General features: G+C 32.3%; 2 protein-coding genes across 4 annotated transcripts; both read right to left on the bottom strand.

Annotated features, from left to right (window-relative positions):
• Window positions 1-43656: 43656 nt before the first annotated feature.
• On the bottom strand, window positions 43657-68433 carry LOC127727998 (uncharacterized). The gene is made up of 2 exons (XM_052235150.1): window positions 68205-68433; window positions 43657-44657 (listed from the first exon to the last, which is right to left on the bottom strand). The coding sequence occupies exon 2, from the start codon at window positions 44655-44657 to the stop codon at window positions 44058-44060; it is 600 nt and encodes a 199-aa protein (XP_052091110.1). The 5' UTR covers window positions 68205-68433; the 3' UTR covers window positions 43657-44057.
• Window positions 68434-83580: 15147 nt separating this feature from the next.
• Window positions 83581-116931, bottom strand: LOC127727984 (dentin sialophosphoprotein-like). 3 transcript variants are annotated; one of them, XM_052235132.1, is made up of 10 exons: window positions 116664-116931; window positions 101021-101111; window positions 98369-98468; window positions 97122-97234; window positions 94439-94612; window positions 92145-92235; window positions 90539-90660; window positions 88860-89753; window positions 85173-85210; window positions 83995-84114 (listed from the first exon to the last, which is right to left on the bottom strand). In XM_052235132.1, exons 2-9 carry the CDS (start codon window positions 101067-101069, stop codon window positions 85176-85178), a joined length of 1578 nt encoding a protein of 525 aa, XP_052091092.1. In that variant the 5' UTR covers window positions 101070-101111; window positions 116664-116931; the 3' UTR covers window positions 83995-84114; window positions 85173-85175. The 3 variants fall into 3 exon arrangements, with proteins under 3 accessions (XP_052091090.1, XP_052091091.1, XP_052091092.1); XM_052235130.1 differs by lacking the exon at window positions 85173-85210 and having other exon boundaries at window positions 83581-84114; XM_052235131.1 differs by having other exon boundaries at window positions 83975-85210.
• Between the last annotated feature and the right edge of the window lie 27248 nt (window positions 116932-144179).

Raw genomic sequence — 144179 nt, 5'->3', positions numbered from 1 at the left:
ATAAGGCTTTGCAATCTAATTAAAATTAAAACCTTGTTTTCTAACCAATCTATTCATGTACCGGACCGGCAACTTTCTTTATATAATAAGAAAATTTACAGTGCCGTTATATAAATGCATGTTGTCTGCTTGAAGTCCCCGCCCGAAAAGAAAGAAATAGCCTAACTCCAAGATACTACATTCCTGCATCACGTGATTTTTGCCACGTGGAGCTTACATTAGAATGAATACCGAATATGGAAAGTGAAACTACAATTCAAAACATAAAATCCGAAGGCACATAGAAGAAAAAGTAGGGTTTTTTTTTTTGGCAAAGGGTGCCGGGGTAATCTTCTCTGTGTTCATAATATACATGAAATATTTGCCACTGCCCCTTGTCTGATCTATAAATTCTAACCCTGAATTTTCCATCTGTTACTGACGAGACACCATCTCAGCGATAAAAGAATATGTTTGAAAGAACTATGCACTTGGCTACCTTTTTTTCTTCAATTCGTTTTTAAAACGTCTTGGTTTCTTCAATTTGAATAATAGAAAATAAAACTATATATCAAACGAAAACTGGATAAAGGGAGAAACAAGTTTCTTTCATTAGTGAAAATTACTGCTTCATTGCTTATCTCAGAGTTCGAACCCTACACGTGGTAGCTTGGTTCGACTCCAATCTTAATTGACTAGGATTGACAGTTTCCGTGCCGAAGTTCAGTGGTTCTCTCCGGACGTCATAGCTTTCTACACACAAAAAAAGCTGGGCGCCATGAAATAGCAAATAATGATAAAAGTGGCGTTAAAGACCAACAATGAATACATCAATCATTGTACATCTTAGACGTTTCACACACATATCATAGTTTTGTTAAACACGAATCTATTTATTTGAAATTGAATTTGACAATAGCAATTTTCCCGCATCGTATGATGGTGAATCTGGATAACACTGTAATATGTGCCGCTGGACATGAAAAAGCTTAACCACTAATAATTTTGAAAAACTCGGAGAAAAGATGAATTTTGAAGCAGAACTATTTTAAATATTTGTCAGCTAATTTAGGGGAAAGCAATAAGTAATGAGAAGATATTTAAGATTTCCAAGGATAAAGCAACATTGAAGGGGCCTGTCTTTAAAGGTTGGTGTGTCCATCATATTACATATGTGGCAACCTTTTTTTAAGGCTTTAACCAAATTAAACTTTTCAAAGTTATTAAAGTTCCATTGCTAACTTAATGTCGACACCTTATAATGTAGAATATCTATTTTAAACAGAAAAGGGTACTTTCTATGTCAAAAGATTGCAAAATTTCTGAGAATGAATAGAGCAGTCCCTATTCGAATGCAGCATTCGTTAACTTAGTAGACATGTCTTTTACAAGCAATACTTTGAACTAATGACAGTCTCTTTAACGATCCCATGCGCAAAAATGACAAAATTTAAAAACAGAGTATTGTCCCTGCTAACCTGAATAGTGTAGGTTTCAGCTCGAGACTTCCCAATGAAGACATTTTTTTTCAATTAAAAAATTTGAGGTACACAGTCTACAAAATGAAACAAAAGTTAAAAATCTGATGCTCGTCTTGGCGTATACTCAAGAATTTACTTATTCGGAACTGCTTAGACATGAAATGATGTCACAAGACACACGTGACCAGTCAAGGGTTTTATAGAACGAGTTGCCCTTCATACACCTTTGACACATAGTCCCACACTGCCCTAATGTTCTAAAGCATAATAAAAAATATCTTAAAGTCCACTATAAAAGAAATAACATAACTAATAATTTTAACCATAAAATTTTATATGAAAAAAAAACCCCACAGGTATTAAAGTTTACAATCAATCCAAATGACAGGAACTATATTTGTAGACAATCGATTACGAGCGACCAAACAGGTCATTCTTGAAAATCAGATCATTTCGTCATTTTCTATTTAGTTCTTTGAGTCTATTTTTTGATTTTTTTACTTTATTATTCATGACATGAAACCTTAAATTCATGTTTTAAAACATTCACGTGTGCATTGTGCTTCAATGAAAAAATATGGAGTAAACATCAATGAGACAGCCACCTAGTGACAGAAATCACTAAAAGACATGTGCTCGGTTTGACGGTAAACCAGTTATATGCGAGATTCCTTCACGGGAGAAAGGAAGAAAGACCATTCACAATTTGTCTTACAGTTGTTTTTCTCTCTTTTAATAAATAAAAAAAAAACAAAACCTTTCGAATGTTCAGTTCATAAGATAAAAATATTCCCTATGGAACAACCCAACCCCCATTTCTTTTTTTTGGTGCTCTCCAATTTCAACCCTCAAATAAGGCTTTGCAATCTAATTAAAATTAAAACCTTGTTTTCTAACCAATCTATTCATGTACCGGACCGGCAACTTTCTTTATATAATAAGAAAATTTACAGTGCCGTTATATAAATGCATGTTGTCTGCTTGAAGTCCCCGCCCGAAAAGAAAGAAATAGCCTAACTCCAAGATACTACATTCCTGCATCACGTGATTTTTGCCACGTGGAGCTTACATTAGAATGAATACCGAATATGGAAAGTGAAACTACAATTCAAAACATAAAATCCGAAGGCACATAGAAGAAAAAGTAGGGTTTTTTTTTTTGGCAAAGGGTGCCGGGGTAATCTTCTCTGTGTTCATAATATACATGAAATATTTGCCACTGCCCCTTGTCTGATCTATAAATTCTAACCCTGAATTTTCCATCTGTTACTGACGAGACACCATCTCAGCGATAAAAGAATATGTTTGAAAGAACTATGCACTTGGCTACCTTTTTTTCTTCAATTCGTTTTTAAAACGTCTTGGTTTCTTCAATTTGAATAATAGAAAATAAAACTATATATCAAACGAAAACTGGATAAAGGGAGAAACAAGTTTCTTTCATTAGTGAAAATTACTGCTTCATTGCTTATCTCAGAGTTCGAACCCTACACGTGGTAGCTTGGTTCGACTCCAATCTTAATTGACTAGGATTGACAGTTTCCGTGCCGAAGTTCAGTGGTTCTCTCCGGACGTCATAGCTTTCTACACACAAAAAAAGCTGGGCGCCATGAAATAGCAAATAATGATAAAAGTGGCGTTAAAGACCAACAATGAATACATCAATCATTGTACATCTTAGACGTTTCACACACATATCATAGTTTTGTTAAACACGAATCTATTTATTTGAAATTGAATTTGACAATAGCAATTTTCCCGCATCGTATAATGGTGAATCTAGATAACACTGTAATATGTGCCGCTGGACATGAAAAAGCTTAACCTCTAATAATTTTGAAAAACTAGGAGAAAAGATGAATTTTGAAGCAGAACTATTTTAAATATTTGTCAGCTAATTTAGGGGAAAGCAATAAGTAATGAGAAGATATTTAAGATTTCCAAGGATAAAGCAACATTGAAGGGGCCTGTCTTTAAAGGTTGGTGTGTCCATCATATTACATATGTGGCAACCTTTTGTTTAAGGCTTAAACCAAATTAAACTTTTCAAAGTTATAAAAGTTCCATTACTAACTTAATGTCGACACCTTATAATGTAGAATATCTATTTTAAACAGAAAAGGGTACTTTCTACGTCAAAAGATTGCAAAATTTCTGAGAATGAATAGAGCAGTCCCTATTCGAATGCAGCATTCGTTAACTTAGTAGACATGTCTTTTACAAGCAATACTTTGAACTAATGACAGTCTCTTTAACGATCCCATGCGCAAAAATGACAAAATTTAAAAACAGAGTATTGTCCCTGCTAACCTGAATAGTGTAGGTTTCAGCTCGAGACTTCCCAATGAAGACATTTTTTTTTCAATTAAAAAATTTGAGGTACACAGTCTACAAAATGAAACAAAAGTTGAAAATCTGATGCTCGTCTTGGCGTATACTCAAGAATTTACTTATTCGGAACTGCTTAGACATGAAATGATGTCACAAGACACACGCGACCAGTCAAGGCTTTTATAGAACGAGTTGCCCTTCATACACCTTTGACACATAGTCCCACACTGCCCTAATGTTCTAAAGCATAATAAAAAATATCTTAAAGTCCACTATAAAAGAAATAACATAACTAATAATTTTAACCATAAAATTTTATATGAAAAAAAACCCCACAGGTATTAAAGTTTACAATCAATCCAAATGACAGGAACTATATTTGTAGACAATCGATTACGAGCGACCAAACAGGTTATTCTTGAAAATCAGATCATTTCGTCATTTTCTATTTAGTTCTTTGAGTCTATTTTTTGATTTTTTTACTTTATTATTCATGACATGAAACCTTAAATTCATGTTTTAAAACATTCACGTGTGCATTGTGCTTCAATGAAAAAATATGGAGTAAACATCAATGAGACAGCCACCTAGTGACAGAAATCACTAAAAGACATGTGCTCGGTTTGACGGTAAACCAGTTATATGCGAGATTCCTTCACGGGAGAAAGGAAGAAAGACCATTCACAATTTGTCTTACAGTTGTTTTTCTCTCTTTTAATAAATAAAAAAAAAAAAAACCTTTCGAATGTTCAGTTCATAAGATAAAAATATTCCCTATGGAACAACCCAACCCCCATTTCTTTTTTTGGTGCTCTCCAATTTCAACCCTCAAATAAGGCTTTGCAATCTAATTAAAATTAAAACCTTGTTTTCTAACCAATCTATTCATGTACCGGACCGGCAACTTTCTTTATATAATAAGAAAATTTACAGTGCCGTTATATAAATGCATGTTGTCTGCTTGAAGTCCCCGCCCGAAAAGAAAGAAATAGCCTAACTCCAAGATACTACATTCCTGCATCACGTGATTTTTGCCACGTGGAGCTTACATTAGAATGAATACCGAATATGGAAAGTGAAACTACAATTCAAAACATAAAATCCGAAGGCACATAGAAGAAAAAGTAGGGTTTTTTTTTTTGGCAAAGGGTGCCGGGGTAATCTTCTCTGTGTTCATAATATACATGAAATATTTGCCACTGCCCCTTGTCTGATCTATAAATTCTAACCCTGAATTTTCCATCTGTTACTGACGAGACACCATCTCAGCGATAAAAGAATATGTTTGAAAGAACTATGCACTTGGCTACCTTTTTTTCTTCAATTCGTTTTTAAAACGTCTTGGTTTCTTCAATTTGAATAATAGAAAATAAAACTATATATCAAACGAAAACTGGATAAAGGGAGAAACAAGTTTCTTTCATTAGTGAAAATTACTGCTTCATTGCTTATCTCAGAGTTCGAACCCTACACGTGGTAGCTTGGTTCGACTCCAATCTTAATTGACTAGGATTGACAGTTTCCGTGCCGAAGTTCAGTGGTTCTCTCCGGACGTCATAGCTTTCTACACACAAAAAAAGCTGGGCGCCATGAAATAGCAAATAATGATAAAAGTGGCGTTAAAGACCAACAATGAATACATCAATCATTGTACATCTTAGACGTTTCACACACATATCATAGTTTTGTTAAACACGAATCTATTTATTTGAAATTGAATTTGACAATAGCAATTTTCCCGCATCGTATAATGGTGAATCTAGATAACACTGTAATATGTGCCGCTGGACATGAAAAAGCTTAACCTCTAATAATTTTGAAAAACTAGGAGAAAAGATGAATTTTGAAGCAGAACTATTTTAAATATTTGTCAGCTAATTTAGGGGAAAGCAATAAGTAATGAGAAGATATTTAAGATTTCCAAGGATAAAGCAACATTGAAGGGGCCTGTCTTTAAAGGTTGGTGTGTCCATCATATTACATATGTGGCAACCTTTTGTTTAAGGCTTAAACCAAATTAAACTTTTCAAAGTTATAAAAGTTCCATTACTAACTTAATGTCGACACCTTATAATGTAGAATATCTATTTTAAACAGAAAAGGGTACTTTCTACGTCAAAAGATTGCAAAATTTCTGAGAATGAATAGAGCAGTCCCTATTCGAATGCAGCATTCGTTAACTTAGTAGACATGTCTTTTACAAGCAATACTTTGAACTAATGACAGTCTCTTTAACGATCCCATGCGCAAAAATGACAAAATTTAAAAACAGAGTATTGTCCCTGCTAACCTGAATAGTGTAGGTTTCAGCTCGAGACTTCCCAATGAAGACATTTTTTTTTCAATTAAAAAATTTGAGGTACACAGTCTACAAAATGAAACAAAAGTTGAAAATCTGATGCTCGTCTTGGCGTATACTCAAGAATTTACTTATTCGGAACTGCTTAGACATGAAATGATGTCACAAGACACACGCGACCAGTCAAGGCTTTTATAGAACGAGTTGCCCTTCATACACCTTTGACACATAGTCCCACACTGCCCTAATGTTCTAAAGCATAATAAAAAATATCTTAAAGTCCACTATAAAAGAAATAACATAACTAATAATTTTAACCATAAAATTTTATATGAAAAAAAACCCCACAGGTATTAAAGTTTACAATCAATCCAAATGACAGGAACTATATTTGTAGACAATCGATTACGAGCGACCAAACAGGTTATTCTTGAAAATCAGATCATTTCGTCATTTTCTATTTAGTTCTTTGAGTCTATTTTTTGATTTTTTTACTTTATTATTCATGACATGAAACCTTAAATTCATGTTTTAAAACATTCACGTGTGCATTGTGCTTCAATGAAAAAATATGGAGTAAACATCAATGAGACAGCCACCTAGTGACAGAAATCACTAAAAGACATGTGCTCGGTTTGACGGTAAACCAGTTATATGCGAGATTCCTTCACGGGAGAAAGGAAGAAAGACCATTCACAATTTGTCTTACAGTTGTTTTTCTCTCTTTTAATAAATAAAAAAAAAAAAAACCTTTCGAATGTTCAGTTCATAAGATAAAAATATTCCCTATGGAACAACCCAACCCCCATTTCTTTTTTTGGTGCTCTCCAATTTCAACCCTCAAATAAGGCTTTGCAATCTAATTAAAATTAAAACCTTGTTTTCTAACCAATCTATTCATGTACCGGACCGGCAACTTTCTTTATATAATAAGAAAATTTACAGTGCCGTTATATAAATGCATGTTGTCTGCTTGAAGTCCCCGCCCGAAAAGAAAGAAATAGCCTAACTCCAAGATACTACATTCCTGCATCACGTGATTTTTGCCACGTGGAGCTTACATTAGAATGAATACCGAATATGGAAAGTGAAACTACAATTCAAAACATAAAATCCGAAGGCACATAGAAGAAAAAGTAGGGTTTTTTTTTTTGGCAAAGGGTGCCGGGGTAATCTTCTCTGTGTTCATAATATACATGAAATATTTGCCACTGCCCCTTGTCTGATCTATAAATTCTAACCCTGAATTTTCCATCTGTTACTGACGAGACACCATCTCAGCGATAAAAGAATATGTTTGAAAGAACTATGCACTTGGCTACCTTTTTTTCTTCAATTCGTTTTTAAAACGTCTTGGTTTCTTCAATTTGAATAATAGAAAATAAAACTATATATCAAACGAAAACTGGATAAAGGGAGAAACAAGTTTCTTTCATTAGTGAAAATTACTGCTTCATTGCTTATCTCAGAGTTCGAACCCTACACGTGGTAGCTTGGTTCGACTCCAATCTTAATTGACTAGGATTGACAGTTTCCGTGCCGAAGTTCAGTGGTTCTCTCCGGACGTCATAGCTTTCTACACACAAAAAAAGCTGGGCGCCATGAAATAGCAAATAATGATAAAAGTGGCGTTAAAGACCAACAATGAATACATCAATCATTGTACATCTTAGACGTTTCACACACATATCATAGTTTTGTTAAACACGAATCTATTTATTTGAAATTGAATTTGACAATAGCAATTTTCCCGCATCGTATAATGGTGAATCTAGATAACACTGTAATATGTGCCGCTGGACATGAAAAAGCTTAACCTCTAATAATTTTGAAAAACTAGGAGAAAAGATGAATTTTGAAGCAGAACTATTTTAAATATTTGTCAGCTAATTTAGGGGAAAGCAATAAGTAATGAGAAGATATTTAAGATTTCCAAGGATAAAGCAACATTGAAGGGGCCTGTCTTTAAAGGTTGGTGTGTCCATCATATTACATATGTGGCAACCTTTTGTTTAAGGCTTAAACCAAATTAAACTTTTCAAAGTTATAAAAGTTCCATTACTAACTTAATGTCGACACCTTATAATGTAGAATATCTATTTTAAACAGAAAAGGGTACTTTCTACGTCAAAAGATTGCAAAATTTCTGAGAATGAATAGAGCAGTCCCTATTCGAATGCAGCATTCGTTAACTTAGTAGACATGTCTTTTACAAGCAATACTTTGAACTAATGACAGTCTCTTTAACGATCCCATGCGCAAAAATGACAAAATTTAAAAACAGAGTATTGTCCCTGCTAACCTGAATAGTGTAGGTTTCAGCTCGAGACTTCCCAATGAAGACATTTTTTTTTCAATTAAAAAATTTGAGGTACACAGTCTACAAAATGAAACAAAAGTTGAAAATCTGATGCTCGTCTTGGCGTATACTCAAGAATTTACTTATTCGGAACTGCTTAGACATGAAATGATGTCACAAGACACACGCGACCAGTCAAGGCTTTTATAGAACGAGTTGCCCTTCATACACCTTTGACACATAGTCCCACACTGCCCTAATGTTCTAAAGCATAATAAAAAATATCTTAAAGTCCACTATAAAAGAAATAACATAACTAATAATTTTAACCATAAAATTTTATATGAAAAAAAACCCCACAGGTATTAAAGTTTACAATCAATCCAAATGACAGGAACTATATTTGTAGACAATCGATTACGAGCGACCAAACAGGTTATTCTTGAAAATCAGATCATTTCGTCATTTTCTATTTAGTTCTTTGAGTCTATTTTTTGATTTTTTTACTTTATTATTCATGACATGAAACCTTAAATTCATGTTTTAAAACATTCACGTGTGCATTGTGCTTCAATGAAAAAATATGGAGTAAACATCAATGAGACAGCCACCTAGTGACAGAAATCACTAAAAGACATGTGCTCGGTTTGACGGTAAACCAGTTATATGCGAGATTCCTTCACGGGAGAAAGGAAGAAAGACCATTCACAATTTGTCTTACAGTTGTTTTTCTCTCTTTTAATAAATAAAAAAAAAAAAAACCTTTCGAATGTTCAGTTCATAAGATAAAAATATTCCCTATGGAACAACCCAACCCCCATTTCTTTTTTTGGTGCTCTCCAATTTCAACCCTCAAATAAGGCTTTGCAATCTAATTAAAATTAAAACCTTGTTTTCTAACCAATCTATTCATGTACCGGACCGGCAACTTTCTTTATATAATAAGAAAATTTACAGTGCCGTTATATAAATGCATGTTGTCTGCTTGAAGTCCCCGCCCGAAAAGAAAGAAATAGCCTAACTCCAAGATACTACATTCCTGCATCACGTGATTTTTGCCACGTGGAGCTTACATTAGAATGAATACCGAATATGGAAAGTGAAACTACAATTCAAAACATAAAATCCGAAGGCACATAGAAGAAGAAGTAGGGGGTTTTTTTGGCAAAGGGTGCCGGGGTAATCTTCTCTGTGTTCATAATATACATGAAATATTTGCCACTGCCCCTTGTCTGATCTATAAATTCTAACCCTGAATTTTCCATATGTAACGGACGAGACACCATCTCAGCGATAAAAGAATATGTTTGAAAGAACTATGCACTTGGCTACCTTTTTTTCTTCAATTCGTTTTTAAAACGTCTTGGTTTCTTCAATTTGAATAATAGAAAATAAAACTATATATCAAACGAAAACTGGATAAAGGGAGAAACAAGTTTCTTTCATTAGTGAAAATTACTGCTTCATTGCTTATCTCAGAGTTCGAACCCTACACGTGGTAGCTTGGTTCGACTCCAATCTTAATTGACTAGGATTGACAGTTTCCGTGCCGAAGGTCAGTGGTTCTCTCAGGACGTCCCAGCTTTCTACACACAAAAAAAGCTGGGCGCCATGAAATAGCAAATAATGATAAAAGTGGCGTTAAAGACCAACAATGAATACATCAATCATTGTACATCTTAGACGTTTCACACACATACAATGTATCATAGTTTTGTTAAACACGAATCTATTTATTTGAAATTGAATTTGACAATAGCAATTTTCCCGCATCGTATAATGGTGAATCTAGATAACACTGTAATATGTGCCGCTGGACATGAAAAAGCTTAACCTCTAATAATTTTGAAAAACTAGGAGAAAAGATGAATTTTGAAACAGAACTATTTTAAATATTTGTCAGCTAATTTAGGGGAAAGCAATAAGTAATGAGAAGATATTTAAGATTTCCAAGGATAAAGCAACATTGAAGGGGCCTGTCTTTAAAGGTTGGTGTGTCCATCATATTACATATGTGGCAACCTTTTGTTTAAGGCTTAAACCAAATTAAACTTTTCAAAGTTATTAAAGTTCCATTACTAACTTAATGTCGACACCTTATAATGAAGAATATCTATTTTAAACAGAAAAGGGTACTTTCTACGTCAAAAGATTGCAAAATTTCTGAGAATGAATAGAGCAGTCCCTATTCGAATGCAGCATTCGTTAACTTAGTAGACATGTCTTTTACAAGCAATACTTTGAACTAATGACAGTCTCTTTAACGATCCCATGCGCAAAAATGACAAAATTTAAAAACAGAGTATTGTCCCTGCTAACCTGAATAGTGTAGGTTTCAGCTCGAGACTTCCCAATGAAGACATTTTTTTTTCAATTAAAAAATTTGAGGTACACAGTCTACAAAATGAAACAAAAGTTGAAAATCTGATGCTCGTCTTGGCGTATACTCAAGAATTTACTTATTCGGAACTGCTTAGACATGAAATGATGTCACAAGACACACGCGACCAGTCAAGGCTTTTATAGAACGAGTTGCCCTTCATACACCTTTGACACATAGTCCCACACTGCCCTAATGTTCTAAAGCATAATAAAAAATATCTTAAAGTCCACTATAAAAGAAATAACATAACTAATAATTTTAACCATAAAATTTTATATGAAAAAAAAACCCACAGGTATTAAAGTTTACAATCAATCCAAATGACAGGAACTATATTTGTAGACAATCGATTACGAGCGACCAAACAGGTCATTCTTGAAAATCAGATCATTTCGTCATTTTCTATTTAGTTCTTTGAGTCTATTTTTTGATTTTTTTACTTTATTATTCATGACATGAAACCTTAAATTCATGTTTTAAAACATTCACGTGTGCATTGTGCTTCAATGAAAAAATATGGAGTAAACATCAATGAGACAGCCACCTAGTGACAGAAATCACTAAAAGACATGTGCTCGGTTTGACGGTAAACCAGTTATATGCGAGATTCCTTCACGGGAGAAAGGAAGAAAGACCATTCACAATTTGTCTTACAGTTGTTTTTCTCTCTTTTAATAAATAAAAAAAAAAAAAACCTTTCGAATGTTCAGTTCATAAGATAAAAATATTCCCTATGGAACAACCCAACCCCCATTTCTTTTTTTGGTGCTCTCCAATTTCAACCCTCAAATAAGGCTTTGCAATCTAATTAAAATTAAAACCTTGTTTTCTAACCAATCTATTCATGTACCGGACCGGCAACTTTCTTTATATAATAAGAAAATTTACAGTGCCGTTATATAAATGCATGTTGTCTGCTTGAAGTCCCCGCCCGAAAAGAAAGAAATAGCCTAACTCCAAGATACTACATTCCTGCATCACGTGATTTTTGCCACGTGGAGCTTACATTAGAATGAATACCGAATATGGAAAGTGAAACTACAATTCAAAACATAAAATCCGAAGGCACATAGAAGAAAAAGTAGGGGTTTTTTTTGGCAAAGGGTGCCGGGGTAATCTTCTCTGTGTTCATAATATACATGAAATATTTGCCACTGCCCCTTGTCTGATCTATAAATTCTAACCCTGAATTTTCCATCTGTTACTGACGAGACACCATCTCAGCGATAAAAGAATATGTTTGAAAGAACTATGCACTTGGCTACCTTTTTTTCTTCAATTCGTTTTTAAAACGTCTTGGTTTCTTCAATTTGAATAATAGAAAATAAAACTATATATCAAACGAAAACTGGATAAAGGGAGAAACAAGTTTCTTTCATTAGTGAAAATTACTGCTTCATTGCTTATCTCAGAGTTCGAACCCTACACGTGGTAGCTTGGTTCGACTCCAATCTTAATTGACTAGGATTGACAGTTTCCGTGCCGAAGGTCAGTGGTTCTCTCAGGACGTCCCAGCTTTCTACACACAAAAAAAGCTGGGCGCCATGAAATAGCAAATAATGATAAAAGTGGCGTTAAAGACCAACAATGAATACATCAATCATTGTACATCTTAGACGTTTCACACACATATCATAGTTTTGTTAAACACGAATCTATTTATTTGAAATTGAATTTGACAATAGCAATTTTCCCGCATCGTATAATGGTGAATCTAGATAACACTGTAATATGTGCCGCTGGACATGAAAAAGCTTAACCTCTAATAATTTTGAAAAACTAGGAGAAAAGATGAATTTTGAAGCAGAACTATTTTAAATATTTGTCAGCTAATTTAGGGGAAAGCAATAAGTAATGAGAAGATATTTAAGATTTCCAAGGATAAATGCAACATTGAAGGGGCCTGTCTTTAAAGGTTGGTGTGTCCATCATATTACATATGTGGCAACCTTTTGTTTAAGGCTTTAACCAAATTAAACTTTTCAAAGTTATTAAAGTTCCATTGCTAACTTAATGTCGACACCTTATAATGTAGAATATCTATTTTAAACAGAAAAGGGTACTTTCTACGTCAAAAGATTGCAAAATTTCTGAGAATGAATAGAGCAGTCCCTATTCGAATGCAGCATTCGTTAACTTAGTAGACATGTCTTTTACAAGCAATACTTTGAACTAATGATCCCATGCGCAAAAATGACAAAATTTAAAAACAGAGTATTGTCCCTGCTAACCTGAATAGTGTAGGTTTCAGCTCGAGACTTCCCAATGAAGACATTTTTTTTTCAATTAAAAAATTTGAGGTACACAGTCTACAAAATGAAACAAAAGTTGAAAATCTGATGCTCGTCTTGGCGTATACTCAAGAATTTACTTATTCGGAACTGCTTAGACATGAAATGATGTCACAAGACACACGCGACCAGTCAAGGCTTTTATAGAACGAGTTGCCCTTCATACACCTTTGACACATAGTCCCACACTGCCCTAATGTTCTAAAGCATAATAAAAAATATCTTAAAGTCCACTATAAAAGAAATAACATAACTAATAATTTTAACCATAAAATTTTATATAAAAAAAAAACCCACAGGTATTAAAGTTTACAATCAATCCAAATGACAGGAACTATATTTGTAGACAATCGATTACGAGCGACCAAACAGGTCATTCTTGAAAATCAGATCATTTCGTCATTTTCTATTTAGTTCTTTGAGTCTATTTTTTGATTTTTTTACTTTATTATTCATGACATGAAACCTTAAATTCATGTTTTAAAACATTCACGTGTGCATTGTGCTTCAATGAAAAAATATGGAGTAAACATCAATGAGACAGCCACCTAGTGACAGAAATCACTAAAAGACATGTGCTCGGTTTGACGGTAAACCAGTTATATGCGAGATTCCTTCACGGGAGAAAGGAAGAAAGACCATTCACAATTTGTCTTACAGTTGTTTTTCTCTCTTTTAATAAATAAAAAAAAAAAAAAAACCTTTCGAATGTTCAGTTCATAAGATAAATATATTCCCTATGGAACAACCCAACCCCCATTTCTTTTTTTGGTGCTCTCCAATTTCAACCCTCAAATAAGGCTTTGCAATCTAATTAAAATTAAAACCTTGTTTTCTAACCAATCTATTCATGTACCGGACCGGCAGTTATCTTTATATAATAAGAAAATTTACAGTGCCGTTATATAAATGCATGTTGTCTGCTTGGAGTCCCCGCCCGAAAAGAAAGAAATAGCCTAACTCCAAGATAATACATTCCTGCATCACGTGATTTTTGCCACGTGGAGCTTACATTAGAATGAATACCGAATATGGAAAGTGAAACTACAATTCAAAACATAAAATCCGAAGGCACATAGAAGAAAAAGTAGGGTTTTTTTTTTGGCAAAGGGTGCCGGGGTAATCTTCTCTTTTTTTCATAATATACATGAAATATTTGCCACTGCCCCTTGTCTGATCTATAAATTCTAACCCTGAATTTTCCATCTGTTACTGACGAGACACCATCTCAGCGATAAAAGAATATGTTTGAAAGAACTATGCACTTGGCTACCTTTTTTTCTTCAATTCGTTTTTAAAACGTCTTGGTTTCTTCAATTTGTATAATAGAAAATAAAACTATATATCAAACGAAAACTGGATAAAGGGAGAAACAAGTTTCTTTCATTAGTGAAAATTACTGCTTCATTGCTTATCTCAGAGTTCGAACCCTACACGTGGTAGCTTGGTTCGTTTTCAATCTTAATTAACTAGGATTGACAGTTTCCGTCCCGAAGGTCAGTGGTTCTCTCCGGACGTCCCAGCTTTCTACACACAAAAAAAGCTGGGCGCCATGAAATAGCAAATAATGATAAAAGTGGCGTTAAAGACCAACAATGAATACATCAATCATTGTACATCTTAGACGTTTCACACACATATCATAGTTTTGTTAAACACGAATCTATTTATTTGAAATTGAATTTGACAATAGCAATTTTCCCGCATCGTATAATGGTGAATCTGGATAACACTGTAATATGTGCCGCTGGACATGAAAAAGCTTAACCTCTAATAATTTTGAAAAACTAGGAGAAAAGATGAATTTTGAAGCAGAACTATTTTAAATATTTGTCAGCTAATTTAGGGGAAAGCAATAAGTAATGAGAAGATATTTAAGATTTCCAAGGATAAAGCAACATTGAAGGGGCCTGTCTTTAAAGGTTGGTGTATCCATCATATTACATATGTGGCAACCTTTTGTTTAAGGCTTAAACCAAATTAAACTTTTCAAAGTTATTAAAGTTCCATTGCTAACTTAATGTCGACACCTTATAATGTAGAATATCTATTTTAAACAGAAAAGGGTACTTTCTATGTCAAAAGATTGCAAAATTTCTGAGAATGAATAGAGCAGTCCCTATTCGAATGCAGCATTCGTTAACTTAGTAGACATGACTTTTACAAGCAATACTTTGAACTAATGACAGTCTCTTTAACGATCCCATGCGCAAAAATGACAAAATTTAAAAAACAGAGTATTGTCCCTGCTAACCTGAATAGTGTAGTTTTCAGCTCGAGACTTCCCAATGAAGACATTTTTTTTTCAATTAAAAAATTTGAGGTACACAGTCTACAAAATGAAACAAAAGTTGAAAATCTGATGCTCGTCTTGGCGTATACTAAAGAATTTACTTATTCGGAACTGCTTAGACATGAAATGATGTCACAAGACACACGCGACCAGTCAAGGCTTTTATAGAACGAGTTGCCCTTCATACACCTTTGACACATAGTCCCACACTGCCCTAATGTTCTAAAGCATAATAAAAAATATCTTAAAGTCCACTATAAAAGAAATAACATAACTAATAATTTTAACCATAAAATTTTATATGAAAAAAAACCCCACAGGTATTAAAGTTTACAATCAATCCAAATGACAGGAACTATATTTGTAGACAATCGATTACGAGCGACCAAACAGGTCATTCTTGAAAATCAGATCATTTCGTCATTTTCTATTTAGTTCTTTGAGTCTATTTTTTGATTTTTTTACTTTATTATTCATGACATGAAACCTTAAATTCATGTTTTAAAACATTCACGTGTGCATTGTGCTTCAATGAAAAAATATGGAGTAAACATCAATGAGACAGCCACCTAGTGACAGAAATCACTAAAAGACATGTGCTCGGTTTGACGGTAAACCAGTTATATGCGAGATTCCTTCACGGGAGAAAGGAAGAAAGACCATTCACAATTTGTCTTACAGTTGTTTTTCTCTCTTTTAATAAATAAAAAAAAAAAAAAACCTTTCAAATGTTCAGTTCATAAGATAAAAATATTCCCTATGGAACAACCCAACCCCCATTATTTTTTAGCGCTCTCCAATTTCAACCCTCAAATAAGGCTTTGCAATCTAATTAAAATTAAAACCTTGTTTTCTAACCAATCTATTCATGAACCGGACCGGCAACTTTCTTTGTATAATAAGAAAATTTACAGTGCCGTTATATAAATGCATGTTGTCTGCCTGGAGTCCCCGCCCGAAAAGAAAGAAATAGCCTAACTCCAAGATACTACATTCTTGCATCACGTGATTTTTGCCACGTGGAGCTTACATTAGAATGAATACCGAATATGGAAAGTGAAACTACAATTCAAAACATAAAATCCGAAGGCACATAGAAGAAAAAGTAGGGGTTTTTTTTTGGCAAAGGGTGCCGGGGTAATCTTCTCTTTTTTTCATAATATACATGAAATATTTGCCACTGCCCCTTGTCTGATCTATAAATTCTAACCCTGAATTTTCCATCTGTTACTGACGAGACACCATCTCAGCGATAAAAGAATATGTTTGAAAGAACTATGCATTTGGCTACCTTTTTTTCTTCAATTCGTTTTTAAAACGTCTTGGTTTCTTCAATTTGAATAATAGAAAATAAAACTATATATCAAACGAAAACTGGATAAAGTGAGAAACAAGTTTCTTTCATTAGTGAAAATTACTGCTTCATTGCTTATCTCAGAGTTCGAACCCTACACGTGGTAGCTTGGTTCGACTTCAATCTTAATTAACTAGGATTGACAGTTTCCGTCCCGAAGGTCAGTGGTTCTCTCCGGGCGTCCCAGCTTTCTACACACAAAAAAAGCTGGGTGCCATGAAATAGCAAATAATGATAAAAGTGGCGTTAAAGACCAACAATGAATACATCAATCATTGTACATCTTAGACTTTTCACACACATATCATAGTTTTGTTAAACACGAATCTATTTATTTGAAATTGAATTTGACAATAGCAATTTTCCCGCATCGTATAATGGTGAATCTGGATAACACTGTAATATGTGCCGCTGGACATGAAAAAGCTTAACCTCTAATAATTTTGAAAAACTAGGAGAAAAGATGAATTTTGAAGCAGAACTATTTTAAATATTTGTCAACTAATTTAGGGGAAAGCAATAAGTAATAAGAAGATATTTAAGATTTCCAAGGATAAAGCAACATTGAAGGGGCCTGTCTTTAAAGGTTGGTGTGTCCATCATATTACATATGTGGCAACCTTTTGTTTAAGGCTTAAACCAAATTAAACTTTTCAAAGTTATTAAAGTTCCATTGCTAACTTAATGTCGACACCTTATAATGTAGAATATCTATTTTAAACAGAAAAGGGTACTTTCTATGTCAAAAGATTGCAAAATTTCTGAGAATGAATAGAGCAGTCCCTATTCGAATGCAGCATTCGTTAACTTAGTAGACATGTCTTTTACAAGCAATACTTTGAACTAATGACAGTCTCTTTAACGATCCCATGCGCAAAAATGACAAAATTTAAAAACAGAGTATTGTCCCTGCTAACCTGAATAGTGTAGGTTTCAGCTCGAGACTTCCCAATGAAGACATTTTTTTTTCAATTAAAAAATTAGAGGTACACAGTCTACAAAATGAAACAAAAGTTGAAAATCTGATGCTCGTCTTGGCGTATACTCAAGAATTTACTTATTCGGAACTGCTTAGACATGAAATGATGTCACAAGACACACGCGACCAGTCAAGGCTTTTATAGAACGAGTTGCCCTTCATACACCTTTGACACATAGTCCCACACTGCCCTAATGTTCTAAAGCATAATAAAAAATATCTTAAAGTCCACTATAAAAGAAATAACATAACTAATAATTTTAACCATAAAATTTTATATGAAAAAAAAACCCCACAGGTATTAAAGTTTACAATCAATCCAAATGACAGGAACTATATTTGTAGACAATCGATTACGAGCGACCAAACAGGTCATTCTTGAAAATCAGATCATTTCGTCATTTTCTATTTAGTTCTTTGAGTCTATTTTTTGATTTTTTTACTTTATTATTCATGAAATGAAACCTTAAATTCATGTTTTAAAACATTCACGTGTGCATTGTGCTTCAATGAAAAAATATGGAGTAAACATCAATGAGACCGCCACCTAGTGACAGAAATCACTAAAAGACATGTGCTCGGTTTGACGGTAAACCAGTTATATGCGAGATTCCTTCACGGGAGAAAGGAAGAAAGACCATTCACAATTTGTCTTACAGTTGTTTTTCTCTCTTTTAATAAATAAATAAAAAAAAAACCTTTCGAATGTTCAGTTCATAAGATAAAAATATTCCCTATGGAACAACCCAACCCCCATTTCTTTTTTTTTGGTGCTCTCCAATTTCAACCCTCAAATAAGGCTTTGCAATCTAATTAAAATTAAAACCTTGTTTTCTAACCAATCTATTCATGTACCGGACCGGCAACTTTCTTTATATAATAAGAAAATTTACAGTGCCGTTATATAAATGCATGTTGTCTGCTTGGAGTCCCCGCCCGAAAAGAAAGAAATAGCCTAACTCCAAGATACTACATTCCTGCATCACGTGATTTTTGCCACGTGGAGCTTACATTAGAATGAATACCGAATATGGAAAGTGAAACTACAATTCAAAACATAAAATGCGAAGGCACATAGAAGAAAAAGTAGGGTTTTTTTTTGGCAAAGGGTGCCGGGATAATCTTCTCTTTTTTTCATAATATACATGAAATATTTGCCAATGCCCCTTGTCTGATCTATAAATTCTAACCCTGAATTTTCCATCTGTTACTGACGAGACACCATCTCAGCGATAAAAGAATATGTTTGAAAAAACTATGCACTTGGCTACCTTTTTTTCTTCAATTCATTTTTAAAACGTCTTGGTTTCTTCAATTTGAATAATAGAAAATAAAACTATATATCAAACGAAAACTGGATAAAGGGAGAAACAAGTTTCTTTCATTAGTGAAAATTACTGCTTCATTGCTTATCTCAGAGTTCGAACCCTACACGTGGTAGCTTGGTTCGACTTCAATCTTAATTAACTAGGATTGACAGTTTCCGTCCCGAAGGTCAGTGGTTCTCTCCGGACGTCCCAGCTTTCTACACACAAAAAAAGCTGGGCGCCATGAAATAGCAAATAATGATAAAAGTGGCGTTAAAGACCAACAATGAATACATCAATCATTGTACATCTTAGACGTTTCACACACATATCATAGTTTTGTTAAACACGAATCTATTTATTTGAAATTGAATTTGACAATAGCAATTTTCCCGCATCGTATAATGGTGAATCTGGATAACACTGTAATATGTGCCGCTAGACATGAAAAAGCTTAACCTCTAATAATTTTGAAAAACTAGGAGAAAAGATGAATTTTGAAGCAGAACTATTTTAAATATTTGTCAGCTAATTTAGGAGAAAGCAATAAGTAATGAGAAGATATTTAAGATTTCCAAGGATAAAGCAACATTGAAGGGGCCTGTCTTTAAAGGTTGGTGTGTCCATCATATTACATATGTGGCAACCTTTTCTTTAAGGCTTAAACCAAATTAAACTTTTCAAAGTTATTAAAGTTCCATTGCTAACTTAATGTCGACACCTTATAATGTAGAATATCTATTTTAAACAGAAAAGGGTACTTTCTATGTCAAAAGATTGCAAAATTTCTGAGAATGAATAGAGCAGTCCCTATTCGAATGCAGCATTCGTTAACTTAGTAGACATGTCTTTTACAAGCAATACTTTGAACTAATGACAGTCTCTTTAACGATCCCATGCGCAAAAATGACAAAATTTAAAAAACAGAGTATTGTCCCTGCTAACCTGAATAGTGTAGGTTTCAGCTCGAGACTTCCCAATGAAGACATTTTTTTTTCAATTAAAAAATTTGAGGTACACAGTCTACAAAATGAAACAAAAGTTGAAAATCTGATGCTCGTCTTGGCGTATACTCAAGAATTTACTTATTCGGAACTGCTTAGACATGAAATGATGTCACAAGACACACGCGACCAGTCAAGGCTTTTATAGAACGAGTTGCCCTTCATACACCTTTGACACATAGTCCCACACTGCCCTAATGTTCTAAAGCATAATAAAAAATATTTTAAAGTCCACTATAAAAGAAATAACATAACTAATAATTTTAACCATAAAATTTTATATGAAAAAAAAAAACCCACAGGTATTAAAGTTTACAATCAATCCAAATGACAGGAACTATATTTGTAGACAATCAATTACGAGCGACCAAACAGGTCATTCTTGAAAATCAGATCATTTCGTCATTTTCTATTTAGTTCTTTGAGTCTATTTTTTGATTTTTTTACTTTATTATTCATGACATGAAACCTTAAATTCATGTTTTAAAACATTCACGTGTGCATTGTGCTTCAATGAAAAAATATGGAGTAAACATCAATGAGACAGCCACCTAGTGACAGAAATCACTAAAAGACATGTGCTCGGTTTGACGGTAAACCAGTTATATGCGAGATTCCTTCACGGGAGAAAGGAAGAAAGACCATTCACAATTTGTCTTACAGTTGTTTTTCTCTCTTTTAATAAATAAAAAAAAAAAAACCTTTCGAATGTTCAGTTCATAAGATAAAAATATTCCCTATGGAACAACCCAACCCCCATTTCTTTTTTTTGGTGCTCTCCAATTTCAACCCTCAAATAAGGCTTTGCAATCTAATTAAAATTAAAACCTTGTTTTCTAACCAATCTATTCATGTACCGGACCGGCAACTTTCTTTATATAATAAGAAAATTTACAGTGCCGTTATATAAATGCATGTTGTCTGCTTGGAGTCCCCGCCCGAAAAGAAAGAAATAGCCTAACTCCAAGATACTACATTCTTGCATCACGTGATTTTTGCCACGTGGAGCTTACATTAGAATGAATACCGAATATGGAAAGTGAAACTACAATTCAAAACATAAATCCGAAGGCACATAGAAGAAAAAGTAGGGTTTTTTTTTTGGCAAAGGGTGCCGGGGTAATCTTCTCTTTTTTTCATAATATACATGAAATATTTGCCACTGCCCCTTGTCTGATCTATAAATTCTAACCCTGAATTTTCCATCTGTTACTGACGAGACACCATCTCAGCGATAAAAGAATATGTTTGAAAGAACTATGCACTTGGCTACCTTTTTTTCTTCAATTCATTTTTAAAACGTCTTGGTTTCTTCAATTTGAATAATAGAAAATAAAACTATATATCAAACGAAAACTGGATAAAGGGAGAAACAAGTTTCTTTCATTAGTGAAAATTACTGCTTCATTGCTTATCTCAGAGTTCGAACCCTACACGTGGTAGCTTGGTTCGACTTCAATCTTAATTAACTAGGATTGACAGTTTCCGTCCCGAAGGTCAGTGGTTCTCTCCGGGCGTCCCAGCTTTCTACACACAAAAAAAGCTGGGTGCCATGAAATAGCAAATAATGATAAAAGTGGCGTTAAAGACCAACAATGAATACATCAATCATTGTACATCTTAGACTTTTCACACACATATCATAGTTTTGTTAAACACGAATCTATTTATTTGAAATTGAATTTGACAATAGCAATTTTCCCGCATCGTATAATGGTGAATCTGGATAACACTGTAATATGTGCCGCTGGACATGAAAAAGCTTAACCTCTAATAATTTTGAAAAACTAGGAGAAAAGATGAATTTTGAAGCAGAACTATTTTAAATATTTGTCAACTAATTTAGGGGAAAGCAATAAGTAATAAGAAGATATTTAAGATTTCCAAGGATAAAGCAACATTGAAGGGGCCTGTCTTTAAAGGTTGGTGTGTCCATCATATTACATATGTGGCAACCTTTTGTTTAAGGCTTAAACCAAATTAAACTTTTCAAAGTTATTAAAGTTCCATTGCTAACTTAATGTCGACACCTTATAATGTAGAATATCTATTTTAAACAGAAAAGGGTACTTTCTATGTCAAAAGATTGCAAAATTTCTGAGAATGAATAGAGCAGTCCCTATTCGAATGCAGCATTCGTTAACTTAGTAGACATGTCTTTTACAAGCAATACTTTGAACTAATGACAGTCTCTTTAACGATCCCATGCGCAAAAATGACAAAATTTAAAAACAGAGTATTGTCCCTGCTAACCTGAATAGTGTAGGTTTCAGCTCGAGACTTCCCAATGAAGACATTTTTTTTTCAATTAAAAAATTTGAGGTACACAGTCTACAAAATGAAACAAAAGTTGAAAATCTGATGCTCGTCTTGGCGTATACTCAAGAATTTACTTATTCGGAACTGCTTAGACATGAAATGATGTCACAAGACACACGCGACCAGTCAAGGCTTTTATAGAACGAGTTGCCCTTCATACACCTTTGACACATAGTCCCACACTGCCCTAATGTTCTAAAGCATAATAAAAAATATCTTAAAGTCCACTATAAAAGAAATAACATAACTAATAATTTTAACCATAAAATTTTATATGAAAAAAAAAAACCCACAGGTATTAAAGTTTACAATCAATCCAAATGACAGGAACTATATTTGTAGACAATCGATTACGAGCGACCAAACAGGTCATTCTTGAAAATCAGATCATTTCGTCATTTTCTATTTAGTTCTTTGAGTCTATTTTTTGATTTTTTTACTTTATTATTCATGACATGAAACCTTAAATTCATGTTTTAAAACATTCACGTGTGCATTGTGCTTCAATGAAAAAATATGGAGTAAACATCAATGAGACAGCCACCTAGTGACAGAAATCACTAAAAGACATGTGCTCGGTTTGACGGTAAACCAGTTATATGCGAGATTCCTTCACGGGAGAAATGAAGAAAGACCATTCACAATTTGTCTTACAGTTGTTTTTCTCTCTTTTAATAAATAAAAAAAAAAAAAACACCTTTCCAATGTTCAGTTCATAAGATAAAAATATTCCCTATGGAACAACCCAACCCCCATTTCTTTTTTTGGTGCTCTCCAATTTCAACCCTCAAATAAGGCTTTGCAATCTAATCAAAATTAAAACCTTGTTTTCTAACCAATCTATTCATGAACCGGACCGGCAACTTTCTTTATATAATAAGAAAATTTACAGTGCCGTTATATAAATGCATGTTGTCTGCTTGGAGTCCCCGCCCGAAAAGAAAGAAATAGCCTAACTCCAAGATACTACATTCTTGCATCACGTGATTTTTGCCAAGTGGAGCTTACATTAGAATGAATACCGAATATGGAAAGTGAAACTACAATTCAAAACATAAAATCCGAAGGCACATAGAAGAAAAAGTAGGGGTTTTTTTTTGGCAAAGGGTGCCGGGGTAATCTTCTCTTTTTTTCATAATATACATGAAATATTTGCCACTGCCCCTTGTCTGATCTATAAATTCTAACCCTGAATTTTCCATCTGTTACTGACGAGACACCATCTCAGCGATAAAAGAATATGTTTGAAAGAACTATGCACTTGGCTACCTTTTTTTCTTCAATTCATTTTTAAAACGTCTTGGTTTCTTCAATTTGAATAATAGAAAATAAAACTATATATCAAACGAAAACTGGATAAAGGGAGAAACAAGTTTCTTTCATTAGTGAAAATTACTGCTTCATTGCTTATCTCAGAGTTCGAACCCTACACGTGGTAGCTTGGTTCGACTTCAATCTTAATTAACTAGGATTGACAGTTTCCGTCCCGAAGGTCAGTGGTTCTCTCCGGACGTCCCAGCTTTCTACACACAAAAAAAGCTGGGCGCCATGAAATAGCAAATAATGATAAAAGTGGCGTTAAAGACCAACAATGAATACATCAATCATTGTACATCTTAGACTTTTCACACACATATCATAGTTTTGTTAAACACGAATCTATTTATTTGAAATTGAATTTGACAATAGCAATTTTCCCGCATCGTATAATGGTGAATCTGGATAACACTGTAATATGTGCCGCTAGACATGAAAAAGCTTAACCTCTAATAATTTTGAAAAACTAGGAGAAAAGATGAATTTTGAAGCAGAACTATTTTAAATATTTGTCAGCTAATTTAGGAGAAAGCAATAAGTAATGAGAAGATATTTAAGATTTCCAAGGATAAAGCAACATTGAAGGGGCCTGTCTTTAAAGGTTGGTGTGTCCATCATATTACATATGTGGCTACCTTTTGTTGAAGGCTTAAACCAAATTAAAATTTTCAAAGTTATTAAAGTTCCATTGCTAACTTAATGTCGACACCTTATAATGTAGAATATCTATTTTAAACAGAAAAGGGTACTTTCTATGTCAAAAGATTGCAAAATTTCTGAGAATGAATAGAGCAGTCCCTATTCGAATGCAGCATTCGTTAACTTAGTAGACATGTCTTTTACAAGCAATACTTTGAACTAATGACAGTCTCTTTAACGATCCCATGCGCAAAAATGACAAAATTTAAAAACAGAGTATTGTCCCTGCTAACCTGAATAGTGTAGGTTTCAGCTCGAGACTTCCCAATGAAGACATTTTTTTTTCAATTAAAAAATTTGAGGTACACAGTCTACAAAATAAAACAAAAGTTGAAAATCTGATGCTCGTCTTGGCGTATACTCAAGAATTTACTTATTCGGAACTGCTTAGACATGAAATGATGTCACAAGACACACGCGACCAGTCAAGGCTTTTATAGAACGAGTTGCCCTTCATACACCTTTGACACATAGTCCCACACTGCCCTAATGTTCTAAAGCATAATAAAAAATATCTTAAAGTCCACTATAAAAGAAATAACATAACTAATAATTTTAACCATAAAATTTTATATGAAAAAAAAACCCCACAGGTATTAAAGTTTACAATCAATCCAAATGACAGGAACTATATTTGTAGACAATCGATTACGAGCGACCAAACAGGTCATTCTTGAAAATCAGATCATTTCGTCATTTTCTATTTAGTTCTTTGAGTCTATTTTTTGATTTTTTTACTTTATTATTCATGACATGAAACCTTAAATTCATGTTTTAAAACATTCACGTGTGCATTGTGCTTCAATGAAAAAATATGGAGTAAACATCAATGAGACAGCCACCTAGTGACAGAAATCACTAAAAGACATGTGCTCGGTTTGACGGTAAACCAGTTATATGCGAGATTCCTTCACGGGAGAAAGGAAGAAAGACCATTCACAATTTGTCTTACAGTTGTTTTTCTCTCTTTTAATAAATAAAAAAAAAAAAAAACCTTTCAAATGTTCAGTTCATAAGATAAAAATATTCCCTATGGAACAACCCAACCCCCATTATTTTTTAGCGCTCTCCAATTTCAACCCTCAAATAAGGCTTTGCAATCTAATTAAAATTAAAACCTTGTTTTCTAACCAATCTATTCATGAACCGGACCGGCAACTTTCTTTGTATAATAAGAAAATTTACAGTGCCGTTATATAAATGCATGTTGTCTGCCTGGAGTCCCCGCCCGAAAAGAAAGAAATAGCCTAACTCCAAGATACTACATTCTTGCATCACGTGATTTTTGCCACGTGGAGCTTACATTAGAATGAATACCGAATATGGAAAGTGAAACTACAATTCAAAACATAAAATCCGAAGGCACATAGAAGAAAAAGTAGGGGTTTTTTTTTGGCAAAGGGTGCCGGGGTAATCTTCTCTTTTTTTCATAATATACATGAAATATTTGCCACTGCCCCTTGTCTGATCTATAAATTCTAACCCTGAATTTTCCATCTGTTACTGACGAGACACCATCTCAGCGATAAAAGAATATGTTTGAAAGAACTATGCATTTGGCTACCTTTTTTTCTTCAATTCGTTTTTAAAACGTCTTGGTTTCTTCAATTTGAATAATAGAAAATAAAACTATATATCAAACGAAAACTGGATAAAGTGAGAAACAAGTTTCTTTCATTAGTGAAAATTACTGCTTCATTGCTTATCTCAGAGTTCGAACCCTACACGTGGTAGCTTGGTTCGACTTCAATCTTAATTAACTAGGATTGACAGTTTCCGTCCCGAAGGTCAGTGGTTCTCTCCGGGCGTCCCAGCTTTCTACACACAAAAAAAGCTGGGTGCCATGAAATAGCAAATAATGATAAAAGTGGCGTTAAAGACCAACAATGAATACATCAATCATTGTACATCTTAGACTTTTCACACACATATCATAGTTTTGTTAAACACGAATCTATTTATTTGAAATTGAATTTGACAATAGCAATTTTCCCGCATCGTATAATGGTGAATCTGGATAACACTGTAATATGTGCCGCTGGACATGAAAAAGCTTAACCTCTAATAATTTTGAAAAACTAGGAGAAAAGATGAATTTTGAAGCAGAACTATTTTAAATATTTGTCAACTAATTTAGGGGAAAGCAATAAGTAATAAGAAGATATTTAAGATTTCCAAGGATAAAGCAACATTGAAGGGGCCTGTCTTTAAAGGTTGGTGTGTCCATCATATTACATATGTGGCAACCTTTTGTTTAAGGCTTAAACCAAATTAAACTTTTCAAAGTTATTAAAGTTCCATTGCTAACTTAATGTCGACACCTTATAATGTAGAATATCTATTTTAAACAGAAAAGGGTACTTTCTATGTCAAAAGATTGCAAAATTTCTGAGAATGAATAGAGCAGTCCCTATTCGAATGCAGCATTCGTTAACTTAGTAGACATGTCTTTTACAAGCAATACTTTGAACTAATGACAGTCTCTTTAACGATCCCATGCGCAAAAATGACAAAATTTAAAAACAGAGTATTGTCCCTGCTAACCTGAATAGTGTAGGTTTCAGCTCGAGACTTCCCAATGAAGACATTTTTTTTTCAATTAAAAAATTTGAGGTACACAGTCTACAAAATGAAACAAAAGTTGAAAATCTGATGCTCGTCTTGGCGTATACTCAAGAATTTACTTATTCGGAACTGCTTAGACATGAAATGATGTCACAAGACACACGCGACCAGTCAAGGCTTTTATAGAACGAGTTGCCCTTCATACACCTTTGACACATAGTCCCACACTGCCCTAATGTTCTAAAGCATAATAAAAAATATCTTAAAGTCCACTATAAAAGAAATAACATAACTAATAATTTTAACCATAAAATTTTATATGAAAAAAAAACCCCACAGGTATTAAAGTTTACAATCAATCCAAATGACAGGAACTATATTTGTAGACAATCGATTACGAGCGACCAAACAGGTCATTCTTGAAAATCAGATCATTTCGTCATTTTCTATTTAGTTCTTTGAGTCTATTTTTTGATTTTTTTACTTTATTATTCATGACATGAAACCTTAAATTCATGTTTTAAAACATTCACGTGTGCATTGTGCTTCAATGAAAAAATATGGAGTAAACATCAATGAGACAGCCACCTAGTGACAGAAATCACTAAAAGACATGTGCTCGGTTTGACGGTAAACCATACAGTTATATGCGAGATTCCTTCACGGGAGAAAGGAAGAAAGACCATTCACAATTTGTATTACAGTTGTTTTTCTCTCTTTTAATAAATAAAAAAAAAAAAAAACCTTTCAAATGTTCAGTTCATAAGATAAAAATATTCCCTATGGAACAACCCAACCCCCATTTCTTTTTTTGGTGCTCTCCAATTTCAACCCTCAAATAAGGCTTTGCAATCTAATTAAAATTAAAACCTTGTTTTCTAACCAATCTATTCATGTACCGGACCGGCAACTTTCTTTATATAATAAGAAAATTTACAGTGCCGTTATATAAATGCATGTTGTCTGCTTGGAGTCCCCGCCGGAAAAGAAAGAAATAGCCTAACTCCAAGATACTACATTCCTGCATCACGTGATTTTTGCCACGTGGAGCTTACATTAGAATGAATACCGAATATGGAAAGTGAAACTACAATTCAAAACATAAAATCCGAAGGCACATAGAAGAAAAAGTAGGGGTTTTTTTTGGCAAAGGGTGCCGTGGTAATCTTCTCTTTTTTTCATAATATACATGAACTATTTGCCACTGCCCCTTGTCTGATCTATAAATTCTAACCCTGAATTTTCCATCTGTTACTGACGAGACACCATCTCAGCGATAAAAGAATATGTTTGAAAGAACTATGCACTTGGCTACCTTTTTTTTCTTCAATTCGTTTTTAAAACGTCTTGGTTTCTTCAATTTGAATAATAGAAAATAAAACTATATATCAAACGAAAACTGGATAAAGTGAGAAACAAGTTTCTTTCATTAGTGAAAATTACTGCTTCATTGCTTATCTCAGAGTTCGAACCCTACACGTGGTAGCTTGGTTCGACTCCAATCTTAATTAACTAGGATTGACAGTTTCCGTGCCGAAGGTCAGTGGTTCTCTCCGGACGTCCCAGCTTTCTACACACAAAAAAAGCTGGGCGCCATGAAATAGCAAATAATGATAAAAGTGGCGTTAAAGACCAACAATGAATACATCAATCATTGTACATCTTAGACGTTTCACACACATATCATAGTTTTGTTAAACACGAATCTATTTATTTGAAATTGAATTTGACAATAGCAATTTTCCCGCATCGTACAATGGTGAATCTGGATAACACTGTAATATGTGCCCTGGACATGAAAAAGCTTAACCTCTAATAATTTTGAAAAACTAGGAGAAAAGATGAATTTTGAAGCAGAACTATTTTAAATATTTGTCAGCTAATTTAGGGGAAAGCAATAAGTAATGAGAAGATATTTAAGATTTCCAAGGATAAATCGCGCAACATTGAAGGGGCCTGTCTTTAAAGGTTGGTGTGTCCATCATATTACATATGTGGCAACCTTTTGTTTAAGGCTTAAACCAAATTAAACTTTTCAAAGTTATTAAAGTTCCATTGCTAACTTAATGTCGACACCTTATAATGTAGAATATCTATTTTAAACAGAAAAGGGTACTTTCTATGTCAAAAGATTGCAAAATTTCTGAGAATGAATAGAGCAGTCCCTATTCGAATGCAGCATTCGTTAACTTAGTAGACATGTCTTTTACAAGCAATACTTTGAACTAATGACAGTCTCTTTAACGATCCCATGCGCAAAAATGACAAAATTTAAAAACAGAGTATTGTCCCTGCTAACCTGAATAGTGTAGGTTTCAGCTCGAGACTTCCCAATGAAGACATTTTTTTTTCAATTAAAAAATTTGAGGTACACAGTCTACAAAATGAAACAAAAGTTGAAAATCTGATGCTCGTCTTGGCGTATACTCAAGAATTTACTTATTCGGAACTGCGTAGACATGAAATGATGTCACAAGACACACGCGACCAGTCAAGGCTTTTATAGAACGAGTTGCCCTTCATACACCTTTGACACATAGTCCCACACTGCCCTAATGTTCTAAAGCATAATAAAAAATATCTTAAAGACCACTATAAAAGAAATAACATAACTAATAATTATAACCATAAAATTTTATATGAAAAAAAAAACCCACAGGTATTAAAGTTTACAATCAATCCAAATGACAGGAACTATATTTGTAGACAATCGATTACGAGCGACCAAACAGGTCATTCTTGAAAATCAGATCATTTCGTCATTTTCTATTTAGTTCTTTGAGTCTATTTTTTGATTTTTTGATTTTATTATTCATGACATGAAACCTTAAATTCATGTTTTAAAACATTCACGTGTGCATTGTGCTTCAATGAAAAAATATGGAGTAAACATCAATGAGACAGCCACCTAGTGACAGAAATAACTAAAAGACATGTGCTCGGTTTGACGGTAAACCAGTTATATGCGAGATTCCTTCACGGGAGAAAGGAAGAAAGACCATTCAAAATTTGTCTTACAGTTGTTTTTCTCTCTTTTAATAAATAAAAAAAAAAAAAACCTTTCGAATGTTCAGTTCATAAGATAAAAATATTCCCTATGGAACAACCCAACCCCATTTCTTTTTTTGGTGCTCTCCAATTTCAACCCTCAAATAAGGCTTTGCAATCTAATTAAAATTAAAACCTTGTTTTCTAACCAATCTATTCATGTACCGGACCGGCAACTTTCTTTATATAATAAGAAAATTTACAGTGCCGTTATATAAATGCATGTTGTCTGCTTGGAGTCCCCGCCGGAAAAGAAAGAAATAGCCTAACTCCAAGATACTACATTCCTGCATCACGTGATTTTTGCCACGTGGAGCTTACATTAGAATGAATACCGAATATGGAAAGTGAAACTACAATTCAAAACATAAAATCCGAAGGCACATAGAAGAAAAAGTAGGGGTTTTTTTTGGCAAAGGGTGCCGGGGTAATCTTCTCTGTGTTCATAATATACATGAAATATTTGCCACTGCCCCTTGTCTGATCTATAAATTCTAACCCTGAATTTTCCATCTGTTACTGACGAGACACCATCTCAGCGATAAAAGAATATGTTTGAAAGAACTATGCACTTGGCTACCTTTTTTTCTTCAATTCGTTTTCAAAACGTCTTGGTTTCTTCAATTTGAATAATAGAAATAAAACTATATATCAAACGAAAACTGGATAAAGGGAGAAACAAGTTTCTTTCATTAGTGAAAATTACTGCTTCATTGCTTATCTCAGAGTTCGAACCCTACACGTGGTAGCTTGGTTCGACTCCAATCTTAATTAACTAGGATTGACAGTTTCCGTGCCGAAGGTCAGTGGTTCTCTCCAGACGTCCCAGCTTTCTACACACAAAAAAAGCTGGGCGCCATGAAATAGCAAATAATGATAAAAGTGGCGTTAAAGACCAACAATGAATACATCAATCATTGTACATCTTAGACGTTTCACACACATATCATAGTTTTGTTAAACACGAATCTATTTATTTGAAATTGAATTTGACAATAGCAATTTTCCCGCATCGTATAATGGTGAATCTGGATAACACTGTAATATGTGCCCTGGACATGAAAAAGCTTAACCTCTAATAATTTTGAAAAACTAGGAGAAAAGATGAATTTTGAAGCAGAACTATTTTAAATATTTGTCAGCTAATTTAGGGGAAAGCAATAAGTAATGAGAAGATATTTATGATTTCCAAGGATAAAGCAACATTGAAGGGGCCTGTCTTTAAAGGTTGGTGTGTCCATCATATTACATATGTGGCAACCTTTTGTTTAAGGCTTAAACCAAATTAAACTTTTCAAAGTTATTAAAGTTCCATTGCTAACTTAATGTCGACACCTTATAATGTAGAATATCTATTTTAAATAGAAAAGGGTACTTTCTATGTCAAAAGATAGCAAAATTTCTGAGAAAGAATAGAGCAGTCCCCATTCGAATGCAGCATTCGTTAACTTAGTAGACATGTCTTTTACAAGCAATACTTTGAACTAATGACAGTCTCTTTAACGATCCCATGCGCAAAAATGACAAAATTTAAAAACAGAGTATTGTCCCTGCTAACCTGAATAGTGTAGGTTTCAGCTCGAGACTTCCCAATGAAGACATTTTTTTTTCAATTAAAAAATTTGAGGTACACAGTCTACAAAATGAAACAAAAGTTGAAAATCTGATGCTCGACTTGGCGTATACTCAAGAATTTACTTATTCGGAACTGCTTAGACATGAAATGATGTCACAAGACACACGCGACCAGTCAAGGCTTTTATAGAACGAGTTGCCCTTCATACACCTTTGACACATAGTCCCACACTGCCCTAATGTTCTAAAGCATAATAAAAAATATCTTAAAGTCCACTATAAAAGAAATAACATAACTAATAATTCTAACCATAAAATTTCATATGAAAAAAAACCCCAGAGGTATTAAAGTTTACAATCAATCCAAATGACAGGAACTATATTTGTAGACAATCGATTACGAGCGACCAAACAGGTCATTCTTGAAAATCAGATCATTTCGTCATTTTCTATTTAGTTCTTTGAGTCTATTTTTTGATTTTTTTTCCTTTATTATTCATGACATGAAACCTTAAATTCATGTTTTAAAACATTCACGTGTGCATTGTGCTTCAATGAAAAAATATGGAGTAAACATCAATGAGACAGCCACCTAGTGACAGAAATCACTAAAAGACATGTGCTCGGTTTGACGGTAAACCAGTTATATGCGAGATTCCTTCACGGGAGAAAGGAAGAAAGACCATTCACAATTTGTCTTACAGTTGTTTTTCTTTCTTTTAATTAAATAAAAAAAAAAAAAAAACCTTTCGAATGTTCAGTTCATAAGATAAAAATATTCCCTATGGAACAACCCAACCCCCATTTCTTTTTTTGGTGCTCTCCAATTTCAACCCTCAAATAAGGCTTTGCAATCTAATTAAAATTAAAACCTTGTTTTTTAACCAATCTATTCATGTACCGGAACGGGAACTTTCTTTATATAATAAGAAAATCTACAGTGCCGCCCGAAAAGAAAGAAATAGCCTAACTCCAAGATACTACATTCCTGCATGACGTGATTTTTGCCACGTGGAGCTTACATTAGAATGAATACCGAATATGGAAAGTGAAACTACAATTCAAAACATAAAATCCGAAGACACATAGAAGAAAAAGAAAAGGTTTTTTTTGGCATAGGGTGCCGGGGTAATCTTCTCTGTGTTCATAATATACATGAAAGATTTGCCACTGCCCCTTGTCTGTTCTATAAATTCTAACCCTGAGTTTTCTTTATTATTTGTATATATGTACAAACATTGAAATTATGCTTTATTTTTTACTAAATAGCTATATGATTTTTTTCGTGAAGAAATTTATATTTGTCTAGCAGTGATTTTCCTAAAATATAAAATTTTAATCATAAATACATTTCATCAGTAAAAACTGCAAGAAACTGCAGACATCTTTGCTGATTTATTGTAAACAATTTCATTCAATTTGGAGAATAAATAGTAAAAAAAATGTGTTTTTATATGAAATAAAAGAGAGATTTCCACTTTTGACCTAAGAAGGTATGAACCTTTTGAGTTCAACTAAATTTTGAAAAAGTAAAATAAAAAAATATACCGAACTCCAAGGAAAATTTAAAACGGAAAGTCCTTGATCAAATGGCAAAAAAAGCCCAAAACACATCAAACGAATGGAAAACAACTGTCAAAATTATGACTTGCCTATAATTGCTTACATCCACTTTATTTGAACTTTGGTGGACAGTTGTCTCATTGGCAATCATACCCCATTTCCTTATTTTTATATTGGTACATGCATTTCCTGATATAGAAAATGGTTGATTAAACCTGTTTTTTTTTCTTCTTTTGGAGACATTTTCATGGACTATATATGTTAAATTGCATGTTGTCTTTACTTATCCTCTCCAATTAAACATGAAGACGGACAACTGAAGACATTATGATATATTAAATGAATAAGGAAGTTATGGAAGTTTTAAATTTTGATATTCCGTAAGACAAGGATGGAAGAAAACATACTTTAGAAAGAGAGAAAAGAGAAACAAACTTAGTTATGTATGTATTTCTCGTCTGAATTGTTTACATTTGTCATATTATATAGCTTGTTATGCGGTATTGCTTTTTCTCATTATTGAAGGCTATGTACGGTGAACAATAATAGCAAACTCAGTCTACGTCATTTCGTCGATTGATGAAAGTTTTCTCATATGCAATCCGCATATTACACTTAATAAATACATTGTATTTCAAAAAGGGGGTTAAAAAAAAAGAAACCGACTGAGAGAAATGAAGCAAAAGCTTGAAATGTTTGTTTGAAGATGTTTGTCTGCAAGAAGGTTATCTAAACATGTACATTGCTTACATCCATTTGAACTTTGGTGGATAGTTGTCTCATTGGCAATCATACTACATCTCCTTATTTTTATATTTACACTCCTAAAAATATTTATGAAATTGATCATCTTCATGTGAATCCCCTTGCTTGAACTATAAATGTAAATTTGTACTGCTTCTGAATGCGGTCTGTGTAGTTTTCATCGACATTGCTAAGTCCATTGAACCATTCATGAACTTGTATAAAGATATCTAATTAAATGATATGACGGAAAAGTTATATCCGTTGTCTCATGAAGAGGGGAATGACATAGAAAAAATGGAAGTTATCATTCACTGCATCACCACAAGCATACTGAAAACTGTCCGACGTATCTGTTTGACAAAATCCAAATATAAAATATTTTCGTACGACTTTATTGTGTCATCTTTTATCTGTTTCTTAAAAAAAGGAGACGCTTAAAATGTTCATGACGTTTTGTCGCAGTCACTGTTTTAATGATTTTGAGGATATTAAACCAGTCTATAATCTCTTCTCCAGTAACACACTATTCACATCCTTTTTGTGTTTGAATTTTAATTAGTTTTATTATACTTCACTTTAAAATGCCATATTTTGATTGGCTAATACGAGGGTGTTAATTTACTCTATTACCCTTCATGGAGACGCTTGATTAAGTGTGCGCTTTATTACATACGACTCTATCCTATGGCAAATACTCTATTACCCTTCACGGAGACGCTTGATCAAGTGTGCGCTTTATTAAATACGACTCTATCCTATGGCAAATACTATATTACCCTTCACGGAGACGCTTGATCAAGTGTGCGCTTTATTAAATGCGGATGGTTGTTATGTACAAGACGTCATAGTTTATCACTTTGAATTTGAAATTTAATCGACAGTAATAACAGAACATTCAGTATAATAAATTAAATAACACATATCTGAGAGGGTGATAGAGCAGATTGTTACCCCTCGAAAAGTCATTGTCAACCTTGGCTTCGCCTCAGTTGACAATGTTTTCTCGGGGTAACAATCTGCTCTATCACCCTCTCATCTATGTGTTATTTATATATTAATACATTGTTAACCCTCCTGGATGGTGAGAACAAGTACTACCAAAGAGTGTAACTGTTGTAATTTATTTTCAAGTTTTAATCGTGCTCATAATGGCATTATTAAGCCACAGCTTATCATTCGGCGTGTATCATAAAACTATTTTGATGATAAACTTATCTTATATATATCATAATATAGAAAATTTCCACGTTATATCACCATTTACAATTTTTGTGTCATTTTCATTGACAAATCTTATTCATCTTGCAGGTTCTAATGAATAGCATCACAATCCGCTTTATAAAATTCCCATATGAATTTCGTATATGATTTTTTTTTCTCACAGAAACATAATTTTTGCTTTTAATATTAGCTGGACATTGATCACTACAAAAGTTAGATAACACATAAAAATCATTTAGAATATTATAATTATTTATCCTTTGTTTATTCTAGATATATCATATAGACTCTTTAATATTCGAATTCCAGTAAATTTTGACCCTGTGAGTGAATCATTGGCCCGACCTTTGACAGATTGAACACAATATATCTTGTCGTTCAAACGACAATGAAGTACTATATCCAGTACACCGACACCTTTTACAAGGTATATATTTCTGCTATTATGTATTTCAGTTTTCCATTGCAAAGACTACATAGCAATCATTTTGAACGCACTTGCATTGCATTACACTTGATTGTGTTAATAACCATATCATTACTATAATACAATTAACATGTATATAGTCTTCAAGTGTAACTTACATTAACTACAAATTTAAAGGAGTTGTATTCTCACCATATCATGAAATGCGATAAAATATGGAAAACGATAAAAAGATATGCAAATCATTCATATTTTGTGAAAAAGTTAAGCTCACTTACTCATAAGGTAAACTTGAACTTTATCCAATTTAAAAAATAAATATGTTTATCATATACTTGTATAAAATATTACTAAAATTTTACAGTTCAATAACATTTAAAAATATTAAAAGGCTATGAAAGGATTACTAGGTTTATTTATCAGATTCCTAAGAATTTCCTCAGCGGGCTGATAAAGGAACCTTTATTGACTGCTTCCGGAATGTTATCACATGCCTTTCCGTTAATTTCCGTGACGTTTATCACATGTAACGTCGTGCATTTCCGGAAATTTGTTCGAAAACGACAACACAGTGCGGAAAACCGCAAGTGATTTAAGACTTTCCACAAAATAGTTGAGGAGCAAATTTCAAACTAAGAACATGTTAATTGATGTGACAAGATAAATAAAATACTTGTAATATCAATAAAAACAATAAAAGTTAAGACATTTGTATTTGGTTGTCTGTAAATTATTATCTAAAAATTCATGGAAAGACAAAATTTTAATTAATAGTTCTTGTCTGTATTTCTTCTGTTGAAGTATATGATAAAAAGATAATTACATGTCATTTATCATATCAGACCCTTTATCGGCCCTCGTTCATGATATCAGCCCTCGAGCCTGCGGCTCTTGGGCTGATATCATGACCTAGGGCCGATAAAGGGTCTGATATGAAAAATGCCATGTAATAATCTATACTTATCATATACTTGTATAAAATATTACTAAAATTTTACAGTTCAATAACATTTAAAAATATTATAAGGCTATGAAAGGATTACTAGGTTTATTGATCAGATTCCTAAGAACTTCCTCAGCGGGCTGATAAAGGAACCTTTATTAACTGCTTCCGGAATGTTATCACATGCCTTTCCGTTAATTTCCGTGACGTTTATCACATGCAACGTCGTGCATTTCCGGAAATTTGTTCGAAAACGACAACACAGTGCGGAAAACCGCAAGTGATTTAAGACTTTCCACAAAATAGTTGAGGAGCAAATTGCAAACTAAGAACATGATAATTGTTGTGACAAGATAAATAAAATGCTTGTTATATCAATAAAAAAAAATTAAAGTTAAGAAATTTGTATTTGGTTGTCTGTAAATTATTATCTAAAAATTCATGGAAAGACAAAATTTTAATTAATAGTTCTTGTCTGTATTTCTTCTGTTGAAGTATATGATAAAAAGATAATTACATGTCATTTATCATATCAGACCCTTTATCGGCCCTCGTTCATGATATCAGCCCTCGAGCCTGCGGCTCTTGGGCTGATATCATGACCTAGGGCCGATAAAGGGTATGATATGAAAAATGCCATGTAATAATCTACACTTACATCCCCATGCTTAAGTAAAATAAGATCTGCAATCTTGTCGTCAAAAGTATGACCTGGATTGGTCTTAGAAAGTTCAGATACATGTAGTTAATTCATAGCACATTTTTTATATTTCATTCTTTTCTCGTTTGTCTATGTTCTTGTTTTGCTGTTTTGTTATAAGTCTCGGTCGTGTTCTACTTATCTAGAAAAGTATATGCAATATAATGAAACAATATTATTGTATGAACATTCTTTTGCAATATACATTCATTCATTAAGTATACCTTATAATTTACATAATTTTTCTTTTGGTCTCAGATGTTTCTTCACAATTTATTTTGTGCAAAATGTGCGCATTAGATAAATAGATTTTAGGGGCCAGCTGAAGCCCGCCTCCGGGTGCGGGATTTTCTCGCTGTGTTGAAGACCCATTGGTGACCTTGGGCTGTTTTTTCTGCTCTTTGGTCGGGTTGTTGTCTCTTTGACACATGCCCCATTTCCATTCTCAATTTTATGTAATCCCAGAGATGAAAAATGCAACATTAACCATAGAAATGAATAACAAGATTTATTCAAATATTAGCAGGAAATTCCAACACTCTCTAATCAATAGCAATTTTATGGTCCATTCATTTTGAATTTATTGTTTAAATGCAAAATTTTCTGATTTGTAGTAACTATAAATTCTTTCAATAAAAGAATTTAACTTGAAGACATTGCATATAGCAGTGATATATTCTATTTAATTCTTTATTTATTTAAAGAGAATTAAGTAGAATACCACTGTTATATGAAATGCATATATAACAGTGGTATTCCTTCTTATCAGTAACGGTACCAATTTTACTACACCTGATGCATATTTCGACAATAAATGTCTCTTCAGTAATGCTCTTATAGGTAAATATCTTATTAATTTCATTGTGATAGCAGTTTGGCCAAATTTATACTTCATACGAGCAAAGAAATAAATCTGCAAGCAAAATCAATGCCGATCCGATTCCCCATCGTCTGTTAAAAAGTGTTTTGACTAATTTCAACAACAAATGCAATATGGATTAAAAACAATATCTTATAGAAATATCTTATTTTAAACATTTTAAACATTGTGGATATTAACACATCTATAGTTGTTTGAATGTTGTTGACGTCTTCTTTATTTGTTGGTGCTTATTATCGAATGCGACGTATCACCATATCTTCGTTTTACCCTTTTTATTCCTCTTTGTGATAATTTAGACGTTACGCACGTTATTGCGTCAATATAGTGAAATCAACTTACTTAGTCTTTAGTTTTCTATGTTGTGTCATCTGTACTATTATTTGTCTGTTTGTCTTTTTATTTTTGGCCATGGCGTTGTCAGTTTGTTTACGATCTATGATTTTGACTGTCCCTCTGGTATCTTTCGTCCCTCTTTTGTCCACACGGATAAACAGCTTTTCTATGAAATCGGAACAGTTAAGCTATATACAATTTATATTCATAGAATAGGCAGGTATTACTGTTCCCAAAAACTGAACAAATTGTTTTATAATATTTTACAATAGTCTAAAATAAGGACAAACATATTGGCAAAACGTCAAAAATATGCATGTCAGACGTAACAAACTATACGCATAATAACTTTTACTAGTTTATCAAAAAGTATGTAACTAGTCATTAGTTTTCTATGTTGTGTCATGTGTACTATTATTTGTCTGTTTGTCTTTTTATTTTTTGGCCATGGCGTTGTCGGTTTGTTTTCGATCTGTGAGTTTGACTGTCCCTCTGGTATCTTTCGCCCCTCTTTTTACAGGGCTGTTTATGCTCTTCGAAACAGTGTAAAATCCACGAAAATTCGCATGAATGATATGCGTCATATATAAAGTATTGCGTCATTACTGAATTTTCGTTGATGCAACGGCAAAAGCTTATTTTTGGCAAAAATAAATTGTCTTCCTCACGGTCAGATTTCGGAAAATGGTAAGTTATAAAAAATCATAGCTTTTTGAAATATAAGATTGTATGAAATTTCGCTTTCATGCATCATGCTAACAAAAGTACATAGATAGACCGTTTCAAACCCGAATTTTTACAGCACTCACACCACAAATAAAAATGCAACTGCTCCTGGCAAATGTCTAGCACGAATGTCCAATGTCGAATTACGTCGTTTTTTACGAACAAACTGTCAGTTGCGATGTAATTTAAATAATATTTCGATTGGTTACATACAAAAAAGTGCTTTTCCGTAATTGAACTTTAACCCTTAAAAAAACAGTTACATACTTTTTGATAATTGCGAAGTCAAAACGACTTCGTTTTTAAAGAAATCAATTGTCTTGCATGTTTGTCTACTGAACTGATTTTCTTATGTTTTCAACGTTGTCGATTCGGGACGCTATTTATGTCTTTGAAAATCAAATCGAAATATTTGTTTGTTTTGCGTTTTGGTGTTTTACGCAACTTTTAGCGAGAAAGTAGAGAAAGTTGGAGAACCGTGGTTGAAATATAAATTGTAAACCCGTTGAACAGACTCGCAAAATGCATCAAATATCCAAACATTTTATCAAAAATCTTCTTATCCGATACTTATCGTGTTATAATTGCGATACATCTGATTTAATGGAGATATATACGATTGCAACAAAACGCAATTCATAGGAAAATTTAAAAAGGTAAAATTTATTCACTCGAATTCCGAAAGAAAAATGTTGACCATTTTGATACAAATTATAATAGAGTACTTTATAAGAAAGACTCGTTTAACTTGAAATCCCCCATACCCACACACACTTTTTTTTTATTAAAGCAGAATGGATATCTTCCTCCACTTCTTCTCGGATTATTTAAACGGAGAAACATTGCATGCGAAATACGTTCTGCGTCATTTTGACTTCGATAGAGAATTATCTCACACTCATACCACATCTTCTTTATATATATATATATATATATATATATATATAGACCCTATTATCTTACCCTAATGCATCTATGGTGTTGTTTGTTACTTGTGTAATTTCCAGTGGGAAATATTTCATGCATATTCAGTACAACCAAACATTTAGAAGTATCAATATTGATTTTCAGCAAAAAAAAAATGGCCAGCAAAAAAATATCCTCGATTATCGGCTTTTAAAAAACCTCAAATTAAAACGTTACCGATTGAGACGCAATATCATGCGTAACGTGTTAACGTTCTAAGGTTTTTGTCGGAAATAGTCGTAATAGCAAACATCTCCGTCATTTGAACTCTGGTAGGTAGTTGTCTCATTGGCAATAATACCACATCTCATTATGTTTATGCTGCCTATCTTTTGTCTTCAGTCTTTTCAACATTAGTAAAACTACTGTTGCTTATGTTAATTTTTTGAAAAAAGTCTCGTTATTTTCATTCAAAATTTCACATTCATTTATGAATTGGGACTGGACATTTTACATGTTTCTTTGTCATGTATCATAAATGAATTTTTGCCACTAAACAAGAAGATGAACTTATGGTTCACTTAGTTATAGTCGTTATGGTATGTGTATGGTGTACTTTCAAATTGAATGTTCAACCCTTTCATTTGGCAATAAGTATATATTGTATTTTTCATAGATAGTTATGACATTGTTAAAAGCCATATAAAGTAGAGGAAAACAGTATTTGTCTTGAAGAGGAAAAAAGTGTATTGTCAGCTTGAGTGTCCTTAAAAGCATAATAAACTTTAATGCTTATTGACTCCTAAGTTCTGTCAAGTATCACCACCTTAAAGTTGCTGATGATCAGATCTTACAATAAAGAGTTTCTATATTCTCTTTTCCATGTGACTTGATATTGTGTTTCAAGTTGGTTTGTTAAATTTAACGATATTTGGGTCCTACATCTTAAATACACTACATTGCTTGTGATTAAAGATAAGGGGATTTCGTATGATTGCCAATGAAACAACTATCCACCAGAGTCGAAATGACGTGAATGTATTGTTGGCAGCTATATGTCACTTTTCAATCTTCAAAAAGGCCCCGACATGACAAAAATGAAACAGTTCAAACGAGAAAACCAACGGTCTCTTTAAAAAAGATAAACGAAAAACAATTATGTCACACGACAACCAACCGCAACCACTTACATACTTAAATAACAGGCACATAAAGAATGTGGCGGGATTAACCTGCTTGTGAGCGATTACGCTCATCAAATTTGTTGGTTAAGTCTAAATCTCTAGTTATACATGTACCATCAACGGAAAGGAAGAGGAGTAACAATCTGGTTGTAAGTATCAAGATCACGCAATACACGTGTCTACGTGACTGTGTAATCGAAAAATTTCGTTGCAAATTCATTTAGCATAGATTAATGATACCAACTGGTCTATAAAACATGATGGCACATGTGCTTTTTTTGTGAAGGATATTACATATTTGTTGGTATCTGAATCTTTGTTGGCACTTAGTTTGAGGAAGACACGCTTTTTGTTCAACCTTTATAATGATACCAGAATAGAAGCAGCAGCGATGAATAATGTCTAGAAAAGGGATGCCGGAATTGATAAATGAAGTTTCCAAACCTGTTCTATGTAAGGTCAGCAATTCAGATTAAAAGTTAAAAATGCACCCCTCGCCCGAAAAAGGGAATAACTATTGTCAGTCACACTCGGATATGGATGAGGACAAAATACTGAACAAGAAAGGTATTAAGGTTTCAACGCTATCTGATGACAACAATGTGTCGAGGAAATGCAAATAGAAAAAGCGGTACAACTTCTAATAATTTTGATGTCGAACAGACCGCTTTGCTTTCAAATTTTGCTATCAATACTTAGTTCCAATATACCTCACATTTTCTTATGTACAAATAAGTTATTTTTTAAATGTATCTGATTTAGAGTAAAATTATCATTTATTAAAAATTAATGATACAGAGCACTTTGACAAACCCTTTCGAAATCGCTTAAAACAATACTAATCTTAGTATCATATTCCGATTTGCAAAAATGTCTTAAAAATAACTTCGATTTATATAAATTATATTGCCTTCTTCAATCTTTAATCATGAGCGAATAGAAATTTAATTTTGACACATGACAGTCACGAAAGAGGGACGAAAGATACCAGAGGGACAGTCAAACTCATAGATCGAAAACAAACTGACAACGCCATGGCCGAAAATAAAAAGACAAACAGACAAATAATAGTACAGATGACACAACATAGAAAACTAAAGACTAAGCAACACGAACCCCACCAAAAACTGGGGGTGATCTCAGGTGCTCCAGAAGGGTAAGCAGATCCTGCTCCACATGTGGCACCCGTCGTGTTGCTTATGTTATTACAAATCCGGTAAATAGTCTAATTCGGTAAGTCACATTCGTGAAAAGGGAAGGGTATTGTAGTTACGACATAAGGAACATATCCGATATCATCTGTGAAACGGTTATTCCATAACGGTCAACCAACTCGTGATGGCGTCCGTAAAATTTACGAAGGGATGATTTTAACTTCACCATTTGGAACTCTTCGCTTAATAGCTTCCTTGTGAGCAGCAATCCTCTATCAAGGAAATCATGATAGGAAACACAAGCCCTGGAATATCGTATCAATTGGGAGATATATACTCCGTATGCAGGCGCTGCTGGAATGTTGCTACATAGAAATGGAAAGTTCACAATTGGGAAGCTGAAATCATCTCTTTTGTCGTAAAGTTTTGTTTTCAACGGACCCTCATTGTCAATTTCTAGATGTAAGTCAAGATATGAGGCAGACTTAACTGTATCTGTAGTATCCTATATCTCAAGTTCAATGGGATAGATTCGTTCAACATAGTCACCAAATTTTGTATTATTTAGTGAGAGAACATCATCTATATAGCGGAACGTAGAGTTGAAGGATATTGCTAACTTCTTATTTTTCTCCCTAAGAAGTTCCTGTATGAAGTCAGCCTCATAATAATAAAGAAACAAGTCGCCAAGAAGAGGTGCACAATTGGTTCCCATTGGAATTCCGACAGTCTGTTGAAAAACACGTCCTCCAAACGTAACAAATATGTTGTCAATCAAGAAATCAAGCATCTTGATAATGTCAGTTTCAGAGAATTTTTTGTATGAATCAGAGTGATTCTTTACAAAGTAGGATTTGCATTTTTGTAGCCGATAAATGACACGACTTATGAACACAATACCAAAATATCTTATTTCATTAAAAATCATATTTTTGCTAATGTCCCATCTTTGCATGTTCTTGTAGTAACGAAAGAGTCGAAGAGTTAACCTAGACATTAATATCATTACTTTTTAACCATCATGCGGTACTGGTAAACATTTGTTTAATTACAAGGGTTGCATTTGCCCTCTACACTATGAATATGTTCCTGCAGAACTAAAAAAACTCATTTTGACAGTTAAACTATATTCCATAGATTATGCAACAATACTAGAACTAAGGTTGCAATTCTCTGTGGCACTGTTGACCTAGACTATTATTTGTATGGCTTTCCAAACTATTTGTATCATTTTAGCACACGAAAACTAAGTGTCAAAAATTGTTCCTAAAAAAATTCATTTAAAATATAATCATATGATACTAACTATAGGGACAATTCGCAGCTGTCAGTCGAGAAAGACAAACTTATCTTTGTAATTATTTAATGATAAATAGATACATTTTCCCGACAAAGAAATGTATGAAATATAACTGATTTACGACATTTAACTTTAACAAAAGATAAAAAAAAGTTAATGATATAATTGAATATTGCAGTTATAAACTGGAAACAGGTTCTCATTTTATCACAAAACAGTACAATTTGCTAGATAAAATATTACCCAAATTAGGAAAACATGTTTTAATTTTTGAAGTTTTTGCATATCTAGTTTATCTAGTGGTAAATTTAAAATAAGAAAGATACATTAGTTATCTAATAAAATATGCAAATCTAGCACGATTCGGTGTATCCTTTAAGTGTATATTTACAATTATTTACAAATAGGTCCTAAATATTGTTCAACAAGGCATATACATGTACATGATCACCACCTGCTCTTTCCCAGAAACAACGATCCATACCGTTTGTTTCCTCCGGTCTGTGAGGTAAAGAGCCTTCCAAATCGTTTGCCAAACTTTGTACTAGGTGATCGATACGGATACCCATATCCATTAGAAAACACTCTTCCAAACCTCTTATTCATCCGTTTGCCAAAGAGGAACGATCGACCAGGGTAACCTCCGCCGACAAACATTTTCCCATAACGCTTATCTTGTCGTCCTGGATACGACCAGCCTCCCATAAACATTCGACCATATCTCTTATCTACTTCGGTCTCCTCGGATGATCCATCATCTATATATTCGTCGCTTGAGATACTTCTTGCGTCTTCCAGACAACCGCTAGGATCTTTTGTACAGATCTGACACACAGTGTATGCCTTCGATTCTGTACAGCAATCAGTAATGCGAACGGCAATGTCTTGATTTATACGGGAACATGCAAGACACGTATTTGCCACTTCCATGTCTGTATCACAGGCTGTTCCTTCTCCCGTGTCACTCACGGAAATAGGATGTTCTTTTACAGCAAATACCGTGGTAAATATGGCCATAATAAACACAGAAGTATGAAATGCTTTCATCTGAAAAATATAACAAAACTGGTAAGCTGTTACAGCCTAAACAAGTGTTATCATATAATATCATTATTCAAAAGCTGTGATTTGTTAATTCATGTCACGAGTTTCTTTTATAAAACGCTTATTGATTTATAACATATTTTTAAAATATACTCGTAGATGAATTAAGAACTTATTTAGAAACTAAGATTTCAACTCCCAGAGGTAAAGTTGACATTAATTGACTTTGGTTATTCTTTTTAAGTCTTTTATGGTGGCAGAGGTCCTTACGTTTCTACGTTTTTATACATGCCCGACTTTCAAAAAGGTTTGAGCGTTCCCGAAGAAGGTACATCCAGAAATGCACTCCGGACATAGGACGTGTTTTTTTCTATCTTTGACTTGGTCTTACTAAAATAAATAGTTTAAAACTTTATGTTTCTAGAAATCTCTTAATAGTTGATAATTGATTGGAATTCAGTCAAACATTATTTATCTTTCATTTAAGCTTATGTTAATAAATAAGATTTGCATACATGGCAGGAGAACAAGCTGAGGATTTTTAGCACGCGATCAATCTACCATAGCCAACATTGCTCCTGGTGACCACAAATCATTACAATCTCAACAATTGAACTTTTGTTTGATTGGACGCATAGAGTTAGAGAGTAAGAAATTGACTTGAGAACACAAAGTCAATACCTGTACGATATAAGTCAATCGTGGAATCAAGTTGAGAAACAAGCTGCAAAGAAAGGAACACAACAAAACAAGGCCCTAAAAAAGAAGTGTCACGAAATAGAAGTTCCTCAATAATATAAATTCCAAATGGAAAAAATATTCTGGAATATTATTGCCACTGGAATATTTATTACAGTATATGTTCCTAACGGAATAAATGGTATAGAATATTTGTTCCAACAGGAACAGATATTATGACATTGTTTATAACAAAGTTTCCAGTGAAACTTCTGTTAGGCGGAACAAATATACATTGACAGAAGCAACCACCTCCTTGAAAGGAATAAAAATGCTCACCAAGTGGGAGTAGAAATGAAAACTTGCTGCTATCAGCTCATCAGAAGCCAGTATTACCACAACGGGTAGATTCAGCAATCCAAAAAGCCGCACCATTTTTGTCACAGGAAAAAGCAGATATATTAACAAAAAGAAAGTAAATCCAGCAAGTGAGCAGTCTACGCACTATAAACACAATATTCGAGGCCTATACGACATAACGCTGGCGAAATATAAGGAGACCACCAAAGAGAAAGAAAGAATGTAACAGGTAAACAGTCCGAAGCTTTTGTCATCTGTAAAGATAATCTAAGATTCACACACAGATTTCCTGCTGATATAAACCATGAATTGATTGGAGGACATCCACAAACTCCGAAATTGGAACCAATACACTAGCTGTAAAACAGAACAAAAAACGAAGGACCGACGTAAGTCAACAGATCGATAGTAAGTAAAACACAATAGTTAAAATTGTACTATGCTTGTACCACGTCAGGAATATATAACAGTTGTTTTCCATTCGTTTGGTGTGTATAAGCTTTTGATTTTGTCATTTGATAAGGGACTTTCCGTTTTGAAAAAAGTAAAATAACAAAAATACCGAACTTCAAGGAAAATTCTAAACGTAAAGTCCCTAAGCAAATGGAAAAACCAAAAACTCAAACACATCAAACGAATGGATAACAACTGTCATATTCCTGACTTGGTACAGGCAATTTCGTATGTAGAAAATAGTGGATTAAACCTGGTTTTATAGCTAGCTAAACCGCTCACTTGTATGACAGTTGAATTTTCCCTGGAGTTCCGTATTTTTTTTATTTTACTTCTTACCAGGTAGTTACATGCTAAAAGAAAAGACCAGATGAGACAAGGTTAATATTTTATTGCTGTAATAATTCACCCTTATAGTCACTGTTTCTGTACCTTTTAAAATCAACGAAAAATGTAGTACCAATGTGGCTGGGTATGTAGCCAATATTGATCATAACAGCAAAAGAAAATATAAATGGACAAAATTATGTTGAATGATACAGATTAAAAGGCAAGTCGAACTTTTTGAATAATATGACAAAAAACAACAACTCATCAAAAATACCAGATTTAAAATAAAGTACATCAGACATACGTCCAGTCCACACAAGACCCACCAACAACTCTCGAAAAACCTAAACAGTTGGAAGCCAAATCAATATAAACGATTGAGAGCACAAACACTGTTTATACAGAACAGCCATATCCCGTCTAAGCTCAATTCTGCAAACTCAGTGTTACAACAATAAACTCATTATAGATACCAGGATTGAAAATTTTGTATTTGCGCCAGACGCAAGTTTCGTCTACAAAAGACTTATCAGTGACGCTCGAATCAAAAAAAAGTTAAAACTGCCTAATAAAGTACGAAGTTGAAGAGCATTAAGGACCAAAAATTCCTAAACGTTTTGCCAAACACAGCTAAAGTAAATTATTTCTGAGGTAGAAAAGCCTTAGTATTTCAAAAATTCAAAGTTTTGTAAACAGTTAATTTATAATTATGACCATATCAATGATAATTCATGTCAACTCAGAAGTGCTGAATACTGGGCTGGTGAAACCCTCGGGGAATAAAAACTCCACCAGCAGTGGCATCGACCCAGTGGTTGTAAATAAATTCATCATAGATACCAGGATTGAAATTTTGTATTTGCGCCAGACGCAATTATATAATTACATTACATGTATGTTTTACTTAGTAATTTGATAGGGTTGCAAAAGTGTTTATTGTGCACACATTTTAGAATGAAGCGTATACAACACTTTTACACCCCAATAAAATTTCAAAAAGAAACATTCATTTCTTAGATAATTTTTGTAAAGGAAATTTCAAGAAAAATCATACCATTAATAAAGGAAATTTTACGTCGGTAGTGAGATTGCACAATGTTTTTAAAATTAATATACAGAAAAATATTAGGAAGGCTTGCGTTACCTCATTAATGTTGACAAATGAAAGGTAACGGAGATCTAAGTGTGTTCTTAGTTTGTTGCATGCATCTACATCATAATGTAAAATATCATGTATGAAATTATATTCTGATTGTTTAATAACATCTAAAGATCTGAATAAAACGTTGGTTTTTTTTTTGTTGGTTTTTTGTTTTTGTTTTTGCTTTTTAAAAAGATTTTTTTTTCTCTCGGAACTAAAATTGATAGATAATAAGTAATTAAAGTCCAGTGACAAAAAATACATTTTTAACAGGGCGAGGAGAACTTGTTGATGTAATATGAATTTGAACCCTGCTTTGAAAAAGACCAACACACTTAGTTGGATTTTTAAATTGCTATTTCGCAAGTTAACAGTCCACTGTCAGGAAGACGTGTGGACGAATTACTTAGCCTGCTAATATGAAATCATAATGTGATACACTATATTGGTGGCAGTTCTTCATAGAAAATTTCATACAGCCACGCCATAAACATTGCAAAAAGACAGAATCTTAGACATCGTCCTGAACAAACTGCATAGAACAGTGTCTACTTGTAATGCAAATTTTTGGTAAACAATTTGAGAAAATGTAGCTTATCTACGAGGCAGTGAAAGGCAAAAGGAACAAAGGAACAATATTAAGGAAACACATTAAATGACTTCGGTACTTAATATTTAACACAACAATGTGTTTTTTTGCCATTTACTTCGTCGATTTTGCAGTCACTCTTTCGTTTACATAACACGTTCTTCAAACACTCGAAAAACAACAAAAATAGTTATATTGATTTTTTCCCCGATGGGTAGCCTTTCTAATAAATTATTGATATTACTATAATATCAAACTCATTGGGCCCATGAACCTGTTTTCTAAGACAGGGTTTATTAATATTTTGCTTAAAAAGAATAAAATTCGAAGATGCTTCAACATGCAAAGATGGATACTTAACATGCTCCTACACGAGATAACAGTCCGCTGTCAGGAAGAAATGCCATGTTCACGTATAAGCAATAGTCGGTAACATTATATATTAAAACTTGTGTCATTTGAATTCCCATTTACACTGGGAGTTACATAAAACTTGCGGATTAGTAGTAAATATTACTTATTCGATTTTTGTATTAATGAAAGGAAGGCAGTCACTCTTCACTCTTTCATTACATAACACGTTCTTCAAACACGTGAAAAACAATAAAAAAAAGTTTTATTGATTGTTTGCCTTATTAGCTGACTATGCGGTATGAGTTTTACTCGTTGTTGAAGGCCGTACGGTGACCTAAAGTTGTTAATTTCTGTGCCATTTTGTCTTTTGTGAAGAGTTGTTTCATTGGAAATCACACCACATCTTCTAATTTTTATAAGTAATATGAAATTGAATATAGATTTCATCCATTTTACACCAAAATACCACAATCTAATAAAATAGGTCTGTAGCGCAGGTTTAAATATATACATTTTCCAAAAACAAACTAACATACTATATCTGTACCATGAAAAACGGCACCAAAAAGTATTTGCTTAATTATCAAAGTATTTGTAAACCTAAATTGAACGCTTAGCAACATTTGTGTAGCATTTGATCTGAAAAGAGCTTATTGGCAGATGTAATACTCAACAATATCACAATAAATGGGTTTTAATGTTTTGATTCCTATTGAAATTATGCATGGTCAACATTCTGTTCTTAATTCGGTATAACTGTTCTGTTAATGACATGCGTATTCTTTGTATTTACAGTTGATTAACAAGAAGTATCGTCTTGTAAATCGCGACTTTTTAAATTACTTCAAGAACGGAAATGCGTTCGGAATTTGAATCCGAAATTTAATGATCTTGTTGAAATGATGTTTATCAAACCTGGTTAACCGGAAGTTAAACAAGTACTTCTGCAATCAACAACAATTATTGGAATGCTTTATGTAGCTTAGTTCTATGGCGGGTCAATTTACCGTTTCCAAGTACAATGGATAATATTTGTTCACTTTTATATAATGTTAATGAAACTTAAGGCTAAGCATAATCTTGGTGGAAGGGAATTTCATAAAATTAATGTGTCGCTACCATAACTCAACTCGCCTCAAAGCAGTTTAAAATTTACTAAAACATTATTAAATTTTGTACACTTTTATCAATTTTAACCAAATTAATTAGATTTAACATGCATTTGCTGTTCTTTTTAAAGTTAATTTTTGAATTGTGTCGTCATGTCCTCAAACTACAAACTTTCTTTATGTAAGTCATTTACTGAAAATGGTTCTTTTTTCTAAATACGTAGTTTTTGTCGAGGAGCAATCATTTCCAACGCATTTATAATTTGTTATATTATGTTGCAAGAGAAGAAATCAATATATAACTTTTATCAAAAGAAACACATTGAGGTATGGTGTTATGTTTCCACTGTGTTTGGCATCAATCTTTCTGAAATAAACATTAATTGGAAAATATGCGTCGATTTGTTCCGATTAAATTTAATAAATTCGCTACTGATGATGTTTATCCGTCCATTACATTATGTTATATTCTTCTTCTATCAATGATGATAAATTCAACATAATGTGTCTGTATGTAGAGAGAAACGTGATAATGCTTCTGTATTGGAATTTTTTAGGCATAAAACTGGAACTAACTTTATGACATGTTGAATTATCGATAGGAAAAACTTCTAGGCCATTTTGAGATTTTTCTGGAATAAAACAGGTGGTCGGTTTGGACAGGTTAAACTTAAAAGAAATATGCATTACATCTTCCTGTTGAATACTTCAGTTAAGGCAGGTTTCTCGTTAAGACATTGTCAAGGTATGATAAGGCTGATTTTCCTGTATCTATTTTTGATAATATATTCTGGTTTGTTGTTTTTCAGTTCTGCTTATTCTATTTGATACAAAAAAAAATGCCGTATAGAAGATTAGGAACACTGTTTGCAAACCTCAATGGGACAAGGAAGAAGCTTTAAGACTACAAATGAATATTATAAATTGAAAATGTTGAAACTCGTTTCGAAGTCCTATTTATTGAGACCCATACCCCTTGAAAAAGTATAAGCTCCACAAAGATAACCCCCAAACAAAACAAATTATTTAAACACTATGAATAAAAACAAACGAACAAGTGAAGACAAAAGAATAAGACGGAGAAGAAGTACCAAAACTTAAGAAAACAAAAAAATAAATACAAAACAAGAAAAGAAAATAATACAAAGCACAAAAAAGAAAAAGTTAAATAGAAAAGTAAAATAATCAATAAAGAGTAAAACTGTTAAACTCTAGTAACCATGGTAAACTTGCGCACCAGAGGCTGTTCCAAACCATTCGCCAAATTCCAAATAGTTTAGATATTTAATCAGCTAGTTTATATATATGATTTTTAGTTTTAAGCAACTATATGCACAGAATTTATTTGTTTTTACACAGTTTTGATTTAGAAGTAAAACCGACATTGTTAGAAAATACAAATAATTACACCATTACAAACACAATTCTATATTAATATTCTTGTAATGGTTAGAAAAATATATAAAATAACACCATTACAAACTCAATCCCAATTTTATATTCTACTAGAAATTATCCGGTGACAAAATAAACGTCACAAAAATACGTCACGTTTTGTGGCGTTGATACATTCGTGTGACGCACAGTTCATAATTCTATTGTGGTGTGCTGGTGTACTGTCGTAAATCCATGGGAGGGGTCTGTTGTTATTCTGTGGTTTACATGTTGTAATGTACTATTATATTATTTATTTATGTATTTCCCTGTCCTGAGTGTTCTTGCGTTTATTTGTATTGTATTCCTGTCACGTAATGTTACTCATTTTAGCGGTATTTTTAACATTGCCATATAAGCTGGAGGTTTGGCTAGCTATACAACCAGGTTCAACCCACCATTTTATCTTAAAATGTCCCGTACCAAGTCAGGAATATGGCAGTTATTTCAAAATATTTCGTTTCTTTGTATGTTGCCGTTAGTTCCTCTTATAGTTGATGTGTTTCCCTCTGTTTTAGTTTGTAGCCCGGATTTGTTATCTCTTAATCGATTTATGACTTTTGAACAGCGTTTTACTACTGTTGCCTTTATTTAATTTATGTTTCCATTTTATTGATAGTTATCCTTTGTAATGCAATCTGTCACATTAATACAATTGGTGGGTTTATGCACCCTAAAACTGCAAAACCATGGGTTGCAAGTAAAAAAGAGAGGGATAGAAAAAACTTATGTAAAAATATGAAAAGGCAGGAGCTTCCGGGGTTGTCTCAGACCCTTCGCCTAATTTTATACCCAAACAACACAAAAATACTGGATTTGCTCCTGCATATAATATACACTTCGTAAGGTACATTTTTCATGATAGAGATTTTTGTAAAATTACAAACATAGTACTTTGAAATACAAATCTATATGAAAAATATCCTATATAAGAACATATAAGTCTAAAATGTAAAATCCCTTCAAAGGAGCTCATTCGATGTATACAATATTATTTATTCGGCAAACTAAAAATGTAAAGAACTTATGGTAGTTCTTAAATAACCTGATTGGGGGTGGCGCTGATACTGTTCTTAATCATGAAAATAGCAATTTGTACTGTAACACAATGTATTCTAGAATACTGGTGAATCAAATGAACCGTCATTCTCAAAATAATATCCAATTTTAATGATATAGAAGAAATAAAACTTTCATGAACTTCAATCTATCCGTATTTTATTTTAGATTGAAATGAACTGAATTAATAATTGTCTACTTATTATCAAACTTTTAAAATTTAATTCTACAAAATTTTAAACGAAATTTAATATCCAGTCACGTTTTATGATTTACTTGCTAGCAACAATATAATAATACAGAAAATTCACGAACAAGCTTATACAATAAAAGAATTGCAACTTTTCCATCCAATTAACAACGGATTCTCTGCAATATCCAGCATGTATATAAAAAACGTTAAACGTTGTTGGCTAAATTGGTCTTGATGACCGCCAGGAGAATTTATAAAGTTATTATATCTCCCACGCTCCGAGGCAAGAATTCCCTATACATACCAAAAATAACCAAGTTAAGTGCTAACTTGTCCAAGGTTTTGCAATAAACAATCTTATATATATTTTCTTAACATCAAACTAATATATGATGTTTTAGTTATAACAATTTAAAACTTTTTGTTTATCTGCTTGATTTCCCATCTCTGACATCCCATCAAAATTGAAAATATTCTATATTATGTTTTTATGTACAAAGGTTAAGTTTATACGAATAACATTTTGCATAAACAGCAATTTCAGTATTTAAACAATTCCAAAGTTGTTGTTTAGTTGTTAATCACCAAAGAAAAATTCGTCTTTACAGTCAAGATATATTAGTACTGATCAACTTAAAACATACAAATAACGTAGAACTGAAGCTTCTTTAAAAGAGGGACGAAAGATACCAGAGGGACAGTCAAACTCATAGATCGAAAACAAACTGACAACGCCATGGCCAAAAACAAAAAGACAAACAGACAAACAACAGCACAGACGACACAACATAGAAAACCAAAGACTAAGCAACACGAACCCCACCAAAAACTGGGGGTGATTTCAGGTGCTCCGGAAGGGTAAGCAGATCCTGCTCCACATGTGGCACCCGTCGTGTTGTTTATGTTATTACAAATCCGGTAAATAGTCTAATTCGGTAAGTCACATTCGTGAAAAGGGAAGGGTATTGTAGTTACGACATAAGGAACATATCCGATATCATCTGTGAAACGGTTATTCCATAACGGTCAACCAACTCGTGATGGCGTCCGTAAAATTAACGAAGGGATGATTTCAACTTCACCATTTGGAACTCTTGGTTTAATAGCTTTCTTGTGAGAGCAATCCTCTATCAAGGAAATCATGATAGGAAACACAAGCCCGGGAATATCGTATCAATTGGGAGATATATACTCCGTATGCAGGCGCTGCTGGAATGTTGCTACATAGAAATGGAAAGTTCACAATTGGGAAGCTGAAATCATCTCTTTTGTCGTAAAGTTTTGTTTTCAACCGACCCTCATTGTCAATTTCTAGATGTAAGTCAAGATATGAGGCAGACTTAACTGTGTCTGTAGTATCCTTTATCTCTAGTTCGATGGGATAGATTCGTTCAACATAGTCACAAAATTAGAATTATTTAGTGAGAGAACATCATCTATATAGCGGAACGTAGAGTTAAAGGATATTGCTAACTTCTTGGCAAGAAGAGGGGCACAATTGGTTCCCATTGAAATTCCGACAGTCTGTTGAAAAACACGTCCTCCAAACGTAACAAATATGTTGTCAATCAAGAAATCAAGCATCTTGATAATGTGAGTTTCAGAGAATTTTTTGTTTGAATCAGAGTGATTCTTTACAAAGTAGGATTTATCCCTCCCCAAAACAAGATACTTGTATCTACGTTCGCCATTCTTTTTAATGAAACAAAGTAATACCAACTCTTTCAATTTGTCTTTTAGTTTGGAATGGGGAATACTTGTGTAAAGTGTAGAAAAGTCAAATGTTTTAATACTATTGCAAGATGAGAGAGTCTTAGATTGTATGTACTCTAAAAGATCTTTGGAATTTTTTAGTATCCACATCTGATTCACGCCACCTCTAGAATAGGCAGTTTCACAATAACTTTGGAGCCCGGCTTTGATTGCTGATAAAATAGATGTTAATAATTTAGAAAGAGGTTTCGTGGAGCACTTGGAAGACCCAGCAATATACCGTTGTTTGTAAGGACACTTATGTAGTTTAGGTATCCAATACAGTGATGGAAGATCCAGTTCTTCATCTTTGGTTGAAATTCCAAAGGAACATAGAACAGACCTATGATTATCTAGGATTTCCTCTTTGGTAAGTGTCGTGAGGGTATATGTTGAGTTTCCAAGTGAATAGTCAATCCATAATTCATTTATCAAGCAGTTTATGTTATGATATTTACACACAAAAACGATGTTGTTTGGGGCTTTATCTGCGTGGACAACAACATATTTGTCATGGAGGTAGGACAAGTTTTGGGTCTTTAAAAATTGATGTAGCGTGGGTATTAAACAATTTCATGACAAAAGAAAATATACGATTAAAACAATATATGTCGGCGTCACTAAGACTGTTACTGTTTTATTAAAGCCATTAGATGTAGTTGTTAATGTAGGGGTATCTTTTGGTTTGCAATATTAACTTTTGTCTTTCTTCCCCCCACACACACATGTATTATAGAATGAATCATAGCAATCCTGAAAATTAACAATGGTATTGGTGATCGCCAGGAGAATTCAATAAGTTATAAATAGTATCTCTTTAATTTCGAAAGCTTGTCTTTATATCTATACATACTAAATTCTTTATTCTTTCAAGTCGATCAATATCAAATATTTATTGCAGTAAAGAAAATTATTCACTTCATTAGACGATGACATTTTGTCATTCTAGTAATAATACATATTGAAATACCAAAGTGGTGCCCCTAATTCACTAATACAAGCAGGAATCCCATGTACATTTTTTTTAACTTTTTAAATTTTCAAGGCGTGTTTTTTCGTTGCACCTAATATTGACCATTTATATTTTTTAAAACTTAGAACGGCTAAAAATCTATCTTTAGATAGATAGCGGTTGCGGTATTTTTTGGCATCTGTATGAGCTGTCATGAATGACTATTCTGTTTTACAATAAGAGTTATTGTATATAATAAATGAAGTCACATTTCTTTGGCATTAAATTCGATATTTGTTTCATATGGTTTTATGTGATTAACAATTTAATCATAAAACAACTAATTTGGCTTTCCGTCACTATTTACAATTTTCATTGAAATTTCGGAAATACCTACGAACTTTCTGTTTAGAAAATCGTCAATAATATTTTAAAAAAGTGACTTGTTACATATAGTTCAAACATAATTATATTTTATTGTTAAAAATGACAAATATATCAGACACTAGTTTTACAACTTAGTAATGTTTTCGCCCAAAACAAGCTCTGTTATAAATTTGTCCTTGTTTTCACATGTTTTTTTACTATTCAGAAGACAGGATATTGCTATCAGATCAAAAGTAAAGAAATTGTCCATTCTTTTGACATCGGACATTGATTTGACAGAAATTGCAACAGTATTTATATTGGACGATTAAGATCAAAGAAGAAAGAAAGAACGATAAGCTTCAATTGGTGTATGACAGAGCAGTGTGTAATAAGATTTGATGTTTAATGTTCACTTATATTTGCCCTAATAATAAGGACACACGAAAATAGTAATATTAATAAAATTTACATTTTTCCATTGTGGTTTCCCTTCGCAGACGTGCACATGTTTTGACATGTATGGACATGACCTCAGAACCAATTTCAATTGGATCTGTTTACCCTAGTTTCATTCAAAACAATTTTTTTATAATCATGAGCATCAGATTTTCTTCTGTGTTACTTGTTGCATTTGGCGTACTGATAGACGGTCATAGGATGTGTTTAATAATGTGACCCAATCCCATTATTACGCTTTATAACTAATAATGTCAAGTCATGTCTATATATGGTGTTGAGAAAAAAATGCAAAATGTATATCTGAAAAAAAATAAAGTAAAACAAAACAAAACAAAAATAAAATTATTGTATACATGTATCAAAATAATATTTTCTAAAAAACGTAACTTAAAATTATAGTGCAATATTCTGTCAAATATAGAGTCATCACTAACTAAAATATATTTTAAACAGTTTTTTTCTTCAAGCTTTGAATGGACGAATAGTATACCTCGTTGAATAGATATTGCGATCGCAAGATCGTGGTATAAAAAATCTACTCGGGACAATATTCACAATATTCATGAAATAACCTACAAATGAATACAATCCCAACGAATAGAAAAAGTGGTATGTTAATATTGAATGAACCAGCAACCAACCGTCAATTTTTAGAGTCTTTGAAAAGGGCAGTTGACACGAAAGGGATACTCAGAAATCATAAGCCGAAGAAAAACTGCCAATACCATGATAAAAACGAAAGCGACGAAAAGGCAAAACAAAATCAACAGTCAAAACACTACACAAGACGGAGAAAAAGCCGGTATTATTTCAAAAAGATGAGCTTTGCATAAACTATTTTGACATTTTTACCTATTATATCTGTTTGTTTTGTCCACACATTGTTGTCAATATAATGTAATTTTAATCGACTGTCATACAAGTGAGAGGTTTAACCAGCTATAAAACAAGGTTTAATCCACCATTTTCTACATAAGGAAATGCCTGTACCAAGTCAGGAATATGACAGTTGTTTTCCATTCGTCTGATGTGTTTGAGCTTTTAATTTTGCCATTTGATAAGGGACTTTCCGATTTGAATTTTCCCCGGAGTTCGGTATTTTTGCTATTTGTCTTTTTTGCTGTAGAATATTAAAGTTTGAAGATTCGTCCGTGTATAATGTGTGCATTGTTACACAGTTATCCAGTTTTATAATTTAGAATCACTTGCTTTATAAATCAGTAATTAGATATCGTGACATTTTAGAGATGAAGCCTTAAAATTCCAGTCACAATTTAAATATCAAGGTTTCATATTATGAAATTAAACGTTCAACATAATAGCTATTGATTATTAAGGACAAACTATGAAAATATCGCCAATATCGTCTTATATCTAATCAAACGATTTACTATTTTGAAATTACGCGTTGTTTGTCTTTTTCTTTCAAATATTCGGCTTTGACCGTTCCTGATGAAGGTAAATCCAGAAAACTATTTTGACATTTTTACCTATTATATCTGTTTGTTTTGTCGACACATTGTTGTCAATATAATGTAATTTTAATCGACTATCATACAAGTGAGAGGTTTAGCCAGCTATAAAACCAGGTTTAATCCACCATTTTCTACATAAGGAAATGCCTGTACCAAGTCAGGAATATGACAGTTGTTTTCCATTCGTTTGATGTGTTTGAGCTTTTAATTTTGCCATTTGATAAGGGACTTTCCGATTTGAATTTTCCTCGGAGTTCGGTATTTTTGCTATTTGACTTTTTTGCTGTAGAATATTAAAGTCTGAAGATTCGTCCTTGTATAATATGTGCATTGTTACACAGTTATCCAGTTTTATAATTTAGAATCACTTGCTTTATAAATCAGTAATTAGATATCGTGACATTTTAGAGATGAAGCCTTAAAATTCCACAATTTAGATATCAAGGTTTCATTGAATTATGAAATTAAATATCAACATTATAGTTATTGATTATTAAGGACAAACTCTGAAAATATCGTCAATATCGTCTTATATCTAATCAAACGATTTACTATTTTGAAATTACGCGTTGTTTGTCTTTTACTTTCAAATATTCGGCTTTGACCGTTCCTGATGAAGGTAAATCCAGAAAAGCACTTCGAACATTTATTAAGTGTTGTTTTAATTTTTTGTCAGAATAAAAACTTTTATGACACTCGTTTATAGACAGAAAGAGTCGATTGTCTAAAAAATTAAAACAACACGCTAAATAATTTCATGCGTCCGAAGCGCTTTTCTGGATTTACCTTCATCAGGAACGCTCAAGGCCGAATATTCGAAAGCCGAGGATGTATACGAACCGAAACAGTTAAAGAGCTATATACATAAAAAAAATACCTAAAAAATAGCCAAATCCATCTAAGGTCAACTTTGCCTGAGGGAGTTTAAACCTTAGTTTCTTTATAATTTCAAATTTTATAAACGGACAATTTTAGAAAGGTTTGTTATAAATCATGTCAGTACCGAAGTACTGACTACTGAGCAGATGATACCCTCGGGGACTGATAGTCCACAAGCAGAGGTATCGACCCAGTGCTGTAAAAAATGAAAACACCACGTTGAATAATTTCATGCGTCCGAAGAGGGTACTGTGGATTTAAAAAAACTCCATTACGAAGGATATACCTACGTAGAATGTTGTTCTCCATTTTCTGATGATATTCCGCCCCTTGTAATTCACGCTTACAATGCCTGCTATTGCATCTTTTAAATACTTGCATAAATATAGCATATAAGTATTACTACTTTAAATGACCAATTCATTTTGCTTCAACATCTATCAATTGTTTTATAATTGTTGGACCACCAAATACTTTATTCTTTTTAATGAGAGTAGAGTGCATACATACACCGTGGGTTGAACGACAAAGACAGAGATAGAAGATTTCGGGTAATTTTTTGATGTTTTTGTTGACTTGGATTTTTTAGAATAGAGACTTTAAGATATCAACGTAAATTCAAAGAAAGATAGACAATACCATGTCCGAAAGAAACAAGACAATAAAGAGTTTACAATTGAGATATAATATCATAGACATGGGTGTTTTACAGCATACTAGTACTATGAATAACTGAATTATGCTTCTGGTGATAGATTATTGTGGTCAAGTCAAACTGTTTATACAAAATGTTTTACCATGATATATAATGAATGATGCTGATATTCTGTAATCCTTCTGGATCTTATTATAATATTTTTCATTATTTTTTAAGGATTTATATCTTAAATTTATTTCTTTCATGAATGACTGTAATATTCGTTTCTGTCTATGAAGAAATAACATAAAAAATGTGAGGAAATCATGAAAAAAACGTTGACAAGGTCACGGTTACATGACAAAATTATGTCTATGAGTTGATAGACAAAAAACTTTCCGCGGCCAATCAGAAGACGTGTTACATCCAAAATTAAATTATTATAAAATAATATGATATTCTTGTTATTTCAAATGTGCATTTTTTATTTTACCCACACATTTCATGTGAAAAATCCATAGTTTTTTTCTCTCGCCAAAAGTTTGTTGTTTTCCAATCATAGTTTCAAAACAAGAACACTGGCCCATTTTAGTCACAATTTTGATGTCGTATAACATGTCAATTTATGAAAAAAAAATTATTTTATCATAGAACATTATAATTTGTAAAGGATTTTTTGTTTCCATTTCAATAATTCGATTTATCATGAAAACAGTCTACACAAATGTCAAACACAAAACTAACTATCTACCATGGTTTTAAAAATTTTGATTTATAAAATTGAAATTAAACGTTAAAACAAACAGGCCTAATGGAGATTTGTGATAATAATTGGTAACTGAAGGGACATTAGAAACATATATCCATTAATCAGCGTTTAAATCTAGATTCTAATAAAAAAAATATCCTCGTTAGTTTAATTAACATTCGAGGCGTTTTTGTCAAAAGCTTTTCAATAAATACAATATGACAACTGAAGATTCATCAGATGAAACGGTATTGTAATATAATTGTTTTTAAACACCAGCTGAAGAACTGAATCAACAAAGTTAAGTGGACATTTTAGACATCGAATAGATTTATTGGACTATTCAACAATTTTGTAAAGCTATTCAATCCAGAATATTGAATCATCCAATAAAAACCTATTGTGGTGTATAAAAACATTGCAACGAGCGATAAGTGTCGTGTTTGTTAATAACTAAAATAAGATTTTATCTGTTGACATTCCCGAAGTACCGGCATGAGTACCAGTTAGACATTTGCTCTAGAGTAATTAAACATCGTATGAAAAATAAAAAGTGCCGAAGGCTTAAATAGACAACCCTATATGTCCCTTTAAATGAAAAACGTCGATACATACAGAATATGTTCAACAATGCATAACAATTCATATGATGAAGACATTTCTTTCGATCAGTTTAATTGAGGTCTGCAGCTGCATGTCAATAACTGCTAGTAGTACTTTGTTAATTTATGTTGATCATTGTCATTTTGCTTAGTTTCTTCTGTCACATATTGTAATATCGGAATCGGACTTCTTTTAGACTGAGTTTTACTGTGCGTATTGTTGTGTGTTTAATCCACATTGTCTAGAGGTATAGGGGAGGTTTGAGATCTCTCAAAACATTTTTAACCCCGGTGCATTTTTACGCAAGTCAGGAACCTCAATCCTTTGTTAGTCTTGTGTTTATTAATTTTGGTTCATTTATATGTTTCGTAGTTTAGTGTGGCGCCCAAAAGAATGACCGACTTTGAGTCAGAATAATGTGTCCTGGTAGGGTGACATGTCATCCTGTTAAGTGTTATTTTGTGAAGAAGCATGTTAAAAATCGGCTTAGCGCGTAGGTCTTGTTCAAACCTGGGTTCCCAATCTTTCGTTCTGCCAAGTTTTTTGGTTTAAACACCACCCATCCATTCTAATAACTATGTTGTGTCAAGAGCCTAAATATTTCGGTGGCTGGATACAGCCGTTTACCATATGTTTCTTAATCCTATATTCAAAAGTCTATAGATGATATTTAAAACAAACAACGAAATATTATTCATTATGTAGACGAATTTGGGTTATTATGAGAGAGGAGCAGCTCGCATTTGATTAGCAGCTGATGCTTTTTATTAAAATTGACGTTTTTTTTTGTCAGGGTGACGAACGTTTTTTAAGGGACCACAACAAGCATGTTGCGCATTTATACAGATTCCGATAAAGTAGATATATACACAGTGATTTATTCTCCATGTTTAAAGAAGAAGAGTGTCGGAGTAAATGTGCTTTGTCTAAAATTTTATTGTTCATTGGACAAAGCAAGCATGAGGCAATCCCAGAAGGACAAAGGTCCGCCCTAAATTGATCACACAATTATGTCGTAATCATGCAGTAAACAAAACAGAAAACTGATGCTAAAAAATACAAACTCTTGTAAAAGCCTCAAGTGATCGATCTGATTTAAATGATTTAATAAAAAAGCGGATCATGTGCCTTGTTAGTTGAGAACCACAAATTGATTGTTATAAGAACACCCAAGTTGATCAACCACATTTAAAATGAAATAAAAATATGAAAAATTTGAAGAAAAAAAAAGTTTCAAACGGCCCTCAATTTCGTGTGCACTCATAACTTTAATATAACACAAACCAATAACACAAAACAGAAAACAGAAAGATGTCTTGACCATCGCCCCACGTCAAGAAAAGCAATCAATAAATCTAGCAGAGACTTCAAAAGATCTGTTACCAACATCCATTCTCTAAAGCACTAAAACATTTAGATCTAAACCAAAACGACCACTGACGAGATTCTCGAAATGGACGAGACAACCACATGAACATATTTAGGGGGGGGGAGGGTAGTATTTTGTGTAATTAACCTCATCCCTGCTATATCGATCAGTTAAAAAACAAAAGATACAAAAAAATGCATTAAAAATCAGTAAAGAAAAAGCACTTCAATCTATAATTTTGGCATCAACAAAAAAATCAAATCTTGAAGTGATACAACAATATGTCGCATCGAAGAACGCTCACAGTAACTGAAGCTAGCTCTGCTTAATTGCCGTCTTTGCTGATATAGAAATCCTACATCGAACATAGAGGTTGTGAAGATAACATTTATTTACTGATAATATATACATTTACGAATTAATATAATTACGTTAATTTTTGAAAATGTTTGCCTTGTTAAATGCTTGAAATAAAATGTCCTTATCATCATCCCAGGTATCGTGTGTATATACATATAAAAATAAGAAGATGTGGTATGATTGGCAATGAAACAACTCTCTACAAGAGACCAAATGACACAAAAATTAACAACTATAGGTCACCGTATGGCCTTCAGCAAAACCCATACCGCATAGTCATCTATAAAAGGCCCCGAAATGACGAATGTTAAAGAATTCAAACGAGAAAACTAACGGTCTGATTTATGTAAAAAATAATGAACGAAAAACAAATATGATATACAGCAGCAAACGACAACCACTAAATTACAGGCTCCTGACTTAGGACATCATACATATATATACAAAATGTACATCATACATATATATACAAAATGTACATCATACAAGATAGGCACTAGTTTTGTTCCTTAATAGATTCTGGGTTTTTTCATGACTATTATCACACATAATTTAGACTTTACATGCAAAAGGATTGCTTGAATTTTAATGGAATATTCACATTGCGATTATTGCGTAGTCTAAGAATATGTTCAACCGTGTATAATTTTGAGAACCACAAATTGAACATTAAATGAAAATAATCTGACGATTATGCATAGTTTGCTGATTATATACTCTTTACAGGAAGAATTGGTTATAACTGTAATTACGCCGTTATTCCTTTAATAGCTAATTCCGATACAGATAAAGCGATAGGGGTTCATATTTCCGGCAAATTATGCTGTAAAATATTGTCTCATTTTTTCCCACTTGTGAATAGATTGAGGAACCGACACAAGTAAATGGCTGTTGACCTTACAGAATTTCTGATAGTTGCAATAAAGTCCTAATTCGTAAATTTTAACCTTTTGCTGAATGTTATGTGTCTTTGTTAACTTTGTTGCATCGATTATTTCTGTACCATATCAAGCAATCATTTATAGAGATAGATTTTGATAGTTGATTGCTCGTGATGAAGTTAGGGATGTTCATTTCTCATGTAATCAATTTTTCGAAGTATTTTGAATAATCGGCAATTTGTACATTTTCCTTTTGATCCAGTTGCCTTATATTTGTCAGTTTATATCAGGAATAGGACCTGATACTGGGAAATATTAGGCGATGACGCCACGTAACAATGCAGGATCATCACGTTTTCATATCACAACATTTGTTCGCGTACAGCTAGTTTTACTATTTACTTCATGTAATTTCATATTTTAAACAAAAACACATATAGTTAGGACAAATTACATAAAAACAATAGTACCATTTTATTTTTGTATACTGACTTAATTTGCTCAAATATCAGCTTGCCCTAGCGGTCTCGGTTGATATTCTTTCTGATAAAGTCTGTATCAAAAACAAAAAATAACCTTTATTATTTAAACGTCTGTCTGTCTCTTTTTAGACTCTACTTATACATTTTTGCTTAGCAACCCCTTTAATCCTGTTATATTCTATAAGAAATCTAATATAAAATTTGGAGAATTATTGTTTATGCCAAAATAAAAATACCTAATTTCCAAACGCTTTATATCAAACACAAGCACATAGAATTGTATGTTTTTATTCCATAATATTGATGTATTCACTTACATTGTACATGTTCTACTGAAAAAGACGTCATTTATGAATATATTGTTATAATAAGTGTAGCGGGAAACACTCAGCCTCGTACCGATCTTGTTTTTGTATTTGCTGGATTTTTCTCATTATCGTAGGTACTTACAACCACTTTATTTTAACTCTGGTGGATAGTTGTCTCATTGGCAATCATACCATATCTACTTATTTTTGAAAACACATGTAGAGAAGCACACACTGAATGTTGCATGTGTGTATTTGCCGATACCGTTGTTGCTGTATTCAGTGCATTTTTTTGTATTTGTCGATACCGTTGTTGCTGTATTCAGTGCATATTTTGTATTTGTCGATACTGTTGTTGATGTATGCATTGCATGTTTTTGTATCTGCCTAAACCGTTGTTGGTGTATTCAGTACATGTTTGTATTTGTCGATACCGTTGTTGATGTATTCAGTGCATGTTTGTATTTGACGATACCGTTGTTGCTGTATTCAGTGCATATTTTTGTATTTGCCGATACCGTTGTTGATGTATTGTGTGCATGTTTTTGTATCTGCCTAAACCGTTGTTGATGTATTCAGTACATGTTTGTATTTGTCGATACCGTTGTTGATGTATTAAGTGCATGTTTTTGTATTTGTCGATATCGTTGTTGATGTATTCAGTGCATGTTTGTATTTGTCGATATCGTTGTTGATGTATTCAGTGCATGTTTTTGTATTTGTCGATACCGTTGTTGATGTATTCAGTGCATGTTTTTTGTATTTGCTGATACCGTTGTTGCTGTATTCAGTGCATGTTTTTTTTGTATCTGCCTAAATCGTTGTTAATGTATTCAGTGCATGTTTTTGTAATTGCCGATACCGTTGTTTATGTATTCAGTGCATGTTTTTGTATTTGTCGATACCGTTGTTTATGTATTAAGTGCATGTTTTTGTATTTGTCGATACTGTTGTTGCTGTATTCAATGTATGTTTGTATTTACTGATAGCGTTGTTGCTGTATTCAAAACATGTTTGGATTAGTCGATACCGTTGTTGCTGTATTCGGTACTCCAGTTGTGAAACTTTAAGTGAAACCAATAATTTTCATAATAAATTTCCGAATAAAATACTCGCTCGGACTGTTTTGCAACAGATATTTGAACTTTTATTTATTAGATTCTTTTGTTAGTAATTTTAAAACTGTTGAACTGACTGAATACTTTATAGTTATAACCATCGTCAGCATCTTCGAGTAATAGCTGTCTCGTTTTATTTCATTTTTCCTCTTATAATTTCAACATGTATAATAATGATTGAAATCTGTTGGATATTTAACGAGCTACTTACTTCGAAATCGACATCTTCATATGCCAGTTTCAGCTTTATGACGTATTTGAATTGATTTTACGTCGAATGATACCACTTTTATCTCACTAGATCATTTCTGCCAAAGTTTTTGTTTAAATTTTACTTTCAGATTCAAAATAGTAATAATTACAGATTGATTTATTATTTTTCTCTTTTTTTCTGATTAAAGACACTTCATTTGTGTTATTCAGTGATGAATAATAATTAATCTTTAATGCAATAAAATACATTCATTTAAAATTTATTTCAAAATTAGGTTACATGGAAAAAGAGGGCATCGGAGATGGAGATTATTGTTTAATATTAAAACTAATAAAGAGGGAGGCTAGATGTCTTTTATTTGTAATGAAAATCGTCCTGTGAAATATTGGGTTACTTCTTTCAATGATGAATAATTATTAAGGTCAATCGTGAACAGTATTATAATTTTACAGAATACCTCCATCACAAATCATATTTACAAGAAAGAGCGAACCTATAAAAAGTTTACTACAGAAGGTAATATAATAATAATTAAAGAACGTTCAAATACCCCCCTACTGTTAAAATATTGCTAAACTCATCCTGGGCTTGAACCCCATAACTGAGTAAACTAAATAAACCAACAAAAAAAAAGAAATGGAGTTTATGTCTTATCAAATTCAAATTGTCACAACGATAAGTGAACACATTTTCCCTTCTGTATTTATTCCATTATGGCATAAAATTATATATAGCATATAAATCCAAAGGCTCAACGATTGGTTGATTGATTGATTGTTGGTTGCTTAACTCCAGTGGCAAATATGTCATGCATGTTCAGGACGAGAACAAGTTAACAATAAATACAATAGGTAGGTCCTGTAATAGAGGCCGTCCGGGATGAAGGTCGGAGAAATTTGGACTGCCACGGGAAAATTAGAGTATATTGGATAAGGACAGAAAATTAGCCTTGCAACAGGCCACCTACGGGCCCCTCAAAGAGTTGTTGCAAGGGTTCTTAACGTGCAAAGAACGTGGCACTCTCTTTACACGAGGCATCGGATTTTACGTCCCCTTTCTGACCGGACGTGACTGCGAACTTGAACATCCCGCACAGCCAAACGGACGCCCCACTTTAGCGAGGGTTTTGCCGCCGGTCGGAGGAAGACCAGTGGTGACCATATTTCTATTCCCCAGTCATCCTTGGGGGTCAAAGGCTCTACGAAGAACATCCTACAAGAAGACCTGACATAACTTCTGTTCGACTAACATCATTTTTTAATGCCACTTGATTGAACGATTCAAGGATTTTTGCATTTCCCCCATACCTATAACTACATTTTCTGACGGTTTGGGGTTGAACATTTATTGTAGCCTTCTGCGTGACTATTCACATCTACTCTGTGTATAGGCGTAAGCCGTGATACTTTGACATAAATGTAAAGATCATTGTTGTCGCTTAACGAAACAAGGAATTAAAAAATATGTTCTGAACTTATCTGCTATATTGGAAACTGAAAGTGGCACACCAAAATAAAAGTATCATCCCCGGGTATTGCGATATAGAGTCCCCGATATGGTGTTCCCGTATATCATCAGAACACAAGGAGTAGGAATGGGAAGGCTTGAGCGCTTGCAAACAATGCTTAACCCCACCACATTCTGTATGTGCTTGGGCAAAGTAAAAAGCATGCTATTCGGTGGTTGTCGTTGGTTGCTGTCTATCATATTTGTTTTTTCGTTAAATGAGACCGACCGTTTTCTCGTTTGAATAGTTAAAACGTTTTGTCATGCCGAGTCCTTTATAGCTTTCGATACGGTATGGGTTTTGCTCATGTTGAAGGCCGTAAGGTGACCTATAGTTGCTTACATCTAAGTCACTAGGTCTCTGGTGGATATTTGTCCGACTGACAATCACACCACAAGTTCTTATTTTATACAAAATTAGTATCGTCTGCATGTTTATATGTATTAATACAAATAGGCCATGAACATCGGGATACGTCATCTATTTGAATTTCTCTTGACTTTTCTAATTCATCAATTGTACTCGATTATTTTATTTAAAAAATTCTTAAAACACATTAACGAAGGACATTACGAGATTCATTAATAAATCGCACATTTTTAAAAGGAAATCTCGTGAGAGAAAAAGATTGCACTTAATAGCTTTTGTAATCAAACACTCGCAAACAATGCAAGTGCAAACGATTAAGCCAAGAAATCAGGTTTTAAACAGAAATTGTTCGATACACACAACATATACACCACTATTTCAGATTTCAAATTTTGTCCGTAATATTTATATGATTTAGGAAATTGAGTTACAGTAAAATCCACGCAAAGAACAAGAAGCGTGAAATTAACAACTTATATTGCATTACCAATCTAAAACTGCTTAAAGTTATTTCCCGCAATGATTGTACTGATGGGGAAAGTGACAAGCAAAAGAAATCTTGTAAATTATTTGTAACCGTCTTCTGCAAAAACCTTTGCCGCTGTAAAATTTGAGGGGGAAGGAGGGGGGGGGGGGAGGGGATAGGGGGATGTTTAGGTGGCAAGGGGACAATTAAAGCACCCTTTCTGTTCACTTTCAAAAAGTAGGCTACACCACTATACTTCTCTACTTTTCAACAAACATTATGAAAATCAGTTTCAGTCACCAATATGCAATATACTGCCATCATAGTTTATATTTCGATATCGACCGTCTGTCTGAATAATTACTGGGTATATTATGGAGATCTTTTCATTTGGTTGTAAAAAAACGTCCCCCCGTTAGAGAATCATCTGTAGTCATGGTTCAGAATAGAGGTAAAACAAATTATTACAATGCAACATGATAAATCACCTATAAAATTATTAAAATAATTTCAACTTTTCTTTTAAAAAAAATTTGACTTGCACATTTATATATCTATCTATCTATCTATCCATCTTTTCCAGTTTGATTTAAAAAGAGAAGTAACAAGGAAAATTTCAAGAAATAAAAATAAATATCAATATAGAAGGACGTTAGTTGTGTGCCCTCTAGACATCTTTTGTTTTTTTTGTTTTTTTATTGTGTTGTATGATTGCTGTCTCATTGATGCATCCCCATTTATTCTGTTACGATTCAAAGAAATGAAAATATCATAACGACATACTTTTGGTGATGGTAACATTAAGACAACATAAGAAACAATTTTAAAATTATTTAACAGTTCTCTAAAAGTTTTTATTTTACAATTGATAAAAATATATTAAAAAAAAAATGTCCACTTACCTTTATGGTCAGGTGCTTTGTTTCAATGCAAGCACAGATTAGTATGGAAACATCTTATAGGTAGTTTATATATCAGGAATCAAACCCACTCGGAGGGAAAATCAATGCAGCAGATCTAACAGAGCATTCCGCTACATCCGGTTTTGAGAAACGGTATTTATTTAAATATTTTCATTACATTAGCAAATAAAATCACTTAAATTGCATATTACAATAGTCATCGCGATTTCGTGTTAGAAAATAGATTTTAGAATTTTCTCACTGATTAATGAGGTTTTAAACAACATGTGCTAATTGTGGGTCGTTAAATGGCTCAAAAACTAATAAAATGTCAACATACATGTAAATAGGAATAATTTTCTAATGGAATCTTTTGTAATTGGCACTTCTATTGATTCCATAAGTAAATGATACATTTCATCTGATTTTAGCAATTTGTAAATGTTTTGACTACCTATAGATCGACAGGTGCCTGAATTGATTATGAGTAATTAAATTGAAACAAAACAATTCAAATCTAAGTTAGAGCGAAGTAATATTCTTTTTGAAAGTTGAAAGCAAGATGTTTGGAAATAAAAATTAACTAAAATCATTTATGAGAAATATGTAAAGTTGTATATGTATAGTTTGTTATATTTAATTTGAATTCCTTTCCCTTAATCTTGTTACTTTACTTTTAATTTCTCTACAAAATGCAAGAATTGAGAAAGAATAAAAAAAAATAGTCAATGAGACAGTGCTAATTTAGTCCTAATTTGCAAGATTAACATACTAGTTCATGAAAGCTTCCAATCGTGTATTTTGACAACTGTCGGACATACTACCAGTTTACTCTATCATGTTGCAATAATTTCAAAAGGTGCGATTTGGCTCAAGATGCGGTTATGTTTTTAGAAAAATATTGTTCTAGTATAAGTTACAAACGAGGATGACAATGCCCATTTTTTTTATACAAACGCGTGTTATTTTTTTATCTAAAGATTAGAATTTGATAGGAAATGGACTTCACTCTATAAAATAATCTTTCTTTCATTATCTAGTGTTGATAAAATACTCAATCGGCAGTGCATATCATGATATCTACAAATAAAGTAAATAAGAAAAACAGTATCACTTTAAATGAATACACCTTATCGCTAATCCCGCTTGACCCGAGAATCAGTCCCGCTCGAACTTTTGACGTCATACAACAATCACTTTTCCATTGTGGCGTCAGATATTTTCTATTATGACGTCAAAATTTTACGGGAACTTGTGTGATGTCCAGTAATGGCGGACAAATAGCGATAAGGTGTATATTTAAGAGAGGACAAAGTTTGTTGAAAACATTAAGTACTGAGAAAAAAAATGTGTTGCAATTGTACAGTTATCAATAATTAATAAAGTGATCTGTAAAAAAACTTAAAAAAAAAAAATAACTATACGTATTGATCCACAAACGAGGCTGTGTTTCTTGATTACGCCCAACGTTAAAAAATGAAAACAACACTACTGTGCTTAAACGGCTGTGGGTAACTTAAGTAACCCACAACCCAAGATGGCGCCGCCTGGCGTCGGTAAGAAACTTCTCTCCTATATAATAACAATATCATGATTACAAAACAACTTTTCAGTAATTAAAAAGTTGTATCAATCTTTTAGGGAAACTCCTAAACGTAAACGATGTTTAAATATTACAAAATAAACGATCACAGCACGATTTGCTAAAACACTTAGGATGTCCGTAACTTGAAAACAACTTGTCCGTAACTTTTTTCATTATACCAATAGGGATGTCCGTAACTTTAACATGCATAGAATGTATAATCAGAAATAAGGTAGATTTCTAGTATGATATAATTCTTTTGTGAATACCATGATTTCTGGTATTATACCCAGCTAATAAACTCGACTCTTTTTCTTTAAGTTACATACGTTATTATTCTCCCTGCCATTATATATCTAGGTAGTGACATAGATACAATACTAGTACTTTATCACTCAATCAACCTACACAATGGAACTTCAAAATTTAGCTTGAGGAAACGAGTTTTGGACGAAAAATTAGAACATGCAGCTTAGACATCTCACCACTTCCAATCTAATTAAAATAAGTTCTCCACACTTGCTCCTCATTTTCGTTCGGTTGTTTATATGTCGCGAGACATATAAACAACCGAACGAGAATGAGGAGCAAGTGCGGAGAAGTAATTTTAATTAGATTTCACCACTTCCCACGGCAGATATCACTTATTTCAGATAAAATTACTAATGTCTTTAAACCATGATATATTAACAGTGAACATATGAAAATCATCTTTAAGAGAATAAGTTCAGATGTCAATCCTGAGCGGAAATACATAGACGAAGCTGTTCAGACCGCTGAAGTCAATGAAACGTTCAGAAGATTTTAAATCTTAACTTAATTGCTGTAATAAACCGGGACATCTGTTCAACAATATAGCTTCCATTTACTCTTAGATGTTGGCATTTTTTTTCACAGTCCACAATGCATAACACTAGGTATAGTGAAGAGACGATACTTTTTGGGCTAACAATTCAGAAATTATTTAGAGGAAAGGGTATCAATTTTGCCCGCGGCTACAAAGACCAAGGACTTAACAGACTGTGAACAATCTATAAAGCCAGAAGAATGTAAGATAAAGTTCGGCGTACCCGTTTTATGTAAACACTCAGCAAGGTATACTTTGGATGCTGCTAACCAGGTTTACTGGATTTATCTATCTGATTCAATATAGTATCCGAAAATCTGAAATAATTAAAAAAAAAAAAATAAAAATAAACGGTAAATCCGTAAAACTCGGGTCTGATTTTTTAAAGCTATATTCTCTTTTCTCTTGCTTACTTTGACGCATATCGTTAAAGTATAAAACTAGGTAATACATAAGGGGTTTGATAGTGCTTATTGTCTTTTAGTTGTTGAAATCACCAATCTTACAATTTTGAAAACAAAAAGTTACCCACATTCGAAAACAAAGTTACGGATAGTCTGATTAGTTTTGACCAAAAAGTTACGGACATCTTATTATGCGATTTCTAAAGTTGGCCATGCGCTAAAGTGAACTCAAAATTAACAAATTTATGGTAATTCTAAGTGGTTTCTTTATTCAAGAATCCTATAAATATTTACATAGTGCATGAAAAACGTTGCAAAAAGTAGATTTTGTATCAAATATATATCAACGAGTTTAGAGACCGCCATCTTGGACTGTGAGTAACTTACCCACAGCTGTTTAAGCACAGTGAACACGTTATTAATTTCATGCGTCCTAAGCGCTTTTCTGAATTTACCTTCATCAGGAACGTTCAAAGCCGAATATTTGAAAGCCGAGGATGTATAAGAACCGAAACATATGAAAAGCTATATAACCAAAAAGTACTTAAAAAATAGCTAAATCCATCTAAGGTCAACTAAGATTGGGTTAGATATGACTGATAGATAATATAAATGTTTTTGAGTTTGAAAGAGATCAATCAAAGTCAGTTAAAGTCAACTGTGCCTTTAAGTTTAAATCTTTATTTAAGATATTAGAAATGACAATCCACCCACAATGTGAACGACCCAGTAGCAGTCATAAAAATTTAAGTACAAATTACACTTGATTTTAAAATACTTAATAAGGTTAAAACTTTCAAAAATGCATGTCATTGCTGTATTGTTAAATTTCATTAATTCTTAAGAATTATGCTACATTTCGGTCTCCAGATATTTCAACGTACTATTTAAATCCGACATTTTCCAGAACATGAATTAATTCTTTGTCAGCTTTATTTTCTTATATTAAGGATCATGAAAATGATATCTGAGAAATTTCTAGAATAACCATATATTATCCGCTAGAGACGAAACAAAGACATAAAACGTTTGGAACATCAAGACCAAATTGGTCTAACAGAACAGCCAAAATCGTCCATGTCTACTTTGCATCAGGAAGTTGTTATTTTAATACACAATTATTTAATTTATAAACTGAAAACTTATAGTAAAATGTATATATTCAGTCTCCAGACATTTCAATGTATCACTTTAATCCGACATTTTCCAAAATATCAATTAATTCTTTGTGACTTTAACCTATTAACAAAGTGGATAATGGAAATGATTCCTGACAAAATTTTGTCATGTTTGTCATCAGAACCAAATATATCTAACACAGGCTTAATGTTTGAGTTGAGTAGTTTACATCTATAAAAATCAAGAAATTAATAAAACAAAAAAAAACTTTGAAACCTGGATTTATATGACTCAAAGAACAAGTTTGAAACAAAAAAGACTGAAAATTTAGTGATCCATTGATGATATACGCTATGGGAAACGGAAGAAAGGCTCGATGAGCTCGTTTTTCTCGATTTTCTTAAGTTCGAACAAATAAAGAAACAAGAGGCTCATGATTGCCTGAAATCGCTCACCTGTAATTTCAGTTTCAGGCATTTGTTTGACACTCCATGACGTTAAAATACTAAATCCCTGGGATGTATTTCAGTTGATTTTAGTCTTTGATGCATGATTTTTTTATTATTAATTGTTTTTGGCTTTTAACTAGCTGTCAGTAACTGCGAGTACTCTCAAATCGTACTTTCTACTTTTTGTTCAGTGTATGTTCACTAGTGTTAATATGTCTTTTGATTGAGTTAAGTCATTTCAATTGATATTTCATAGTGTGTTTTTCTATGTTGTGATGTTACACTATTGTTTGGTACCATTAAAACGTTTAAACACGCTGCAATTGTTTGCACCTGTCCTAAGTCAGGAATCTGATGTTCAGTAGTTGTCGTTTGTTGATGTGGTTCATAAGTGTTTCTCGTGTCTCGTTTTTTATATAGATTAGACCGTTGGTTTTCCCGTTTGAACGGTTTTACACTTGTAATTTTTGGGGCCCTTTATAGCTTGCTGTTCGGTGTGAGCCAAGGCTCCGTGTTGAAGACCGTACTTTGACCTATAATGGTTTACTTTTATAAATTTTGACTTGGATGGAGAGTTGTCTCATTGGCACTCATACCACATCTTCTTATATCTATTTGACTTATTTGTAGATCTTACTATGCTGAACAATTTTGTCATTTACACTTTCTCTCTTTCTATAATAATATTAAAGATAAAACATAACCCAAAACTGTAAAATTTCCTAAAAACTAACTATTTCTGGACAGTAACACAACAACAAGTTGTCCTATTGGTCTGAAGATTACTTGACAGGTGGATCTAAACCTATTTAACACTTTCACCTATGTCAATTTTGCTCTTACTGCTTTAGTTTTTGAGATGAAAGCCTAAAAATTCATTTGACCCCTATGTTCTATTTTTAGAAACTGCCTCCATGTTTTTTAATGGATCAAATTCCCGAATACAATCTATAAACTAGATACCCTTAGGAACATTCAATGAAAGTTTTTAAGTATTTGGCCAAGTAGTTTCAGAGAAGAAGATTTTTGAAAAAGTACGAAAATCGAGAAGGATCATTCAAAATTCAAAATTCAAAATTCAAAATTCAAAACTCAAAAACCTTACATTAATCTATAATGTTTCCACGCGCTTAAGAAAGCCAACAAAGATCGCACTTTAATATAATACTGAAAGCTATTTTATAAAGTTTGTTTAGAGCACGAACCCATTAAAACAAGGCAAAGGGTCCGTAAAACCTTCATAGGGATGTATCCAGCTTTACCTGTGGTATCGTTATTTCAGATTCATTATTATAGATTTAAATAACCTAAGTCGACGAGGGCTGAGTTATTCATCTATATAGCGAATCAGAAGGAATCTAAAGTTTAGATAAATCTAGTTATTATCATTTTGATTCAGAAGCTCTTGTTTAAACTCTGTCTCATAATGAACTATAGGTACGTCTCTTATTTTTTTCTTTTTGACGAGTGTATAGAAATATGGTCACCACTTGGTCTTCCTCCGATCGGCAGTAAAACGCTTTTTAAATCAAGTCCTTTTTGCTGTGCGGGACGCATAAATTCGCAGTCACGTCCGGTGATATCGGGAACGTTTAATCCGATGATTCGTGTAGAGAGAATACCACGATCTCTGCACGCTAAGAACCTTGCAACAACTTTTGAGGGGTCTTGTTGCAAGGCCAAATTTCTGTCCTACCCGATATATCCTTATTTCCAGCGGCATTCCAAAATTTTCGCCCTTCATCCCGGTCGACCGCCTATTTCAGGACCTACCTTTTGTATTGATTATTTTTCTCTTGTCATAAATATGCATGAAATATTTGCCACTGGAAGTTAAGCAAGCAACAACCAATCTCTTATTATAACCCGGTTTTCGAAAGGAAGAATCTAGTTATTAAGATAGGTATGTTTTATACAACAGACCTTTTTCAAATTTTGATAATTTTATGTTGTTATATCAACAAAATTCGAGTCAAGTTTTTAACGATTTTCATTTATGTTGTTTAGGAGTCAAAGTCTATGATTGAACGAAAGATAACACTTATGTCATTAACTTATGTAATTAAACTTATACATTCAGAAAAGATATATATACATTATTTTGTCATGTTGTATATGTCATGTATGTTGTACACTTGGATTACGCAATGTCATATTTATCATATGTGCTTTATCGGGAGACATGATGTGGCGTGGTCAATTACATCAAAGATTGGATGACCAATACTTAATCAGTTTAATGATCTTTCATCTTGATTAATGTGACAGTTTATACGGCACATGAGTTGCACAGTAGAAATGCAATAACATTTTAGAAGTTTATCAAAATAATCTAAGACCATAAAGCAATGTTTAATCTAATTTAAGAACAGCTGTTTATAGCACGGTCTTGTGAGAAACTTTATGTATTGGTCAGTTGTCATATAGACGAGAATGAAGTAACAGTTGTAATATAGATGAGAATGGAGTAACAAGTTAAATTGGAAAGTATATTGTGAACCTATATATTTATATCATACATGTACTGCTATATGAATATATATACGAATAAACATGTGAACATTAAACGGACTTCGTTACTAGAATATAGACAGTAGTGAGCTTATGGTGAAATATGCAATAGCTAGTTCCCTATGTTAACGGGCAACATGGATTACGATCCCGGATACATAGATCCGAAATAATGACATAGTTCCAAAGCATACAGAAGAAAGCCCCGTTACATATATGTCTCTGTTTTATCTAATAAAATATTTGAAATTGAATATAAATATATAATTATATAAAAATTAAATGAAGTCTTGAGATCGCCCAGAATCGATGAATATTATTATAAAAGTCCAAACAAAGCACACAATTCATTTTTAACAGTTTCATAAAACTGCCAGAAGTACAAGATGTAGTATTGTAACTTTCATTCATTCATAAATATTTATATAGTTCAAGAGTTCACGCAAGTGTTGTGTTGATAGACATAGCAGATAAGGGCGCGTCGTATTGCAATATGTATTTGTGTTGATTGGTTAGATCTAGCATTATATTAAAGTATGTTAACCAGTATACATGGCTTGTCTCTTAGTTAATATATATAGGCTACCAACGTTACACTGGCGACGAGGATAAAAAAAAAGTTGGAAATGAAGAAAAATGTATTTTATGGATTTATAAATTAGTGACACTGATAATTAAACCATGGCTGCATCTTTACCAATTTTTCCAAGTTTTCCGGTACATGAGAACAATGCTGAAATAAGGTGGCGTAAAAAGATAAGTAGACTAGAAAACTTATTCATCGGTTTGAACATTAAGGACAGCAAACGACAAAGAGCACTATTGTTGCATTACGCTGGAGAAGATGTAAACGAAGTCTTTGATACCCTGGACAATACAGGAGAAGACTTTGCTACCGCTAAACACAAGTCAACAGCTTACTTTGCTCCGAAGAAGAATACAGAATACGAAATTTACAAATTTAGGCAAGCCAAACAGACATTAGAATGGGCTTAAGAAGTTTTGAACTTTCACGGCCCATGTACACCAATAGTTCTTAGGTGTTCTATTCCAATTTCTTTTGCAGAAAATTACTCGACATACAACTACTAGTATGCATAGTAGCATAACATCATGCTCCAGCCAGTGCTTAAAATAAAATAAATGAATGCCATTAAACCACCAAAGACTCCAACATGTAAATTCAAAGCGATGATTAGTTATGTTTTAGAAGCGTCATTTAGTGTTTTGCCAACTCCCCGCCAAACCACCCAAAAACAGAGGTCTCGTAGATTTTCATCCTTAATCTGTATTAGACACTAATATAAGTCCCCGATGTATATAATACAGTGAAATACAGTATTACAGTATAACATTAGGGATGTATATCGGACCGTCGGACTACTGAACTGTCGGAATTTCGGATTGTCGGATTATAGCTACGCTTTCCTAGGTTCTAGTAAACTATTTTATTATCAAGACCATTGAAAAATCCTTTCTAATGTATAAAATTTTATAATTCATGCACAGAATAATCTACTGAGGAAAGTTCAAATCAACAGAAGTAACTGTATACGTCGTATAAAGGAAATAAAGTGAATATATACTATAAGCACACAGGCCTACAGATATGGACAATTAAGACGAGGCTTATAGGGAAGGGCCCTTAATAGTTAGTTTTGCTGGGATTTGTCTATGGATGCAGCTGTTTGTAAAACCTTTAGGTTTTCATTAAGAACTGCACCCAGGAATAAAATATCTTACAAGCCTTACTTTTCGAAATATGAAAGCGCCGTCCCAAATATTCAAATATCAAACTAAGTGTTAACCTCATCAGTACGATCGAGCAACAGCTGATCTACAATAACGTAGTTGAAAATTGAATTGTGTAGTAATTCCACTAAAGTATAGAAAACTTAGTTACATAAGTGTAAATAAAATAAGGCGTCACTGTTATTAGTAATATTTCTTTACCGGCTAACGTGGTCCCCCCTTTTATTTGATTTTGAACTCCTTACTCCTCTGTTAACAATATTTTTGTCTGAGTTAATGTTTTAGGAATGTCTGTCCATTTTGCAGCATAAAGAAAAAGTTCGTCTCTTCATACTGGTGGTAGGTTTCATTGTTATTAGCTTCATTTACGGTTAATTCAGACATTTTATCGTTTCCACTACAAGTTTTGTCTAGTTTGGGGGCCCGCCCCCCATCCCCCCCCCCCCTCCTTTTCAATATCTTGGATCCGCATCTGATGTGTGGATCTTCTATACAAAAAGAGGCAGATGCACTGTAGTCATCGAATTAATTTTCATAGATTAATTTAAGTTTTTAACAGTCGTTTTACAACGTGTAAACATTCGTCTGCCAGTGTTATTTTACTTTCATAACAAGTTTTATTTAAAAAGAAAAACGGATCGTGTGCAGTGGCACATCATCCAGAAAAAATGTCCGGACCATACAAAAACCTGTTTATGCAAAGTTTTTTTTTCTGTGTATGCGGCTTCTTTGATCCACTCAAGTTTGTTGGCTCGTCAAAAGGCATCAAATGAGACGTGTTATGGAATCAAACGAGGGCAGTCATTGTGCAACTCGTTGTGTAATTCACATATTGATTTTTTCCACATCTGAAGATTTTTTACCATAATTTGTACAACTATGAACTGCACAAGAAATGCCTCCACATTTTTCATAACTTTCGACAGTATCCATAGTAAAATAAACCAGAAAATGAAAGAAATACAAAGGTAAACAGAAAATTGATAATGTTTTGATCAATACACGTGCGTTATTTTTCACGGTTGTAATGGCGGATCGGTCACGTGAGAGGTTAATGGATGCGCCCATGTTTTCTGGTCAATTACATCTTAGGCCACAGACCACAATTAAATTCCCCTATTAGTTGTTTATAACGTTTTGTTTCATTAAAAAAATTGCACCATGCATTTTTGTCAAATCTTTTGTGTGTGTAAAGTATAGTACTAGTCCAAAAATATATCTAAAATTCAGAAAGATTGAACCAATCACTCTTACAAATTTAGACAATACACATCCATACCCCTATGGACAAGTCAAGAGATGTTCCGAAAACTGTAAATATCACCTTTTTGCACCTGGCCTAATTACTCTTTCCATATCAAAATCAGTTAAAATACAACATCTAAAAGTTTATTTCACCTCTCTTCTTTTATTTCCACCCCAAAAAAACTAAGAAATGAGTGAGGAAGGGAAAGAAAAAAAATTAAGAAAAAATACACTCTAATTAAAAGGAACTGTGGGCCAGATAAACCCGCAACTGCAATAAAACAGGATTATCTTTCTTGATTTGCGAGTTCTGAATTTTTAATTTTTAATTTTGAATTTTGAATTATGATGATCCTTCTCGGCTTTCGTAAAAAAGTAATTAGACTTTCACAAAAAATGTTAAAAAAAATCGTTTTAAGGGCAATAACTCCTTAAGGGGTCAATTGACTATTTTGATCATGTTGACTTATTTGTAGATCTTACTTAGCTGAACATTTATTGCCATTTATACTTTCTCTCTATCTTTTATAATATTAAAGTAAATATCTAACCAAAAACAGTAAAATTTAATAAAAATAAACTATTTCCAACAGTAACCCAACAATGGGTTGTCGAACTTGTCTGAAAATTTCATAACAGATAGATCATGACCCATTTATCACTTTTACTCCCTTTCACTTTTGCTCTAACTGCTGTAGCTTTTGTCCCCTATGTTCTATTTTTAGCCATGGCGGCCATGTTTGTTGATGGATCAAAACTTCGGATACAATTTACAAACTAAATACCCTAAGGAACATTCAGTTAAATTTGGAAGTATTTGGCCCAGTAGTTTCAGAGAAGAAGACTTTTAAAAAAGTAATAAACTTGCACGAAAAAATGTAAAAAATAAACGTTTCAAGGGCAATAACTTCTTAAGGAGTCAATTGACTATTTTGATCATCTGACTTATTTGTAGATTCTACTTAGCTGAACAATTTTGCCATTACACTTTCTCTCTATCTATTATAATATTAAAGGTAGTAACCAAAAACAGTAAAATTTCATAAAAATTAACTTTTTCGGACAGTAACCCTACAATGGGTGGTCAAATTGGTCTGAATATTTCATAGCAGATAGATTTTGACTTATCTATTTTAGCCATGGCGGCCATGTTTGTTAATGGATCAAAACTTCGGATACAATTTATAAACCAGTTACCCTAAGGAGTATTCAGTTAAAGTTTAGAAGTATTATGCCCAGTAATTTCAGATAAGAAGATGTTTAAATGTTAGCAAACATGATGAACAAATTGTGTAAAATTGTCTTTAAAGGGCAATAACTCCTTAAGGAGTCAATTGACAATTTTGGTCATTTAACGTTTTTGTAGATCTTACTTTGCTGAACATTTTTGCTATTTACAGTTTATCTTTACTTTCAATAATATTCAAGATAATAACCAAAAACTGCAAAATTTCCATAAAATTACCAATTTAGCGGCAGCAACCTAACAATGGGTTGTTCGGTTCGTCTGAAAATCTCAGGGCTGATAGATCTTGACCTATTAAATAATTTTCCCATTTTTCAGATTTGCTCTAAATACTTTAGTTTTTGAGATATAAGCCAAAAACTGCATTTGACCACTATGTTTTAGCCATGGCGGCCATGTTTGTTGATGGATCAAAACTTCGGATACAATTTATAACCTAGATACCCTAAGGAACATTCAGTTAAAGTTTGAAGTTATTTGGCTTAGTAGTTTCAGAGGAGAACATTCTTGAAATAGTTTACGACGACGACGACGACGACGACGACATCGACGACAGACGACGGACGACGACGGACGCCAAGTGATGGCATAAGCTCACATGGCCCTTTGGGCCAGGTGAGCTAAAAAGGTCAATTTCCCCTGAATTTGTTCCACACTATATCATGGCCATGTTCTTAAAGTCTTCAAACCTTTCTTGAAATTTGCAGGTCAGCTTTGTGTTTGTAACTTAAGGTTCAACAATATTATGAAGTACTAGTATTTATGTATCAACTATGCATGCCAACAGATGGGCTCAAGTTGGATATAGGGAAAGTAGTTTATCAAATTAGATTACTACGCCAATTATCTTAAAGTGATTTTATAGTATATATAGACACGGAGCTGGGCCTTCTTGTTGCAAAGGTCGATGGGATGGCCGTGTTCACGGGTTGACAGAGTCGACAGGTTGACTGGGTTGATAGGTAGACTTGGTCGACAGGTTGACAAGTTGACAGAGTCGACAAAGTGGAATGAGTCAACAATTTTAGGTTAGACTTGGTCGACAGGGTTGACTTGGTTGACCGGGTCGACAGCGTTGATAGGATTGACAAGGGTAAAGATGGTTCGACATTGTAAACCCTGTCAACCTGTTGACCTTGTCAACCTGTTGACCTTGTCAACCTGTCGACCCTGTCAACCTGTCAACCATGTTAACCTGTCGACCTTGTCAACCTATCGACCCTGTCAACCTGTCGACCCTCTTCAACCTGTAGACCCTGTCAACCTCTTTAACTTTAATGTCGTGTATCATATATAGTGCATACTGGCAAAGCCGAATCACAACCGGTTAAATGAGCAGGAACTATTTTATTTTACTCTATATCCTATTTGAAAAAAGTTTGATTAATCATCACAAAAAAGAATTTAGAAGAAAACAAAATTTATATTGGGGGTAAAGCTATCATAATGCTTCGTCTTTCCGATACAAATGTGCGTTGCTTTATATTGGCTTAAGATGTCATTCGATACCAAAACGTAAAATTTGCGATATTGTATCAAAACTGTCTGCAACAACGATGTATCGCGCTAAACATTTTCATTTCAAGAATTTAATAACAATAACGGTACCAATTTTTTGCACTAGATGAGCTTTTCGACAATGAATGTCTCTTCATTGATGCTCGAGGCCAAAATATTCGAAATCCATAGCTTATTAAAAAGATGGAGAGCTATAAACCAAAAAAAAAAAAAAAAAACAGGGTATAGCCAAAGCCGGGCAAGGATGAGGGAGATAAATTCCTTCATTTATTGCGAACCCAATGAAAGTTTTCCACAGTGCCATCTCTATCTTGACCAGGTATTTAAACTTTTGCAAGTTCACCTGTCCTATTGAATAAATACAATAGCTATTGTTCTCTGTGTAGTTTATTCTCTGGGACCTTTAAATTTCTTCTAAGAGAAATCTATCATTCATTGATTAAATCACCTGAGTAAAAAAATGATCTTATATGTAGACAAAAATACTTTTTTTTATACTCATTAACTGTGTGTGATGATGTATTTATTCAATATCAATAATATATTTTCATTCAGTTTAATATTAACATTGATTCAATCATGAAAAGTTGATTTCTGACAAAACTTTCAACATTGTTCCTTTTAAAAAAAAGATTGTTTGACATGAATAAGAACTTGAAAATAATGATGTTTCAAATTAAGATCTTCTTAAATGTATTCTATAACTAAAAAAAAAAAAAATCAAATTTCAATAGGAACATTGATAAAACTTTTGTTAGAAATTAACTTTTTATGATTGAATCAATGTTTATATTAAACTGAATGAAAATATATTATTAATATTGAATAAATACATCATAACACGCAATTAATGAGTATAAAAAAAGTATTTTTGTCTATATATAAGAATTTTTTTTTACTGGGTAATTTAATCAATGAATGATAGATTTCTCTTAGAAGAAATTTAAAGGTCCCAGAGAATAAACTACACAGAGAACAATAGCTATTGTATTTATTCAATAGGACAGGTGAACTTGCAAAAGTTTAAATACCTGGTCAAGATAGAGATGGCACTGTGGAAAACTTACATTGGGTTCGCAATAAAATAATTTCCAAAGTTTTGTAACAGGAAATTTTAATAACACAAAATCCGTATTTTCATGCCAGTACCGAAGTACTGGCTACTTGGCTGTTAATACCCTCGGGGACTAACAGTCCACCAGGGGATGCATCAATCCAGTGGTAGTAATAACATTAACGGTATTGTAACATCTGTAAAGTTTGTCTTTAGAATCTTTAATATTCAAATTCAAGCAGGTTTTAACAAATCTTTGATTTTGACCCTATGGGTGAGATACATTCATGGAAAACTTGCCCTACCTTTTTTATTGTCTAATAATGTACATATATTGGATACCAATAAAATCAACCTGTTTCTCAATACAAATGACCATGATGAACATTGATCTATATGTCCTGTCAGATGAGTTTTCAATTGGAATTAGTCTTGTTTATTTATATATTTACGATATCACTTACCTCAACCAATATTTATGAAAAAGAATTGTGAAATCCGATTTTTTTTCTAATATATAACCACGTCATTGATTGGGAGTTTAGGAGTCACCGTATCCGTATTTTTATATGAAGTAAATTATCAAACGTGGTATATCTATTCAAATACGCCTATTTATTGGCAAACATGCGTGGAATGACAGACAAGACACTGAGTTCAATAGTATTTTATGTTTTTAAGTGTAATATTTTGAACAACAGTTGCAGTAATGAAATTAAATATTAGTTAATATGTCATTCTGCAGAGTAAAGTTCTGCGTCTTAAATTATGATGAATTTGAAGTTTTATTGCTGTTCTTTATCTCAAAGTCACATTGAGGCCTTCAATACAGAGCAAAAATCTCACCTCACTGGAAGTTTAAGACGGCCCCTAGAAACGGTTTGATCGGAATTATGTGTAAAGTGCACGTGACGATCATGCCACACGCATCACTATTTCTTCTATAAATTAGGTTTCCATTTGTAAAGCAATCTAATAAAACGCAAAGATTTGGTTCTGTTTATTCTCAGTCTTGTGAATTATCAATAGTCAAATCTTTTTTTATTTTATTTTTTTTTGAAAAGGGGGATGATTGTGCTCCCTGTCAATGCGAACCGTAACCGTAACCGTATGGGAGAAATGTGTTTTTACGTACGTAAGCTGTTAAGATTGTTTTTCATTCTATAATCAATGCTTTTTTCATTTCCCTTTTTTACCTGAATGCGCTTTCGATTTCAAAATTATATCAGATCCCGCACGATTCATTGGGTTTGTGACAATTACTTTGTGTAGACACGGACTACATTTTGACCTACTAAGAGTTGTTTTCCTTTGAAGAAAAGTCTAAATTAGAATCAAGGTTGGTATTTTGACAATGGACAATTGTATAGCTTTACGTGTTCTATCAATAAAATTACATTTACTTTTCCAATTTAACTGCACCAGGTGCGTATTTCGACGATTAATGTCTCTCCAGCAATACGCGAGGCCAAAATATTTGAAAGTCTAAAATCTGATACAAACGTTGAAGAGCTTGCCGATAATAGATGTTTTGTCTATCATCTTTTTGTAGAGCATGACTAAAGTTGGAACTATAAATGGTAATATGAAATGATATGTAAGGAATATATAATACGTCATAATAATAAAAAAAAAAGAACACAGAACAGTATAAAACCTTAAATTAGACAAAACATTGTTCAACCAAAAACAACATTGATCATACAATTATAAACAAACACAGTGTAGCATTCGTCTTGAGTGACAGTACTTAAGATACATATCTGAAACATTTGTCTTAAGTATTGTTTTTGTAACAAACGAAATATGTTTTTAATTTATGAACTAATATATATACTATACTTTTTTGCACATTTTTGAATTACAAACAACTTTCAATATTTCAATCTCGGTAGAATGCCATTATACAATTGGTTCTCACGTATTATCAATATGTAAAAATACTGGGTCATATCCGGGTCTTTTCATTGTATCTATTAAAGTTATCCAAGATGGAGTCCCGTTATCGGTAACACGCGTATTTGTAGTAATCCTTGAAGTGGTGTTTTTCTCATGCTTTCCTCCTGTATACTTTATCATCAAATAAGCAATGACAGCAAGTAAAGCCCCAAGACCTGCTACTCCTATGATAGCTGCTGTGATAATTCCTCCAACTGCCGCTGATGGCAAAGTACTTTGGTCTGCAAAACACGGTTAAATATAAGTATTGAAATAATTCCATGGTTCAGTTCAGTGCTTAACTTTTTAGACCTTTCTACACTGTACAATGCCTTTAATATATCTCCAGTTGACACCATTCTGTTAACTGGATTCATTACAGGACATGGGTGACATATCACATAAGGGCTATTATTATGATTCTGTATAGTGGAAGACAAATATATATAAAAAATTTTAAAAAAATCATAAGTCGAAGAAAAACAGACAAAATTTTTTGTTAACTGTGTATTTGCATTCAGGTGTCACAGGTCAAATTTATTCGTTCATTGTGTGTTAATTTACGTTTTTTGATTTAGTTAAGCCTTCCAATTGATATTTTATAGTGTGTTTTTCTATGTTGTGATGTTATACTATTGTTTCAGAAAAGGGAGAAGGTTTGGTACCATTAAAACGTTTAATCCCGCTGCAAATGTTTGCACCTGTCCTAAGTCAGGAATCTGATTACAGTAGTTGTCGTCTGTTTATGTAGTTCATACGTGTTTCTCGTTTCTCGTTTTTATATAGATTAAACCGTTGGTTTTTCCGTTTGAATGGTTTTACACTAGTAATTTTTTGGGGCCCTTTATAGCTTGCTGTTCGGTGTGAGCCAATGCTCCGTGTTGAAGGCCGTACCTTGACCTATAATGGTTTACTTTTATAAATTGTAACTTGGATGGAGAGTTGTCTCATTGGCACTCATACCACATCTTCCTATATCTATTAACACACGAGCGAAAGAATATAAAGAAAGATAACCAAATGTCAACACAACATTGCTCATACAGCACGAGATTAAATATGGCTAGCAACATCATATTCTGAGCGCGAATTCATAAGGATATTAAGTAGTTCCTGCTCGACTTATGGCACCACTCGTGTTGCTCATGACTATTAAAAATCATTTCAAGAAGTCATATAATGTAACAAGTCGTAACCCAGGAAACGCCGACATAATTTTCACTGCTACGAATGCTACATTTTAATGGTACGCTTTTGCACAGAAATTCCGTTGCTGTCTACAAGGTCTTTTAAACATTACCTTTCAGGATCCGGAGCTTCTTTGTAAATGACAACTCTCTATAAAAAAAACTTTATTGAAATATAGTATCATTTATTTTAGTGCAGGTGCTGCCGTCAAGCCGTATTAGGTGGGAAGTTCATTTTAATTCTACACAGGCCTTCAGTGTCGATTTATAGATGGACATTAATTAAATATTAGTTATGTACATCTCTTTAACAATTCATCTTCAATATTCAAAGTGAGATAACTCCAAATTCCTGAGCTTTAATATTACAAGGCCTCACCTATCTGCATTTGCTCAGTCAACTGAAGTTTTATTTAGAATTAACAAATATATACAAGTATTAAATTCGTAACATCGAACATTATATAATTAATTAACTGTCATATATCATTATTTTTTGCGATAGTAGTTTTCATGCCACTATTTATGCAAGTTTGTGTATTATTTAACCAATAATATTAAAAGGAATTCGACACCCAAAGAAACCTTAATAAGCAAGACAACTAGATAGAAACTGACAGGTACAATGATACTTAAAAGATTGAACATACGGCAACTGTACGAAATATTGGGGATAAATGAATTTTATGAGAAATGGAGCAATCGGTGTTTTAACGGTACTTGATAGCATACCTTACGTAAACAGTTGCATTTTGTCAAAACAAAATGTACGTATCTTGTTGACACCCAAATCAGGGGAAAAAACCATAAAAAATACCAGGCTTAAATCTAGTACCCCAGATCCGCTTTCGTCTACACAAGACATATCAGTGGCGCATGAGTCAAAACAATTAGAAGGCCAAAACAATAACGAAATTGAATAGCACTAAAAACAAAACAATAAAAAAAAAATTGTGCCAATTTGGCTAATGTCATTTATATCTGGGGAAAGTATAACCTTATTGTTTCGCTCGATTTTAAAGTTTTATAAACAGTAAAATTGAAGATAATAAATTAAACGACTCGAATGTAATTTCATATAAAATGTCTACCCTTAAACGATGTTATGACGTTAATACAGACAAATAGTCCCAGAATGTTTTTAGCGTTAAAACCAGCTGACAATTTTCTGTTGTTTGGAGTATATGTAAGAAGTATATGCTGGATTAATTAACAAACAAAAAAACTAAGATCACAGGTTCAAATTAAAGAGAGCGAAGATACCAAGGGGCTAACAATCGGCAATATTTAAAAATATTGTTATAAAATTTCGTGCAGCAAATGTACAAATCCAAACCTTTCAGTAGTTCTGACGGGTATTATTAATTATTAACAAAAGTTGTGAGAAAGCAGCTTATCTTTATAGCGGTATATCAAATTTTGAAGTAAGAATTCATGAATGAACACTCTTTTGTAGCTCAATTTTTCTCTAATGCCAAACATAAATATTTCTACTAGATAAAATTGTCTTTTGAAAAATCATAGTGTATCTTGTCTCCTAGTAGTTGCAATATTACAAAAATACACTATGGGACATGCGAAGAAATGATTAAAGAAATTGTTTTTTGCTTTATCATATCTTGTTTAATTTTGGCATACGTCAAGCTTATTGCCTTGTATTCTGGTTAGTACAAACGATGCCTCTCTTATTGCAGATTCCCCCGGCTCTGTGACATCTTTAAAATAAGCTTATTTACTTTTATGACATCAAAGACAAATTGTGTCTTAAAGGCGTCACAATAACGTTCATTTTCGGAAAGTCTTTCTTTTGGAGCTTAAGGAATTTGATTAATTACGACATTCATACATTTATCGGTGAATTTACAGGGCCAAGTAAGCCCTGAAATGTACCTTTTCCTTTAAATATAATGGAATTTTATGCGGCTGTCATACAAGTGAGAGGTTTAGCTAGCTTTAAAATCAGGTTTAATCCACCATTTTTTACATAATAAAATGCCTGTACCAAGTCAGGAACATGACAGTTGTTTTCCATTCGTTTGATGTGTTTCAGTTTTTGATTTTGCCAATTGTTAAGGGACTTTCCGTTTTGAATTTTCCTTGGAATTCGGTATTCTTGTTGTTTTATTTTTTAAAATCAAAAGCTAGGATTTTTACTCAGGTTTTGTTTTGATCTCGATTGGTAAACTAAACCACTGTTAACTGCTGTTGCCTCTTATCTATTGTCAATTTTCTTTCCTTAATAGTGTTCCGTTGCATCATTTTTGGAGTTTATTAGTAATGTATGTTTTTGCAATGACATTTCAGATTTCCATGAACGTAATATTTTAATTACTAAATATCTTTTACATCAGGAATATGATCTCATGAATTGGTCAGATCTATTCATAAATTATATCTCAAATATACAGATTAATTTAGAGGTATGATTGTATATGCAAGGATTGAACAAATTAAAGTTGTTTTCACTCCCACAGTTTACGCGTATACTACTTATAATGCTAACAAATGTAAGAAATGTTCTTTAAATTTTCTTTTGGCTTAATACATTTTCTAATAATAAATACTAATTATACTATTGTTATTCGAACATTGTTTTTAAGAGTTAAACATCAATTCAGTATTTTCGGGATGAACATAAATTCATTGATATGGTCATAATTATAATTTAACTGTTGACAAAACTTTGAATTTTTCGAAACTCTCAGGATTTTCTACCCCAGGACTAGATTATCTTAGCTGTATTTGGCAAAACCAAAACCTTTTGGAATTTTAGGTTCTCAATGCTCTTCAACTTTGTACTTTATTTTGCCTTTTTAACTTCATTGATTTGAGTGTAACTGATCAGTTTTATGTAGACGGATCGCGCGCATGGCGTACAAAATTTTAATCTATGATGAGTTTATCAGTAAAAATATATCATACAAGGCTTTCACCTTTTTTTTTTTTTTTTGCCTTGTATTTCTATAAAACTAATTCTCGTCACTAGATATTTGTCTCCTTTTTTATTTCTTTTATCTCTTCTTTATAGTGTCACTGTGTGAAAATTTCCTAAAGTTCAGCCAATAATATTAGAATGAGACGGCATGATTTATCATCATCAGGTTAAGTATTTTGAGCTTTTTTCAGTGAATGTGGACATCCTTTATTATTTTTCACCTTGTACTTTTGGTCTGTGTTTTGTAATATAGTTAGACCTATGGTGGCCCTGAGCTGTTTTCTGCTCTTTAGTCGGGTTGTTGTCTCTTTGACACACTCCCCGTTTCCATTCTCACTTTGAGATGAAGAACAGCAATAAAAGCGCTGTTCCTTTGCTTTCTGTGTGTTTTTTTTGCTGTGCATGTATTGTTTTTGTGTCATGGATGGATACTCCATATCCTTGTTTTTCTATTCAATTTTATTAAGTACTTTTTCTGTTATAATTTTAATTGTATGCTCATGTACCTGTAATGGCATCTAAAGTGGCTATATTTCTTTATTTTTTAATGTTTGTTTTGTCATTTCGAAATGATTGTGCTAATTGCAGATCTTTGATGGTATCTGTTAAATATAATACTCTGATCTATTTATAGCTTGAAGTAAAGTACATTGTATACGGCTTTATTCACATGTCTTTCATGAAAGGTCATATATATATTGACCTTTAGATCTTTTTAGTTTTCTGTGTCTTTTTTCTTACATCTAGTGTAACTAAATTGATTTGTTCAATGTTAAATTACTCAATGCAAAACGGAACATAAAACCTGTTGCTTATGTTTTTTGTGGATGGAAAATAATAAAACATAACTTAAATAAAATCTTACTTTCCACCTCTGGTTTAGCTGTACTTGTAGTTAACTGCTCTTTATCTTCAGTTGTTGTTTCCAACGCTATTGTGGAAGATATGAACGCAGTTTCAGCAGTCAAACTATCGATTGTTGTTGGAGACTTCATCGATGTATTTAGTCGCCACGTTGATGAATCTGTAGTGTCAGTAGTTTGAGTAAATGATGTTGTTGACAGCAAAGATGTGCTTCGTGTACGTGTTGAAGAAACTTTAATATCTGTGCTATTTGATTCTTTAAGAATTGTAGAAAATAACGATGAACTTGAATCTTTTGTTGTTGTTGATTGATCGGTAGTTTCGATTGTAGGTAGAAGCTCAGTTATTGTTGAAAATAGTAAAGATGTATTTGCTAATTTGGTTGATGAATCGACAGTGACAATAATTTGTGATGAGGTTGTTATAGACAGTGATGATGTGCTTGCTGATTGCGTCGATGGGATATCAGTGTTCGTTGTTTGTGTTTCGGTTATTTTTGTTGACGGCAACGACGAGTTGAAAGTTTGTGTCGATGATACAGAATAATCCGCTGCTTGCGTCGACAGAATATAAGTGTCCGTTGTTTGTGGTTCAGTTATTTTTGTTGACGACAACGATGAATTGAATGTTTGTGTCGATGATAAAGGAGAATCAGATGACGTTTCATGGCCAGTAATTGTTGTAAACAACAACGATGTACTTACTGGTTGCGTTGATGTTTTTTGCTCTTCGATATTTTCTGTGGTTTTGGGGTCTTTCATTAACATCATGTACGAGAGCACAAATCCCCTCTTATTTTGTTCAAAGTCACTTATAAATTTGATTGAAACAGAGTCATTATATGCGTATAATGATGCATCATGCCATTCCTCGTCTGCACAAAGTTTGCCAGAATCTAAAATGAGTCAAATTTGCCAATGAGGAAATCAATATAAGTTTGAGAGATCAAGACCAAAACGGATAAACTTATTCATTTGGATATAATATTTTCATAAAGGACATTACATGTTTTATTATGTCAACATTATCTAATTGTAATATTTTGATATCATCGCCAAAAAAAAAGTTAACATATTTGTAAATGTTAGACCTTCTATTGTTTTCAAACTAGAAAGTTTACTTTGCTCCTGGAAATGTTTTCCTCATGAAAAATTAACGAAACTTTGCAGGTGTGCTCTTTATAGTAATGCCTTTGATTTCCATGCTTTGATTGAATCCCAAATGGATAAAATAGAGAATTTAAAGGCAATTGATCTTTTCGATCTCTTTTCCATATGTGGTAGTGGTCTGGACCTGTTTAAAGGCATATCAAAAAGTGACAACTGGTTATCATTCACAATCATAAACAGACCAGAAATATCAATATCAGGTACTATGATACTATTCACTATCAAAATCGATTCGTGGTAAGAGTATAAGAGTGAAAAATTGTTTTTCTTTATAATATACATGCATTTAAAAAAAGCTTTAAAGGTGAGTTAGTGTCAAGATTTATCAAATAAATATAAGAGAAGTAAAGGATTTCCATAATAAATTTCCATTATTTTCTTAAAGGGACAATTATCTAAAATATAAGAAACATCAAACCAACACGCGCCGATCTCAATACATCTCAATGCCTGAAATATTATGTCGATGCTGTTATGCAAAAATTAAATATATATATATAAAGTATATTACCACCAATTTGAAGAGAATCATAACAAGAATCAGGACTGTTTTTTTCAATATCCATATACACCACGGATATAACTATAACTGAATTGTCTGTAGAAGATATATTCCATGAGCATTCTGTATTCCTGAAAAAAAAGACTTAAAGTTATACTTTAAAAATACACTATAATTTATCTCTATACTTCGAGTATAATTTATGATTTTACGGTGAGACACTAGCATTTAATTGACGTATATTATATTTCTCCCGACAAATGTGCTTACCGTACTAATATGGAAATATCATAAAAAAAAGCTTAATTACTGCTATTTTTGCTTGTCGGTTCCCTGTGTAATTGCATTGCTATTCGTTTCCACTCGGCAAATTCCGGAAAATGCACTTAAGATTACGTTTTTCAATGAAAACACGCAACACAGGAGTATGGGAAACATAATACAATATATTATGAAAAATTAAAAACAATTAATATAGAGTTATTGAATTGAAAAAAGTATAGAACAAATATTGTTTACCATTTACTTTACGAAAACAGGAGCCAAGGTTGAAGACAAGCGCACTCATAGTGCACTGTGAAGTCAACAGAGGCTAATATTTATTAAATACTTCACACATCATTATTTTTTACTATTATACTGTCCGTCAATATATAACAAAATCAATATCAAAATTATATCAAAATTATCTCAAAATATCCATTATTTGATATCTAGCATGAGACGGTAGAAAAAAACTAGAATTTTTATTCAATTGTGTTGTACTTCGGATTGAATTATAATTCCTTCAATAAAGCGCTCTAGTGATGCAGACAAAATTGTCATTAGCTCCGCGTTGACAATATGCTCTTTGAAAATGACACAAAGTCCAAACTATTTTTTTTTAATTAAGTTATATTTAAAATAATTTTTTAATACATTGTTTATCAGAAAAAAGTATGAATTGTTATTGATATATAACTAGGCTAATTCATATTCAGAAATTGCAATTATATTAAATGTGAAGATGTTTTAAAGATGCGTCTTAAAAGGATAGGGGCGTAGCTAGTTGAAAATGATGTGCAAGCTAATGAAAATTTTTTTGGACCATTTTATGCAGAAAAAATTTTGTTTTCGGTTTTCGGTCAAAGGAGGGTTATTAACATAAACGGTACCAATTTTTCTGCACCAGATGCGCATTTCGACAATCAATGTCTCTTCTGTGATGCTCGAGGCCAAAAACATTTGAAAATCCATAGCTTATTAAAAATATGAGGAGCTATCAACCAAAAAGGACCACAAAGTATAGCCTAAGCTGAGCAAGGAATCAGAGTTTTGCACGAGGGAGATACATTCCTTAATTTTGAATAATTTCCAAAATTTTGTAACAGCAAGGTTCTTTATCATGTGGTCTATGAACGCAAAATATATTATTTTTTCTCAGCATGCCGGTGTGCACGCAACTGCTTGTTGGCGTATAGGGAGCTACGCGCCTGGTTCAAGACTCGTATGGATTTGGCAAAACTGAAATGGTACATCCTTGTGTCATAGAAGCGAGACTTAAGGGACAATAAATATCATAAATATGATTCCTGCAATTACATGATAAATGTAGAAGAATTATAACAAAACTTACTCGAGGTAGTTAATTGGAAAATTTGGACTAGTAATAAACTTTGGTGTAGATTCAGCTTCCTGGAAACTTGTATTTGAACATGCTGTTCCTGCTAAAAAATATTCAAAAATATTTTACAACTGAATATATATTTTCACAATGATTTCTTTTAAAATAAACTGTTCCCATTAGATTACGCCCTTATCGCCACAAATTTGAATATTGTAGTACATAATTATAAATTAATAAATTGTGGAAGGTGTATGTAACCCTTTTAAACACATGCATTTTAGACAAATAAGTTACAGGAGTGATGTCGATACACACAGTCACATCAAAGAAAACTTTGAAGAACGGTTTTTAAATGTAAAAAAAAAACGAAAATTGGGATAAATTCTACAATTCTAAAATATGTCAACATCATATTGGAAAATAATATAACGGTCATTGAACTCGCATTCTGATTGTATTGAAAGCACAAAAAAAGTAATGCGTCAAATCAAACCATACTATTTTTCATGTATATTACTTTCTACAAATAAAATATGTTGGACTCAAAATTCATAAACAGAAAAAATTCCATTAGAAGTATTAATTTTGGTGATCAACCTATGTACTATATTGTCTCAAATGTATGTCCTTTAATAACTCAAATCCATGGCCATTTTTGTCACAAATCTATGTCCTTTATCGAAATGTGGTGACGAAAGACATAGCAAGACGTAATCAAGTAAAACAATATGTGTAGTTTCATTCTTTAAAGGCACATTAATAAACTGAGTAACATGTATGCTCGTTATGCCAATAATTTGCACACAGAATTATGTTGTGGTTGTTGAATGTTGATGTCATGGTACACAATGGATTTTAAAAAATACATAGATTCTTAACCGAAATAGTTTCACCAGAAAAAAACCTTATTAATAAGATAGTGGCACAAAATGTCGTTGTTAAACCGGCAATAAATTATACCCTAAACATTTTTATGTGGTACTTATACATGGAAAAATTGAACAAATAGGTGTATGTGTTTACAGATTACCATACAGAATAGGTTCAATTCATTGTTGAAGGTCATACATGTATCTTTAGTTGCTTGTATACAGATATCATTTTGTCTCAGGTTGTTTATTAACTTATATTTCGTATTTGTTACCAAGACGTAATGAGTAAACGGAAGTAACGATAATTATTACAGAACAATTAAACACGGGATCAAGAAAAGCAAACAATTTGAAATGTTGTAGTTTTACAATAAAATGTAAATCATACAATAAGTACACACGCATGTAAAATTTTGAAGCACACACATGGAGAACACATCCCAACTTAACCTTGAATTATGGGAAATGACTTAATAAAACAAAAATCCTATAAGGCCGTACTTATTAGACTGGCATAAATTTGCGCATGGCGAAACAAACTGGAAAAAGATTTAAGAAAAGAACACAGATTTGAGGCCGTATCTTTTAAACGAACATAGATTTGCGAATGACGTCACGATTGAAACAAATTTGAAAATAGGACACAGATTTGAGCCGTATCTTTTTTAACGGACATAGATTAGCGATTGACGTCACGATGGGGCACAGATTTGAGAAACGGACACAAATTTGAGGCCGTACACAGATCTGAGGTTTACATATATGCATCATGGAACATTAAAACATTCGCAATCAGATAGGACTGCATGCGTATATCGTCATAATTTTCCAGATCTACATTTGCATTTCAAGAAGATACGTGCAAAATTGTTCAGCACTCAAAAGAAACGATATGATACAATGTCAACGGATGGTGGTTTAGCGAACTTTACATAGAAAGTGATGGAACGAACTGTGGAAAATGTATAAAATTTCAAAAGTCCTGGGACAGAATATGCCTACAATTAAACTATTGAAAATATGAAAAGTCTATAAATAAAGTTATAGATAGTACCCGCTGATAGTCATTACAAAACACATGTCATGCAATATATCTCAAACAAGCAACATCATAAAAGAGACTAATCATACAACTATATAAATATATACAAAAAATGATTGATAAACATTTAAAAAATAAGATAGAAGCATAAAACCTTACTGATAAACTATTGCCTATTTCGGTTACTTCAAAAGATGACCTGTGTTGCGTTTATGAAATGTCTGTTTTCGCGGAACATGCGTTTCTGTAAAGGGTATATTTTTTCATATGATAAATCTGTGAAAAAAAAACTTTTTTGTATCTATTACTGCCTATGTCATTATTTTGCCACACATAATAACAAGTCCATTTAAATATCAAATATTACAATTACAGAGAAAATATCTTACACATATCAGAAGATTCAATGATATTTAATGTAAAGCCTTTTCCATTATTTGTTGGGTCATCATCTGAGGTGAACTGTACGTATAACCCCGCCACGCTAGCTGTCCCTCGACGAGTTTGATCTGGAGAATCGTTATTGGTGGTATCAATCAAGACTCCTCCTGTGTCATCTAAACCTGAATAAAAAATGAAACGAGTTTAGTTGGCATATTCCTCATTTCCTTTCAAAATGCTTTACTTGTATCATAGAAATAGTCCAGACATTATATTAGAAATAAAATAAATACGAGGAAAGGCATGGACGAAGTAATGAATATGTCAAAATAATGAACTAGATACTTGACAAAAATAACACGATGATGACGTATTGATTCATTTCTATCGAAGGAAGACAATTCGAAAGGTTTAAAAGAGTCGTCTCCCATTACAACTGCAATATAGGTTATCACATATTTTTATTTTTGCGTATGTAAATCATTGTTGCGTTGCTTCCCTGGAATTCTCTAGTAATGATATATACTTCTATAATAATGTCACAACGAAGAACTCGTTATATATGTAGTGTTTAGGCAACATGGCCGATTTCACTGTAATAAATTCATGTGCAATACGCAGCAGTGGAATCCTGAGGTTATGGGAAAGTTGAAATTGAAAGAAAGTAAGATATCAAATATTTCGGATCAAAATTTTTCGGACTTTTATTTAATTTGTGAGTTATCAGTAATCGGCAAGTTTATTTTATTTTATTTTATTATTCTCGTTTGCATTGTTTTACATTTGTCATTTCGGGGCCTTTTATAGCTGACTATGCGGTAAGGGTTTTAATCATTGTTAAAGGCCGTACGATGACCTAAAGTTGTTAATTTCTGTGTCTTTTGGTCTCTTGTGGAGAGTTGTCTCATTGGAAATCATACCACATGTTCTTATTTTTATATTTATTGACGAATTATCATTTTAAACTTTAACAGCAACCAAAAAAAAAAACCATAGGACTAAAACGATATATTTGTAATTCTGATTGTATTTCAGAATAAAATTGAAGACCAGCGCGCATGTTCTACGTTTTACAAAATGGAAACTTCCGAAGAATATGTTCTGCAAAGGATATGCAGAATAGTAACCAGGGATAATTCCTAATTTAAACTTAACGTTTTTGTTTTCATTAAAATATCTAATTAAAAATATATGGTATATAAAGTTGTTTGGTCATATGCTTTTCAAAAACATAACCGAATTGTTAGAAATGTTTGCATATGTTAAAATGTTAATTGAAGCTTTTATAAACATGATATATATATCATATTCAAATATTGTTAATAAACAAGAGAACAAGGCATTTATATTTTATATCAATGAAAATTTAAAATGTCTCATTAGAAAACAAAGATGTGAATTGAAAATCATAAGTAAACTCATCATAGATACCAGGATTGAATTGTGTACCCCAGACGCGCGTTTCGTCTAAAAAATAGAAATCAGTAACGCTCGATTAAAAAAAACTTAAAAAGGCCAAACAAAGTACAAAGAGCATTGAGGACCCCAAATTCCTAAAAGTTTTGCCAAATACAGCTAAGGTAATTTATTCCTGGGGTAGAAAATCCTTAGTATTTAGAAAAATTCAAAGTTTTGTAAACAGTTAGTTTATAATTATGACCATATCAATGATAATTCATGTCAACACATCAAGTCGAAGACATTGGCCAAAATATGATGAAATTCTGGCATTTACTCTCTTGTTTTTTTTTAAAGAATCATTTCTTTTATTTTTATTCAGAAAACAAAAAGAAAAGAGGTTAAGGGCATCTGATACAGTTTTAATGCCACGTTGAATTTTTGAGGAAAAAAATGCATAAAGCTATTTCTCACAATTTTGGTTTCCTGGACAATTCTATCCTTTGGACAGACATACCCAACTGTCTAGTTGCAAAAGGTATACACAAGCGGATTTTTGTAAAATAAAAATTGGATTATCTTCTTAACATAAATATGTATAACAATTCTTTGAATATAATTCATTTTTATTAAATTTTCATGATTTTAGAAAAAAAAACGGTATATTTGCTGTATATTTATCTAATTGAAAAAAATCCATCGGTGATATATTCATAAAAAATGATACAAATAATGTTCATTCATAATCAAGCCAAATGTAATTTTTAAAAAGAGGGGTCCATGTGTTCGTTTTCAAGCTTATGATTAAAATCAGTAAAAAAATGCATCTTGTTCCCGATATGTTTGAGTTTGACGTCGCGAGAAAATAACATTTTACGATAGCAACGTCATCATCTCCCCTGTAACTGTATCGTATGCCCTTAAGCGTTTGATGTGCACCACCTAATTATTTGGACAAATAAATTTAGAACAATTCAATTCTTAAATAACGATGCGTGATGTATGAGTTTTAAAAGTGATTTGCCCTGAATTGAATAAGATTGTTATATTTAATAAAGATGATAAAACTTGGACGCGTAACATTCATTCATCATTCAGTTTAAAGTTTTATTATGGTGTTTCAATGATACCTGTAGAGCCTACAATATATTTCCGATAATAGTCGGAATAGTACTTTGTACACAACGAAAATTTTATAGTACAATTTAAAAACCTCGAAATAAAATTAATTTTGTTTTCTTCAATGTAGAATAAGAGGTCTCGCCCGCAAATTCTTTGATTATGTTACATTACCTTTGAAAATCTTCAAAATATCCATAGTGTTTACCATTGTTTTAAGCTGAACCCTATAAAGAAGGCTGCTTGTATTTAAAGAAGTTATAACTCTCCAGGAGCAGTTAAGATTTCTGTAATAAAATAAAAAAGATCAAAGAAAAGAGAATGCATGATGGAGATCATACATCTAAATTCACAATTTTTAATAAAGGAATCTTGTTTTTCCTCTGATATTTTGTAACCCTTAGGTTTTCCCCCTATTTAATTTAAAAAAAGCATTGGAACAATCTGGGTAAATAAAAGATACCGTGTCCGCGCTTCGCCTACACGAATCTGCACATGATCCGTTCTACTTTTGAATAATAAATCGAGATACTAGTATTTTGACATAATGGATCATTATTTAATTTCTTTCAGTAAAGTAGTAAAAATTCAGCAGAAATCTAAAAGCTAAGTGTGGGCACAAGATCGTTATTACAATCGATCAAATCTTGCAACTTTCAAATAATTTCATAAGTGTAATTTCAAAAATCCTCTAAAACTACAACTACGAAATTTTTTGAAACTATAAGGAATATTTATTTAAAGACCTTCTACAGACCATCATAATTTAACATTGATTAGCTGGTGACAAAGATGGCGACACTGACGACACATAGTTCCCATCTAAACAATATGGAAAAATCCTTTTTTCTTCTAATTCTCTGAAGCATCGAATTGCTTTTATTCTAGTGCCACTGATGATGTTATGTACTAAACTCGCGCCTGGCGTATTTAATTATAAATTAGAGACAACAGTAAAGTTTACCGATGTTTTAATCTCATATATCCTTTAAGTTGATACAAATCAAGGTAAAAATAAAAACTTAAAGCATTGCATGAATCTTCAAAAGGAGCCATACCAGGTGCATCGACAGGGTAAGTGTCTCTTGCTTACATGCAACACCCGCCAAGCAAGTACAGATTCAGTCCAAATGTCACAGATTGGAATGGAACACAATCGGTAAAATTACAAATCAGACGACTATTCTAGTATCTTAAACCATGTGAGTTGAGACATAGACATATCGTATTGGTCAACCAATTCGTGACGGTGACGATCAAACTTATGTAGTATCCATTCCAGTTGTCTTTCTTCATAACCCTGTTTCAGCATTTATTATAATCATTAGCCTGTTTTTATGAGTTCTTAGAAATGCATAGATTATTGCATTAAAATGCAGAAGATAAAGCAAGTAATAGAATGGGTTTCCCCTTATACGTACTGTGAATAATTTCCAGATTGAAAATTTGGAGATTCGATATATATTGTGGTAAACAACTGTAACTCTACGACTAATGTTGCACCTGAACACTGGCTGTAAACTAAAAAACATTGTACATGAAACATGTAAATGAATCCAAAAAGTGACAAAGATTTACCGAAAACGCGAAAAATTGACTTTAATTTTCTAAAAAAAATATTTTTAAATAACAATAGTTTACCAATGTTCAAAAACATTAAATCTATTTTGGAATATGCCAACCAAGGGAAGAAAAACACCTACGTGAAATAACACAGCTTCAAATGGAGATGTGATAACGTACATACGGATAAAAAAAATTCTAGATTATCCTGCAAAATAAAGACCCCGAACTTTAAAAGTACATGGATACCGGTGTTTACCTCTTGTAAATGACGTCATAAAGGCGCGCATAATTGATAAACATTTTCGAAGAAGGACACAGCTAAAAAATACCTAATTACACAGTGAACAATACTTTGAAAGTAATTACAAAACAAGCTCGAACGTTGCATTTATGTCTAGGTCATTGAATAGTTTGATAACTATTCAATGTTGTCTAGTTGTCATAACTACAATACCTTCCCTTTTCACGAATGTGACTTACCGAATTAGACTTTTTACCGGATTTGTAATAACATAAGTAACACGACGGGTGCCACATGTGGAGCAGGATCTGCTCACCCTTCCGGAGCACCTGAGATCACCCCCAGTGTTTGGTGGGGTTCGTGTTGCTTAGTCTTTGGTTTTCTATGTTGTGTCATCTGTACTATTATTTGTCTGTTTGTCTTTTTATTTTTGGCCATGGCGTTGTCAGTTTGTTTTCGATCTATGAGTTTGACTGTCCCTCTGGTATCTTTCGTCCCTCTTTGATAGTCAGGAGTGTAGACATGGTTTTTATTGTCAGGCGTCAAATATCATCTTTCGCTACGTTTGACATCAAATAAGGAAAAAATTTATTTTCATTTTTCAAATCGCATTTTTCAGCTATTGTTTGAGTCAAATGGAGTAAAATATTTATCGTTGTCGTTATTCTAAGAAAATGTTATTGTTAATCGTTATATGGATTATTGATAGGATAGGTAAAAAGACATTTAATTCACATTTGTTTTAATATCTAGAATTATCATAGTCAATTAGTTAATCCTTAATGAGGATAGATTGCATCATTTGTTGCAGCTAATCCGCTACTCTAGAGCTGTATCAAATATAATTTCATTGCAGCTTAAGTTTCTTAATTTATACATTGTTCAGATCTGACCCATAAAAAGTAAACAAATATGGAATCATTTTGTTAAAAATATATTTGAACTGTGATAATAAATTAAACTGCATATTTCAGTGAATGTGTCTTAATTAGGAATCTTTGTTTTAGTATATTTGTTTTATCTAAACAATTTTATCTTTAAAGAAGTTGATATGATATATTTTTCTTATTAAAAAATGAGGTGGACCATCCTTGACTTTCAAATGTTTATTCGAAGTAAAAAATACATTTTTTTCATTTACTTTTATAAGGAAAGCTTAAATAATGTCACTGGAACACCGTATCAAGAAGGATGTTATTTATGGGGAACATTATAGGGAATTTTCAACATTACACCCGTATCTACCCGAAACATCAATATAGTCCAAAGAGCTTTGCTCGATTTTTCGTTCCCTATTTGTAATGTTTTCTCTTTTGGACAGTTGAGTTTTCACTAGTAAATGAATTTTGGAATAAGTAATAGAACCAATAATTCGGGTCCGGTTGCAAAGAACATACAAGAAAGTTTAATATTTTATACAAAATGGTTCCTACGCATAGCTGTAACTTTGTCAAAAAGTAAAACATGTTGACAATTTCAGTATCAAATGAAAGCTCAAAGACTTGGGATAACTATAAAACCCTTGTTGAAAGTTTTTCTTGAATAATAAAATAGATAAATGAAATGTTGATAAGAATGCATACTTGCCCGTTTGCTCAGATCAGAAGTACCTGTTTTCATACTAACTTCCGGAAAACAGTGCGCTCTAATATGCAATTAAAGGTATGTTGAATTTTGCAGCACAAGTCAGGATAATGTATAGTTTTACTGACTGCCACTGTATTTGAACTTAATTGAACTGTATTTTGCTGTTCGGTGTGAGCCAAGGCTCCGTGTTGAATGTCGTACTTTGACCTATAATGGTTTACTTTTTCTAATTGTGACTTGGATGGAGAGTTTTCTCATTGGCACTCATACCAAATCTTCTATAAATATATAAATATCTATTAAGACAAAGTAGCTATAAATGCTTGAATAGAAATCAACGGGGCTATTAATAAGTGGTTTTATTCCTTAAACATCTTACATCATCTGTAAAATCTGAACAATAAATTATTTAGTCATGTTCTTTCTTTTAGTCAATGTTTTCTTAATTATAACTACTGAACAGTCTGAACATAGACTGAGCACACCTTGATTGAATGGAAGCTTATTGTTTGAACAGAACTGAACTTACCGCAGTTGATAATTCTGAAATTTGACTGAAAGACTTGAAATTACTTAACAATTTATCTGTTTAGATCCAAATGACCGTTTCAGATCAAAATTTATTTACTAGTATAGTGTTTTATATCGGTATCTTTGATGAGTTTTTGTTTATACAAACCTTTAGCGAAACATATTGACAGCAGTATTAACCAATAAAACTTGATCATGTCTAAATACCACTCTTACAAATCATAGTGTCATGATGCTCTCTACAAATAAAAATATAAAAAAATACAGCAATCGATAAAACTTGACACCTGCGTACATATATAAGTAATAAGGATATGAAGATTACCTTTTGGTTGTTCATTTAAAGTGGTAATAACTTATAGTTCAAAGATGTATAATAATATTTCATGAGTCCGTACTTTTGACTAGCAGAACGAAACATTCCAAAATTGTTTTATTTCCGAATAAAATATAAAATCTATGAATGCACGTGCTCAACGTGGCACAAATTTTTATTACATAAAAATGTAATTAGATAAAAATTTAACGCTTCCGCACCCATATATGGGTGTTATTTTATGTTTTTCCATGCGTACTCATTAGTTAATTAAACGTTGTCATAAAAGTTGTTAAAGGATTTGGTGTATCAGTTTTTCTTTATTTAGAATCGGTTAATACTATCTTCTCTCCATATTTATTAAACTAACGAGCTTTCCCTTGCATTTTTTTTGTTCTAACGAAGGATATTTCAGGTCATTGCTTTCGAAAAGCTGTCGGCGAATTAGAGTACGGGAAGGCAATAAATCAATAGTAGTACATTTCTAAACATTTTGATAAAATAAAGGATTTTCTTTAATAAGAAAGTCTATGTACACGTTTTTATAGTAAAACTTTATCATTCAAGTATATAAAACATTTTCATCTTTTAAAGAAAAATTAATTTGAAATACCAGAGGACTTTAGTTATTATATAAATGTTTACGTATCGCACAAATATATTTGTACGAAACTTTATTGTTCATCATAACACATATCTAAACTAAACTAAATTACTGTTTTTTAAGACACATTATCGTATCAAATTTACATATTATAAAGTTATAAAATAAGCGACGTAATACTATTGTACATGTATCTGCAATTTCATGTTTTTAATTTGCAATTCGATGCACAAACAGTCTATAAACTTAATTGATAACAGGTGTGGATATAAGAACACAATACCAAACATAATTTTTTATACATAAAAAGCACCATTCCTTTCATTCTTACCAAAACTAGTTAAAACATTCAAGCAACAATGCAGTAACCTCACACGTTGTCATACTAAATAAAATTCAAGGGCATATTATATTACTCTTTTTTTTGTTAGGACGTTTACAATGAACTCGAAGACAAATATAGTAAAAAAAAATAATAGAGCCTTTCATTTTGAAAACAGTGAACAAATTACATGTGTTGATAATGTTTGCTGTTGAAATTCATATAATTACATTTTCTGTTATGACGTTTTTTTCTATAAATATATCACTATTATGGAGAAATAAAGATATTTCCGTAGGCTTTCTTTAGATACAGACTTTTGAAGAAAAAATATTTGACACTAGATTTTCCATACGAACTATAAAGAAGAATGTTAAACTGATGAAACTAGTAATATGAATAACAAGAATTTTAAAATCATTCCACCAGAAGTATGTTTGAGATATAAGTTTTTAAAACACATTGAGAATGAAGAGGATCAGTATACGTAATAGTAAAAAATAGAGCAGTTACTTACAAATTAAAAGACAAATGGGGGATAAAATAACAAATTAAAAATCAAAACGAAGGTGTACCTGATTTGGGTACTACTTCTCTGACTTATATTTATCTTAATGAATATAGCTACGAGACGTATAAGTAGCAAGCACGGTGGAATGTGCTTTTCTTCTTTATTGTTATTAAGCTTAGGTAACTATTCAAATATATTGGAAAATGAAGTATTTCCAGCAATTAATTTCGTCGTGTTCTGACTATAAAACAATGCATTTCTGGATCTGATTGAATTTGATTTAAACAAAAACTTTCAAATAACATCACAAAATGAATAAAAAAGGGCATACAATTTGATCTAAAACGACCAAATGTTGTTGCACAATTCTTTAACAGCAAATCAGTTTAATCCCCCTCAAAAACCAAAAAATAGCTCCAGGAAAACAAACAAAAACAAAAAACAACCAAGCGAATCAGCAAATAAAAAAGAATTTTTTTTTTCAAACAAAAACGCACCGAAAAAAAAAACCAACAAAAAAATGAATAAATATTTTACATAAATAAAATTAAACAGTTTGACTGGTGTAAGCATTGCGCTTAGGCTTAAGATTTAAGCGTTCCCGTTTTACACAACTTGTTTGTATATTTATTTATTTAATTATTGCTTCCAAATACTGTGCGGAGCTATTTAATAGTTTCATTCGATATTCACGACATCTTGGTATTAACACTTAACAAATATCTGTTCTGATTGGTTGCCGTATGATTTGGCTAAAATTCGACAGGCTAGAATGGGATATAGAATTGGGAACATGTCCCGACGAGGAGAAGATATCAAATTACAGTATGGGTGGTGTCTTCCTCGAATGCCAACATTTTATAGGTTACCTATTCCTTGAACGCCAACAAAAATATTTCAATAGATTTTTATATAATAACAATAGGTGTTTTTATAACTATTTGAATGTTTTTATAAGTATTAAACTGATTAAAATAATTAGTGAACTTGATTAAATTGCAATATTTTATCACTTTTTGATAAGAGAAAATAGTATATTTTGGGGTTAAAATTATTATGAATTTAGAAGAAATAAAGAAAATTAAAACATTTTTGTTACTTTTTATTAAAAAAAAAAGAAGATGTTTTGGGAATGGAAATGTTTATTAACATAAGACATATTCGAAATATTAAAGAAATTTTAGTTAAATATTTCAAACTAAAAAAGGGAAATTAGAGATTTATTTAATTCCATATCATTTTAATTAATTTATTAGTCAATATGAACTTACAAGGTTGTAATATTGGGTGCATTGCATTTGCGCCAATTTTTACAAAATCCAATCATTCATTTGCGCCACAAGGTTATACCTCATTTTCGCCAAAAAATAAAAAATACATTTGCGCTATTTCACAGGTAACATATAACGGAAAAGTTTAATTATTCATTGCTGTATCGTGAATAAGAATTTTTTTAGAGTATCCCCCCTGGGTAACTAAGTGAGTACATACTCATTTCCAATATAAAACTGAGAGTCACTTAAGTTTAGAATTATATAGTGTTCACATTTTTGAGGTGTCAGTTCTGAGAAACAAACAGGCAGTTCATTTTTTCTCAATTGAATTGTTATATATATTTTTTATGTCGGGCCTGTATAGCCAACTATATGGTATGGGTTTTTCTCATTTTTGAAGGCCATACTGTTGCCTATAATTGCTTTCGTCCTTTTCATCTGATCTTTGGTGGATAGTTGTCTCATTGGCAATCATACCACATCTGCTTCTTTTTATAAAGTAGAAATAAGTCTGTATTTTTTATGACAACACATATAGGTTATCAAATGTATACATGAGTTTTCAAATGTTTTATTTTGGCGCAAATGAAATATGGTTTGTGGCGCAAATGAAAGATTTGTTTGGCGCAAATGAAATGTCAATTGGCGCAAAAGCAAAGCATTGGTAATATTATAACCAAGAAAAATATCCTGAACAACTGAACAAAATTAAAAAATAGTAATCTAACACGAGATACAAAGTTTTAAGAAATTCCATCAAGTAATATGGGAGGATATTACAGCACACACAACTATAGAAATATTGTAAAGAAACATCAAAGTCCAAAGAGTCTAATGTAGAATTTGTGCAAAATGGAATTCCTGACAATATGCACATGTTGACTTAGTGATGCAACACTTTTCAAAGTTTCATTTTAAGAGAATCCATATTTGTCACAGCTAAAAATGATTTTCAACAACTTGACAAACATGAACTAGATCTAGCTACCTGTAATTTACCTATCTGTTTAATTAGTATGGTTGTTTTGATAAGCATGCACTTTTGTTGTGATAACTACTTACACCTATTTCTCGAACGCCAACATAATTTTACAGGTAAATTGTCGGTAGATCAAAGGATGTTGGCATTCAAGGAATAAACCGTATGGGTATTCCAGACCGAATTAATTTAAAACTTATTGCTTTATGTTGACGTAATTAATGATACTGCGAAGCACTCCGTACCTTATTAGATAGGTAAAACTTGTAGTAACTTCTGTTATTTCGTTTGTCGGGTGTATTGACATTATTGACCTCTGGCTTCCGATTTCTTTCTTATTTGTAAATGCCATATTTGTAAAAAAAAAATATTTTCTTTACTTGACGTTATAGATATCTTAACTTTTACACAAAAGATTCGCCAATAAAATTGGAAATTGTATATCACTTTTCTTTATCCATTTTTTTATAATGATAATATATGTGAAAATATGTCATTATTTTTTTCTTTTTGTACAATATTTCTTTTTTTTTTACCACAAAGTGCAGAAAATGTGCTGTCGAGATAGGTTTATGTTTTATAATTGAATTATATGATTAATGTCAATCTCCTAATTTAAATATCTCTTTTGCTTTTACAATTGTTATGCATGGTTGCTACATTTTTAACTAAAACTAATAAATTATATCAAATAAAGGGAAATACAAATCGCGTTTAATTTACTTGGGAATATGATCCTATAAACATAAAAACGAAAACAAATTCGTACTTAATAGTTTTATCTCAGTAAATTTTGACTTGATATATATTTCAAATGTTTTCAAATACTAAAATATAACCAATTCTATTTGCTAAACGAAAAGCTGGGGAAGATTAATTCTGTATCGTTAATTACTCAGACTTAAATAAAGAGGGAGCTATGTATACTGTAAATTTATGCTGTCTCTGTACTGGTCAATGAGTCATATTTGTCATACTTAATTGAAACTAGATAACCATGTTTTCACGTGTAGAGAAATTTCACTAATGACTACAGGGCCCGTATGCACAACACATCTTAACTTAAGCGTTCCTTAAACTTAGATTTTGCTAAGAATTTCCTTAGCCAAGTAAACTTAAGTCGTATGCATAAAATTACTTGGAAGGAAATTGTTTTCTTAACATCCAGTGTCAAATATTTCATGCATGTACAAGACAAACCAAATCAACAATAAATATATCCTGTAAAAGAGGCTGTCCGGGATGAATGTCGAGAAAATTTGAACTGCCTCTGGAAAATGAAGGTATATTGGATAGCAGGACAGCACTTTTCCTTGCAAGAGACACTATCTTTAAACGAGGCATCGGGTTTAAGTCCCCGTTCTCAACGGACCTGTCTGCGTACTTATACAGCCCGCACAGCCAAACGAATGCCCCACTTTGGAAAGGGTTTTACTGCAGGTCGGAAGAAGATCAAAGTAACCGTATTTCTATTCCCCAGTCACCCTTGTAGATGGAAGGAAATACAAATATTTAACAATTTAATAAATACAGAATATTCCATGAGGAGAGATTCTTAAGAGATCAAAAAGATGTGGGATAACTTATGCATGGAATGATAAATGTAAAATATCAAATTATTTCGAAATTATCCACTAGTATTTTTTATAGCAAATAAATCTTTACTCACATAAGGAGTCGCTTAATGGATACTCAACATTATCTAGTAGTAAATCATCCAGCTTAATAATGGTATATGTTAGTAATAGTAAAGTCTTATTCTAAAAAAAAAATCCAAATCAACGTATTTATCAAACAGACTTGTCCAATATATAAGGCACCGACCATTCATCTTTGATGGATGTTGTTGGATGGCAGGGCATTTTTTTTTTGACAGACAACCATATATTTTTCGACTCTATCAATACATCTATTTCGATTTGAAATACATTTTTTTTATCACTTACCATCATTAAAACAATAAAAAAGGGAGTAGGATAAATATTCCATGAATTCATATCAAAACAGAGCCATTTTTTCAAAAGTCCTTTAATATTTACTTACACACACATTTTCCGATACATAAGTTTACTGTTAGGTATTACCCACATCTTAGCCATGTTAGATGTTAGAAAAATATTGCGCAATTATTAAAAAATTGTCGGCAATGACATTCCTTACCAAAACCAAACTTCTATTGGAAGTAATTACATAAACTGTCTTTCAGATACACCATAATTTATTTAGGGAAATGTCTTTCTTCTATACAAAATTGGACATTTGCGATATTTTAGTTAACAGCAATATACCACTGAATATTTGAGGAAATATGAAAAATATATACGGTTCAAGTATCTTAAGTATATTATACCGAGGAGGTTGTATGAGAAGGAGAGTGCACACTCGTACAACCTTTTTAGTAATACAGACTTTGAATTCCATGGAGTAGGTCTTAAAACCTTTAGGATTTTGTCCCAGTTAGGGAAACAAATTCAAGGAAATTTGCTCTATATCTATAGAATAAAACTATATAATTGAAAATGAAACCGATGTCCCCCCTACCCAGAAAGACTTTGCATGCAATGAAGATCATTATCGCTTCTTTCATACTGTTTCGTACTAACAAGTGATACCAGGCTGTGTATTTTAGCAATATAAAACGTTAATGTAATTATGGAGGCATGTATGCACGAACAGAGGGATCAAAATAAAAAATAATGGCACGAATTCCATGCGTGTAAAATCTGTCAATACACAAAAGCGAGATTGATACATTAGGGTAAAATGAAATAATATAGTTACCCTCTGTTAACTCCTGACTTTGTCGATTATACGTGATTTTAAGGAAATTGCAATGGTCGTTAATATTCATCAATAAACAAACGAAATACTACTGATATAATTATTCATCATTTAAATGGTAGCTAATCTATCCATGTTCTGTGCAAAAACGCATACTTTCGACTGATTTTATCTATTTTGGAAAATTTTAAGGTGGCTTTATAGGTACCTTATACTTAAGTATATTCTTAGGCGTTTTCTTAGTTTAAGGGGTTTAATGCATACCACTTAAGTTTTGTGGGCGTGACTTAAACCAACTAAGATTTTACTAAGGAAATACTTAGTTTAAAATTTTGTATGCATACCATGCACTTAGGTGAAAAGGGCGGAGTTTCCTAAAATTTAAGTGTTTACTGAGGAAAATCTTAACTTAAGTAGCTTTATGCATACGGGCCCAGTGCATGATTGGATTACATCTTTCCTATTGGTCAATGATCTTGCGGGGTCAGCACAAGTTCACGTGAATGTGCTCTGTGGGCAATTCCTTTTACCATAGCTTTTGACTTGTTAACCTGTAATTCTTATCAAACAATTTGTGAAAAATTCCCATCCGCATACCTCCCTTAATCTTATCTTTAGATGTAGATATGTATATATGTTTATTAGTGGAGCAGATTTTTCTCCCCACCTTTGCTATTCTTTGTCTTTCAGTCATTCAATTATGATTTTAGTTGATGCAATTTCGTATTAATTATGTATTATAATTTCATGATTAATTATGATCTTTTATGTCAAATGTTTTATTTGCAAAATGTATTTTTTGCATTTTATGATTTTGAATATGACCTTTTTTCGTCAATTTAGTTTTTATATCATATAGCAAAACAAGCTGAGACACTGGCCTGTCTATACATAAGTATGTTTATGGTATCTGTCTGTCTTCTGTCTGTCTTAAGGTAGCACTACAGTCTAATGAATTCCTGCTTTAAATCAACGTATTTTACGGGCGAGGTGATATTAAAAGTGAAGGAGAACTATTTCAAATTTCCACATAAATTAAAGGAATATAAACGAGTTCTTCTTCGTATGTTATGACGTCACAATTATGTCATTAAGTTCGCCTTTTTCACAAAAACGAAGAAACCTGCTGAATTTGAGTCGTTTTCCATCCACATTTTCTTTGCGATGTTTTCAAGAGCAGCCAGGCATGAAAACTGAGCCAGCTTTATTATAGCTTTTACATAGTCTCACTAAATATAAAGTTGTTTCCAGTGTGCGCACGTCCTTTTCGTACCCCAAATATAATTGAAAAGACTAGTGACGAAAAACAAGGAAAATCAAGAATTTTATAAAATACTAACTTCTTCACGGTTTGTTGCCATGGTAACACGTAAAATGTGAACTTTTTATTATTTTCTAAACTCCTTTTACTTAAGTAAATAAAGGACAATCTTTTAAAATATGTTTGGTTACTTTTAAATTCAGTTTGCACTAATTTTTGGGTCAAATAAGGGCCCTTGCTTCTTTAGCAATGGACTAGATTTTTTACTTCAAATAATTTTCTTTTTCTAGCTTGTAGGATGTAGGAGGATATTGATGGTATTTACAGAATAGAGTATATTGACTAAAATGTACAGAATAAAGTGGAAAAAATAAAGAATAGAGAAAAATAGGTATAAATCATAAAGACTACAGAAACATTGCGTGCTTAAGGATGTAGTTACATGTGGGTCAGGTTTCGGAATTTTTGTTCCGGACTCCTTGGGTTTTTTACTACGGTACAGGGTAAAATATTTTGCCCCGTAATACCCTTTTTTCTTTTCATATAAGACTTCAATGGCTCATAAAATGTTATTTACCGAAATTTAAGCAGATTCTAGATTTCTTTTGTTACGATTTTTAGACCCGAATAATGCCAATACAAATATAAGTTGATAGTCCGAGTCAGCCTTTTCCAGCCATTTTTTAAAAAATCAAATATCTCTTAAAGGAGTACCATTACCTATCAATATTCCCAGCTTATTTTGTTTTTTTAAAGCTCTTCTTACTATAAGTAAGATACAGTATCAATTTTAAAATCCAGATTTTTAAAATTTCACCCGACTACTTCCTTAATATATAATAAAGAATAGACAACAATGGGCAAAATAGATAAAAAATGTAGAAAAATGTTATAAAAAAAATAAAAAAAATAAATAACCTCTTCCAGACCCTCGTGTGGTTTTGATGACGTAGTAGCACGCATCAAATTACATTAACAGTACAAACTTACCTAAACATGAACATACTGTTTGAACATATCAATATTTTATTGAAATTAATACATGATAATAGGAAACATTTATATTCAAATTGAATATTCGTATGAAAGAGAAACCTTTTACTTTTGTTGAAATGGGCTATTTTCATCATTTACTTGGACTAAGTACAAGAAAATGGAGTTTAATTTAAAATTAATGCAATATTATTTGACATTTTATGTACTTAATGTTGACTTCATAAGTCAATAAAAAAAAATCTTATAGAAATATGTATCGTGACAAAGGCAGATACGTGCAAGCTTTCATATTTGAATAATTCAGGTCGGAGTTTTACTTAAACATGCCTTTCTCTCTTTCCTCTATTTTAGAGTAAATAGAAGTACAATTTAATTGTTCTGTTTCTTTTAAAAAGCATATCAACAAAGAAACTCAAACGAATGATCTTGAGACTTTTGTCAAGTTCGTTTTGTATCCTGTATCCTCACATTAACTACATATATTTTTTTAGTTTTGAATTGTATATCATTAACAATACATTTTCCATTTTTGTTTTATTACTATGTCCTTGGCAAAATTGGGTGTAACTGCTAGCTGTAAATTTATTAATTTAAATGCACTAGCAATTTATACAAGACAAGAAAAATAAATTATTGATAAAAGTCGCATCTGTTAATTTTATAAAACAAATAGTTAATATAGCATTGACGACATAAAATATAAGAGTCACTCTAAAATGAGTTATGAGAGACAATATTAAAAATGAATGTACATTATCTACAATATTTAAATTATCAATATAAAGTACATCTTCTTTTCATTGAAATGTCATTGCAGATTTTGACTCTATAAAAATACATGTTTTCAACTGTAAATAAAGATGTTAATGTATTGTCATTTGACAAATGCACAAAAATTATCATTACTTGATGTTGCTTGGTAAAACAAGTAAAAACGCAAATCCTTATACACTCGACAATTCAAAACATGCTTTTCATCCTAAATAAAACGGTTTTCATTACAGGTGTTGTTAAAACAAATTCTATTTTCAACCAAAATACCTTCATACCTTCCAGTATTAAATTTCAATTGAGCAGTACCCTTGCTACATTTTGCAAATGCACTTCTGAATTTGTCAGGTATATTTTTTAAAATAAATAGTTTTAATTTATAAATAAAACTGAAATTTTTACTGTTAAACTCATAAATGTGTACAGTTTTTTATGGTTATTATGAAATATTTTATGACATGTCATTACTGAGAAATATTCAATTGTAAACTAATATTGAAATTAATTTTTTTTTCTATATAGCCATATGATTTTTTCGTGCAGAAATTCATATTTGTCTTTAAACAGTGAGTTCCCTAATGATAAATATCATAAAATATTTCATAAAAGTTGTAAGAAAAATTAATGCAGACATCTTTGCATTTAATGAAACAAAAATTCATTCTATTTGGACAAGAAATGTCTTCAGTAGCATTTTTATTAAAAATGGGTATTTATATGAAATAATTTGGAAATTTTCGAAAGGTGAAAAAGTTTTGACCTAAGACTGTATAAGAAGCACATTCTTAACCAAAACCAAAATAAGTTTTATATTGTCTTGTTTATATGCATTATTTCATTTTGATTAGTGGCGTCCTTCGATACAAAATATGACAAAAACATGTCAAATATGCAATGTTGTACCAAAATGTCTGCAACATCAACATGTAGCACCGAATTACATTTTTAATTTTATGGAAATATGTTAAAAATTGTTGAAAAACGTTTTAAGAATATGATAAAGACTCTTTAATATTTAGATTTTAATAGGATTTGACAACTTTTATATTTTGACTCTGAGAATGAAACAAATATAGGGAAAATTGACCCTACCTTTTCTTTATAAGTCTCAATTCAGTTTTTCATAAGCAACCTTAAAAATAATTTTAAAACAATTTGATGTTAAATTGCACTTCAAAGGTAATATGAATCGGTACGCACAAGAAATACGTTTTTTTTTCCATACCTGTAGGTTATTTCATGACACAAAATCTTACAAGCATTTGACAAAAAAACAATTAGGGAAAGAAACGGTCCTTTTTAGCTGGTTTTTTTTTTGCGTTTTCTTGAAAAACTTATTTTATAGATATCAAACATTTCTTCTATTGAATGATATAATTTTAAAAGCTGTGTATAATGTATTAGACTCAGTGGAGTGCGTACAGTGGCGGATCCAGGAGGGGGGGGGGGGGGGGGTCCGGGGGTTGCAACCCCCTTTTTTTTTGACGATCAATGCATTTGAATGGGGACATATAGTTGGAATCCCCCCTGTATCCTGGGTTAGGACCCCCCCCCCCCCCTTTATAGATGGCTGGATCCACCCCTGGCGTATATCATAACGCTTTCATATAAATAGATACTAATAGTGCACAATCATAAGGATATACTGTCTCCATAGTTTTATCTAGATATATAAATATTATAAGTACTAACAATGTTAATTCAAATCAAATCTGGTGTAAGTAAAATCATTGAAGCCTGTTGCGATTTGAAAAAATACGGACCCACACATATAATAATAACTGAAAACACCCATTATTTTGTAAATCAAATTAAATGTTAACCTGAATATATCAATATGATAGTTCAACATTATCAGTTATGTAAATAATGGTAATATTTAAATTTGGTCGATCGATGATGAAACTGACCGTTTATACACCTAAATTTGTATATCCAAACGCATGATATATTCCGTCATCCAAAATAATTTGGATTATTTTCTCAACAATTTATAGTATGCAATTTAACCTCTGTCAGACGTGCAAAAATTATTTAGCAATAATCACGACCTCGTAGCAAATAAGAAATCGTGATATCCAACGAAAAGTTTGCGCAAGCGTAAGATTCCATGATTTTTCGGTTGTAAACGGCATTAAAAGTACCAGCAAAACATGAGCTGTAAAATTGACAGCAAATCGGGTTTTCTGTATTTTGAAGGCATTTTCAGGTTTGTTTGTCTAGCCACTTTATGTGCTTCTTTTTCAATCCATCAATGACCATCACTCCTGAACGACAAAAGTCATCAATTTGAATTTGACCTTTCATTTCGTCATCAGTAACAACATATTAGAATTTGAAAAGCATTGGTAAAACGCACGGCTCATATATTACTACACAGAATCGACATTAAGTGCAATTTAAAAAAAGAAAATATCAAGGACAATAACACCTGAACGGAAAAGATGAAAATCGCCATATATCGAACTTATATTGAATTTGGCCGCAATTTTGTCATCAGTCACAATACATGAAAATTTGAAAAGCAATGGTTGAACGGTTCATAAGTTATTGCACGGAAACTGTTGGCAGCCGCCTACTCGCTGTAATTCACCCACATAATAACCACATAACCGGAATTTTCCTTCGGATTACTCGTTTAGAGAGTAGTTTTATAGCATATCTACGGATGTCATCCTCGTAAAAACGAATAATTACATGTAGATTGAAAAGGGCGTCATTGGAAGATCAACGCAACAGTTTGCCGTGACAAGTATTTTGTTTTATTCTCCTGCAACAGACTAAATATACCATTGTTTGCTGCTTTTCTTCTTATATATATTTTTGAATAGTCTTCCACGTTATTTTAATACCTTTCATTTGTATTAACAATATTTTGATTAAACCCATTTTATTCTTATATTACAGTAATTTTATTTCATGACATATTAAAGTGTCATCAGAAAATTTTAAGAGTACTTGATACCAATGTGTAAGATAGGTCCATTACCATAAATTTTAACTTGATATCTACTTTCCATTATACAATTAAGTTTTACAATATTGCGTTAAACTGCTCTCGTTAAGATTTTGTATTTGTTCATGTTTTTGTATGAGGCACATAGAAAAATCCACGGATGAAAAAATAAAAGATAATAACACCATATAACTATATGTAATTGGCTGTTAAGATTAGAAAGTGATAGAGAGTTAAATATCAACATGTCATTTACTGGACTGGGTGACTTCTGTTTAAGGCCATTTCAATTTACCCAATAATATACATAAAGAATTCTAAAATTCATACAATAATGCGAAAAGTTAAAATATAAGAAATTTGATTTCACATTATATCTTCGCCATCCAAAGGGTTTACTGGTATATAAAATAGGTGAACCCCGGGATCATCCGACAGTAAAACTCATCCTAACAATGGTCGTTCGATTGGTTGAACGTGAAATATAAATGGAATTATAAGGTTGAAATCGATGACTCGTGTAGGAGAGTGCGACTCTATATGAACGTTAAAGAAGTTCAACTCTTGCAACAACTTTTTGAGGGGTCCGTAGCTGGCCTATTGCAAGGCAAAACCCTCATTTGACAGTGGAAGTCTAAATTACCCACCCAGTAGACCCATTTTGCAGAATCTACGTTTGGTTATGGTACATAAATATGTCATAAACAATTTTTTCATATGGCTCTTACGAAGTGAGGTAATAGTCTATATAATAGACAATATAACTCACTATGAGGGAGAATAACTCTCATAATATCTTACAAAATGTATTATAAAACACATGCCGACTATCTGCCCGGGTATAAAAGGAAATTATTTTTCATTCCTTTCATGTACATTTATATTGCACCTAATTGACAAAAATACGTTTCACAAGATGTCAATTTCGGATAAAACTTAAATTGACAACTACTTAATATGGTGCATTTTAATAAACCACATCAAAACCCAGGATAACATTTATTTTATAATTGATATGTTAAATTTTATGACAAGACTAAATTATTATATAACGTATCACATTTCTTTCTATTATATAGGTGGGGTGTCCTATCAGAAAGGTTTGATGTAATAAATGGATATGATAAACTCCATTTAATTAAATATTTTTCCCGGGTTTCCGATCGATGCAAAATAAAGGCAGTTGAAAGCTAAAAACCAGCAGCATTGAGAAATATATAAGAAACAAAAATGTGTCCATATTACACGGATGCCCCACTCGCACTATCATTTTCGATGTTCAGTGGAACGTGAAATTGGGGATCAAAACTCTAATTTGGCATTAAAATTAAAAAGATCATATCACAGGGAACATGTGTACTAAGTTTCAAGTTGATTGGACTTCAACTTCATCAAAAACTACCTTGACCAAAAACTTTAACCTGAAGCGGGACAGACGGACGGACGGACGAACGGAAGCACATACCAGAAAACATAATGCGCCTACTACTATCGTAGGTGGGGCATAAAAAACATTAAAAACAAACAATATGGACCTACGAAGGATAATATTATAGGACTAACTTATTTTGTGGGCACATGTTCGAAAATACCCCAAAATATGGCTAGAACCTACAAAGTACACATTTAAACCTATAGTAAGGGAATTAAAAAATAGATCGAGAACTTTTAGAAAATGACCCTGTTGCGAATTACAATCCGGGGAAATTGGCCCTTCCCCTTTGTGTAGGCAGCACATCATATCATCTAAAAACTGTAACTAATAGGATGTATATTATATTAACGGATTTCCGATTAATTAGAACTGTGGCGATGTAAGTACTAGGAACTTATGTCAAAAAGGTGTTGGGGAATATTTGGAGGCGGTATTTGATTGGAATATGCAAATTAATCTAAATTTCATCATTTAGTGAGGAGTAGGATTTAATTTCTGGACGTAATATTTCCATTGGTATTATCAACTGAGTCAATATATTTATAAAAGTTACACATACATGATGCATTGTCTTACATAAAAGGACATTTAAAATTAGAACAACGAAGATTTTTAATTCTTCAAGTGTGTTCTTAGTATCCCATAGACAAGCGAGTGACCAATACGAAAAATACACCGAAAAATTCTGAGAGATCCGATCTTCTTTACGTAGCACCGGTCATTCATCTTTTGTGGGGTATTGGTTTTTCTTGAGACAAACCATTTTTTCTCTCGATTTGAAATAAATTAAATTATAATATTCAATAATATAAAGGAACAAGATTTTATATCAATGTTTATCCCCTTCCACCCCCCCCCCCCCCCCCCCCCCCCCCCCGAAACTATCTTTCCATTAACTTTCTGAAGGAAAGTATCCCTCACCCAAAAAATATACACATATAACAATAATCGAGGAGTTCAAACTTGCTTTTTATTACATTATAGTGTTCATCCCTGCAAAATCTGGGTAAATTCTTGTTATAATTTCTTTACTGACATTTTCACCCGTGTCTCAAAATACCATCAAAAACGTCTGGAAACTTTTTGGATATGAAATAACTGATGGAAGAAAGGGTCATGACTTAAAAAGTAAAAGTTCAATCAAACGTTCTTATATATGTGGCAAATACGGCGCAACGGGAGCAGGGATAGAGGAAGGAGGCTCACAACGCTTTTGTATCCGGTCGCCTGGTCCTGTTACAATTCAGCTAAAAATAGTTGAAAGTCATTATTTGAAAAACATAACATGCTCTATGTTGACCCTTTGTAGATTCCAAAATTTATGAAACGATTGCACTTCAAAGGCCGTTCTTTTGCATCTTTTTTCGAACATGTTGATTTTTAGGGTTTTTTTTGTGGGGTAAAGAGGGGGTGAGGGAACGATACGAGTACGTTTCTCTACGTTTCTCCTCGGTAAAAAAATTTTTAAAAAACAATATCTTCATAGGCCTAATTGAGGTAATACTTTCAGAATTTATATATTGCTGAATTTGTTTTTTGTATTTGCTAAATTAATCCTTTTTTTTCAAATTTTTAATATTCTTACCTTAATGGAGTAAGTTTTGCTAATCCAAAAAAACGTCCTCTATGTCGCGTAAACTTTAAAGAAAATGTTTAAAAGTTATTGCTTATTTGATATTTTTGTTTTTATCCGCAAAACTGAAAAAGTCCTTTTAAGTCCAAATTTTCTAATTTTGCGCGGCAGTTATTATGATTAAGGTATGTTGTTATAAATCTCCCTTCATCTACTTTTTGTGCACGATTATGTTGCAAATAAACTAGTTCATGCCCACTAAATAGTTGCATTGTGGGTTTTATTAACTTAATGGGGCATGCTTGAATTATAGATGGATTGGTTTTTAAATGACTGAATCACAGCAATTTTAGAGTATATTTAAGTAGTTAGAGATGATTATTTTTCTTTCATTTATAATGTATGACACCTGTGTGTTTAAGGGTAGTGACACTTGAAGTATTGACAACATATAATTCATTCACATATTTTATTTATTTTTAACGAAAGAAATATTCTCGAGCCCCTCCTTAATACTGAAGGTTTTTTGTGTTCACATTGTTACATGCTTAGTGTGTATAGTTTAAAACTGTCTTGTTTTGCCTTTAAAATTGTGATAATTAACAATTTGATCGCGTCAATGTTTGAACATAAAAGGCTTTTGTAAAGCGAATCAGTATCTTAGTAAACAACAGTTCTAAAGTTACACTCCTCTTACAATCATTAAAGTAATCGCCCCCATTTTAAACCTAAGTCATGCATTTTCATTTTTATCTAGTATCTTTGTTTATCCGTCCTTTTGTTCCTTCGCCCGTATTTCCTCATTATACATCCTTAAACTCTCCCAAAACCAAAGAATATGTTTCCTGTTGCCCCGCTTCCAGGTTGAGCAATCGGTTATGTGAATATTTCTTTTTGCGTAACAGTTCATTTTGGGGTCCTCTTCGCGCTCCGCGTTTAAACTATGTCGATTTCTATGAAAAATCAGAGACAACTATTTGGATTTAAACAACTAAAGCTTCAAGTCTCGGATGTAAATTGCAGGATAAACACATTATATGTATATTGTCGGAAATATATAATGTATGCTTCGCTTTTCGTCCTGTTTCTAAACTGAGTACGTACAAATAATTTTTAAACTTTCCGACAATGTATATACATGTATATTGTATATGAATATGCCTCTTTTTTATATTTATATCCGAAAAAGGTTTGTGCTTTTTATTGCAAAACTTGAACTTTGTCATATCTATAAACAGAGGAAAAGGCGTCTTGTAGCATCTGCAACTCCTTGTCCTTCCGGAGCACTTGAGATTGTTCTCGGTTTTTGGTGGGGTTCGTTTTGCTCAGTCTTAAGTTTTTCATGTAGGGTTATGTAGACCCTTGTTTGTGTCTTTTTGTCTTTAAGGATGTACACCTCTGAGGAGCCAAAAATTTCTAGAATTAAATTTTTTTTCTTAACCTGATTTTTGAGTTTATATGACTGTAAGAAAGTAATTGAAGAAAAAATCATATGGTGGTGCACTTCTTTTTTTTTGCTACGGTCATTTGAAAGTAACCAAATTTGATGATTTTCCCATTTTTCATCCATTTTTACCCATTTTTGGGCTATTATCATGAAAAAAATCCCAGTTTCACAATTAAACTTTTTTTCATACTTTTACTAAAGATGAAGTGGACCAATCTGAATAAATTCAACTTAAAAAAACTATATGTAGGTGTTAATATTAGAAAGTTTTATAAAATTGTGTTGCTTTTTTGTGTCAAATTGACCATGCTGTTAAATTTGTAAATTTTGGATTTTTCTCTTTTTTTTTTTGAACAAAAAGCATATTATTTCAACTTCTTTGTTATAAATGATTGGAAAAATACATATCAAAGAAATTTGTAAAGAAAAAATTGATATGGGATGTACATATTTTTGATAAAATCATTTCTTGTACCCCTCATCCATTTTCTCAACATTTTGGCTGATTGGTTATAAAATTTGAAAATTTTATTACTCAAAAACTACTAATTGTAAATACACAATATTTTTCACAGAGTTTAGTTTGATTATAATATTTTTTAAATTCATTGATATTTTCCACTTGTATCACATGTTTTGGAAATAGTTCTAGGACGAGATTTCAACGAGAATGAAACTTCAGAAGAATACATCCTTAGTTCTTTTTTTTTTGCCATAACTTTTTCAGACTGAATCTCTCTTCGACTTGTGAGTTTTGAATGTCCCCTTGATATTTTCCGCCTCTTTATAAAATCTATAGTCACGTGCGGTAGGGCACGTGACTTATGAAGTCTTTATTGTGTTGAAAAAGGCTAGGCGTTGGTTGTCTATATCTTATAAGTTCTCAATTTCCACTAGTAAGTTATTAACTGATTTATAAAACGCCCTGAATATATATATATATTATCGCCCCCTTGCGTTAAACATCAATTTGTATTGATGTATATATTAAAATAAGGAGATATGGTATGATTGCCAATGAGACAACTCTTCACCAGAGACCAAATCGCATGGACGTTAACGACCTTTATTCACCGCATGGCCTTCAACCTTGAGCAAAACCCGTACCGCGGGTATTGGTACATAACAATAAATGAAAACTTAATATGATATACAGCAACAAATGACAACCACTAACTTACAGGCTCCTAACTTAGGACAGGCACATACAGAATATAAGGTATTATATGTCTTGTTTGATTGGTCGATTGCTTTACGTCAAATGACAGTACCATGTGTATACTAAAGATCGTGACAGTGGTGTATTTAGATCAAACATAGGTCCCTTTGATAACATTTTATTTAAAGTATCTTACAAGTGTAATTCTATCCCCGACGCTCCGCACTCAGGGCGGCAACGTTGCCATGAAATCATAGAGACAGTTTGCTAAGTATAGACTTATGAATCTGATTCGTCTTTTTTTCTACATAAATTTCAAAAAGTTTTCTGACATCCATCTCAAAAGAGGATGTAAGAAGTGGAAACCTTCATCTAAATGTGATCTAAATAAATGAAGGCTCTTTCCCGAACTGATATTAATAAAAATACATCCCCGTATTGGATTTTTCTGATTGTCGAACGCACCCAAGGTTTTTAATCGAATGAGTGGAAACCTCATCCAAATTTGAAGAAAATCTAACAAATAATGAAGATGGTTCCCTGACACCAACAAAGTGATAACGGACAAACGGAGCAACGTACGGACTGAAGAACAGGTCGACACATTATACCCGTTTTCACTGCGTTGCATAGGGTATAAATATGTCATTTAAGGTCAAGTTACAGTAAATGGGCTTTGTCACAGATTTTCTTAAAATTTTGCATACACCTTTGGCTCGTTGAACTTTAACTGAAAATCGAAAAAAATAATGCCTTTATCTCTTTTATTTTCTGAAATATTACTGACTGAAATCTTTCAAAATAGGGGAACATTTGTATAGAAAGCACATGAAATTGTCGATAAACGTTCTTTTTGTCTTAAAATCATAAAATTTCTAATTTTTAATACATAGATTTCTTATAAAACTTTATGTTGCTGGTATAAAAACTTCCGTTTTAATAGTGTAAAATAATAATTGGGTCACCGACTTCGTTTTAACGGTATACATCAATCAAAGTGGTGTACTAGGTGAAACAGTACCACAAAACATCGAAATAATCTTAACGTCATCGCGTTTTAGGCCGTAAAACGTCGATTTTTTACGTTTTTCACTACCTACAAGGTAACAAGTACGGTTAATACACCATAAACGAAGTAGTCGTTGACCGTATAATTATTTTATATCATTAAAACGAAAATTTATGTATCAACAACATGTAGTTTTTTAAGAAAAATCTATGTATATTTGAAATCGGAAATTTGATTATTTTAAGATAAATTTATGAACGTTTTTCGACGATTTTGTGTGCTTTCTATACTTTTTTTTCCTTTTTGTAAAAAAAATTCAGAAAATAAAAGAGATAAAGGCATTATTTTTTCGATTTTCATATATGATTCAACGAGCTACAGTTGTATGTAAAATTTTACCAAAATATGTGACATAGCCCATTTACTGTTCCTTGACCTTAAATGACTTCATATGATGATTGTTGTTACATGGTGGTGAAAACGCAATTTACCATCAAACGTTGACGCCATGTATTTTCATTTTTGTATGTGTCATATTTCCCTGCAATTCTTATTCGTGAATTGTTAACTGGCTAATTACTTAACATTAGGCTAAAATTACTTTTAATATGATTCGTCAAACTCGGTTTTACAAAATGACAAACCCATGCATTCAAAATGGAAATGGGGTGAGTGTAAAATAAAGACTGGAATATAAAGATCCAGTAAACAAATTGTAAAATTAATGAATATATGAATGGAAAGGGGAAAGACGTATACAAAATTGCATGCTTTACCAGTTTTAGAAATAAACAGTTATTTGCTGCGCATGATAATTTCATGGCATTTATGAGAAATTTTTATAAAAACTGCATCAAAGAGGTGATTAAATGTTTCATAGCTCACTTAACTCTGTAAACGATCTGTTGAAATATCAAACAATAAATAAAATGTTATCTTAAAAATCTACATATATGTAAGATAAGTTAAGAAAGAACTGTATGTCATAGAGTCACGTAGATGTGTACAAAATTATATATATAAAACGTCTTGATGAACGTTTCCCCAATATTAAATCCATGTGTTCATTAAACTAAAATTTAAAAAATGCCGAATATTTAATGACCTGAAAAAATATCGTGCTTTTTAGGCTTTAGACCATTTTCTAAATTGATGAACATGCAGGAAGTCTTTCTACAATGCATATCCAGTTTGATACAAGTTTTACCTTCTAAAAAGCTACGGATTGCTTCGCAGTATCATAAATTATGTCGACATGAAGCGATAATTATGGAATACCCATGCTGCACTTTAATATCTTCTCCAGTGTGGGACATGTTCCAAATTCTATACCTCATTCTAGCCAATCGAATTTTAACCACATCATACGGCGACTAATCAGAACAGATATTTGTTAAGTAATAATTTTAAGATGGCGTGAATATCGAATGAAACTATTGGCTCCGCACCATGCTGCGAAGTAAGTAGTACTACTGAAGAACAAAAGGGGGAGGGGGTTGCCTTAATTTAGCGTTTCAGAATCTATAATGCATTCTTAATTATTATTTAACATAAGCGTACGATAAACGTTTTCATTGGTTTACAAAGACCAAACAATGCATATCCAACAAATAGCAATACTTTATTTTATTCCGGCGTACGATCAATAAATTTTACCCACAATGTCTTAATAAGTTTTTATTCTGAAACGGCGAATTATCATAATGTTTAAAATAAATATATCCTAAAAGTTTACAATTCATAAAATTATTAAATATGTCTATTACATTAACACAGTATACACGATAGATGCAATATTAATGTGAAAATAAAAAAACAAATGATTCGCACAAAATGAATAAAATGCAAGACAACCCATGTACAAATAGTGACCTCTGAATGGCAACCATAGTTTACTTGCATTGTGCTATTCCTTTTCATTTACTCTATACTTCTCCTTTTATCAGTCTGTGGTATCGTGGTAGCGTGCTCGCCTCTAGTGCGGTAGGTTGTGAGCTCGATCCCTTACTTGGTAAAAAACCAAAGACATGAAGTATTTGTTGCTTCCTCGCCAAGCACATGGTATTTAGGAGTAAGAGTAGTAACTGCTGGGCTCGGAGACAGAATGTGTTCAGGTAGGGTAACATTTTTTTTTCAAATAACACGTTCAAAATGCTGGCTCCTGATTCAGTGCATCAGTCTAGAACAACACAGGTTTTAATCATATTACATTAACTTGTTATCGATTATTTGTATGCAAGTAATATTTTCCACTGGACGTCACACACCAATAATTCATCATCGTCATCATCATGAGAAAACATTCTTTACATTCAGAATGCTGATTCAAGTATAGTAGTACGCTTGAAGTGTTTATATACTGAGTAAAAAAAGTTCAGCAACATATATGTTATTTTTAAAAGTATAGTTTAGTTTTGAAATATAGAATATGAAAATAAAAAGATATGTTGCTAAATTATTTTTACTGAGTATATAAAGAATAGGGTACAAAGATTACCTATATTGACAAATTATATGTTTGTTTACCGTAACCGCTACACTTGAAGCAATGATTAAACCTGACAATGAGAGAATGTCATAAAAATATTTTTGTTTCTAGTTTAACGACCGATCGGATGCATAAATATCTTTACAAAATTAATCATACTTTGCTTCCGTCTTGTTCTCTGTTAACAAACACGTGTTGTACATAAACAAGGAGATGTGGTATGATTTCCAATGAAACAACTATCCACCAGAGTTCAAATGACGAAGATAACAGCAATTATAGGTCATCGTACGGCCTTCAACAAACAGCGAAACGCATACCGTATAGTCAGCTATAAAAGGCCCAAACATGAAAAATGTAAAACAATTCGAACGAGAAAACTAACAGCCTAATATATACGATGAAATTTTTGAAAAACAAATATGACAGACATGAACAAACAGCAACCTAGCCAAAGATAATTGTATTAAGCTAAAATAATTTCACGAAAATAAGACATCGGTAAACGAGAATTTGCATGATAGATTATTACTTTATCTTTTATATATGTTCACACAATTGCATGTGTGGTACCATACTATGATACTTACTGTATCTTTCTTTATAAAAGAAGTCGTCTTTACAACTTCTTACTTCATGAAAATGAAAATTAATAAAACAGTAGTTCTTTTTATTTTAATTACTTCGACAAATATTTTAACTGCATAATTGAGCCATTCTCAACAAATGGGCACAGTTGGGCACTTTTTTTGATTAAATACACAGTTTAAAAACTAATTAGCTAACTTTGTGCAGCAAAATTGGTACCGTTTATGTTATTTTAACCAGTACTGTTGCAAAATGACCAGGATATATCAAACCGATAGAAAAGACAACATATATCGTTTATATTTAAATTGATTGTTTCATTATTGTTATTGTTATTCACATTGATTGATTGGTTGTTGTTATCTTAACGTCCAGTGGCAAACATATCAGTCATGATGAGGACTAGATCAAAGTAGCAATAATTACAATAGTTAAGAACTGTAGGATAAGGATGGATCTGATTTCAAAATAGGGAAGCAAGGATTTGGACTGCAACTGGAAAATGAGGGTAAGCTCAAACATTTTGCCACACACAGTTGTTGCAAAGGTTCTTTAACTTAACGTGCAGAGACAGTGGCAATCTTTTTACTTGAAGAATCGGATTTAACCTCCCCATTCCGACCGGACGTGGCGGGAGAAGTAAAAGGGGTGAAATAATTCAATACATCAGACAACCCTTGGGGTTGTGATTCACTTTTTAAATGTATATTCCAAATTATAAATATGCAATCTTTAGTTTTCTATGTTGTGTTTGTGTACTGTTTTTTTGTCTTTTTCTTTTTTAGCCATGGCGTTGTCATTTTATTTTCGACTTATGGGTTTGAATGTCCCTTTGGTATCTTTCGTCTCTCTTTTTAATTCACAATATATAAAGTAATTGAGCCAGTGATATTAAAATCATACATAGATGTGATGATATTTCGTCAAACCTCCAAAGTTCTACCTGCACCGTAATTTTTTTTTTTTATTATTTATAAATGCTTGAAACCTCAGCAAGAATATTAATGCTATTCTACAATTACAGGTTCATTAATTTTTTGTTAATTTATTTGCAATAGTCAGGATGTTTGTTCAAGCTTTATGAAATTTGGCGCAGTTTTATGTTATTTATTACAAATGCAAAGATTTAATGGTGAAAGCATTATTTTAATCAAAGTGTCAATTCTAATTGCAATTAATGAACAAATTTGTAAAGAGCCTTGACTTGCGACGTATGCTATTATTGAAGTATTCGAACAGGTCAATTTTCTTAAGCTTGTTTGGTATGGGGCTACATGATCGTAGATGGATAAGAATTTATCTTACCTCCTATACATTTCTAGGAATGTGATTGGTTAAAAGCGCCCTCGTGGAGACCGTGTATACTTCATATTAGGTTAGTAGGGAGGCGGGGCTTATCTCATACACTGTTAGTAGTGGTGTTACGTCCCTTTATATTCCTTATAAAGTAGTAGGGAGGCGGGGCTTATTTCATACACGGTTAATAGTGGTGTTACGTCCCTTTATAAAAACAAAACGGTACTGAGAAAAAATCGTAAAGGTTTCAACAGACGAAGAAAGTGATGATTAAGATTGAAATTAATTCATAAAGCACATTTAAACCTAACAAGTTGTTATTGTTGGTATCTGTTTTTGTAGGATCAATGGAAGTAGTTTCTTAATGCTAACAGTATTGAAGACTTGCTCATTTGATAGGTCACTAGTCTAAATTTCACACGTTAAGATAGTCGGTAAGATAAATTCGTTACATAGTGTACTAGTGACCTAATACGGTATATATGGGGTCAGTAAATTCCATATGGGGATTCGAGCTTCGCTCTCACCCCATATGGAATTTACTGACCCCATATATACCGCTCGAATCCCCATATGGAATTTACTGACCCCATATATACCGTATTAGGTCGCTCTCACCCCATATGGAATTTACTGACCCCATATATACCGTATTAGGTCACTAGCACACTATGTAACTAATAGTGTTCTCTGATAAAGGTGTCGTGGATATTAGTATTAAACCAACACACATGTGCCTATAACGAGACTAAAATAGGTCGTTTTTGTGCTTGATGCTTTTTTTTTCGTTTATTTTTTATTTGTGCTTTTTATTAGTAACTTTTGATCGCGTTAGTTGTTAGTATTTGGTATTTTGTGCAGTCTGCAGAGGTGTCCATCATAACCAGAGAATTCTTTTGAATTTTAATCTATATCAGTAAAATGAACTAACGTTTTTTTTTCTAAAAATTCCTTCGGACTCCATTATTTTTCATGAAAGTTTATGCTTGTACCGTCAACGGAGTGAGTTTTTTCATTTTCCTTGCATCCTTTCATCCTTTGAAAAATTATGATATAAATTAGAGATTAAATAAGGTTTAGTTGATATATATTTACTCTTCACTTTATGAAGTGGACTTTCTGTGTGGGCCTGTCCCAAGTCAGGAACCTGTAATTCAGTGGTTGTCGTTTGTTGCTGTATATGATACGTGTTTTTCGTTTATTGTTGTGTACATAGATCCGGCCGTTAGTTTTCCCGTTTGAAGTGTTTTACATTTGTCATTTCGGGGCCTTTTATAGCTTACTATGCGGTATAGGTTTCGCTCATTGTTGAAGGCCATATGCTAACCTACTATAGTTGTTGACTTCTACGTCATTTGGTCTCTGGTGGACAGTTGTCCTATTGGCAATCATGCCCCATTATCTTTTTTTTGGGGATTTCATAATATAATACTAACCCCAGATATAGATTGCATTAGACGTGTTTGGCACAAATTTTTGGAATTTCGGTTATTAATGTTCTTCAACTATGTATTTGATTTTGCTTGTTTAAATTCGAACGCGCGTCTGGCGTACAAAATTATAAGCCAGGTATCTTTCATAAGATTTTAGAAGCCATATATTTGTCATTTAGTATAAATTTAAGTAAATTGTAATTGCAGAAAAAAAGAAATTTTAATTGCCAAAAAAGTAAAACTAAATATTAAATTGGCATGTTTTCGCCATATTATGAGTGATTCAGGCTCTAAGGAGCCTTTAGTTTATGCATCATACCATTCTATCAAAAAATTTGAAAAATAAGTAGATAATGTCCAAACACCAGCCCTTGTTTCTGGGACCTTTATGTCAATATGATATCCTTCATTGTTCATAAAATCTTCATAATCAAACTGATTAAACCATTTTTGGAAATTTGCTGATAATGAGAAAATTCAAGAACAAAAGAAAATATGTCAGCATATGAAAATGTAGTTTGTAAAAAAACGAAGAAACAAAAGTTGGTGGAATTTAGACACAAAAGTTCCAGCAATTTAGTGGAGTTCCAAAACTCAGGTATATATGAAACATACTGTATTATGTATTTTGTTATAATATCTGTGTTAAAGATGAAAATCTTGTGTTAATTAATTTTATACATAAGATGTCTTCATATTACATGTCATAAAAGATGATTAAAATTTTAGCCAATAGAATTAAGAGAGGGCATGCTACATATCAAAGCATAATATACTAGTATATAAAATAATGACAGCTGTATTTGGATACCGTTCGACTTAGATCCTAAAGTTGCTGTGTAGGGCGTTAAACGCTCCCGACCGACTGACATCCGGATCAAACACTATAAGTCATGGATACTTGGAAAATTATTTATGGTTTTTCGATCTGCTTTTTAAGCATAATTACCAATGGATGTGCTATTTTCATTCTCAGTACTACAAAACAATTGAAAAAATCCAGATTCCATTTTCTGGTTTTGCTTCTAAGTATAAGTGATTTGAGTGTTGTATCTCTATTTACTGTACATCATTTTGTAAATTATTTCAACACAGGAGCAGATATTTATCTTTATGGTTGTATGGTATTGAAGTATTCTATTGGAGGAAGTAATTCACAAATTCAAACTTTAATGATTTGTATTGAAAAATTACACGCAACTTTTTTTGTAAACGTGAGATTTATGAAGTACATCACATCAAATATTGCCATCTTGGTAATCTTTCTGATGTCACAGTTGTACATTTTTATACCAACAATCATAGAGATAGTAAATGGACCATAGCCTTGCACTGTTGCATACTCAGCAAGATACATATATGTCTTAACACTGGATATTCCGCTTCTTTTGTCCGCCTTGTCAATCATTATTCTGTACATTATTGTCATACGTAGAATTTGTAAGCAGCAAATATCAATAGTCGATCATTTAACGGCAATAGAAATTTGTAAAAAAAAACCAATGCTTTGAAGAGGAAACAAATGAACGTTATAACCCTTGGAATAATAGTTCTTGTGACGTCAATTGCAATTATCCCAAGGGAACTCATAGTATTATATTCTATAATTGTCGAACAATCTGAATCGGTTCTACAATTAGTACTGGTTGGAAATCATCTACTCTATTGAACCCGCTACTAGACCCTATAAAATCGCTAAAAAGAAAACACTACGTGACAGAAATACAGCACAAACACTGATCACAGAGAAATGCACAAACAAATAATATAATAGTCGACACAACTTGCAAACCGCAGAACAACAGCGAACACCTTCCATCAACGACAGACACCACAGGACATCACAAACAGTGACGCACTTACGTAACGAACATGCAATCTCGAACTTTATACAATTATTTTCACAATACCAGTCCACACAATTTTCATGACAATGATGGTATCGAAAGACTATTTTATAATTATTTGGACTACTAACGATAAGACTAAACACATTATCCAAACTAAACCATAACAGAAACATAAAAAAATAGACATTGTTGACCATTTTTATCCTCTTTCGGTGTTTTTGTGAAATCTACAGTGGAAAGAGAGAAACTGTAAATAGTGATCAACAAAGTTAAATCCACAAATAAGTAAATCAACACGGCTGAAATTGTCAGTCGACTCCATAAAAAAGTTTTTGCTCTAAATTGAATTTACCCTGTTTTGCGTTTTTGGCGGAAACTATAGAAGATAGAGAGAAATTTTCGACAGCAAAATGATCAGCAAAATAAGATCTAAAATATATCATATGAAATAATATTATTATTGAAAAATGAGCGAAAGTGGTTGTTGACTGCTTATAAAAGTTAAATATTTGATGTTTTTTACGAATTATAGTGGTTTAACCTTATATCGTTAAAGCTATAAAAAAGTCAAACAAAAATACCGAACTCAAAGTTAAAATTCCATAAGTGGAAGTCAACAAAAACCGACAAAACCAAACGTTATTTGCCACCGAAACGAGTGTAAAACAACTGTCATATTCCTGCTTTGGTACAGCCATTTTCCAAAGAAAATGGCGGATTAAAACTAGTTTTATAACTAGCTAAACCTCCACTTGTATAATAGATAGATCGGAACTTTGAAATACAAAACAATTTATGCTCTGCAACACACGATCTACAAAAAAGTCAAATTGTTGAAAGCGTCAATCAATTCCTTTTTTTTCATTTTTGCTTATTACCTTGAAACTATAATAAATAGACAAAAACTCGGTCTAAAAACGTAGTTGACTAGACAAGATTTTGGGCCACACAGTTTCAATCAAAACAAATATTTGAATTGCATTATATCATTTAAGCAAAACTACCAGGTGAGCGATACGGGAACCTTGGAGCCTCTAGTTTCTAGCTTATCTGGTTGTTTTGAAATATCGAAAGGAAACTTAAAAGACTATTTCTAAAAGTAATTAGGTATAAAACGATAATAAAATCTTGCCTAAAATAGAAAGTATAGTGGCTTTTTCTAAACTAATTAAGGACTATATTTAAAAATAACAGAAAGTACAATTAGTGGTATCTTTCAAATACCAATACATTACATAAACTTGAATTTTTAACAGAAAGTTCAATACAAACCAACACAACTGAAATTTAAGACAAAAGACAGTTCTACTTTGTATGAAGATCTTGTTTAGGGTCTTCATTTCTGTATCATTAAATATTTTTACCATTTTTTCGATTTAAAAAAAAAATCTAGATTTCCCAGTATTTTCTATTTTATGTTTTATAGTCCATTATTCTCTATTCTTTCTTCTTTGGTGTGCCCGTTTTTCTCTATTATTTTTTTTTCTATTATAAATTAATCATTGTTATAAACTATAGGTCTGTAGTGACGTTTTGGTAAATATTAAGCCAGGGATTTCGTTACTACAAATTACTTAAAACCTTTGCTGATTTGATCCATAGATGCAAAGATTAGGTTTGCAAGTTTGACTATACCTGTAGAAAACTAATATCAAACGAAAATCACATCAGTATTTTTACGGGGATGTTGTTTACCGAGCCCCGAAATTTAGATACGATCCGGGTAATCCGTTTAATCCCACCAGTCTTTATGTGTCTTTTGCAAGTCATGAGCATGTAGTTCGGTGGTTGTCGTTGGTTCATGTCTGTCGTATTTGTTTTTTCGTAAATTGTTTTGTTACACATTAGGCCGTTTTTTCAATTGAATTGTTTCATATTTTTCATGTCAAGGCCTTTTATAGCCGAATATACGGTATTTGTTTTTCTCCTTGTTGAAGACCGTACGGTTGCCTTTAATTGTTTATACTTCATTTGAACTTTTGTGGATGGTTGTCTCATTGGCAATCATACCATATCTCCTCATTTCTATATAAAAATCAGTTAAAAAGTTGCATTAGATCGATACAAAGCACAAAAAACAACTAGCAAAAACACAAAAGACATTATGAGCTATTCACAGGTATGTCTAAATTAAAAATTTATAGTCATTTCGATTCTTAAATAAATAAAGTATGTAAATAAATTCTTTTTTTTTAACGATAAAATACTGAGGATAAAGAGAACCGTTATCAATCCACATTGTCGGTGATAGGTAAAATTATTTCTCTAGATCAGTTCCGGATATATAATTTTATATTTTTTTAACTTTTGAATGGTATATTTAATTAGCATTATATCGCGCAAAAGTACCAGAAGCCAAAATTTGGATGGAAAAATGCAACGACCCAGTATATAAGCAGTAACATGGAATTTTTATACACACAGAAGGTTCATTCTCTTAATGATTTCACATCAAAATGTCCAGTTCAATCTTTTATTGTTACAGACCAGTTGTTGTTAAGTAGACTCAATTTCCCTCTTATTAATCCATTCTTTGAATGCTACATAATTCCGGTTCTCGTTCCTCAGTAAAAATTATGTCAAGATCTTTGCATAAGAATAAGTACACCTTCTGTAACCTCATGGAAATGGCTTGTTCATGATGCATGCGATCCTCTAAAAAAATTTGCTTTTCATGAAGTACCACGTTTCCTTGATTGAACACTTGTTCAACCACTGTTTTCTAACCAATCACATAAATTTCTCAACGATGCCATTTCTATATGAAGACCTAAAACAAAACTACCCTGTGTTCTGCTAGAAATATATTTGCCCAGTTCCACTGTTCCGATTTTGCCAAAGGAAAAAGCGATTGATCACAAATGATAATTGATAGATGTCCCGTTAAAAATTAACACATTGTTGGATTGTATTCATGGAATGTCGAATCGTTGTGACATATTTGATCTCTTCCTGAAACATTGGTCAATGCGGACTGATACATACAGGCAGATGACTATTTGTCTTGGCTCTACATGAGTGGAATGATGTCCAGACATATTAAATGTTTTCATTATCATCTGCTTCAAGCCATCTGCGTTATCATTTTGTTAACTTATTTATACCATGTAAAGATAGAGTTATACAATTGACTAATTATACCAGGTTGGCATACATATTTCTGGTTAGGCAATTGACAGAGTGTATGTCCATCAAACGGTCATTATTAGATGTAAGTGGTTATATTTGAATAGTATCAAGGATATATCTTATTCTATAGTAATATATTTACTACGTTATAGCAACAATACGAACATTTGTGCTTGTTCATAATATATTGGTTAAAGTAACAGAAATTATAAGGGTAAGGCATATATTTCAAAGCATAAGGTTGTGACGAATTTGCCAAGTTAGACAAAGAAATGCTGAAATATTGAAAGTGCTGTACTATGTAACGATTCTTTAGCCGTAGTTGAACTCTTGTTGTTGTCAATATTGTCCACGGCTGCTGTTGTAAAACCAGCAAGAAGCACATATTCCACGCTGAATGTTTCATAGATGAAATCTTCTAGTACTGTAGATAATGGATACTTCGATCATTCATAAACGACAAATTAAGTACCTCCTTTCCTGGTCCTAGCATCCAGAAGAAGGTCTATATACATTAAGAGATTGTTTTAGTTCAGTTGAACTTGGATGTATTATTAAATAAGAATAGAAAAACAAACTGAAGTAACTTTGAAATGGATAGGTCGTATTTGACGCAATTGAATTACTCTACTGCATCTGAATATTTAGCAAAACGATTATCAACTAATGTTTTAATGACTGTGGACAAGACTTTTGCCTACATCATGTCTTTCTGAACTACCTATATTTATAGATTATCGTTTGTTATCTCAACGAGATTGATTTTCTCGCTTGAGCCGGCACTGCAAAACTGATTTTGTGAAGGTAAAACAAGGCGGTTTTCGCTGAAATAAGACATTGGTAAACAAGATTTTTTCATGAAAGATCATTACTGTATCTTTTAAATATGTTGAAATATATATAGTTGTTTTTTTCTTGATATAGCAGGTGTGCATGTGATATGGACCTTGAAATGATACCCTATCAGCAAATTATGTTGTATCGTAATAAAAAGAATTTAAAATTGATGTATTATTGTAGTTCTTTTTTATAATTTAATTCAACCAATATTTCATTTCTCAAGTGTCAACTATAAATATGAGCCATTCCTATAAAAGGGCACAATTGGACGATATATTTTATAAAATAAACTGTGTAATAACTAAAGAACCAATTTTAACCAGAGTTGTTTCAGAATGAAAAAGAACGTATCAATGAAATAGAAAAGACAATGGATAAATATATCGTTTATACTTAAAATGATTGTAAAATTTTATGATATAAGTAGTTGTTATATGAGAAAAGATGAAAGAGAGGCGAAATAGACCAAAAGGATAATTAAACTCATAAATCGAAAACAAACTGACAATGCCATTGCAAATTTTAAAATGAGGGAGATAGTGTTAGTGAGTGTATGTTAACCAGAGGATGGCAAGAGAGACAATGGGAGAGAATGAATTTTTATTAAGTGAAAGGAGATAGTTTGTGTTAGCGAGATGCATCAAATTAAGTGTCTTCTATGTTGATGTAGAGTTCCCCATTACTATTGACCCTTCTTTTTACAGTACATTTTCTCACATTTGAGGGGTATGACATGGATTATATGGTGTTATGAGCATAATTGTGCCTGAAAAGAGTAGTTCTGAATTGTGTCGGTTTTTGTGCTTATCATATGTGGTTGCTTTCTTTAGATCGAGTTAGTTGCTGGCATTTGGCATTTTGTAGAGACTACGAGATTTCTTTTATCTTTATTTCATATCAACAAAATGAACATAGTACCCCGTTTTTTCGAAAAAAAACTTTTTTCTGGCTCAATTTTTTTTCATGAAAGTTTATTCTTGAACCGTTCATAGAGTGAGATTTTATAAGAAGTTTTTATCTTTTTCTGCTTCCTTCAATCTATAAAAAAATATGAAATAAAATTAATAAAAAAGTAAAATTAAGTTGATAAAGTTACACTTTACTGATAACATTAAGTGAACTGATTTCATAATATAATAACTATTTTTGTTAAAATACAAGTAATTCGCTTCTTGAAAAAAAAATGATTGCAAAAATGGTAAAAATAAATATCAAATGTGCATATTTTAGCCATGTGAGCGATTCGGACAATAATGAGTCTTTAGTTTATCCATTATAATGATACTATCAAAAACCAAAAAAATAAGTATCAAAAGTCAGAACACAAACCTTTTTCTGTTACCTTTATGTCAGTTTTTTACCTTCATTGTTCCTAATATCTAAATAACATAAATGACTCTTTAACCAATATTTTGAAATGAGCTGACAATGAAACAATTTCAAATTAAAAGGAAATATGTCAGTATGTGAAAGAAAGAAACATTTGATATTTCGGTCATTGAATGAACACATTTTTCGTATATATATATATGAAACATTCTGCATTATGTATGTTTGTGATTGTACCTGTATGAAGTGTCCATAAATTAGGTATCTCGAATTAATTAACTTTATGCCATAGATCTTTACGTATTACATGTAAAAGATGATTAAATTTTTAACCAGTATAATTCAGAGAAGTATGTCACATGTCAATGCAGCATATAAATATATAAAATAATGACAGTTGTTACATATGGATAGCGTTCGAATTAGAGCATTAAGTTGAAGTGTATAGAAATAAACTCATCATAGATACCAGGATTACAATTTCGCATTTCGTCTACAATAGACTCATCAGTGATGCTCGGATAAAACAATACGAGCAAGAAGAGCATTGAGGACCCAAAATTCCGAAAGGACATTTTAAAAACACTCCAAACCGATCGACATCCGAAACAATAACACTATAAGTCATGGATACTTGGAAATTTGTTTATGGTTTTTCGATCTGCTTTTTAAGCATAATTACCAATGGATGTGCTATTTTCATTCTCAGTACTGCAAAACAATTGAAAAAATCCAGGTTTCATTTTCTTGTTTTGCTTCTAAGTATAAGTGATTTGAATGTTGTATCTCTATATACTGTACATCATTTGGTAATCTATTTCAACACAGGAGCAGATATTTATCTTTATGGTTGTATGGTATTGAAGCATTCTATCGGAGGAAGTATCGGATTTTCACAAATTCAAACTTTAATGATTTGTATAGAAAGATTACACGCAACTTTTTCTGTAAACGTGAGATTTATGAAGTACATCACATCAAATATTGCCATCTTGGTAGCCTTTCTGATGTCACAGTTGTATACTTTTATACCAGCAATCATAGAGATAGTAAATGGACCACAGCCTTGCACTGTTGCATACACAGCAAGATACATGTATGTTTTAACACTTGATATACCGCTTTGTTTCCGCCTTGTCAATTATTACTCTGTACGTTATTTTTTGTCATACGTAGAATTTGTAAGCAGCAAATAACAATAGTCCATAATTTAAAGACAATAGAAATTTGTAAAAAAAAACAATGCATTGAAGAGGAAAAAAATGAACGTTATAACCCTTGGAATAATAGTTTTTGTGACTTCAATTGCAATCATCCCAAGGGAACTCATAGCATTTTATTCTATAATTGTCGAACAATCTGAATCGGTTCTACAATTAGTACTGGTTGGAAATCATCTTACCCTATTGAATCCGTTTGTAGACCCTATAATTTACCTCCTAAGATTCAAAGAAGTCCGAGATAGGATTATCTGTAAAAAGGCATCTGCTTCTGTAAAAGTCACTAGGATCACTGTGCTACCATCATCGTCCTTGAACACAACCTCATCAGTTCTAGATAAAGGAGGTTTGAGATTTGATTCTCTATAAAAAAAAACATCAGCTTCTGTGACAGGAGTATAATCAACCTGATACTATTTACACACATTTTACACTTATGAACACAACTGCGGCAGTTTTAGATAAAGAGAGTCTCTTTGGCTTCTGTGACAGTCAATTAGATCAACCTGTTACTTTTAACAAACATTGTACCCTCATGAACATTACCTCATCATTTCGAAAATATGTTGGATTCTGTGACAGTAAATTGGACCATAGCCTCGATATTGAACAACGTTTCACCATCATGTGATCTTTCTCAAGCAGTTTAAGATAAGGGAAGAATTTTTCAAATTTAAATATATCTGAGACATTTTATTTGCAACATTTAACTGACAAGTGAATCATATTGAATTTTAAGTGTTTCGGTGCAGTCTGTATTCTATTATATTTCATAAACATTTCAAAGTGTTTCATTGAAGTCTGTATTATATCACATTTTATAACCATTGCAATGTGTTTTATTCTCGGGGGTCCACTTCCTATATACAAGGTGATAGGACGTGCCGCGCGAATAGGTAACATTTTCCAGCTTAAAAATATGTGAATAGGTAGGGAAAACTATCAGATATATATGATAAGGTTAATAAAGGTCCCATTACTTGTTATATGAAAATCCCTGTAATTTTTGCACAGCCAAAAGTCTCGCCGTAGTTAAACATTATTTACATAAGGAATCTGAGCCTCATATTTCCCCACTTTTGACACTTCGGTATTCCACTTTTCCAACACACCACACGAAACCCAACCAATATGAGAAAAGGTTACATTTTTACCTACGCAATAGATGAAAAGATATACATTCTTAAAATCTAAATTATATGAAAAGGGTAGATTAACAGAACCCTATCAATTAAGTATTGAAGTGCGCATTTTGTCTATAATTATGTTTTAAAAGCATTTCGAGGTATCTCATTGCAGTTTGGTTTTTATTATATTTTATAAATATTTCAAAGTGCTTCTTTGCAGTCCGTCTTTTTACTATGTATTATACACATCTCAAAGTGTTTCATTGAAATCTGTATTTTATTATATTTCATAGATATTTTAAAGTTTCATTGCTGTCTTTCTTCTATTATGTTTTATTAAAATTTCACAAAATGTTGCATTGCAGTTTGTATTTCATTATATATTATAAACATTTCAGTGTTTCATTGCAGTTTGTATTTTATTATATATTATAAACATATCAGTGTTTCATTGCAGTTTGTATTTTATTATATATTATAAACATTTCAGTGTTTCATTGCAGTTTGTATTTTATTATATATTATAAACATTTCAGTGTTTCATTGATTGCAGTCTTAATCTTATTATAATTAACGTTTAGGTTTGACCATTCCCGATGAAAGTCCAGAAAATCGCTACGAAATTTTCCAAGTGTTATTTTCTTTCAGTAAGACTTCAAAGTGATTGCAATCTCTATCTTATTGTATTTTATAAACATTTCAACGTATTTCATTATTCTCTATTTTTTCTGTGAAACCAATCATTTAATTTAGACCTAACTTGCTCAGTTTTTAAAAATCTGCCAGAAATTTATCAGTTAACAGTTAATAAACTACTAAAATTATCAGACTGTGTATAATAGGCGTTACGATTCTTAAAAGACAATAGTTTTAATTAATGTTAGCGATTGGACCTATTAACTTAAAAACAAAAGAAACTGTAAACAGCAATAATGAGTAGAAATACAAAAATGCCAATATGACTGAAACCATACCGTCGTGTTGATCAAACAAGTACAAATCCAGTGATAAGTCACATTCATTGATGTCACAATCGAGGAAAAGAGGACGGGATTGTAGTTATGGCAAGTGGAACATATCCATGGTCATTTGTGACACAGATATCCTATAACAGTCAACCAATTCGTGATGGTGATAATATTTTAACTGTATCTTTCACAAAACTTTGTAATATTTATAGATTTGACGATAACACCAAGATGTGAAATTAACATATTCTTTACTTAAGCAGCTTGTAACAGAACCAATTGTATATGCTTATTGAAAATTAAGCTGAATAAAATCATTTAAGACAGCAGAGAAGATAATTCTGTATTAATTGTTTATTACTCAGACTTAAATAAAGAGTGAGCTATTTATACTGTAAATTTATGATGTGTCTTGTATACATAATTACATTCACGTGTAACTATCATATAGAGTCAATGAAATATATTGCAAATAATGCACCAAATATAAAGTATAGTGTAATAGAGATACTATTTACATATTCAACTGGATCCATCGATTGAATAATAAATGTAACGATTTCTCAGTGGAGACCATAAACTCCTAGTTCGCTTGTCTACACACATATACGACAGCATTAAAAAATCAATGGTTTTCATTCTAAGAAAATCATTGCATCTCCTACACCACTTTCTGACTCGTTCTTACTCACAAAGATAAATATACACAATTGCATGTACTTATAAAAGCTGCTAAAATGAAATGGGTAGCAGACGCACAATCATATAAACACACAATCATAAAACACGTCTATCATTAGTATTTCCTATATTTGACTTTCATGTTCAATGTTTTTTTTTATGATTACAATGTTGTATTCCGTCTGTGAAACTACCAACTATTTAAAGATTGAAAAAATTCTTTCTTTCGGGGCGGGTATGTTGTATACATAATTTTCGTTATTAATTAAGGGTTGCTAGTTCACAGTCTGGTATCTTTATCATTCCGGAATTGGAACGGGTTATTCCGTATCCGGTTTGATAGTTTCTCTCTCTCACTTCTTGTCAATGCGGATAGCAGACGTTATTTTTATTGAGAGCAAAATATTACAACAAAAACTATTTTATTCCTGTTTATTTGTGTCCTTAGCATATAAAAGTCCCCCAAAGATACAGAACTTTGTACTGGTCAATGAGTCAGATTTGTTTTACTTAATTAAACGATAAGTTGTCAATATTATATAACGTTTTCACGTGTAAAGAAATTTCACTAATGACCAGTGCATGATTGGATTACATCTTTCTTATTTGTCAATGATCTTACGGGGTCAGCACGAGTTAACCTGTATGTGCTCTGTGGGCAATTCCTTATATCATAGCTTTTAGATATAAGAAGATGTGGTATGAGTGCCAATGAGACAACTTTGCATCCAAGTCACAATTTAAATAAGTAAACCATTATAGGTCAAAGTACGGTCTTCAACACGGAGCCTTGACTCACACCGAACAGTAAGCTATAAAGGGCTCCAAAAATTACTAGTGTAAAACCATTCAAACGGGAAAACCGACGGTCTAATCTATATAAAAAACGAGAAACGAGAAACACTTATGAACCACATCAACAAACGACAACTACTGAACATCAGATTCCTGACTTAGGACAGGTGCAAACAAATGCAGCGGGTTTAAACGTTTTAATGGTACCAAATCTTCACCCTTTTTCTGAAACAATAGTGTAACATCACAACATAGAAAGACACACTATAAAATATCAACTGAAATAGCTGAACTCAATCAAAGGACATATTAACACCAATGAATTTACAATGAACAAATAAATTTGACCTATGATACAATGCAAATACAAAATAAATAAACTAAGGGAAGAATAATAAAAGTATCATGTTATATCGGTATGAAATGTTAAACAATTTAAGAAAAACAATATGCTCGAACAAAAATATCAGCCATTTGCAATTATTTAAAACACAGGTAAATGAAAATAATTTTGTTGTTAGGTATACGTGTACAGTTCCAATAGAGAAAGGAAATATTTTTACAAAATAAATAATTTTGATGTTCATAGTACGAAGTCAAAATTTATAGTAATACTAAACACTTATCAAAGCTGGTATATAGACCAGATATAACCCTGAATAACATTAAATAACAAAAAAGCATTACAATTAGTATCAACAGGTCAAATAAACAAGAAAGTACGATTTGAGAGTACTCGCAGTTACTGACAGCTAGTTAACTTTTAATTCTTATCAAACAATTTGTGAAAAATTCCCACCCGCATATCCCCTTTAATTTCATCTTTATAAGTAGATATGTATATATGTTTATTAGTGGGGCAGATTTTTCTCCCCACCTTTCCTATTCTTTGTCATATATTTAAGTGATATGATTTTAGTTGATGTAATTTCGTATTAATTATGTATTATAATTTTATATTAATTATGAACTTTTATGTCAAATGTTTTATTTGCAAAATGTATTTTTTGCATTTTATGATTTTGAATAAATGACCTTTTTTTCGTCAATTTAGTTTTTATATCATATAACAAAACAAGCTCAGACTCTGGTCTGTGTATACATCAGTATGTTTATGGTATCTAACTGGCTGTCTTAAATATAAATACTGATAATCTAGGATTTACAGAACCATCTAAAACTCTCATCATTGAATATTAGGCAGTTAAGTGTTCCGTTTATTAAAAAGTCGTTTGCACTGCGAAGGATGAACTCCAAAATAATGCTTTATAATTATAACTTTCCTACAATAAAAATTTTCATATTTAAGAACTTTTTGCATTTGAATTATTTATTTTCTTAATATGTCATAATATAGACACAAAAGTGCATTTATGATTAAAGGTTAAACGTTTATAAAAATATGATTTTATACAACAATTGCACAAGGACGGTTAAACCCACAATTACCAAAACAAAAGTGATACAATATTTCAACAGAATCAGTACAGACTCTGAATAAAAAATGAAATTTACTGACACCAAGCGGTTTTTTCCTATAACGTCTGTACCAACAACAATGTAAACATGTTATGTACCTTCGAACTTTCTCCATGTCATAAGTGATATTTAAACAAAAACTATAGTTTCAAGCTGTCGAAAAATTTCGTAGACATATGACATCAGTTCAAACATAGGTGAGGTTACCACAAATTCAAATTCAGTTGCTGAATAAAATCTAAAATGAATGCCTTTTTCACAAATTGTAGATTTAAGAAACAATGTACATACGTTAATAAATTTTGAAATGAAACAGCCAATTTGATCTTAACAGCTCTTAACAGACCAAACAATAAATTACTTAGTCATGTTCAGTCTGTTTATCAAGTTTAGACAATTCGCTTGAAATCAATTAAGATCTGTTCAGTCTATTTTCCGACTGTTCAGTAGTTGTTATGTGCCTATACAAAAATACGAGCTGAATTGTCTGAAAAGCTACTGAACAATAATGTATTGCCTACATGGCAAATGTATGAATCGTATTTAAAATGACCTGATAAACGTTTTAAACTCTAAACATGACGTTTTTAGGTTCAGACTTTTCATCTGTTGTGAAGTTAAGAAGGGTCACTTCCGGCTACAATTCCTTTACTATTTATATCATCTGTTTATTTTTCATGAAAAGAATCACATTAAGTGAGATATATTGATAAATGCAAAACAAAATTAGGGGCCTACCTTTTCACATTTTAATATCAAAGCTCTTAAAATTTAGCTTTTTATGTCCTTATTTATAGAGGATAAATCCTACCTTTTTTAAGAGGCTATTTGAGCTCTTCTTAAACTTGGAGTCCATGGTCTACCATTGTCAGTTATCCTTTGTCAACTGTTAACACTAACCCTAACTCTAACCCTAACCCTAACCCTAACCCTAACCTATACAGAAATCTATTCGAAAACTACCGGGACAATTGGAACCAAACATGAATTGAACTGAATTAATTGAAAATATGATCGCAATCAATATCTGGTTTAATACATGTGTCCCTTGACACCGCTTGAATTGCTGCCGTGTGCTAAAAATAGAACATTGGGCTAAATGCTAGTATTGTTAATTATCTTGAAAACCGTTACGGATAGGGTAAATGTAGCAAGGGCAGAAATGTTCCGAATTTCAAGATAATTCTACTACTGTCCATTTGGACCACTATTGTCAAAGACTCTTTTTATGAGTTATTACCATAATATGACGACCTTTATGCGATTTTTGAATATTATTCTTTAAAACTATAGTTGATTGAGAGAAACTGTAAATTTCTAAAAATCTTTTCATAAATGTGTTACATGGGTTCAAAGTATAATACATAAACAATAAAATGACGAAATGAGCATGCAGTACTATTTAAACACAATGAAATCAATTTGTGAATATTTTAAAATAAACAATCAATTTTCTTAATAAAAATTGAAAGTCGTTTGTAGACTTACATATTACATATGAACATTAATCCTTACATTTTAATATGTATTGTGGATTAATAGTATAGTATATAGGTAAGTATTGGTTTCTTTTATTAACAATAGAATCATGTTGACATACAAATAAAACATGAAATTCATCACCAACAAATTCATGACATAAATAGATATAAGAAGATGTGGTATGCGTGCCAATGAGACAACTCTCCATCCAAGTCAAAATTTATAAAAGTAAACAATTATAGGTCAAAGTACGGCCTTCAGCACGGAGCCTTGGCTCACACCGAACAACAAGCTATTAAGGGCCCCAAAAATGACTAGTGGAAAACCATTCAAACAGGAAAACCAACGGTTTAATCTATATAAAAAACGAGAAACACTTAGGAACCACATCAACAAACGACAACCACTGAACATCAGGTTCCTGATATAGGACAGGTGCAAACAAATGCTGCGGGTTTAAACGTTTTAATAGGCGCCAACCTTCACCCTACCTGAAAAAATGGTGTAACATCACAACATAGAAAGACACACTATAAAATATTAATTGAAATGGCTTAACTCAATCAAAAGACATATTAACAAAAACAAGTGAACATACGCTGAACGAATAAATTTGATTTATGACACAATGTAAATACAATATTAATAAAACAAGGGGGTTAGATGTAAAACAATATCAGAAAGACTACCATTACCTTGGACAAAATGCCGCAAAATGAAATAACGTACACAGGTAAACAGAATAATAATAATTTTGTTGTAAGGTAAACATGGAGTACGGAAATAATTTTTACAAAATAAATAATTTTGTTGTTCCTTGTACGAGAACAAAAGTGAAAATTTATCGTCATACTCAACACTTATCAAAGGTGGTATATATTAAAAATAGTGAGACTAGATATAACACTGAATAAGTAAACATTGAATAACAAAAATACATTACAAATTGTATCAACAGGTCAAATTAACACGAAAGTACGATTTGAGAGTACTCGCAGATAAAGTACATATTCTCTCTGGTCTAGGTATATTTTGCCAACGCCCCGTCTCGATGGGAATACGTAAGTTTGATGTCCTTAATTTTGATACCCAGCCTCTATTCTGTTCAGTTAGTTTTATCAGATAGTCTGATCAGATATTTTTCTAATCCAAAGTCCTTTTCAAATATCCCATAAAATTGTCCCCGAGATGAATTTGGTATATCGCCAAACCATGAGGTAATAAACTGATCACTCAATATTCGATCAACATAATTTTTATCACAAAAGCCAATCTGATTCATGAAAATATATCCTAGACCAGTGTTGTTAAATATCGATTCTACAAAATTAATCCATTTGAAAACAAAAATGAAAATGACCATGATTCTTAAATGATAACATCAGCCTGTACAAAGCACTACTGAGTTTATTGCTTTTGTTTACAACTTTACACCAGTACAAACTCAAATTTTGCAAAGAAAATCTTCCCAATTCTCCATACACCATACAATTGGGTGTAGTATTTCGAATTTTCTAAATTCTTTTGCAAAATTTCAAATGCACTTGTTCAATTATTTTCATATTCTCAAAACCCCAAACCCCAGAACCATATAAAAGATTTGGTTCTATCATAGAATCAAAAAATTTCAGTTGCAAATCTATTGGATGTTTTCGTTTCTAACAATTCGATATATAAAATGCATCGATTTTTGCGCTTGGTCAATGCGTTTCTTTTTGGTATCTAAACAAAGTACCGTTATATTTAAAGATAACACCTGAATGAGAATTTTTTCAACAATCTCAAGTACTATGTCTTGTAATAAAAATTCAAAATGCTTTTTACTTTTCGTCTTGCTAAATATTATAACCTTTGTTTTATTTAAATTTACTTCTAATTTCCACTTTTCACAATATAACTGAAAAATGTTTAGTGATAGCTGCATACCTTCTTCTGTTTCAGATAAAATTACAGTATCATCTGCATATAATATCACAAATAATTCAAAAAATATGTGCAGTTCATTTTGAAACTTCTCTTTTACAATTTCTAGTGGAATCCCATCTAGACTCTAAAAATAGTCTTCTAAGTCATTTGGAAAAATTGAAAACAAAAAAAAAGAAATAAACCTTTATTTTTATAAACTGATATAATTATTCCTGCTGTCCAAGTTTCAGGAATAATACCTGTATCCAATATCGCATAAATAGCTTAGTGTAAATACATATAAATCAAAGTACTGAAGTACTCAACATCGGATGACCGCAAGTTATGTTGGATGATGAATAAATGACAGACGGTAATATGATACCTGCCAGACATATATTATTCAATACACAATTTTTTGGTATGTGTGCATAGATATTTATGATTTTTTTACTTTTATATATATATTTCTCACGACAAAACATTTTCGTATTATTTATTTATGTTCTTAAAAAATATTTTCATGAGTATTCATTGAAGAAATGAATTTATAACAAGCGATAAGGAATGTTATTTTGCACTCGATAATATCCGCGTATTTATACGAAAAACGTTCGGTTATCAGTCAAAAGCGCAAGGGACGCGTGCAGAAATTTCTGCGGCAACATAACACCGGTATGACCTCTCAAGGTCACATCCGATGTGAAAATGGTTAAGAGTTTTTCAAAAACTCTAAAAGTATTCTGTTTGTACCAGGGACTTTATTATGTTTCAAGTTTTTAATGGCATATACAACCTCTTGTTATGTAATGACTCCATTTAATATTTCATTATAAATTGGGTCATTATTTCACAACGCATTGATGTCAATGCCATTAAAATCTTCTTCGTCACATGCATTCATGTTTTTAAAATATTCATGAAATGCTTCAATACTGATAGAGAGATTGTCTTTTTTGTAGCCAGAATACTTTTTTAGTGTCTTCCAAAAATCCCTTAGAGTCATTTTTCGGTAGCGCTCTCAGTTCATCCGAACATTTTTCACTATACCGCTGATAGTTAATGTTAAGTGTCTTGCTGTATTCCTTGGCCTTCCTATTCATTGCCAGTTTATTAACACCTGATTTCACTTTATTATATAAGTTTCTAGTCTTGTTAAACTCATTACGTTTGTCTTTACAATCTTTACCAAACCCTGGTTTATTTTTGCGGTCGGGATAAACTATTCTTTTTTCAGTCTTACCTAGTACCCTATCTGGCGTATGTAAAACGAACATTACCGAGGTCATCAACTAGACCGTTC

The sequence above is a fragment of the Mytilus californianus genome, unplaced genomic scaffold (genome assembly GCF_021869535.1).
Source record: "Mytilus californianus isolate M0D057914Y unplaced genomic scaffold, xbMytCali1.0.p SCAF_2, whole genome shotgun sequence".
In the NCBI taxonomy this organism is placed as follows: Eukaryota; Metazoa; Mollusca; class Bivalvia; order Mytilida; family Mytilidae; genus Mytilus; species Mytilus californianus.
The sequence above is the reverse complement of the archived record's forward strand: the minus strand, read 5'-3'. Positions and strand labels throughout refer to the sequence as shown.

Coding starts and splice junctions, on each gene's coding strand:
- LOC127727998 (XM_052235150.1), bottom strand. CDS start 44,657: ATGAAAGCATTTCATACTTCTGTGTTTATTATGGCCATATTTACCACG.
- LOC127727984 (XM_052235130.1), bottom strand. CDS start 101,069: ATGATCAAGTTTTATTGGTTAATACTGCTGTCAATATGTTTCGCTAAA. Junction 97,235..98,368: donor CAATCTGGAAATTATTCACA/GTACGTATAAGG, acceptor ATTTTATTACAG/AAATCTTAACTGCTCCTGGA. Junction 89,754..90,538: donor TGATTCTCTTCAAATTGGTG/GTAATATACTTT, acceptor GACTCATTTTAG/ATTCTGGCAAACTTTGTGCA.